Source organism: Eptesicus fuscus, chromosome 25 (genome assembly GCF_027574615.1).
Source record: "Eptesicus fuscus isolate TK198812 chromosome 25, DD_ASM_mEF_20220401, whole genome shotgun sequence".
Classification (NCBI taxonomy): domain Eukaryota; kingdom Metazoa; phylum Chordata; class Mammalia; order Chiroptera; family Vespertilionidae; genus Eptesicus; species Eptesicus fuscus.
The window spans coordinates 10,474,325-10,599,858 of record NC_072497.1 but is presented as its reverse complement, the minus strand read 5'-3'; the positions used below and the strand labels follow the sequence as shown (position 1 = coordinate 10,599,858).

Sequence of the window (125,534 nt, the reverse complement as noted above, 5' to 3'; positions counted from 1 at the left end):
CACCCTGACACGGGCAGCTGCTGGGCCGTCAGTCCCTGGCCACCTCTGTCCCTGCCCGCAAGGGTGACGGCTCCTTGCCACAGCCAGCAGCGAACATGCCACCTGCAATCTTTACCCTTTGACTCGGGAGGAGGCAGCCGTGATGTCGAGTGAGGTCAAGGTCAAGATGTGGCCTTGAGAGTCACCAGCCACGCGTAGATGAGTGGGTTCATGCAGAGCCGTCTGGACAGATGAGTTACACCCAGAAGCCGAGAGTGTGTGTGTGTCCTTGGGGTTGACATTGAAAGGTTCAGTTATCGCAGGAGGAGAGGAATGCCTGCTTAATTCTGAGAGGGCTTAATTACTGTGATAAACGCCCTTGGAGTTTAACTCTTTCGTTTCAGCTGGTGTCAGAATGAGGATTTCAACCTCACCCGGGTGTGAGTGGACCGGTCCCTGCTCTCCCCAGCCCCTCCGGGACCCTTGGGGAGGATCCTTGGGGAGCAAAAGTCCAGGGTTTCAAAGGTACGCATCGTCCTCCCCTGGGACTGTCAGGACACTTTTGGTCACACCTGAGAGACACTCACCCCAATAAGCCTATGACATTACTAGGAGGAAACTGGGCACTGGCTATTGGGTAACCAAAAATCCACCAATCTGGCCCACTCCAAGTCCTGGTCATTCTGCCTACAATATATATCTATACTAATAAAAGGGTAATATGCTAATTAGACCGGGAGACCTTCCAGACATCCTTCCAGACAAAGGCAGAGGTGTTTAGGGGCAATCAGGCCAAGAGGGGAGGGGAGTTGGGGGTGATCAGGCTGGCAGGCAGAGTGGTTAGGGGCAATCAGGCAGGCAGGCAGGTGAGTGGTTAGGAGCCAGCAGTCCCAGATTGTGAGAAGGATGTCCAACTGCCGGTTTAGGCCCGATCCTTGTGGGATCAGGCCTATACCAGCAGTCGGACATCCCCCAAGGAGTCCCAGATTGGAGAAGGTGCAGGCTGGGCTAATGCACGAATTTCGTGCACCGGGCCACTAGTGTGTGTGTACACACACACACACACACACACACACACACACACACACCTGGGCAAGATATATTTTAAATATATTTCTTAAAACCAGTCCTGCCTTTCTGGTCCCTGGCCTCTACCTCATCCCGTGGTGTCTTACCCGCCACAGCAGCGGGCCTCCACATTTCCTCCCCCTCCTCTCCTGCCCCTTCCCCTCCGCCCAGGACTCACTGCCAGGAACACACACTGACCTTGGCACTGTCCCATGCACAGACCTCCGATGGCTCCTGACCACCTGCAGAGCAAGAGCATGTCAACACAACATGGGGCCCTGAGCTTGCTGCCTGACCCCACGCCCCCACTTCCGGTTTCCAATTCAGGTTCCCACCTGCCTCCATGCCATGGTCCATGCTGATTCTTTCACTTGGAAAACCACCTGATCTTGCCCGGCTAGTGTGGCTCAGTGGTGGAGCATCAACCTATGAACCAGGAGGTCACGGTTCGATTCCCGGTCAGGGCACAGGCCCAGGTTGCAGGCTCGATCCCCACTGTGGGGCGTGCCCAAGGCAGCCGATCCATGATTCTTATCATAGATGCTTCTATCTCTCTCTCCCTTTCCCTTCCTCTCTGAGATCAATAAAAAAATTAAAAAGAAAATCACCTGTTCTTGCTCTACCCAGCCCCCTCTTCTGCACCCTTTCCCAGGGTCCCAGTCAAATGTTTTCTTCTCTGAGCAGTCCCACCCCCCCGCACCCCCTCCTCCCCGGCAGCTGTGATTGGCAGGATCTCCTTGCACCCTGGGGATCTGACTGCCTGGATGGCGAGATCCTAGAGGGCAGGGACTTAGCCTACCCGGGGCCCACTGCGGAGCCTGGCACCGTGACTGGGCGTCTCCTGAAACCCTGGCGCGCTGGCCCCTCCTGCCCCTCTGCTGGGTTCCCGGTGGCAGGGAAAATCCCAGCCGACAGAATTTCCTGTCCTCCCGCTCCGCTCAGATCTTCTTTGTCCCAGATCCTTCCTCTCCCGGGAGCTCCTTATCTGAGGACGGTCCAGCGCAGAGCAGCCGGCCCGGAGGGGCCATCCTGCCGGTTTCCTGCCTCGGCCGCTCTGGATTCGAGTCAGAAGATCTGAGTTTGCAGCCAAGCTTTGAATCTCTTCTCAGCTCGGTGACCTTGGCCGTGTCTTTCACCTCGGCTCAGCCTTGGTTTCTTAATCTGTAAAAATAAAGGGTGTTCGTGTTCAGTACAGGTTTGTGGAAAGGGAAACTGTCATTCAACCAATCTCTTCCCATGAAGAATCTTACGTAAACCTGTTTTAAATATGTTTTTATTAATTTCAGAGAGAGGAAGGGAGAGGGAGAGGGAGATAGAAACATCCATGATGAGAGAGGATCATGGATCGGCTGCCTCCTGCACACCCCCTACTGGCGATTGAGCCCACAACCCGGGCATGTGCCCTGACTGGGAATCGAACCGTGACCTCCTGGTTCCTAGGTTGATGTTCAACCACGGAGCCACAGGGGCTGGGGGGATCAGCATCGGATTTATAACAAAGCTCGTTAACATAGACTTCTTTAGACACACATCAGTTACGGCAGGCGAGGTGCCTGTGCAGCGAAATTCCCCGGCTGGCTGTTGGGAGCAGAGCATAAGGAGGGACAGGTCAGGAGGTTCCCAGGGGGAGGAGAGTTGCAAAAATGTTCAGAACTTTCAAAGACGGTTCTCTTGCCAGCAGAAGTTGTTCCCCAGCGTCTCTCCTCCTGACCTCCCACCCCCCACCCCTGCCTGCGTGGGGGCCTCGCTTCCAGAGGCAGCTGCCTCCGTTCAGCTCCTGACACCTTCAGCAGCTCCGCTAATAAATCCGTATCAGAGACGCGTCCTGCCCATGGGGACGATCTCTCCTTCCGCCACCCGTGGCTTCGCGACCTGACATTCAAGGCGGCAGCCAGTGATTGCAGCTGGTGGCAGCTCCCAAGGTTCAGCTGGTGCCGGGGAACCTGGTCTGTGCGCCTCCCCCACTGGGTCACCCCCACCTAGCATTCGGGGACCAAGCAAAATGTGGGGCTTGGCCCAGCTGGTGTGGCTCAGCAGTTGAGTGTTGACCTATGAACCAGGAGGTCACGGTTCGATTCCCAGTCAGGGCACATGCCCGGGTTACGGGCTCGATCTCCAGTAGGGGGCGTGCAGGAGGCGGCCGATCCATGGTTCTCTCTCATCATGGATGTTTCTCTCTCTCCCTCTCCCTTCCTCTCTGAAATCAACACAAATATATTTTAAAAATTAAAGAAATAAAGGATGTCACCATGGTGTGGGCCTGAGCTAAGAAGGGATGGAGCAGCGAAGGTACCAGGAGGAGTAGCCCTTTGGGGGTGGAATCGGGAATGATGGTTTGGGGAGGAGGCAGCTGGATTTATGGGCCCCGAGTCCAGGGCGGAGGGCCAGGCTGGAGATATAAAGTGGGAGGCATCAGCTGGCCGGGACATTCTTTCCCCAGCTACTTCATACCTGGCAGAGGCCCCGCTGCCCCGGGGGAGGCAGATGCTTGCTCCCCTGGGTCTCCTGCCCACCTGCCCTCTCTCCTTCAGAGACAAGCAGTCGGGCCGCTGGGCTGGCGAGCTCTCTCTGGGTTTGGGCCCCCAACAGAACTCTGATAACAGCCCTTCCCCCGCCCCCAGACCACTCAGGGCTGCCCACCCACACGGGCCAAGTGTCGCAGCAGGAATGCGGTGGCAGCTGGGCCCGAGTCACAAGACAGAAACACCCAGGACACGTATGTCAGGCTGGGAAGCGCCTCCTGAGAGGGAGAAGCCCAAACAGGCCACGGGGTGTGGGGGTGGGGCGGGCGGGGGAGGGGTGGGCGCAGAGGAAACCAGTCCCGGTGACTCAGCCTGCACTTGTGTTTGGCGCAGCCCCCACGTGCTGTCACAGAAAACAAAGTCCCCAGCGGGTTTATCTCCTCCCGGAGGAGGCCAGTCAGCAGCGAGAGGTGGCAGAGGAGGGAGGCCATGTGCTCCTGCCGGGGCCAGGGTCAGCTGGGCATGGCGCACAGGGGACCGGAGCACCCGCTCCCGGGATGGAGGCTCTGGTGGGCCGTGCAGGGGAGAGACCCCCACACCGTGAGGCCACGCCGCCCGCCGGCCAGATCAGTCCCAGCCCGCATTGCCCTGGGGCTGGTGGCCACAGGGGAGGTGGAGCTCCTGCAGAAATGGGGGGGGGTGGGTAGACAAGTTACAGCAGACTGAGGCGCAGAATTTCCGGGGCGCTATGTGAACATCTCCATGGTGACGCTGAGCTGAGCGTTCAGCGGGAAGCCTGGGGGGCTTGGCACATGCCCGGGTTGCAGGCTGGACCCCCAGTGTGGGGCTTGGTGGCCCCTGGAGGTGCCTGTGCACAGCCTGCCCGGCCATCCTGGGGCCCTGATCCCAGCCCCCGTTCTCCATCTGAGTGGCGGTAATTACGTCACAAGAGACGGGTTCCCACTCTCGGCACGGGCATTTGGGAGAACCCCGTGTCACACCTAAGAAAATAGGACCAGCCCGGCCAGCGTGGCTCAGCGGTTGAGTATCGACCCCAGGAACCAGGAGGTTAAGGTTCGATTCCAGGAGGCAGCCGACCCATGATTCTCTCTCATCATTGATGTTTTCTCTCTCTCTCTCCCTCTCCCTTCCTCCCTGAAATCAATTTAAAAAAATATTTTTTATAAAGGAAAGTGCTGGGTTGTCAGCTGCCTGCCTAACAGTTGAGCCTGGCAGGGTGAAGACAGAAGTGGGGGGAACACCAGGCCCAGAGTGGGGGGGGGGTGTCACCACAGCTCCCGGACGCCCTGGGGAGGGCCTGTGGGGCTGAGTGTGTGCTGAGTAAGGGGCTGGTCCCCAGGACCTGGAACCCAGGTCTGAGACCAAGAGACCTCCAGGTCAGGGGGCCCCTCCTGACGGGTCCACGGCCGTTGGGACTTGGGATTGGACTCAGCTGCCCCTGACCACAGCCGACCACAGCCACTCATAGAGGTTTCGGTTCCTCACAGAACCCGGCTGCAGCAGACAGGGCTGGGTGGCTGTGGGAGGGGCACGGGGGAGCCAGGCTCCTTGGAGCTCCGGGCTCTGCCATCCTCAGGCACCCCGCGGCCGCCCCTGGCCGGGCCTCACTTCTGCACTGAGGCAGGAGGAGCAGGAAGAGCAGGAGACAGGGTGGTGACCATGTCTGGAGCCGGTCCTTCCCCTGAAGCCGGCACGCTGCCACGTGCCACTCACTGGTGAACTCGGTCACGTGAGGTGCCAGCGGCCGGGGAAGCTGGGGAGTGGGGCGGCCCGCAACCAAGTCCAGGTGGTGAGGCAGAGCGGGGAGGGGGGGCTGGCTCCCAGGCTGGGACCTGCCACCCCACCTCTCCTTGGCCACTCTACAGTGGGGTGACTCACACCACCACGGGGCTTCACAGGTCACCACAGGGCCTCCTGGTCCTCCCTGCCCCAGGCCCTGGCCCAAAAAGCCCAGGACACTTCCCGAGAGGCTGGGCCCTGGGGAGAGAGGCGCTGAGGGACAGACCCCTGTGCCCAGAGCCTCGGTGTCTGTGACATTCCCTGACCACCCACTGATGCTTTTAAGAATCAGATGAGGCCCGGCCGGTGTGGCTCAGTGGTTGAGCTTCGACCTATGAACCAGGAGGTCACGGTTCGATTCCCGGTCAGGGCACAGGCCCAGGTTGCAGGCTGGATCCCCAGTGTGGGGCGTGCAGGAGGCAGCCGATGGATGATTCTCATCATGGATGCTTCTATCTCTCTCTCTCTCCCTCTCCCTTCCTCTCTGAAATCAATAAAAATTAAACAATTCAAAATAAAAAAGAATCACATGAGGACAGGACCGTGGGCAGAATGGAAGGGTAAAAGCCTGGCAGACGTGACAGACGCTCAACCCTGGCTTGCTCTCTCCATGTTCCTCATACTCACTCAATCCAGGCCTCATCCCCCTGCGCCCAGGATCTGCGCCCACGTCCTCCTCGCGTCTGCTGCTCCCAGTGGGTGCTGGTGTCCCCCTCGAGCAGCTCCTGGACCCTCTGGGCTGGGGTCTCTGTCCCCACAGCCTCCGCCCTGCACACCGGCCCAGCCTCCATGCCTGGCGGTGACGGGGCCCCCGCCGTGTCCTGGGCTGCGTGGCGTCTGACCTTGGCCGCCCGTGGGCCTCCCTCGGTCAGCACTTTTTTACCTGTCAAGAGGAGATAATAACGTTACCTCCACTCAGGCAGGGCCGGGAGGGAAGGCAAACAAAAGTCCCAGCGCTTGGCCAACCTAAACAGCCCTGGAAATGCTTCGTAATCAAAACGCCTTTTCCCCCTTTTGAAAGCAGAAATGGAGGGAGGATGTAGAGAACCAAGAGAGGGCAACGCGGTCACAGCTGAGGGGGCGGGTGGGAGGAGGGGGGTGGAGAGAGGATGAGGGAGAGCAGGGCCTTTCCTACAGGCACTTAGCAGGGGGCTGGGGGCGGCCCCCTGGGAGGCCGGGAGGTGCATCTGAGGTGACTGCTGGCTGAGGGTGTGTGGGCATCCACCTGGTCCTGAGGGATTTGCAGCCCTCCCCAGACCTGTCAATCAGACACTCGGGGGCACGCCCAGCCCGCTGTGGTGAATGAGACCCTCCCGGGGACCCTGCTGCACCCTCAGACACAGAGAAGGAAGGAGACCGTGGCAGGTAAACTTCTCCCTCTCAGGGCTCCGCCCCTGAGAGAATCTTTCTTTTTTAAAAAAATATTTTTTATTGATTTCAGAAACAGGAAGAGAGGGATAAATAGAAACATCAATGATGAGAGAGAATCATGGATCGGCTACCTCCTGCACGCCCCACACTGGGGATGGAGTCTGCAACCCAGGCATGTGCCCTTGACCGGAATCAAACCCTGACCTCCTGGTTCAGAGGTCGATGCTCAACCCCTGAGCCACACCGGCCGGGAAGGGAATCTTTCTTGATTTACATTTTCACAGTTAGGACCACATCCCTCTCCACCCCGCTCAGCACTCCTGGGGACCCCTTCCTCTGTTCTCTGCCAGCTGGTGGCCCTGACACCAGGCCGGGAGGGTTCGAGCCCCTGGAAACGACAGGACGGGCTGGGAAATCCGGAAGGCGGGGTGCCGATTCAGATGGAGGCTTTGCTCAGGGTCCAGGTGGCAGCGTGCCGGAGGAGGCACCGACCAGGACAGCGCTGCTGGCCCAGTCCAGGAGACGGCCCTTCCTGGGGACCGTTGGCGCCTTCCTTTGCTGGTCACTCGGGTCCTGATGAAGGTGCTCCATGCAGGGCAGGGGCCTCAGGGCCCTTCCATAAAAGGGGGGCTCCCCTTGAAGACTCCCAGACCTCCTTCAGTGCCTCCCGATTCCCCACCTGGCACCCCAGCGCTGAGCTGGGTTGGGCGTGGCATAGTGGGATGCTCCTGTGATTTGGCCCCGAGGCCCAGACAGGCCTGGGTGCCGTCCGCCACCCAGCTCTGCCCGCCGTGGAGGCCACGTCTGCTAATGAGCCAGTTGCCAAGGAGCGGCTCCCGGCAGCTGCCCTGGCCCGGCCAGGTGTGCATGGCCCGGGGCGGGCAGACAGCTGGGCAGGCCGAGCGCCACTTGTAAAGGGTAATAACCCGGTGCGGCAGGGTAATCGCCTCTTCCCAGCAGGCAGACGTGATCTCATTAGCCATCATACAGGAAGGCGGTCAGGGGAGGTCTCCCCGCTCCCTCAAAGGGGAGGCGCTCCACGCCAGGGGAGGGCCGCCGTCTGCTCCAGGTACAGATGGGACCGAGCTCTGAGTGTGGAGGGGTCGGCACAGAGACTGGGCATCGTGGCCAAGAAGATGGACTCGCGGGCAGTGCTCCCTGGGCTAGCAGGCCCAGGCCTGGCTCCTCCCAGGCCAGGCGTACTTCCACCTCCCTGCTGGAGCTCAGGCTGTGTCCCCTCCTATGGGGGCCAGATGAGCCCCCCTCTGCTGGGAAGAGCTGTGGCCCAGGCCATCCTGTCACCCTCTCTCTTCTCTCTGAGCTCCCGTTCTTCTGTCACCTGCACGCCCAGGGTTGGAGGAAAGAGCTGCCAACGCCTGATAGCACAGGGAGGCCTCGGAGCTGCAGATTCCATGCTTGACCCTGGGCTCCGCGGTGGCCAGTGTCTGCTGCGAGGCCTAGTTCTAGTCTCCTCGCCTCGGTCATCCTTCCCAGCGGTCAGGAACCTGTTTCCGATGCAATGCTGCTTTGGAGATCCTCGTGGGAGCTGCTCCCCAGAAAGATATCCGTGCCAATAAATGTTTTCAATGGTCATGGGTTCTCTGAAGTCCATCCAGGGGTCGTCCATGGCTTCCCTGGTGCCCATCAGCATCATCCGGGGCTTGGCCAAAAGACAGATGTCCAGCCCGGCTGGTGTGGCTCAGTGGTTGAGCGTCGACCCATGAACCAGGAGGTCACGGTTGGATTCTTGGTCATGGCCCATGCCTGGGTTGTGGGCTCCATCCCCAGTAGGGGGCGTGCAGGAGGCAGCCGACCCATGATTCTCTCTCATCATGGATGTTTCTATCCTTCTCTCTCTCTCCCCCTACTTCTCTCTCTAAAGTCAATAAAAAAGTCTTTTTAAACAAAGTTAAAAAAAACGACTAAGTTTTCTCAAGGAGGAGTCTGGGAAAAACACAACCAAATCAACATAGGGAGATGCTATTTCTTCTTCTACTGCCGATGGGGTCAAGCAATGGCTGCCTTGCGATGTGATGGGATCCCACCTGCTCTCCTCCATGATGCCACCATCGGGGACTCTCTCAGGGGAAGGGTCATCACAGGTAGGGGTCAGCATGAGGCGGCTGTGTGCATTTTCATCACCAGGCCTCTGTGTTAGCTGGTTTGCATTTGGAATGCTAATCTGATTGATAAGGTAACTTTTACTCTCATTACAGTGGTAGGGTTTGTTCTCAATCTGCAACCATTTGATCTTCCGTCTCATTAATTGTTCGAAGGTCTTTATGAATATGCAGGTCGGGAAGGGAACGAGAAGTGATTTGACCTTGGAGCAACACGTATGGAGTAGGCATGCATGCCCCCAGCCTCCCGCTTCTCCTTCTCATGCAGATGCAAACATCGGGATGGCCTCAAATCAGGCTGCCTCGGGCGACCTGCAATCTTCAGCCAGTTCAGTTACAGCCTCTGATGAACCACAGAAGTTTAATAATCGTCATGTGAACGGCTTGATGCCAATTTTCATGTCAATCAAAAAGTGGCTGTCAAACCTGCCAGAAACAGCCCACTGATGAAAAATCCTCAACAAGGTCCATCATAAAAAAAGAAAGGGTTAAATGTCGCCTGCCTTGACTTTTACGAAAAACACTCGTTTTTCGGATAAATGGCCTTCTGAATATAGCTCACTTCTTCCCTTTGAGAAATATTGGTGAGCCCGGCCGGTGTGGCTCGGTGGTTGAGCGTTGACCTGTGAACCAGGAGGCCATGGTTGGATTCCCGGTCAGGGCACATGCCCGGGTTGTGGGCTCCATCCCCAGTAAGATTTCCGAAGGCCATCTGTCTTGAAGAAGGCTCAGCTTCATCATCCTCCAAGGGGGAGCCATGGACACTCTTTGACTTGGGCCAGTAAGTATTTAAGGGAATGTCCTGAAGGGGGCAGTTGGCCACTAAAGCACCCACTGTCCCGCTCAGCAACTTCACACCCAGCACCCAGGCTGTCGGAGCTGGTGGGGAGAGGTCACGGCTGGAGGAGAGACTGTGTTCCTGGCCAGGGCCAGGCGGGAGTTTTGGCTCCTAGCCTCTGACATCGGTTACTCATCTTTTCCATGCCAAGAGCCCAAGAAGAAGGGCATGCGTGATGAAGATGGGGGGAGGGGGTGTCTTCCTCCAGTTGCCTTTTTCAGAAGCAGGAGAGGGGGATACATGGTTATTATTCCTTTTTTGTTGTTGTTGTTAACCCTCACCGGAGGATATTTTTCCATTGATTTTTAGAGAGAGTGGAAAGGAGAGGGAGAGACAGAGAGAAAGAGAGAGAGAGAAACATCAATGTGAGAGCGAGACATCAATTGGTTGCCTTCCGCACCCACCTGACCAGGGCCGGGGATTGAGCCTGCAACTGTGGTATGATCCCTTGACCAGAATTAAACTCAGGGCCCTTCAGTCCTCGGGCCGACGCTCTATCCACTGAGCCAAACTGGCCAGGGCGGCTGTTACTGCTTTTGATCTTTACATGTAGAGCAAATGACAGCAGGATCATTTTAATAGTTAATCAGCAGTTCTCACATTCCTTTTGGTATTCAAGCTCCAGTGAGAGAACTCCTGGCAAAAAAAAAAAAAAAAAGATCAACTCCATAGATGCTTGAGTGAGGGGAAAAAAAAATAGTGACCCAGTTTTTCCATTGCAAGTCACAAAGATATGATCTTGTGTGAGTCCAGGGAGATGCTTAGGAGCCGTGATAGTCAAGGGGGGCAAGACCAAAGTTGGCACGCGTCCACTAATGAGAAATGGGGGGAAATGGGGGGAAATGGCGCCGCGTTCGTCAACAAGGATCAGGTGCAGCCTCAGAGCCACGGCACCGGGGAGGGGGCCTCTCCTCCAAACGCTAAGCTAGGTGTTAAATTGTTCTGGGGAGTTTTAATCAGCGATCTGGACCAGTAGCTCCTGGAGGAGGCGGCATTCCCGGGGACCAGCCGAGTGTTTCTCGAACAACTGGTGCCAGGCCCCCTCCTGCGACAGACACGGGGCCACCTCTCCCGCTGCCCTTGGGTGACCCGTCCGAAGGCGACCTCTGATGGGTGGGTTTGGAACGTTCTCTAAGGCAGGAGGGTGGGCCCCGGCCGGTTGCTCAGTGGTTAGCGCGTCGGCCCTCAGACTGAAGAGTCTCGGGTTCGATTTCCAGTCAAGGGCACGTCTACTTCGGTTGCAGGTTCGATCCCTGGGCCTGGTTGGGGCGTGTGCGGGAGGCAACCAGTCGATGTCTCTCTCTCTCTCTCTCTCTCTCTCTCACATCGATGTTTCTCTTCTCTCTGTCTCTCCCTCTTCTCCCTCCCTTCTACTCTCTAAAGATCAATAGAAAAAATATCCTGGGCTGAGGATTCAAACAAAATAAAATAAAAAGAGGATAGGAGGTGAGGGAGGAAGTAGGGCAGTGTCCACAAAACACACCCAAACACCAGGGGAAGGACAGATCCGCCCAGGGACGCACTTCTGGGTCGGCTGGCCAAAAGTCCCCGTCCCCATGTCGGCCTCTGGGGAATAAACAAAGGGCCTGGAGGTGGGGAAGGAGTGAGTGCCACTCCATCCCACTTTGCCTTAGGAAAAAGGACAGGCATTTCCTACTCCAGAAATGAACTGAGTGGTTATTATACATATTTAAATGAACCCCATTAATGCACACAGCCCAACTCCCAACAAGATACCCTGAGAACTTAGGACATTAAACCTCATCCACCCGCTCGGGTCCCCAGCGTGACTCCCTCTCTCCCCGCCCGCCACCGCACCCACAGGAGTGAGCTCCCTCCCTTCCTGGGCTGGCTGTGCAGAGGGAAGGTGTCTCAAAGGACTCAGCCCTGAACTTTTCCTTTCCTCAAGTCCTCACACCCAACCTTCTCCCTGGTGGTCAGCCAGAGGCAGCCGCACCCTCATTGCTTTCAGAAGAAGGAAAGTTCGAGAGAGAATAAAAAAACAAGAAACAGGCAATGTGCTTAAAAAAAAAAATCCACGATGGCCCGGCCGGTGTTGCTCAGTCAGCATCAACCCATGAACCAGAAGGTCATGGTTCGATTCCTGGTCAAGGGCACATGCCCAGGTTGCGGGCTTGATCCCCAGTAGGGGGCGTGCAGGAGGCAGCTGATCCATGATTCCCTCTCATCATTGATGTTTCTCTCTCACTCTCTCCCCCTTCCTCTCTCTGAAATAAATAAGAACATATTTTTAAAAAGATCCAAGATGGATTTTACAAATAAAAAAAGAAACCCTAGAAGAGTGTAGAGTTTGTATCTTGAGAATAGGGGAGAGGGAAAACAGAGCACCCTCTTCTCCTGGGGTGGGGTGTAGGGGTGCATTTGGGCTGAGGGAGGGGGAGGAGCAGGATGGGTGAAGCTTTGGGGAGGCTGGGGGTGGGGGCTGAGGGCAGAGACTTGAGGAGAGCATGGAGCTGGAAGGAGATAAGATAAAATAGAGGATGCTAGTTAAAACTGAATTTCAGGTAAACAATGAACACTTGTTAAGTGTAAATCTGTCTCAGGTATTCCTATATTGCTGTAGATGTAGACCCCTTCCCCATACATTTTGGGTGAAACTGGACCAAGGTGAAGCCCCTCCCCACCCCCCACTCCATGGCTACAATGATATTCCATCCCCTGGTTCCCAAGAGACTGAGGTGCCCCTGGCATCCGAAACCATCATCCCAATGTCCTAGTTTTATGGGAGACACACCCGAGACCCCGAGGCCTGGATGAATGGCCCGGCGTCTCTGCAGTTGCCCACCTGGGGAGGGGCAGGTCTGGGTTCCCACGGAGATCCAGGGGGCCCCCGGAGGAGGCTGCTGCGGCCCCCGGAGGAGGCTGGGGTGCGGCCGTGTCTCCCTGTGCCTGAGCCCAGCTCGGGGTCCTCGGGCTCTTGCTGCCCAGATGAACACACTCGGGCATCCCTGGATGTCCCTGCCCTGCCCGGTGGACCACGGCGTCAGGTTCCTTTTCACTCTTCCGCCTTCGGAAGTATCACCTATGGAGACATTTGACACTCGGTTGGACCGTTGGATCTGAGGTGGGTGCCAGTCCCTATGACCTCTCCACTAGAAGCGTCTAAGTCACGACCCTACCCACTCAGGAGGTGCAAGTCCCAAGTCGAAATGTAGGGGGCGTGCAGGAGGCAGCTGATCCATGATTCTCTCTCACCATCGATGTTTCTCTCTCTCTCCCTCTCCCTTCCTCTCTGAAATCAATAAAATAATTTATGTTTTAAAAATGTGTCGCTGAGACTCTGCGCAAGGGATGGAAAACCTCACTTCCAACAGGCTTAGGCCAAACAGAATGATGATAATAATTTCCATCAGACATGTCTGTGTGGTGGGAACCACTCCGACCTCTCTTTTATAGACGAGAAGATTGAGGCAGAATGTGGTTGGAACGCTTGCCCAGGCTCACAGGGCCGATGACGGAGCTGGGAGGGGACCCAGACGGCTTGGCGCTCTCACCTGGGGCCAGCGGCAGTGACACCCCCCTCCCCCGGGGAGCATGTTAAAAATGCAGAGCCTCAGGCCCCTCCTGACTCCTGCTCAGGTTCCGCTTCGACTTCTAACAAGGCCCAGGTGACTCAGCGTCGCGCTCTGGGCTGAGACGGGAGCCTCGGAGAACTGCTTATGTTCTATCTGGGTTTCTCAGTCCGTGCGGCGGATGGGCAGGAGCAAGGCTGACTGGAGTCCCTTTGTTTCCTGCTGTATATCTAGCACCTAGAGCAGGGACTTCGTGTAGTGTTTACTGAGTGAATGAATGGATGGATGAATGAATGAATGAATGGACCAATGAATGAATGGATGAATGGATAAATGAATGAATGAATTTGGGTACCTCTGAGTTAGGTTCTAGGCTCAGAGCTGCCTTGCTGGAAGGTGGGGAGGGAGCGAAAGGTGCCTCTCCGTGGGGATTGCCCCTCATTTGGGATTATTCATGTCCCTCCTTAGTAGAAGTAACGAGCAGTGATCACATTGGCCCAGTGTTGGCTCACATCATCAAAACGCCTGAAATAGCCCGGCCGGCATGGCTCAGTGGTTGAGCATCAACCTATGCACCAGGAGGTCACAGTTCAATTCCTGTTCAGGGCATAAGCCTGGGTTGCACTGCGGCTCAATCCCCAGTAGGGGGCGTGCAGGAGGCAGCCGATCCATGATTCTCTCTCATCATTGATGTTTCTCTCTCTCTCTCCCTCCCTCTCCCTTCCTCTCTGAAATCAGTAAAAATATTTTTAAAAAAAACAACAACATATGCCTGAAATCTCCCAGGAAACAGCCTCTCTCCGTGTCCTCCCCTTTGTTAGTCAAACCTTCCTCACCTTGAGCCCCGGGCTGTTCTTCTGCCCCCCACTTGTCAGCCGCAAGGCACACCCCTGGGGGGGACCTCAGCCCATTTTCCCAGCCTCCGTGGAGGTTTTATTTCTGTTCCGTGAAAAACCCTCAAAGGCCCCTCTCTGAGCTTTGAGGGAGGCGCGGAGCATTTGAAACATTTAACGGGAATTGTTATGTGTGTGTGTTAGAGGAGGAATTATTCTCTGCCCAGGCTGGGGCTGGCCTGAAGGAGACGGCCAGACACCCAGGTAGAAAGAGCTCCCCGCTGCTGCTCTGGGGAAAATCAAAGCGAAACCGGCCGCTCGCGCCCCCCCACATGCCTGGCCTGACCCCCGCCTTTCATGTGCAGTGGCCACGGGAGGAGAGGAGGCACAAAACCAGCACAAACCCCCAAAGTAAAGGCTTCAAATGAACCCGTTTCATGAGGACAATACTCTCTCTTCTTTCAACTCTCCCTGAGAACAAATGGCAGTCTTTTTTCGGGGGAAAGACTGGCTTCGGGCTTTCATCCTCAGCAGCCTTTATTTGGGGTGCCTCTCCCCGGTACCTCCTTTCTTCATTTCAGATCTCACAGGCCGGGGGAGGACAGAAGTCGCCCACCCGCCCCAGGTGGGGATCTATGGCCTGGGTGTGGGGACACTTGGTCTTGGGGGTTTGGGGGGTGAGGAAGGGTCTGCTTTCATCCGGGCAGCACGGGATAAGATAAGTCCAGAAAAATCATGGCTATGTCAGATGGAAACATTTAACTCCCCTTTTTTTCAAAAAAGTAGCAAAAGCTCATTTCTGAAGTGACGTCTCATTCAGAGTTCTGATATATAAAACAGACAGGAACCGAGCCGCCTGGTGGCAGTTGGGGTGCATGGATGGGGTTGGGGCGAGGGGCAGCAAGCCCGCCTGATTCCTCCTCTCGCCCCTCCATGGCGCCCCGGGGTTCTAGGAACCCCAGTTTGAGCATCACTCCGAAGGCCTACTCCTCTGTAGACCTCATTCCGAAGTGGGGAATGGAGCTGTCAGCAGGAAGCCCGGCCCTCCAGGTGCCAAGGAGCCTGGTGCAGGCCCTGCAGTTAGTAACCTGGGGCGGCATCCCAGGGTGGGGCAGTGAGGGGTCTGGCCTAGGGCCGACCTGCAGACCCGGGGAGGGTGGGTGCAGACTCGGGGAGGGTGGGTGCAGGCCCGGGGAGGGTGGGTGCAGGCCCGGGGAGGGTGGGTGCAGGCCCGGAGAGGGTGGGTGCAGACCCGGGGAGGGTGGGTGCAGACCCGGGGAGCGTGGGTGCAGACCCGGGGAGGGTGGGTGCAGGCCTGCAGAGGCCCCCCGGCAGCTGGGTTCCCAGTTCTCTGCATCCCTGTCACCCTACTCCTCCCCTGCTGCCCCCCCCCCCCCCCCCACACACACTCTGACAGGCCCTCACACAGAGGTGGCTGCTGTCTCAATGCCCCTCCCCCTCGCACACGAGGCCCCAGGCTGGCATACCCCACAATTAGGGCTGCTGTTTCCCTGGCTCCCCACTCTCCCAGGCTAATTGCTGGGTTCGCCCTTCACTGTTCCCCGTTTCCCCGCAGGAACATGAAGGCCCGGCCCCCTCAGCCCCGCGCTGGCTGTTCCAGGAGCTGCAGAGGCAAGAAAGGAAGAAACCAAGATGGTTTCAGCAAAGCATTTCTCTGAGCCCGGGAGAAGGGATAGTTTGTGGGCCGGCCACCCACACTTCTTTAGGCCCCGGGATTTTGTTAAAATGCAGACTCTGCGCCCTAGCTGGTGTGGCTCAGTAGATAGAGCGTGAGCCCTCGGACGGAAGGGTCCTGGGTTCGATTCCGGTCAAGGGCACGTACCTCGGTTGCAGGCTCAATCCCTGGCCCTGGTCTGGGTACGTGCAGGAGGCAACTAATGGATGTGTCTCTCATCGATGTTTCCCTCTCTGTCTCTCCCACTCTCTCTAAGGATCAATGGAAAGATATCCACGGGTGAGGATTAACAACAACAAGAAATAGCAATAAGAGCACAGACGCTGGTCCACGGGCCCAGGGTGGGGCTGGAGGCTTCGCATGTCTGACCGGCTGCTGGTGACTGTCTGGGGGCCTCGGTGTGAGGATGAGGGGCGTGGGGAGAGCACAGGGGACGTTGGGAAGCCTGGACTTGCTGGTCAACTTGGAGCAGGGCCTTCCTGGCTGTGGTGAGGACCGGAAAGGGGGTGGGCTTGATTCTACACCAGAAAGCTGCCGCCAGGAGGCTCCCAGGAGCCACGGGGACCCTGGGATCCCCGCTTCCCGAGAAAGGGTCCCTCTCTTCTGAGAGAAGGCTCCTCTTGGTTCATTCTAGAAAGATTTACTGAGTGCCTATGGCCAGCCAGGCCCAGTTTGGGTTGTGATGATATAGAGTAACTCCCTCTCACTCGTCACTCCCTCATGGAGCTTCCTTTCTACTGGGGTGGGGTGGGAAGAGATGCAAAGCAAGACAAATCAGTAAAACACAGAGTGCAGTTTTGGCAATGAATGCTGTGGAGAAAGAAAAAGCAGGAGAGGGAGAAACCAAGATGGCGCCATAGGTTAAACACCTAACCCGCAGCCGGGCACAACAATTTCAAAAATACAACTAAAGGTCAGAACGGTCATCGTCCAGAACCACAGGAAAGCTGGCGGACTGAAATGCCCACAGCTGGGGAGAAGGAGAAGGCCACGGGGACAGTCGGGGGAGCCGCAAAAGCCTGAGGTATGGAGAAACGGACGGAGACACGAGCACGCGCGCCTGCGGGGAGGATAGAGCCGGAGAGGAAGGGGCGGCTGACGGCCTGGCCGGCGTTCACTGGCAGGAAGGAGATAAAGGCTCCGGATTGCGCTGAGCGCCGGCTCCGACTGCACTGAACCCCGTTCCGGGCGAAACCCTGGGAAGCCAGGCGCAGGCTGGGGGAATGAATCTGGGCTGTGGGGCGCAGGCACAGAGGAGCGGCGGAAGGCAGAGCTCCAGAGGCGCGCGCAGGAAGGGGCGCAAAGGACGGACTGTTGCCTGCGCCACTGAACTGCCCTAGCGGGAAGGAGACAAGGGCTCCGGACCGTGCTGAACCCCAGTTCTGACTGCACTGAACCCCAGTTCCGGGCGAAACCCTGGGAAGCCAGGCACATGCTGGGGGAATGAATTTGGCCTGTGGGGCAGAGGCACAGAGGAGCGGCGGCTCCAGAGGCGCACACGGGAGGGCGCGCAGAGGAGGGACTGTTGCCTGCGCCACTGAATGGCCCTGCTGGGAAGGAGACAAAGGCGCCAGACTGCGCTGAGACCCAGTTCCAACTACATTGAAACCCAGTTCCAGGCAGCGGGCGAAACTCCAGGGCGCGTTTCTCTCAGAGGTGTTTGCAAGGAATACAGAGAGACACAGACACAGGAGCCTCATGTCTCCTGCACAGCAACTCTTCCTATATAGACAAAGAGGGTCCTCATGGACAGTTGGCCTGGAGGACAATTCCTCCTAGTGACACCAACAACAATCAAGACTTAACTGTAGATACTCACTCAGTTTCGCAACTGCGCCGCCCCCGCAGGCCGCCCGGCCCGGGGCACTGGGGACGCCGCGGCGGCAGCGGCTTCCGGAGCCCGGCGGCCGCCCAGCGCCCATCCCCGCCGCGAGGCCCCCCGCGCGCCTGGTTCCGCGGGCCGCGCGCCCCGCACAACGGACGGAGGCCCGGGCGCCCTCTCCGTGCACCTCCCTGCGCCACTAGACCTCAGTAGAGTTGACTGAATTCAAGGGATTAAGAAGAACAAATTGGGGAATTCGAAAAAGATGACGGCGGAGGTGAAGGCTGATGTGTTGCCTCACATGGCAGTTTCGGAAATACAACTGGAACATGGACTAGTGAGGGTGGCGACTGCTGCTCGCGTCTCCCCAGACCGGGCGGCTGCTCCTCTCAGTCAGCACCGCAGCCGGGGCCATGGGCTTGTGGGCGCCGCAGCAGCTGCTGTGGCGGCGGCCGCGGACTCGGCGCAGCAGCTCTCTGTGAAGGAAGAGACCATCTTTCTGCAGGAGGGGCGCATCCGCGCCACCGACCTGGCCGAACTGCGCAGTGAGATCCTCGAGGCCCCGGAGGCCGCCAACACCGATTTGGAGGATTCTTAGGAGTTCTCATCTTACATTCAAGCCCTTTAAGCCATTTTGACAGAGGAGAATCAAGAAGGCGGCTAAGTTAAACAAAGGAACTGCGAACTCCACCGCGCACAGCAATTTCAGGGGCACGAATGGAGGACAGAGCCTCTGCCATCCAGAACTACAGGAGAGATGGCTGAATGGTAGATTTATAGCTAAGAGGGAAGAGGAAACCAGCGAAATCGGAGGGGATGAGGTGTGGAGGCGCGTGGGTCTGGTTGGTGGCGGGGGAAAGGGGCTTTTGTTCCAAACCTAGGGGAGATTAGCTCTCCATCACACTGAAATCCAGCTTCTGGGGACCCGTGGGAGACCCAGATGCCTGCGGGGAGAGGCGGGACTCTTGCGGAGGTGCCAAGCGCCCATGGGTCTGGGGGAGGCCGCGCTCCCCTGGGTCCGAGTGAGGCCAGGGGTCAATAGATCCAGTTGAGGCCTCGCGCATCTAGGCCCGGGTGAGCCCAAGTGGCCCTGGGTCTGGGAGAGGCCAAACATCCCTGGGTCCAGGTGAGACCATGAGTCCCTGGATCGGGTGAGGCCTCGTGAACCTAGGCCCGGGTGAGCCCAAGTGGCCCTGGGTCTGGGAGAGGCCAAGCGTCCCTGGGTCCGGGTGAGACCATGTGTCCCTGGATCCGGGTGAGGCCTCGTGCACCTAGGCCTGGGTGAGCCCAAGTGGCCCTGGGTCTGGGAGAGGCCAAGCGTCCCTGGGTCCGGGTGAGACCATGTGTCCCTGGATACGGGTGAGGCCTCGTGCACCTAGGCCCGGGTGAGCCCAAGTGGCCCTGGGTCTGGGAGAGGCCAATCGTCCCTGGGTCCGGGTGAGACCATGTGTCCCTGGATCTGGATGAGGCCTCGTGCACCTAGGCCCGGGTGAGCCCAAGTGGCCCTGGGTCTGGGAGAGGCCAAGTGTCCCTGGGTCCGGGTGAGACCATGTGTCCCTGGATCCGGGTGAGGCCTCGAGCACCTAGGCCCGGGTGAGGCCACGTGCCCCTGGGTCTGGAAAAGACCAAGCGCCCCTGGGTCCAGGTGAGACCATGTGTCCCTGGATCCGGGTGAGGCCTCGTGCACCTAGGCCCGGGTGAGCCCAAGTGGCCCTGGGTCTGGGAGAGGCCAAGCGTCCCTGGGTCCGGGTGAGACCATGCGTCCCTGGATCCGGATGAGGCCTCGTGCACCTAGGCCCGGGTGAGCCCAAGTGGCCCTGGGTCTGGGAGAGGCCAAGTGTCCCTGGGTCCGGGTGAGACCATGCGTCCCTGGATCCGGGTGAGGCCTCGTGCACCTAGGCTCGGGTGAGCCCAAGTGGCCCTGGGTCTAGGAGAGGCCAAGCGTCCCTGTGTCCGGGTGAGACCATGTGTCCCTGGATCCGGGTGAGGCCTCGTGCACCTAGGCCCGGGTGAGCCCAAGTGGCCCTGGGTCTGGGAGAGGCCAAGTGTCCCTGGGTCCGGGTGAGACCATGTGTCCCTGGATCCAGATGAGGCCTCGTGCACCTAGGCCCGGGTGAGCCCAAGTGGCCCTGGGTCTGGGAGAGGCCAAGCGTCCCTGGGTCCGGGTGCGACCATGTGTCCCTGGATCCGGATGAGGCCTCGTGCACCTAGGTCCGGGTGAGCCCAAGTGGCCCTGGGTCTGGGAGAGGCCAAGCGTCCCTGGGTCCGGGTGCGACCATGTGTCCCTGGATCCAGATGAGGCCTCGTGCACCTAGGTCCGGGTGAGCCCAAGTGGCCCTGGGTCTGGGAGAGGCCAAGCGTCCCTGTGTCCGGGTGAGACCATGTGTCCCTGGATCCGGGTGAGGCCTCGTGCACCTAGGCCCGGGTGAGCCCAAGTGGCCCTGGGTCTGGGAGAGGCCAAGCGTCCCTGGGTCCGGGTGAGACCATGTGTCCCTGGATCCAGATGAGGCCTCGTGCACCTAGGTCCGGGTGAGCCCAAGTGGCCCTGGGTCTGGGAGAGGCCAAGCGTCCCTGGGTCCGGGTGCGACCATGTGTCCCTGGATCCGGATGAGGCCTCGTGCACCTAGGTCCGGGTGAGCCCAAGTGGCCCTGGGTCTGGGAGAGGCCAAGCGTCCCTGGGTCCGGGTGAGACCATGTGTCCCTGGATCCAGATGAGGCCTCGTGCACCTAGGCCCGGGTGAGCCCAAGTGGCCCTGGGTCTGGGAGAGGACAAGCGTCCCTGGGTCCGGGTGCGACCATGTGTCCCTGGATCCGGATGAGGCCTCGTGCACCTAGGCCCGGGTGAGCCCAAGTGGCCCTGGGTCTGGGAGAGGCCAAGCGTCCCTGTGTCCGGGTGAGACCATGTGTCCCTGGATCCGGGTGAGGCCTCGTGCACCTAGGCCCGGGTGAGCCCAAGTGGCCCTGGGTCTGGGAGAGGCCAAGCGTCCCTGTGTCCGGGTGCGACCATGTGTCCCTGGATCCTGATGAGGCCTCGTGCACCTAGGTCCGGGTGAGCCCAAGTGGCCCTGGGTCTGGGAGAGGCCAAGCGTCCCTGGGTCCGGGTGCGACCATGTGTCCCTGGATCCAGATGAGGCCTCGTGCACCTAGGCCCGGGTGAGCCCAAGTGGCCCTGGGTCTGGGAGAGGCCAAGTGTCCCTGGGTCCGGGTGAAGCCAGAGCCTGGGTCCGGGTGAGGCCGTGTGCCCCTGGATCCATCCGGGTGAGGCTGGGTCCCAGGCCCGGGTGAGACCACGCGCCCCTTGGGTATGGGTGAGGCCACGTGCCCCTTAGTCCGGGTGACGCCGTGCCCCTGGGTTCGGCCGAGACCAAACCAGAGGGAGTCGGACCTCCGTTACCGCCATTTGTCCACCATCCAGAGCTGGGGGGTCAGTGCTGACATGTACACATAAGGAACTACTGGACATTGAAATTGAGTCTCAAAAGAACTGTTGGTCCAGGGGGAAGCTCGCTACAGACTGATTCAATTGCCTGTCAGCATAACTATTATTGCTCGTCTCACATTCAGTGCTTATTAGTATATATCTAGTGACATATGATCTCGCTCATCTGGGGGAAATGATGAACAACATAGATGAGGAACAAGAACAGAACCAGAAGCAAGGAGGCATCGATCGGACTATCGGGCCTCAGAGGGAGGATAGGGGAGGGTAGGGGGAGGGTGGGGGGAGGGGGAGAGTTCAACCAAAGGACCTGTATGCATGCATATAAGCCTATCCAACGGTTAAGTTCAACAGGGGATTGGGGCATGCGTGGGGAGAGGGGTGGGATGGGAATGGGGGGATGAGGACAAATATGTGACACCTTAATAATAAAGAAATTAAAAAAAAAAAAAAAAAAAAAAAAAAAAAAAGAAAAAGCAGGAGAGGTTGGTAGTGAATCCAGACAGGTGAGGAGGGGTGTGATTTTAAAAATATATATATTTTTTTATTAATTTCAGAGAGAAGGGAGAGGGAAAGAGAGAAACATCAATGAGAGAGAATCATGAATGGGCTGCCTCCTGCACGCCCCCTACTGGGAATCGAGTCTGCAACCCGGGCATGTGCTCTGACCCGGAATCGAACCCTGACCTCCTGGTTCCTAGGTCGATGCTCAATACTGACCCACGATAGCCGGGCGATTTTGAACACAGTGGCCCTGAGCCTATCCGAGGGTCCCAGGTGGACTTTGAGAAGATGGCTTATTTATGATCCAAATATAAATAAGCCCTTTATTAAAAAAGGGAAAGAGGTCATTTCCGAATGTGTGACCAGAATATGAGCCCCTCTGGGATGGGTCTTGCTCTTCCCTTGCTCGGCCCCTGGGAGCTGCACGGCGGCCACCATGGGGCACCGTGGGCCGTGGCAGTGGCGGCCAGGAGACAAACTCTGGGCTGCGAGCCCTGAACCAGCTGCGTCCTTCAGAGCGCCCACAGGGCTCTGCCGTGGCCTATCCCCTTGGCGATGGGGTGCCTTCCTGGCCCCCCGCCCTGTTCTAGGGAAGGAAGATGGAGGTTGTCACAGACTGCTGAGCCCTCCAACCAGAAAAAGTGACTGCGCGCGGCTGTGGGCCCCACAGCTCTATGGGGTCCCTGCCATGGGGAAAGTTACCAGAAGCTCCCCCAAGCCTGGCGGGGAGCACTAGCAGGTTCTGCTCGGGCAGGGACAGGTGGAGTGAGCCACGATTGTTCTCATTTTCCAAACTTTCCATTTTAACTGGACTCCCAGGGGTTAAATCTGCCCTTCACCTGGCAAAGGGGCCTGTTGCCCGTGCCACACCGGCCAGGCTGGTCTCCCCCTCCTTGCCAGGGCCTGCCCTGCGGGTGGCCTCTCGGTCTAACCCAGACAGAGGTGGGGGCGGAGGGAGAGAAACCGAGCCAGGAAGCGGCAGAAATAGCTTTCAGGGGGCGGAGGGCGTGGTGCCGCTGGAGGCCGCACACCCACGCGGGGCTGGGCGTGGTGGCTCCGTCCTCCCGGGCCGGGCCGAGGGGATTTCTCAGACGCAGGCGCTTGCCCCAGGAGCCTGGGCTCAGGGAGGTCCCCACCCCATCTCAGCCTGTTTCCTCTCACTGTTCTCCACCTAACCGCTGGGAGGGGACAGCAGCGTCCTGCTGGGGTGCTGCTTGAGAAGGTGGAATTGACCAGGATGTTCTATTTTTAGCCCATGTGGTGGCTTAGGGGACAGAGAGAAGGACCCCAGAGAGCCTGGCAGGGTCCCCCTTGCCACACACGCTGTCCTGAGCCGGGTGATACCCACCTAGCTGGGTCCTGAGGATGAATCCAGGGCCCCCCATGGATGCCCCTCCTCCTCATGGCTAGGAGATCACAGGTCCCTCCCTAAGGGTGACCCCGCCTCAGTGTGTCACCCCTGGAGGGCTGGCAACTGGCTCCCTAGCACTGGCTGGAGGTTGGCACCTAGTAGGTACTCACGACCCTCCCGGGGAGCTGCTGTTTGGGGTCAAATCGGTTCTAGGGGTTCAGTGTGGGGTACAGGGTAGGTTGTTGGAGAAAACTCCAGTCCTGCCTTTTTCTGTTGTTAATCCTCACCCAAGGATATTTTTCCATTGATTTTTTAGAGAGAGTGGAAGAGAGAGGGAAAGACAGAGAGAAACATCGATGTGAGAGAAACACACCAATGGGTTGCCTCCTGCACAAGCCCCTACCAGGGCCTGGGCCGGGGAGGAGACTGCAACCAAGATACGTGCCCTTGACCCGAATCGAACCCGGGACCCTTTGGTCTGTAGGCAGATGCTCTATCCACGAAGTCAAACCGGCTAGGGCCAGTCCTACCTTTTGATGCCACATTAATCTGGTCCCCTGCCTCCCTCGGGTGGGCCAACTGCCTTCTCGCCCACGTCTTGTCACCTGCTGCCACAGCCTCAGTCTCCTTATCAGACAGGTCGGGAAAGGCTGAGTCATACCTGTGTAGGGAGGCCGCTGAGAAAAGTGTCTGGCCCTGCCGGTACATGGCGTCGCCAGATGACACAGGTTCGGAGCCACTGAACCCACAGCGAGGTGACTTGGCCAAGGTCACGTAGCCAGCGGGGAGCTGGTCACACTCCAGGAAGCCTGCAGGAAATAGATGGGACAGGGCAGCATTGGTTTCCAGCCTCCCTCCAGCGCGAGTGGGCTGAAGTCGACCGCACCACCCAGAAATCGATACGCAGGAGGCTGTTAAAAGCCACCTCCCCATCGAGCCTGCCGCTGGCCAGGAGCCGAGGGATGCTCGCTTCGTGGCCTGGGCAGGAAACTTAGGACACTTAGGGCTGGTGCCCACCAAGTGTGTGGGGTTCAGACAGACCAGGAGGAGGCAGGGCTGGGCCTGCAAGGTTACGCACATACCTCTCAGCTCCCTCCTTAGCACTGAGCATTCCCAGGGGGGAGGAGGGCGCCACCTTCCCCTGGGACTTGGCTAAGGCAGAGCAAGGCCCAGGCTAGGGGCCAGACCCGCAGGCCAATTTGGCACTTGGCCTAAGCTACGAAGTCCCAGCTTCCCGGGCAGGGAGGGCGCTGCTAAAGCAGCTGGGCCCACTTGGGGGCAAGGGAGCCACCGCCTCCACCCAGCCCTGCCATCCATCCTCCATCCGAGGCCCCGCGGTGGGTGTCGGCGACTCAGGAAGTTCTGGTTTCTGTGAGATTCTTGAGCCTCGAGCGACCTGCTCCTGAAACAATGACAGCCTTGGAACAAGGCTCCCCCATCGCAGGCCTGGCCAGGACGCAGCCGAACGGAAAATGAGGCTGAGACGGAAAGGTCAAGTGCGTGCTGGGCCTCCTGGGCCCTGGGCAGGTGGCTGCTGGGCCAGAGGGCCAAGTGGCATGGCCTGCGGGCACAGGTGAGTGGCAGTGACCCACAGACCAGCCTGGGCCCTCGCTCTGACCCAGAGCAGACGGCACCCCTGACTGGCGGGGCCCCACCACTGACCGGGCCCTCGGCCAGGAGCCATTCAGTGTGTTCCAGTCAGATTTGCCCCGAGCCCCGGGCTGCCCGCAGATGCCCATGCAGGACGGACGGGGGAGTGGAGCCGAGGTGGCCGGAGGGAAGGCGGACCCCAGAGTCACCGCCTTGGGCGAGATGACGGTCCTCGCGTAAGGAGCCACACTTCTAAAGCCAGCACTGGCAGAGCCCTTCTCACGCCAGGAAGTGCATTTGCTATTACTCCTTGCATGAGCTCTGCCATGTGAGTACCACCAGCCCCATTTTACAGGTCAGGAAACTGAGGCTTCTATGATCGTGTGGAGAGCAGGCTGTGATGCCCGTCCACCTCTCTTGCCACCTGGGGAAGTTGCTCCCTCCCCTGCGGGCACAGCCCAGAAGTGCCAGGGGGAGTCTGTGCCCCCAGGGGCCTCTCAGCCCCCAGGGATGGGTGCCTGGGGATACATCCTCACTGGAAGCCTGGTTCCCTCATCTCTCCAGGGCCCAGCCGCCTGAGCCCATCCCTGGCAGTGGGAATCCCGTATCAGCCCTGTTCATGGACTTCCTCCCTCCCGCATCTTCCTTCTCCACCCCAACCCTGTGCTTCCTGGAGTCACCCCACAAATAGATCAGGGTCTGCTTTGGGGGACACCCACAGGAAGACAGAGAGAGGAACGGCATCCTCGGCAGGATGGTGGTGATGGTGGTGATGCTCAGACACCAGGGCCCAATTCAGAGTCCGACAGGGACGAGGGAAGCTGCAGCCATGCACAGGGACGACCTTTCACCTGCTGAAGGGGGCACAGAGTTTGCGTGGAACTGTTGTGTTCAGGATGCTGTGGGCTCAGTAACCGGAAGTCCCTCTGAGAGTGGTCTAAGCCGGTGCCACTGGAGCCCGGCGAGGGGCTGCAGGTGGGTTTGCCCGCGGCTCCTGCTCCGGTCCCTGTGGCTCCTCCGAGGGGCCCCTCCCCCCGGGAGTGTAGCCGATGGTTATGACAGTTCTGGCCACACATCCGCGCTGGACACGGTCCAGAGAGCATCGCTCCTGGGGGCTCATCCGGGGCCCTGCCAAGAGACCGTGAAGACAGCCCGGGTGCTTGCGAGGGAACTCAGTGTCTCCAGGCGGAGTTTTCCATCAGCCTTCCCTGGCTGCGCGCAGAGGCGAGGCGATGACAAAAGCCATGGACAGGCCGCACGGAAAAGCTCAGAAACAGCCAATCCTCTCAGGACCTTTCTGGGGACGGGGAACCACGGGCTGTGGTTTAACTGTGTGTAAACAGCATCAAGCCGTATTACATGAGTAAACATGCTAATGTGAGGAGCGGATCTGAACGGAAGAGTGTTCCGGGGCCTTCTCCAACGAGCTGGGTGTCCTGCCCACGGGGCCGCGGGCGCCTGGCTTTGGCCTGGCTGCTCGCCTGTGTCCTTGCACGGCTGAGCTGGGGGCCAGGGCAGGAGCAGCCGTTTCAGGCCGGTGTGCAGGGCGCAAGGGCTGCGCTGTCCTGGACACGCTCTTGCCTCCCCCTGAGCGGGGGGGTGGCGGGGGGGATCCTGATGGCACAGGACACATTTCTATCCCTTCCTCCATCCCAGCCAAGACTTTCAGGCCTCAGCTCCCCCTTTAAAGAGTTTCCAGCTCCCTGTCCTCCCAGATTGAAAAATGCTTGGAAATGTGGGAGCAACTCAAGGCTGGAGTCCTAAGTCGCCACTTCCTCAGGGAGGGGGCGGCCGTGGGTGACCTTGCAGCTGTGTGACCTTGAGCGAGGTAGTTCATTCATCCTGTGGGTCACCAGGCTGCCCTGAGAGCCTGGGAGAGGATGGTGAGATGAGATTAGAGTGCGTGCCCTTGACCTGCATGGCTCAGGGTCTAGCTGGAGGCAGAAACGATCCTGGCTTGGCAGAAGGGGTGAGGCGTTCTCTGGGGTCCTAAACCCACTCACGAGGGCACCGATCCCACTCACGAGGGCTCTTAAGCACCTTCCTAAGGCCCGGCCTCCACATAGCATCACACTGGGGACTAGGCTTTAACATATGAGTTTGGGGGGGCAGGAGGGGAGCACAAACATGGGAGTCCATAGCACCCTTCATTCCAGACCTACTTTCTCTGACGTGACAAGCCCCTTACACACCAGTGCTCCTCTAGTGTCAGGCGGCCCAGATTATATAGATTATTCCCTATAGCTGGTAGCTGGACAAACGTCCCACCCCTGGCGGTGACAGCTGAGACGCTGCGTGTGACTGGACTGAACCCTGGCAATCTGCAGAACCCCATGCCCTCCGTCCCCTCCGCTTTGGCGCCCCCTGCAGGCTCAGTTTCCCACGGGCGCTGTCCTGAGACCTCCCTGGGAAGCACCGGGAGGTAATGGCCCTCATTCTGACATCAGATCTATGCTTTCTCACTTCCCCGTCATGAGCACAGGTGCCCTTTGCCCCCTGACCATGCGATGACCACTTACTCCAGCCACAGCCCGCCCAGGGCCCCTCAGCGGGAAATGGCGGTTTGCCAAAGGAGAACAGAGAAGGCTCCTGGGAATCTCCTCCCCCCTCCTGGCCCTGGGCCATCCTTTTCCTCCATGAGGAAGTGACATGTGCACAGTGAGAGGGTGGAGAGCCACAAGCCCAAGGCCCTGCACTGCCATGGCAGGCAGCACTTCACTTACTGCGCCATTCATTCATTCATTCACTCACTCATTCACTCATTCATTCATTCACTCATCCATCAATCCATTCATTCATTCATTCATTCACTCATCCATGCATCCATCCGCTCATTCATTCACTCATTCATTCACTCATTCATTCACTCATCCATCCATCCATCCACTCATTCATTCATTCACTCATCCATGCATCCATCCACTCATTCATTCATTCACTCATCCATCCACCCATCCACTCATTCATTCATTCACTCATCCATCCACCCATCCACTCATTCATTCATTCACTCATCCATCCACCCATCCACTCATTCATTCATTCACTCATCCATGCACCATCCACTCATTCATTCATTCACTCACCCATCCATCCAACCACTCATTCACTCATCCATCCACCCATCCACTCACTCATTCATTCACTCATCCATCCATCCACTCATTCATTCACTCATCCACTCATTCATTCATTCACTCATCCATCCATCCACTCATTCATTCATTCACTCATCCATCCATCCACTCATTCATTCATTCACCCATCCATCCATCCACCCATCCACTCATTCATTCATTCACTCATCCACCCATCCACCCACTTTAGAAGAGACTTGTCTGCTTAGGAGTGTGGTCTCCTCATGGGATTTCCTCTTTCCCAAGGCTCTGTTTCCTGGAAGAACCTTTTTCTCCTCCCCACTATGGTGGGACCGTAAGGGACCCCGGAGAAATGGCCAGAAGCGGCCCCCATTTTAGAAAGTAGGAAGTGGAGACCACAGACTCTCATGGACCCACCCCTTCCTCCCCAAGTGAACTGCTTTCTCCAATCGAGCAGCAGAGGGGAGATCGGAGGGGACCTTCGCACGGGACCTCAGCAGACCCGAAGGGTGGGGTGTTACCTTTGCTAAGCATAGGGGCAGGTCCAGGGAAGGACTGCTGTGGCCAGCACCCAGTCTCCTGGACTCGTCACCATGGCAGCACGCCCCTTCCTAGAACAAGCTGAACAGGGCGATGCTTCTCCTTGTTTGATGATCAGTATGGTCACTTCTCTCTCTCCACTTCCCTTTTCTACTGATACCTTTTTACTCCAATAAATGAACACACTATAAACTTCTCAAAGGCAGGGGCCACGGCCACGGTCTCTATGTATGTACACCCGCAGAGTCTAGAATAATATCTTTTTGTTGTTGTCAATCCTCACCCAAGGATATTATTCCCATTGATTTTTAGAGAGAGTGGAAGGGAGGGGGAGAGACACAGAGAGAGAAACATCGATGTGAAAGAGACACATCGATTGGTTATCTCCTTCACACGCCCCAACTGGGGCCGGGGATCGAACCTGCAACCCAGGAACATGCCCTTGACTGGGAATCGAATCCATAACCTTTTGGTACAAGGACCGACACTCTAACCACTTAGCTACAACAGCCAGGGCTAGAATAATATCTTCAATATCACAGATACTCAGGAATATTTCTAGAACGATAGGGCTGAACTTGGCTCAGAGAGGCACTCATCATGGACCGCATGGGAAGATGGCTCACTTACCCATGAAGAAGGCTGTGATCTCTATCATGGGAGAACTACCAACAGGACTTCCTCAGGGTCCGGGAGGGGAGAGCTTGCTGCGGACCAGCGCTGATGAGCAGGGTCGCCTGCCCTGAGGAGAGGGAAGCCAGGAGGTCAAAGGCAAAGATCCAGAGAGCAAAGAGTAACCAAGGGTGGCCTCCCAGGGCTCAGGTGGGGCGTCACACTGTCACGGTCACGGGTGAGGGACAGACCGTACAGGGTCAGCTGGGGGGGGAGGGGCAGGCCCCCATCCTCCTGCATCCCGTGGAGAGTGGGCGGGGCAGGCCTGGCAGGTGGATGGATGTTCCAGGGGAGGCTCTGGCCTATGTTATTCTCCCTTTTTATAGGCAGCCCCGTCACCGGGGGAATGCCCGGGCCGCGTGGTGCCAGGAAGTCTGGCTGGTGATGCCAGCTGTTTGTAGGAGTTAGTTGGCTGGGAACTCCAGCTGCCTGGCCACTGGAGCCCGGGCCCAGGAAAGTGGCAAAGAGACCACCTGTCCCCCGGGAGGCCGAGCCTGGGGACTGGGCACGGACCCCCTCGTTGGAAGAAGGGGGCCCAGGGCCCAGCTGGCTCAATGTCCAAGTGACCCGGAATGACCCCCGGGTTCGCAGACAGCCCTGCTCCTGCACGCTGAAGCCGTAGGGAGGCAAGCAGGTGCTGACAACTAGATGCCATGAGTAAGTGTGAATGTAAGAAAAGAAGAGGATCAGAAGGCAGAAGACATGCAGAGGAACAAAGAGCCGGCACAGGTTGGGACAAGAATGGCTGAGTATCTGTATAGGTCACAGCAGGCAAGCCCGGTCTGTAGAGGGCGAGTGGTAAGACGTTCTGAAGGCCTGGAGGGCGGGGGACACTGTTGTCGGGAGCCCCTTGGCCCCACCCACTATTGCGTGTGCCTTAGGCCCGTGTGACAACCCTCCCAATGACAGGGGTGGGAATACAACGCTGGAGACCAGCGGTAACTGTAAGGAGTAGGGATCGCGCTCTGTTAACTGTGATCGTGCTGTTCTGATGACAGAAGGCACCTTCTAACCTGGCTGGGAGCTCACCTGGAAATGGGGCCCAGCCTCCCCATCGGGGGGCTGCCTATGAGCGTGGAAAGATTGACAACCTTGTTGCAGAAACCAGAGCCGCCAGCCCTTTGCCTATCACCAGCCCTTTGAAGACCCCAGCCTTTGCATACCCACAGGCCTTTGCAAACCTCCAGCCCCCTGACCTGTAAACTGCCCATTTGGCATAACCCTTTGGCCGACTTCCCCTGTAATCTTTGTCCTTCCTCCCACTACCAGCAGCTGGCCTATGGTGGGGGCAGAGCAGATGTTTGTGGGTGCCCTGCTGCTCTCCCATGCTCCTGGCAGGACTGAAATCAGCGCTCATGTAGGATTCCACCCTGTCTCTGCCGAACGGGCTCGGGGAGTGACAGGCAGCCGGGACCCACTGATTGTGTGGTTACATGTGGACTTGGGAAGGTGGTCAGAGGGAAGAGTCAGGCGTGACCCGGGCTCGAGGCCACTGTGCTGGTGATGAGGGCAGAGGTGGGAGGTCAGGGCTAGGGGCGGGACAGATAGGAGGGCTGCTGCATTTTTCCCCTTTGCTTGTTTTCTGAACTAAAGTGTAACTTATGCCCTAACTGGTTTGGCTCAGTGGATAGAGCGTCGGCCTGTGGACTCAAGGGTCCCAGGTTCGATTCCAGTCAAGGGCATGTACCTTGGTTGCGGGCACATCCCCAGTGGGGGGCGTGCAGGAGGCAGCTGATCGATGTTTCTCTCTCATCGATGTTTCTAACTCTCTATCCCTTTCCCTTCCTCTCTGTAAAAAAATCAATAAAATATATTTTTTTAAAAATTAAAAAATAAAGTGTAACTTATATGCACTAAAACTAATTTCACCCGGGGGTGGGGGTGGGGGGGGGGATTGGCGACATTACAATGGACTCAAAGCCACCCAGGCCCTGCCTCAGGGACTCTGCCCAGAGTCTTGCGTGGCTTCTCCCTGGGTGGATCCCCCCATTTCTGATGTCTGGAAAAGGAGATCCAAGTGTGTCTCCTCACCTGGCTGCTGCCTGCTCCCTCCGTGGGCTCTGGGTGGGTGACACTTCAGTGCTTGCTCTGTTGCTGTTTGGGGGCTGGGAAGCCTGCAGCCTGCGCTGTTAGCACCAGGTGCTGGAAAAGGAAGACATTATCAGTCGCCACCATCAAAGCAAGGTGGGGAAGGGAGGTTTCAACTCGTCCCAAATTTCCCGAGGGAATCTGGCCTCCCGTCAATTCCCCTCTCGTGGGGCTGATGTCGATGCCAGAACCTTCTCACCAGCGGCCCAGCAGCCTGGGGTTGGCTCAATGGAAACCCCATCCCATGGCCTCATCCTAAGCAAGGGAAGGAAACCACCCTTTGCCCTGGCCGGGGTGGCTCAGTGGATAGAGCGTCGGCCTGCGGACTGAAGGGTCCCGGGTTTGATTCCGGTCTAGGGCATGTACCTTGGTTGCGGGCACATCCCCAGTGGGGGGCATGCAGGAGGCAGCCAATCAATGACTCTCTCATCATTGATGTTTCTATCTCTCTCCCTCTTCCTTCCTCTCTGAAATCAATTAAAAAATATATATTATTAAAAAGAAGAAACCACCTTTGCTGATGGATAATATGCTGGCTGTTTCTCGCAATTGGACTGTGGGACTCTAAGAATTAGTGTATTTTTTTTTCTTTTTCTGGAAGAGTTTTAACAACCTAGAAAGCTTAATTAAGCTTTCCTACTGCACTTCTTTTTAATTGAGTTTAGTAGCAGGAGAGTATTTTTAGAATTGAAGTGATGATTCCATGTAATGGATACACGTCTGCAGATTCTTAAACTGCTACACGGGGCAAAATGGAGCGAAAGAGCCCAGCCGGTGTGGCTCAGTGGTTGAGCATCGACCTATGAATCAGGAGGTCACGGTTCGGTTCCCGGTCAAGGGCACATGCCCGGGTTGCAGGCTCAATCCCCGGTGGGGGCGTGCGTTGATCGATGATTCTCTCTCATCATTGATGTTTCTCTCTCTCTCTCCCTCACCCTGCTTCTCTGAAGTAAAAAAAAAAAAAAAAGAAAAGTTTATTTAAAAAAACAGCAACCAAAAAAACAAGGGAGCTAAAGAATGGACTCCCCAAGTCTAAAAGTATGACCCGTTGTTTTTACACACCGTAACTGTCATATTTATGTTCATTTATTCTATTCATTCGTTACTTACACCCTGAGTTCTTTCTGCCTAAGGACAAGATGGGGTGGGGTTGGGAGGACAGTTGTTTTTTGTTTTTTTTTAAGAAGCTTTTTAAAATTTTTTAATTTTTATTGATTTCAGAGAGGAAGGGAGAGGGAGAGATAGAAATATTCATGATGAGAGAGAATCATTGATTGGCTGCCTCCTGCAGGCCCCCTACTGGGGTTGGAGCCTGCAACCTGGGCATGTGCCCTGACCGGGAGTCGAACCCGGGACCCTTCAGTCTGTAGGCAGACGCTCTATCCACTGAGCTACACTGGCCAGGGCTGGGGGGACAGTTTTAATGACACTTGGCACACTTGGCAGGCACCGAATGTTGTTTCCAATCCCCTCTGGTTTTGCTGGTCTGGGTGAGCTCCCCTCCTGGATTGCCGTTGCATTTGGAATTTTTTCTCTTATTGAGAGGAACCAGGATGATCAGTTCGAGGTCAGCGGTTTGTATGTCACTTTAAATAGTAAAAATAACATGAAAAAGCTTTGTTAGGAGGAAGCTGCGGGTTAAAAAAGATAGCAGATGCCCTTGGTCAGCGTGGCTCAGTAGTTAGTGTCAACCTGAGTATGGGATGGTCCTGGGTTTGATTCCGGTCAAGGGCACATCTGGGTTGCAAGTTCGAGACCTACCCTGGGACGCGTGTGGGAGGCAACCATTCGACGTGTCTTTTTCCGATTGATGTTTCTCTCTCTCTCTCTCTCTCTCTCTCTCTCTCCCTCTCTTTCTCCCTCTTCCTTCCTTTCTTTCTTCCTTCCTTCCTTCCTTCCTTCCTTCCTTCCTTTCTTTTTCTTCCTTTCTTTCTTTCTTTCTTCCTTTCTCTCTCCCTCTCCCTCCTACCTTCCACTCTCTCTAAAAATCAATGGGGGGGGGGGATATTATCACTCTTTGGGGTGAGGATTAAAAAGAAAAAGATAGTAACCATTGAACTACAGCTGGGAAGAGGATGGGTGATGTGTCAGCACCTCATGGTGACCAAGTACGAGATGGCATGTTTTCAAATGAAGGCTCTAGCTAGATCGGCTCCTTAAGACTCCAGTGGAAAACATGACCCAAATGAAACTTTCAGATTTTTCTAGACAGTTCTTTATACACATGTCGAACCAAGATGATTGTAATAACGTGGGCATTATACTATTGTTTGAATAGTATAGAAACTACAACTCCTGGGTCAGACCACTAAAATGTTTATATATGAATAATGGACATCATCTAATAAAATAAAAATTAAAAAAAAAAACAGAGTTAACCATCTGAAGCAGAAATGGTCCACGTTTGCACAAATTTACACGTTTGGCAAAGGCGCTGGGAAGGAACCTGTGAGAAACCCGAGGGCGAGGCGGGGCGGGGCGTGATGAATTCTATTTAAGGAATTTTCCCCTCCCCCCGGGATGAGTTCGCCAACTCTGATACCTCAGTGAGATCCACGCGAAGATACGGCCTGGGGAGCACTGTCCCAGAGGAAGGTGGCGTGCGAACGCAGCTCCTCGGGGTGGCCACAGGCACGGGCAAAAATCAAGTCCTTGCTTGCTTGCTTTTTTCATACGTGTGGTATCAGATGATTCTGCCCCTGAATCTCAGCTTTCCATGTTTACCTTTAGAGCGAGCATTTCCTCTGCCAAACACAGCAGGTCCGGGGACCTTGGGCAGAGGCGCATGCACCGTTTCTCCTGAGCCGTCCTCACTGAGGGCCTCTCTTCGTCCTCAGGCACCCAGCGTCGCCTCCTACGGGGTAAACACAGATGTGCTCGCGTTCAGTCTGTTTCCTCAATTCTGCGCTTAACTTCCTCTTCAGAAGACATAGTCGTCAAGACCTCCTCCTCCTCCAGGGCTCCCACCCGCTGGCCTATAAGCAATCTCGGCTGCCTGCCTGGAGGAGAGGGCCTGGTACCCCGCACAAGCAGGGCGCTGGGATTACCTAGGAGGGCTGTGGGTGGCGAGAGGCAGAGCACACTGACACGATCACGGTCACACATTTGTTCCCTCACATCCAGGGTCTCGTGCACCGAGGGGGTGCACATTGTTAAAGCAGGCCCAGGTCCTCATTTTTGTTTCAGTAAGGGGGTACTGTTTCTCGTCCACCCCTCTTCTTTTCTTGTTACTCTGACCTCCTTACGCTCCACGCTTCTTAAGTCTGCAGAGTTGGCTGGCCACTTGGGTGTGAGCCCCGAAAACTCCCCCAAAGGGTGCGGTTTGCTCTCGAGCTGCCGACTCGGGCCTCTCCTTGGCTCCCCACCCCTTGTCCTTGTCATTTTCCCCTTGGCATGAACACTTTCTTGTTTCAAAGCTCGCTCCCATATCTTACTTTTGCAGGGACCCCAGACTCCTACGTTAACTCTAAATATTTTGGCTGTGAATCTGATTATAAATCAATGTTGTCAATTTAATATTACACAGAAACTTAATTGATCAAATCCCAGCTCATGCTTTGTTGGTGATTTAAAAATATATGCCATATTGCCCTGGCTGGGGCTCAGTGGTTAGCACCAAAGGGTCATGGGTTCGATTCCTGGTCAGGGCACATGCCCGGGTTGCGGGCTCAAACCCCAGTAGGGAGCGTGCAGGAGGCAGCCAATCAACGATTCTCTCTCATCAGTGATGTTTCTGTATCTCTCTCCCTTTCCCTTCCACTCCGAAAGCAATAAAAAAAAATAATATTTTAGCTGGATTATTTTGAATAGAAGGTCTTTCTAATAATATTACAACTAGATTTTATATTTTTCTCTTAAACATTTTTTACCAGCCCAAAGATCTGAAAATAAAGTACATGATACCTGAAGAGAGCAAGATATAAATACTATACAATTTTTAAATCCCTGCATTTTATTTAAAATCTAGCTATCGTTTTGGTCTACTGATCAAATTTGACTGCACACCTACAAAGAGGGTGTAATTGTTTGGCCAATATATTATAATAGCTACTTTGATCAGTTTCAGAAAATTATGAAAAGCCTTGAATCGAGGTATGTTTGGAATACCTGATAAAAATAACACAAATATTTAATAATCATGCTGAAGAGATAGGACCTTTAGTAAATAATAGCCTCCCTTTACATTTTTGTTCTGGGGAAAGAATGGTACCAAACAGTGCTACAAACTAGGATCAAAGCCAACACGACCTCTTAGTTCATTACAGAATTTTCCACTTGATTATATTTTCAAGCCCATTCATTTCACGATGTTTTACTTCCAGGGGGCCTTGGTCCTTAAAGGGGCTTCAATTCAATGGATGAAGTGAGATGGAAGCTCACACCTGGGACCTTTAAAATTACTGCATATTGGCCTGATGCTGGTGCTAACCAGTGAGGACCAACTGACACCCGTGAGCTGTTAACACTTGAGTTTCCATCTATCTCCCAGCCACTGAGAGCCGTTTCATTCATACCTTATGCAAGGGTTGTGGATCTACCCCAAAATAATTTATTTTTTAAAAATTTACATTTTTATAGATTTCAGAGAGGAAGGGAGAGGAAGAGAGAGAGAAACATCAATGATGAGAGAGAATCATGAATCGGCTGCCTCCTGCACACCCCCTACTGGGGATCGAGCCTGCAACCCAGGCATGTGCCTCGACTGGGAATCGAACCATGACCTCCTGGTTCCTAGGCTGAAGCTCAACCACTGAGCCACGCAGGCCGGGCCCAAAATAGTTTATGAACAGATACATAAAATAAGGTGCAACACTGTTTAAAACTGAGATATAATTCACATACCATAAAATTCACCTCTTTAAGAGTGCCATTCAGTGGTTAGTATATTCACCAGGATGTACAGCTATCACCACTATCTAACTCTTATCATCTCAACAAGAAACTGTACCCATTAGCAGTCACTACCCATTGTCTCCACCCACCTTCCCCAGCCCTTGTCAACCACTAATCTACTTTCTGTTTCTATAGATTTGCTTATTCTTGATAGTTCATGTAAATGGAGTCATACAGTATGAGGTCTTTTGTGTCTGGCTTCCATCATAATGTTACAAGGTCCATCCATGTTGTAGCATGTGTACTTCTTTCCTTTCGTGGCTGATAACAGTCCATCATGGTTATACCACATTGTATTCTACCACTCATCCATTGGTGGGCATTTGAGTAGTTTCTACTTTTTGGCTATTATGAATTTTTGTAGTTTTTTTTTTGTTTGTTTTTGCATGGACTTATTTTCTTTTTAAAATATATTTTATTGATTTCTTACAGAGAGGAAGGGAGAGGGATAGAGAGCTAGAAACATCGATCAGCTGCCTCCTGCACACCTCCTACTGGGGGATGTGCCCGCAACCAAGGTACATGACCTTGACCGGAATCGAACCTGGGACCTTTCAGTCCGCAGGCCGACGCTCTATCCACTGAGCCAAACCAGTTAGGGCTGCGTGGACATATTTTCAATTCCCTCAGATACCTACAAGTGGAATTGCTGGGTCATATGGTAACTCTAGGTTCAAGCTTTTGAGAAACTGCCAGTCTGTTTTTCACAAGACAGTTGAGACAGCCTTGGTATTTTTAGCTCCTATGTCCCACCAGGAATTGGAATTCTTCGTGTCCTTGTCAACACTTGTGATTGTCCCACGGTTTTGTTTCTAGTGAGTAAAAGTGGAATCTCATTGCCACTTTGATTTGCACTTCCCTGAACACAGTGATCTTGAGCACCTCTTCCTGGGTATGTACACTAGTTTTTCATCAAGTTTTCAAGTCTTTCACCATTTTTTATTGTTGTTAATCCTAACCTGAGGATATTTTTTTCCACTGCTTTTCAAAAACAGTGGGAGGGAGGAGAGAGAAACATTGATGGGAGAGACTCATCGACTGGTTGCCTCCTGCAAACATCCCAACTGGGGGGTGGAAGCAAGCCTGCAACCCTTGAGCAGGAATTGAACCCCTGGCCCTTTGTGTGGGGGCTGACACTCTAACCACTGAGCAACACCAGCCAGAGCTCACCATTATTTTTAAAAATACTCTTTCTGCCTCTTTCTCTTCTGCTTGTATGGGACTCCCATTATGCATATGTTGGTACCCTTGATGGTGTCCCGTAGGTCTAAGGGTCTATTCATTTTTCTTGGTCCTTTTTCCTTTCTGTTCCTTCAATTAAAGAATGTCAATTGACCCAGATTCCAGCTTGCAGATTCTTTCTTCTCCCTGCTCACATCTGAGGCTGAGCACCTCTCAGGAATTTTTATTTCAGTTAATTGTATTTCAACTATGGAATTTCTATATTTTAAAATAATTTCTATCTTTTAACTAATAAATGATAGTGAGGCATCATTTTGATACTTTAGTTCTTTGAACATATTTAAAAATAGCTGATTTAAAGTCATCTATGAAGTCCAGTGTCTGGACTTCCTTTAGGTACAGGTAATTGACAGCTTTTTTCCCCTGTGTATGGGACGTATTCTCTTGTTTCTTTGAATGTCTATAATTTTTTTTAGGAAAACTGGATATTTCAAATAATAAGGGGTGAATCTTAAAATTAGATTGACTTACCCCCTTTGCCAAAGGTTCGATGTAGCTGCTGGTTTTTGTTTGTTGAGTGACTCATCTGAACTCATTCTGTAAAGCCTGTATTCTTTGTGATGTACAGAGACCAATGTCTTGCTCAGATAGCTCTGTGGTGAATTAATAACTGGACAGGGATTTCCTTAATCACCTGAACAACTCTCCTAGTCTTGGTGGAGGGTTTTGTGTGCATGTTGGAACACCCTTCACCACTTGACCAGGAAGTTGGCTGCTCTGCCTTATGCTTCACTTTCTGCTTGTGCAAATCCTCAAGGTCAACGTAAGGCAAGAAATGATGATGCTCACAGGCCTTCCCTCATCAGACATACCACCCTTGGCTTGTGACAAGCCCTACGCATATGCCTGCACATGTCAATTCCCAGGAATGTCAGAGCCGCACCAAGCCCCTACAAATATCTCATTCCTCAGCTTTTCCTTTCAAGGTTTTGGTTAGCCTACTCTTTGCTCTGATGTTTATTCACTGCCTTTGGGCAGCCACGACTGCCTCTGATGTTTTTCCTTCTTCAATCAATGTCCCTGTGAAAAAGGCTTTCACATCTGGAAAACTCTGATCAGGCAAAATAAAGACGGCCTTGCAAATGAGGTCTTCCAGGGCGCCACCAGACAAGCCCAATAACGATGATTCTCTGGGAATAAGAATTTTAAAGGGCTCCAACCCCATTCACTCCTCCAGTGGCTTCTACACTGTGGCTTCTACCTTGATTGTGGGCTGTTGTTTTCAAGGGTACAACAGAGCTGGAAAGGGGTGGGAGGGAATGGAAACGGGGCAAGTTAAAATGCCACCAAGATGTGGCTCAGTGGATAGAACGTCGGCCTGAGGACGAAAGGGTCCCGGGTTCGATTCCTGGTCAGGGCACATGCCTGGGTTGCAGGCTCAATCCCCAGTAGGGGGTGTGCAGGAGGCAGCCGATCCATGCTTCTCTCTCATCATGGATGTTTCTATCTCTCTATCCCTCTTCCTTCCTCTCTAAAATCAATAAAAGTATTTTTAAAAATAAAATGCCACCAAGCTTACTGTCCTGAGATTCTGCGATTTCTCGAGTAAGTAGCCCTTGGATTGCTGCGGGCCTCTGGTTAATTTCCACCGTTCTGAAAAAAGTTGGTTCTGCCAATTTTTGCCAATTTTCTCCTTGCTGTGTGAAGGGCAGAATTTTCAGTGTCTTCACTCTACCATTTTTTTCTGGCTTTAACTATTTAATACCCTCTTATTGTTCTTAACCAAATGCATCTGGGTAAAAGAATAAAGCTACCACCATCGACATTTCTAAGCATTCACATGGTTCAAGCTCAACTGGGCTATAAACAGCAGCAGTTGGATATAGCATGAGCTTTAGAAAACGTCCACACTTCAAATAAATGTTGCCATCATTTTTCAGTATCTAGATTCTGAGTTTTAGAAAATCCTTTCAGTATATAAAAAAGGAAAAAATAAATTAATCTTGAATTATTATAGTCTCAAAATTGCTATAAGAAACAAACCTTGCCTGGCCAGTGTGGCTCAATGGTTGAGCATCAATTCATGAACCAGGAGGTCATGGTTTGATTCCCGGTCAGGGCACATGTCCGGGTTGCAGGCTCGATTCCCTGTAGGATGTTTTTATCTCTCTCCCCCTCTTCCTGAAATCAATATATATATTTATTTATTTTAATGTCCAGGGATGTAAGAACACATTTTAAAATAAGGTTCCTAAAGAGAGTGCGTTTACAAGTCTATGGAATAGATTTACATCTTAACATTTCATTACATCAGGTTGTATTACGGTTGGCCCAGTTAGCAATCCATGTCCATAAATCATCTGAATACAAATATTTTGATTTCTGAAGCAACGTATTGTGTTTAAGCTTTTCATAGTACAGATAAAAATGCCTGATTTTTTAAATCCAGGACACAGAAACCTAATCTTACTATTAATACTTTTGAAAACCAGCTTTGAGAGTCCCCAGTGATTCCAAAATAGGTGTGTATACGTGTGTGTGTGTGTGTGTGTGTGTGTGTGTGTGTGTATTAGGGGACACTACATTCAAAGCCTCAGAAGCCCATTGGCATGGAAGCCTTTATTCTTAGATGGTAGACATTTTAATTCATAATGCAAGATGTGGAAGAAAAGCGAGATGTACATTCAACTAGTCGGACACGCCAGTGTGTGAAAGTTGTATAGTGAGTGTTGAGAATGTCAACCAAAAAATGCTGAAGGTGTACCTCGCTTTACGGAAGAGGGCCAGGTGACTCTTCTCGTTAAGCAGAGCGGATCCCCCACCAGACAGAGCTCTCTTGCATATTGATCACTTAAAAAATGTGTTAAGTGTGCTCAAAAGATATATACATATATATTTTAATATATTTTAATTGATTTCAGAGAGGAAGAGGGAAACATCTATGATGAGAATCATTGATTGGCTGCACACCCCCTACTGGGGCTTGAGCCTGCAACCCAGGCACATGCCCTTGACCAGAATCAAACCTGGGACCCTTCAGTCCGCAACTGATGCTCTATCCACTGAGCCAAACCAGCCAGGGCACAAATTTTTTTTTTTCATGGAAGAGGCAACATTTCATCTACACCATGTTCTGTAATCCGGGAATTAGGTATGATAACAAGTAGGCATTTTGAATGGCACTGACAGGGCAATCCCGTTCAAATGGATTGTCTTTCACACTCTGTCATAAGAAGCCCCCTGCCGAACAGGCGATTCTGAATTATAAAATTTACCATGAACCACATCAGATTATTGATATAAACTTACCTGAAGAGACTATTTTCCAAGTGACTTGCTCTTTTTTTTGCAATGTTATGACTGCATGAAATATTTCTCTACGGAGCATAACTGTTAATCAAGAAGACACGATATAACAACTTTAGAATTTTCTGCAAAGTACTGCACACAACTCAAAAATATAGAGCATGTAGGCAAATTTTCTCCAGTCTCCAATGCTCCCTTAATATCAAGTTTTAAGAATGACATCAGTGAATCTGGTATAATTTTTTTTATATAATAAACAGCACCAGGGAAGCCAAACTATAAATTGCATTTTCCATCAATCAAGCTGGGTGCTGCACCAGGGTCAAGGCTGAGTCTGCCCAAAGGTTGCCCACTGCTGGTGCTCAATGAACATCTATAATAATAAAAGCGTAATATGCTAATTAGACCGGACAGCCAGACGACCTTCTGGACGTCCTTCCGGATGAATCTGGGGCTGCGATGGCCGAGCCCCTTGCATGAATTTCGTGCATCGGGCCTCTAGTGGTTTATAATAGGTACAGAGCGGATACTTGGATTCTGTGTTTGTAAACTTTCAAACCAGCTAGAAGTATTGCCCGGCCTGAGTGGCTCAGTGATTGTCCACTTATGAACCAGGAGGTCACAGTTAGATTCCTGGTCAGGGCACATACCCAGGTTGTGGGCTCCATCCCCAGTATGGGGTGTGCAGGAGGCAACTGATCAGTGATTCTTTCTCATCATTGATGTTTCTCTTTCTCTCTCCCTTCCTCTCTGAAATCAGTAAAATTACATTTAAAAATAAATAAAAGTACCACATATCCTCATCCCAGAGAGAATCCTGAGTATCAGGTTAGCACATGTCATTTTACGACATGACTGTAGGAGGGTGAGAGAGAAAGATGCTGCGAGACGGTTACTGTCATGTAAGTGATAGGCAGCAGCCACGTGGGCCGGAATCACATCTGTGAGGGTTCACGCCACATTTTTCACCTGCCAACTTACAGGCACGGAGAGCTTCCGCTAAAACGTCCATTATTCTCCAGGATGAAAGAAGTGTTATGTTTTGATGTCGATCTTCAGTATCTATTATACTCGACGCCTTTGAAGGCGGAACAGGCCAAGTCATGAAAGGGACAAGGGGAGGTGAGAACAGTGGAAATGCAGCTGGGACATACGTAACGCTCTGCCTTCAGCGTTCTGCGTGGAGAGTCTGCTTTCCGGGCAGCGGGGGGTGTGACTGTGAAAAGATCACACAGTTGTCAGTAACTAGGTAGGATTTTTAGCACCGTTAGAGCCGAGCGTGACAGATTTAGGGCAGCGAACAAAGTTCCATAAACGGAATTTTAGACAAGTCTGACATTTTTTTGAAAATACTTTTCCTGCCAAGTCAACCTTCTTGGTCCCCCCCCCTTTCCATCCCAACTTAGAGAAAACACTATATAATGAAAATATTTAAAAATATATGCCTGACTGGTGTGGCTCAATGGCTGAGCGTTAACCTGTGAACCAGGTCACGGTTTGATTCCCAGTCAGGACACACGCCCGGAATGAGGGCTCGATCCCCAGTAGGAGACACGCAGGAGGTGGCCAATCGATGCCTCTCTCTCATCATTGATGTTTCTCTCTCTCTCCCCTCTCCCTTCCACTCTGAAATCAATAAAAAATATATTTAAAAAAAATCTTATCAGGAAAGCCACCATTTCAATGATTATTTTCCTGTAAATAGTCTTTCAAAATAAGTGTATTTTTATTTATAGTCTACATTTTTATTTTTAAGATCCCTCATAAAAGTCCCTTAACATGTTGCAGAACTTACAAACTAGGTTATAACTTTCCAAAGGGTGTATACGGGCACCCTGCGGAATCACCACTGGGTCTAACTTCTCTGCCAACTCGGGGTCCCCCCATACCCCTTACTATTCATGCTACTGAGGCGGTGGAGTTTGCTGAAATTTGTTATAAACATGGAGAATAATCTCTGGGGGGAAATTATTGTCGGGGGGGGGGGGAGAGGAGAAAGAGAACATTAAAAGTATCATCGAGTTAGACTGTGTTCAAAAGGTCACTTGACAATATTACCAAACCATAGCTCTTCGGGGAGCTGAAGCTTGCTTTAAATTAGATTTGGGGAGGCACGACTAACCAAACCGTTTCCGTCCGAGACACTTTCATACAAAGAAACACACACGAGACAAAGGGTCCTTAATTTGGGGGCAGGATGTATTCCAACCGGGGGGAAGGGCGAAGGCCTTTCAGCTCCGAAGCTCGGTCACCACACTTCCAGAGAGTTCTGCGGGCCCCCCGCACCGGACGGGACAGGAGGTGAGGGCCTGTGTGGCCTGGCTGGGCGCCCCGGTCCCTCCGCCCGCAGACAGCGTGTGACACGCAGGCAGCTGCGGTGTCGGGCTGGCAGCCCTCCTGAGTGTTTATCAGCTGAGTAGGTCAAAAGCCTGCAGACACTGGGTGGAGCAGCAGTAAGCCACAAAACTGACAGTTGTCCTCCTGCAAGCGGAAAAGAGGGAGAGAGGGACGCGGTGAGTTCAAGGTGAAAGCCGCGGGACTCGTTCCGTTACAGACGGTCTCTTCCTTTGTCAGAATAAAGGATGAGGTATGGTCAACACCGCACGCAGCAGAAATGTCCGTCTCCTTTCAGCACCGAGCCCTGGCGTCAGGTGGGGTGTGTCTGTGCTCCTGCTATTAGCGGTGATCAGATGACAGCATATCCCCCCGCTAACAGCAAGTGAAAAACAAGGGTTCTGCATGCTACGGTCTGAAGTCTGCTTACTAGAACCAACACTGGGAGGACAGAATTCCAAATGTGTTGTAAAAATCATGAAGCCCAGCCCGGCTGGCGTGGCTCAGTGGTCGAGCATCGACCTGTGAACCAGGGGTGAATTCCCGGTCTGGGCACATGCCCGGGTTGTGGGCTCGATCCCCAGGCAGGGGCGAGTAGGAGGCAGCTGATCAATGATTCTCTCTCCTCACGGATGTTTCTCTCTCTCCCTTGCCCTCCCTTTCTGAAATAAATTTTTTTTAAATCATGTAACAGAAAACCTTACCAATTTAGCTAGCGCGCGCGCGCACACACACACACACACACACACACACACACACACCAGAGAGCCTAAAAAAGATAATTTTAAAGAATTTACCCTATAAATGTAGTCACAGAGATTGCTTGTAGAGGGAATTTAAGAATCTGAAGAGTAGAGTTTGAGGGTCCTTTTCCCAGCAAAGGCTGTACTAAAGGGAAATTTATAACACTGAACACACTTATTAGGGGGGAAAAAAAAAGCTCTAAAACCAGTAACCTGAGTTTTCACCAGGAAGTTGGAGAATAAAGAGCCATTTAAGTCTAAAGCAAGTAACAAATCCTAGCACGTGTTCTCTCTGTTACGGAATCCAACTAGAAAGCAGTAACAGAAAGACCAGCGGAGAGGCTCCAAATGTGACAATCCACCACCACAGTTCTTTGCCCTCTTCTAACCCGTCGGTCAAATGAACACTTTCCCGTGGGTTAAAGAGGAAGTCTCAAAGGATGAAACCTCACATGAACTGAATGGAAACGAAACCTTCAGCAAATCGAAAAAATCTGACATCAAGTGGGAATTATTCTGGGGCTGGAAGGCGGGTTCAATATTTAAAAAGCCAATGCTATCCACCATATCAACAGGTGAACACAGTAAAATGTGTAGGGTATCAATGGACTCAGAGGAAAGCATTTGAAAAAATACAACACCTACTCACGCTAAAAACGCAGCAAACTAGAAATGGAGGGGATCTTTTCCAATTTCATAAAACGTCATCTACAAAAAGGACTTGCTAATGTCCTACTTTGTAGTGATGTCTCTTTCACCACCTTAGCACAGTACTGGAAGTCCTAACCACTGTAATAAAGCAAGAAAAATAAAAGCTAAGCCGATGAAAGAGGAAGAAATAAAACTAGTCCTCATTTCAGATGGCATGACATGACTGTCTACACAGAAAATGCCAAGGAATCTACAAAAACACTCCTAGCCTCTCAAGCAAATTCAGCATGGTTTCTAGCACGTAAGATCAAAATTAAAAAAAAAAAAATCAACCGTATTTTCATATACTAACAATGAACGCATAGAAGTTGACATTAAAAACTCTAAGATAATTTACCATCACACAAAGAAAGTGAAATACTTGGGTACTGACTTGACATTTAAGGACTTGCCCAAAATAAAAGTCCTAAGCAAAAGAATCCAAACTTACAGAGATAATGGGGTTTTTACTCACTGAGGCATAATGCCCTCTGGATCATTTTTAAAAAATAATATATTTTATTGATTTTTTACAGAGAGGAAGGGAGAGGGATAGAGAGGCGGAAACATCGATTAGCTGCCTCCTGCACACCTCCTACTGGGGATGTGCCCGCAACCAAGGTACATGCCCTTGACCGGAATCGAACCTGGGACCTTTCAGTCGGCAGGCCGACGCTCTATCCACTGAACCAGATCGGTTAGGGCCATTATTAACTCCTTCCGATGCACACTCAAGCGGGGAGCGTGGGCAACTGGGAGGAGGCATGTTTGTGCGACAAAGAAACCTGTGTGCTATTTACTACTGGGAGACTCATCAATAACACACTTATGCGCCTGCTGTGTTAATGATCTAGGTGGTCACCAGTGTACCAACAAGTCTACTGCCTTAAGGAGGGATCTGTGCTGGGTAGGTCCTTCAAAATGCCAGAAGCCTGGCACTGGAGATGCGACCGTTTTAGGGGAGATACTTTGAGCTAAGCGATCAACTGTACAATGAGGAAGGAGATGCTGATAAACCTTACAAAGAACATCAGACGTGACATTTTTTGCTACAGAATCCGAGCATATTTATAGGAAGGCAGAAGAAAGAGCATTTCAGCTCACTTCTGAAATACAGAAATGCCACCGTTCTAAAAACAAACAAACAAAAAACAAATCACAATGCTATTGGCACATACTGGAGGCCACAAAAATCGTAAGAAATGTGGTATTTTCCTTGCAAATGTGTTTCCTGATTAGAAACAAAAAGCGTATCTTTGACTCATACAGGAATTCAAGCCAAAAGAAAATTAATATTTATTAGACAGAGTTGATCAGATAAAACCGCCAGCCTGTGGACTGCTAACTTAGGGGAGAACCTTCTATTAACGTATTGCATCTGCTTGTTACATTTATGTTACCTGGCTCTCACGGGAAGATTCCATGAGCAGATCCTTCCCTCACAGCCCCCAGAAGAAACCCATCCTGCCAACACCTTGATTTCTGACCTCCAGCCTTCAGAGCTGAGGTAACAGATTTCTGTTGTGTCAGTCAGCATTTTGTGGTATTTTGGTGCGATATCTCTAGCAAACTAGTACACTACCCTTGAAAAACTTTCGGTAGCCTGATTTCAGATTGGGAAATACAGAACTTGTGAGAATCATACCTGCCTGGGAAAAGCCAGATACATGTTATGTTGATCAAGAATCCTCTAAGTTGATGTCTTTCATTTTAATAAATGAACAGTAAGTTTCGGGAATGAAAATTTGCTATCCCTATAAGGATCAAAAGTTATCAATATACCACTCATTCTTCTCTGCGATAGATATTTAAAGGTTTGGGTACTTATCATTTATGTGAAATTACAGTAATTTCTTTTTACTTCACACTGCACTAATTTAGGTTAGAACTAACACTTGTACGGGACGTGGTATTTTAGAAGAATATTCAATATGTTCTTTCACAATAATGCCAGATGTCCATATTAATGTAGACTTTGGCTGAAACAATACTTGGTTTTAGGACAAGCAATGCAAACAGACCTCAATATATTAGAAAACTTAAAAAATAAGATTACCAAGACCTTTTAGAATTTATGACATTCAAAATATTGATTTTACTTTGAGCAATAAGGTCCTGAGATTCAAGTATTTGGTTTTCTGTTACCAAAAAAGTACTTTAAAGGCTATGGTGGAAACCGAAGTCAATGCTTTTAATACAATCTCCATAGCAACATGGGAAGGAGCAAAGGCTGGTGGACCGAATGAAAACCACAAGCTCTCGATTTCAGACCTAGCATTAACCGGCCACAGAAAGCCATGTTTATAGCTCGGCATATTATCTCTGCCATAAACACAGGCATTATGGCTTCGCTCAACCAGAGGGCATTGTCTAAGTCCTATGTACTTGATACACACATTTTATTAAACGACCACTATTAAATTTATGTTCTGAAACAATGTAAGATTATCCATACTGAATTTCTAGAATAAGCAGAAGTAAATGGAATTTGAAAATACTGAGTAAGTTTCCCAATTTCATGTAAAGATAACACAAAAATGACTTCATTTGAAGGGCCTTCTTTACTTTCACCAATTAATTAGCATGACAAAAGAAAGTCTATCTTTTTTTAAATAGGTATTTAGAATTTTATCAGCTACTAATAGTGCATCCTGACCATAATGAACTGTTTTCATTTTCATATTTTTGGTAAGAAAATACCTTCTATAGGAAATTGTGCAATAACAATGCATTAGAATTTTGCTACAGCTGAGTGAATTAGATGAATTTTCTAGTACGATCTTACTCATATAAAGATACTGATATTAATATTTGCTTATATACACAATTTTTTTTAAGTCTCAGACTAGATTTTGAGTGAAAACACAATGCAATATACAGATAGTATATGATAGAATAGTACACTCAAAACTTACATAATCTTATTAACCAATGACACCCCAATAAATTTAATTTTGAAGAAGTCTGAGGTACAGAAATAGTTAACATTTACTTAGTCTTGATTACATATCAGGCACCATCCTGGGCTCCTGACATGAATCATTTCACTTAAACCTCACAAAGACCTTATTAAACAGGAATTATTATGATGCTCATTTTACTGATGAAAAGATGAAGCTCGGAGAAGTTAAGTAATTTGCCTAAGGTCTCCCAGTGGAGAGGTCAGGGTTGCAGGCTGGATCCCCAATATGGGGCGTGCAGGAGGCAGCTGATCAATGATTCTCTCATCAATGATGTTTCTCTCTCCCTCTCTCTCTCCCTCCCTCTCTGAAATCAGTAACAAATAAAATAAAAAAGAAATGATTACAAAGGAAACACCTCTTGACATGGAATAGAGGTAACAAGTGATCTGGAAAAGTTATTAACCCAAAACACTACACTGGATAAATAAGTACGGTATTATAGCACCTTTTTTTTTTTTTTAACTTTGAAAAATGCAAACTTAGAAAATCTTAAATTTAGAAAAATCTATATGCTATGGTTGTGCTAATAGGGGAATTTTTTATTTGATGTTCTATTTTTAATTGTCTGGTATTCTTTTTTAAACTACCAGTACGGCGTTTTTTACTTAGTGAACATTTTTAGCAAATTCAAGGCATTGTGCCAAGAAACAGAGAGTGGCAAGAGAATGCCATTTGGAAGGGTTAGAAATTCACACACACACACACACACACACACACACACACACACACACTGGTCAGCCACACACTTTCTGTTAGCAACACCCATTACATAGAAGGGCTGGGCTGGTCCCATTATATAATAACTATCTGGTTCTTGCAATTCCTTATTGCCTGAAGACTATTTTGAACAGGGCAATAGCAGAAAAACATGCCTGCAAAGCATGAGCTACTCTAAATAATATATGCAATAAAACTGTTCTGTGTATGAGCAAAAATGTTTTCTCGTGATGCTAAAATTGCACGTTTCATTTAGCACTATCTATGCCCCTATATAGCTGCTGACTTCACAGTACTTTCATGCGAGGCATCCACCCCTCCCTGAACACCCACCCGCGCCCAGGGATACACCCTGGTGCCCACGTGGGCATGATTACCCCTGGTGCAGCCCCGCCATCGGCGTCTCTCTCAAGGGAAAGAGCTTGGGGTAGACGATTGTAAACATGGGCTCGCTACACCGGTGGCAGTGCCCCAAGGGGCAGTGCAGCAGCTCCAGGAGACTTCTGGGTAACGAGACGGGAGACAGGAAGTTCAGATCTGGAACATAAGAGAAAATCATGCATGAATAAAAAAAATCAGAGTGCTTTATAGTACAGGCTTTTAAATATAGTTCTCTTTGTTACCAAGTCAGTTCAGTTAGTTAAAAGTACTGCATGTTGGAAATTCTTTTATCTGTCAGGCACGGAATAAAAATGGAACATTATTTAGAAATGAAGATGCTTTTACATTTTTTATACTAAGAGGAAACCCACATCGACTCTTTTAAGAGCAACCAGAAGCTGTCCTGAGGAAGAGGCAAGGAAAGAATAAGAGCAAGTATTCTTTAAGAACGAAGATCAGAAAGGCTTGATTTTACCAGAGAGGGTTTGTAAACTTCTATAAGAGACAGAGAATAAAAAAGGGACTGGATTGGAGATGAAAAAGTTCTTCCTAAATCTATCAGGCATTTAGAATCAATCAAGTTAAATCATATTTACTGAAAAGAATAAAAAAAGGGAAAATAAAAATTTAAAGGGAATGAAAAGCAATGAAACCAAGCTTGTATTTTAAAAAAATTGCCCCTTGCTGTTTGGCTCAATGGATAGAGCGTTGGCCTGCTGACTGAAGGGTCCCGGGTTCGATTCTGGTCAAGGGCACATGCCTGGGTTGCAGGCTCAATCCCCAGTAGGGGGTGTGCAGGAGGCAGCAGATCCATGATTCTCTCTCATCACTGATGTTTCTCTCTCTCCCTCTCCCCTTCCTCTCTGAAATCAACAAAAAAATATTTTAAGAAAATTATAAAAAAATAAATAAAAATGAAAAAACTGGATTAAATAGTAAATTTTACTTCTGTGTATTTTTCCACAATAAAAAAAAGAACACCGAAACAGGCAGCATGACACAATTACGCTGCTCCCTGGATGGGGCGGACCAGGAAGGGAGGGCCGGTACCTTTGAGAAAACTGTGGTAGATGTGATGCAGGCGCCGCATGGCCAGCTCCTGCAGCGGCAGGATGTGGTCCTTCTCCGTCCCTATGGCCTTCACCTCGGCGGGGAGGAAGACGGTGAGGGGCCCGGATGAGAAGGACAGCAGCTTCCCCTCGGAAACTTGGACGGGAGCCCCACAGCTGCGGAAAGACATGCATTCACAGCCGGGTGAGCAACGAGGAAAAGAAGACACGTGCCAATAAAAATGTGTTCGTCAAAATATACATTGAACATCTGAAGACGCCGCTGAATTGCCAGGATGCTTTGCAAAGCGAACAGATGCTCTCCTGGGTTCCTTAATAAAACCTGGCACAGCCCGGCCGGTGTGGCTCACTGGTTGAGCGTCAGTCAACTCATGAACCAGGAGGTCACAGTTCAATTCCCGGTCAGGGCACATGCCCGGGTTGTAGGCCCGATCCCCAGTGGGGGGCGTGCAGGAGGCAGCTGATCCATGATTCTCTCTCATCGTGGATGTTTTTCTCTCTCTCCCTCTTCCTTCCTCTCTGAAATCAATAAAAATGTATTTTAGAAAATAACAAAAATTAGAAAAATAAATAAATAAATGAAGCCTGGCGCGCAATCTACATTCGCCAGCTAAGCCACTGCTGAGGGCCAGGCACTTCCAGCGGGGACAGACTGTGAGGGAACTTTCCTTCCTCGGATCCACACGGTATGGTTTGTGAGCTCGATTTGTCCTCATTTTAGGAGCCTCTTCGCGTTTATGTTTATTGACATTTTCAAAATTAAAAGGAAAAAAGGGACACGCTGTTAAGTTATAGTACCGTGGTTTAATAGAACTTTTTGGCGTGGAAAAATACCCTGCAGAGCAAATAGATTTTTAATAGTAGAAGATACCTTTATTGGAGCCTTTCATAAACTTGTGGTGAAAATATTCTTGGCCAAACCTACTGACTAAGCCAAGCCACACCCTGTTCCCTGTAGCCACTCCTAACCAGGAGGCACAGAAGGCCTTGTTCCTTCAGGGTTCCCCACACTCGGGAGTCTGACCTCATTCCACCCCCTGCCTGCGACCACTGGGTTACCTAAAAGTCTTCCCACGTTCCGTCCCTAATGACGAGCAGGCGCCAACAGACCTGGCTCTGCAGACATAACCTGGGCAACCTCCCCAGCCTCCATGGGGAACGGGCCATGAAGGGGAGCGCACGGGGAGGAACAGAAGCCATTGGGTCGTTGGTTCATTAGGAAGGTCCTTCGTTTGCTCATTCCTTCCACTAGGAAATGTTCCCAGAGAACCTACTCTTCGCCAGTCAATCAAGATACTTAAAGAACCAAACAGCCCGGCTGGTGTGGCTCAGTGGTTGAGCATCGACCTATGAACCAGGAAGTCATGGTTCGATTCCTGGTCAGGGCACATGCCCAGGTTGCGGGCTTGATCCCCAGTAGGGGGCATGCAGGAGGCAGCCAATTGATGTCTCTCTCTCATCATTGATGTTTCTCTCTCTCTCTCTCTTCCTCTCCTTTCCTCTCTGAAATCAATAAAAATATTATTTTTTAAAAAGAGAGAGAACAAACTAACAAGATGACCCCTTTCCTTGGAAAATGAAATGATTACACTTATTCTAATGTTAGTCAGAGAAGACGGAGTGACTGACCCTGTCCAGGGAATTAAGGAAGATTTTAAGATTTTTCAGAGGAGAGAACATGGGACCTAGAACTCAACTGATTTCACCCATCCGAGTTCTCCACTCAGCTCAAGGAAGAGAAGCTCCCACTCCTTCTAACAGGCAAAACCCATATCCCAAAGTGAACAGCTACTCTACATGCTAACATTACAGTTTAGCTTTCATAAAGGAATGTCTCCTGTGAGTTCAATAAAATTCACTGCAGAATAGATTTTTTTCTAAACAGCAAAGCAACTGGAATAGTCAGACACTTTTCAAAAAAACCGGAGGACAAATACCACCCAATTTTAAGACTTACTGTAAAACCCTGATAATCAAGACAATGTGTTACTGGTGTCAAAACGGACAAAGAGATGAATGGGGCAGACAAAGTAGCCAGAAATAGGCCCACACCTATATGGACAACTAATTTTCAACAAAGGTACAAAGGCAATACAGTGGAGAAAGGACAGGATTTTAAACCAAGGGTGTCGGAACAACTGTATATCCACGTGCAAAAAGAAAAAAAGAAACTTCAACTATAACTTGTATCATACAAAAACGAACTGAAAATAAATCAGAGACCTACATGCAAACCTAAGCCCTTACAAATCTTAGAAGATATGATGTTAGTATTACTGTTGGTTATCAAGCTATTACCCTTATGAACAACTTGTGAAGATGAGGAAATGATTCTAAGTTTTACTTTATAATTCTTGTTTCTTTCCTAATATGGAGGAAATGAAGGTGAGAGGATCATATCCAAAATGTTATCAGACCATGTGGCCATTATGTCTGGAAACAGGCAAAAACACAGTAAGTGATTCTTTTGATGATATACTACAATACCTGGCGTGGTGATTAGATTTTTTTATCAGCTTGGCTAGGCACACGGTACCCTGATATTTGGTCAAACACCAGTCCACATGTTGCTGTGAAGGTATTTCTTGAAATGAGATTAATATATAAATCAGCAGACTTTGTCTGTTTTTTTAAAAATATATATATATTTTTTCTTGATTTCAGAGAGGAAGGGAAAAGGAGATAGAACCATCAATGATGAGAGAGAATCATCGATCCGCTGCCTCCTGCACACCCTACTGGGGATCAAGACTGCAACTCGGGCATGTGTCCTGACCAGGAATTGAACCATGACCTCCTGGTTCATAGGTCGACACCCAACCACTGCACCACGCTAGCGGGGCATAAGTCAGTAGACTTAAACTAAAGCCGATTCATCTCTGTGATGTGAGGGAGCCTCATGCAATCAGCTGAGGGCCTTAGAGAAAAGGAACGAGGTCCCTTGAGGAAGAGGGAGTTCTGCCTCCAGGGTCTTCAGCCTCAAGCTGCCTCATCAACTCTTCCCTGGACAGATTTCAGACTTACAAGCCTTCACAATCAGATAAGCCAATTTCTTTTTTCTTTATCTTTTCTTAACGTATTTTTATTGATTTCAGAGAACCATGGAGAGGGAGAGAGAGCGATAGAAATATCAATGATGAGAGAGAATCATTGGTCGGCTGCCTCCTGCATGCCCCCTACTGGGTGGGGATCAAGCCCAAAACCCGGACAAGTGCCCTTTACTGGAATTGAACCCAGGACCCTTTAGTCCGCAGGCTGACGCTCTATCCACTGAACCAAACCAGCTAGGGCAGTGGTCGGCAAACTCATTAGTCAACAGAGCCAAATATCAACAGTACAACGATTGAAATTTCTTGTGAGAGCCAAATTTTTTAAACTTAAACGTCTTCTAACACCACTTCTTCAAAATAGACTCGCCCAGGTATTTTGTGGAAGAGCCACAATCAAGGGGCCAAAGAGCCGCATGTGGCTCGAGAGCCGAAGTTTGCCGACCACGGAGCTAGGGTGAGCCAATTTCTTAAAATAAAATAATCTCCCCCTCCCCGCCCACCCCTTCACCTCATTCTCTTGGTTCTGTTGCTATGGCGAACACATGGTAAAAGAGTATTTGTTTCCAAACTTTACAGCCACACTGTAGTATGAGAACCCTGAGCAAAACCATAAAGCAATGAAACAAGCCAATCATTCGTGAGTATTGACTTCATACTGTTATGGCCTTGGCAGCTGCTGTTCTTAACCAGACGGGCTCTACGTGGAACCGCCTGAAGAATTTAATAATACAGAGGAACAAACAAAGGCTTAGAAAACTCAAAACCAGACTTTGCCTAATGCTCTCCTGGTCTCCAATAATGAGAAAGACAGGGGTCTGACGGACACTACCACAAAGGCTCACTAGCAAGTAAGTGGATCCTCGTTTTGCATGAAGTCTAACTTCCCTCTGACAATTCTCTGAGCAGACATTCCTACTCTTCGTGACTGGATGGAAAGAGCTAATTAAATCCAGTTTAGGATCCATCTATTAATGCCTTCCTGCCTAAGATGAGAGAAGAGCAGCAGGTATAGAGAATGCAGGCTGCAAGGGAGGAAATCACAGGGGTTAGGGACCTTTCTGCTGGCCATGGCCAACCTCCCTTGACCTCACCAACCTCCCTTTTCTTTTTCGTATATTTTATTGATTTCAGAGAGGAAGGGAGATGGAGAGAGAGAAACAGAAACATCAATAATGAGAATCATTGATTGCTGCCTCCTGAACGCCCCCTACTAGGGATCGACCCCACAACTCGGGCATGTGCCCTGACCAGGAATCGAACCGTGACCTCCTGGTTCATAGGTCAACGCTCAACCACTGAGCCACGCCAGCCGGACCTTTTAATGAGCAATTCTGGAATAAAAGGACCAGAATTGCACCTGTGACAAATGCATGCGGAGCTACTAGTAAGCCAACAGACTAAAAATGCCTTTGGGCCTTTGTAGGTGGGACTGCCTACACCCCCAAACTACCGATGTGAGAAAGCTGACTGTGTGGTGCTCTCCTTCTAATAATAATTTTATTTTCTCATGGCTAGTATCAAGGGAAAATGTTACTACACTATTAATAATAATAAAACGTAGGCTACTAGCTAAAAATCTGCATATTTTGCACTACTACTTATTTTCTGCAAAGATTTGGAGCTCTCAGAAAATTCACTTTCTCTGCTACCAGATACCAAGTCAAAGACTGAAACCTCTCTCCCGGCTCAGAACCAACAGAACTTTCTGGCAGTCAACACCACATCTAAACACGGGAGCACAAGGCCAGCTCTCTCGATCGTGGCGCAGCCTAAATACACCTCGGTGCCGTCTCTGAAGGCTGGCTTGGTGCGGGGGACACTGCCTCACACTGGGGGCTGGCCTGCGTCATTCCCTGTATCTGGGTGATGGGGGGCACCTTCCTCCCCCGGAAGAAGTGGGCCAGCGTGCGGATCCTGGAAGACCTCGTCGGGATCAGTGACAGGAGAATCACAGCTGTCACACCAGCTGCAGGAATCGCTGAGCTACACAACTCCACCGCACATGCCATCGCCTGCGCTTCGCAGGGGGCTCTGCAGTGAGCGCCCGGCTTGTGTTTCATCAGCCTGCATAGGCGCTGACCTCATCCATCCAGGGCTCTCCCGAGATCAAACCGTGTCATTTCTCCTCGGGGAGGCCGCTCTCCAAAGCTGGCGCTCTCCGGAGCGATCGCTGCTGGGCGCCCGTCCCCCAGAGCCATGCCGGCAGGGGGACGGCTGTGCTCTGTGCACCAGCTGATCGCCAAACCCTCTCTGGCCAGAACTGCGATGGTGAGAGGCGGGTTAGGCAGGGTGCTGGGGATTGTGAGAGCAGAGTCAAACGTGTTAAGTGGCCTCAGAGGTGTCCCAAGCGTCCTTTGGCTGCTTAAGTGAGGGAAGCGAGGCCAGCCAAGAGCAGGTTCTGGAAGCTGGGTGGCCTGTACGAACCCCAAACCCTCTGGGAAGCACTTTAAGGTGAGTCCATCCCACTGTTGTGGGAGGAGCTAAAGCTGTCTTTTAAAAAAAATTTTTTTTTAAATATGTATATTGATTTTTTAGAGAGAGGAAAGGAGAGGGGGAGAGAAAGAGAGAGAGACATCAATGAGAGACACGTTGATTGGCTGCCTCCTGCACACCTCCTACTGGGGATGGAGCCTGCAACCCGGGCACGTGGCCTGACCAGGAATGCAACCAGCGACCTCTTGGTCCACGGGACACTGCTCAACCCACTGAGCCACGCCAAGAGGGCTGCAGCCATCTTTCTAAAAGCCCGACTGAGAAGCAAAGGTTGCTGCTGTTCTGAAAACAAGGCCTATCATTCCCCATTAAAGGAAACATCTGCCCTGGCTGCCGGAATCATGATCTGCATGAGGGGCTATTTCAGACGCTGAGTTCTAAATAGTCCAAGTGGTACAGTTCTAGATCCGAGGGCGGCCCTGCAGTGGAGGGCTGAGGAGGACAGCTTTTACGTTACTGCTGACACCGCCCGTTCTGTGACCGATACTGAGCTTAGAATGATATGCAGAGATTCATTTTTCACTTGTGTCCTGTCTGAACTCCCAGCTTACTGGCTGAACTTGAATGACAACGCTCTAAACTGCTTGCCCCATATGCTTAGCTTCTAAAGGTATGTGGTTTAGCATATTAAGGCCAAAGATAAAACTGAGCAGGATTATCAAAACAGTGCTTCTCTCCCTGAGTTAGATCAGCGCCAAATGATGAAACAGAAACAAAGGCAGCAGAGGAGCTGGGCTGCAGGCTGAAACGTGACGTCCGCTCACCCGTTGCACCCGACGACCTTATTGTACAGGTAGGACGGCAGGCCTTTCAGGGGGGTGTTGTTATCCACGTACACGTACTGCAGCTCTCGAGACCGACCTAAATCTGGATCAGAAAGCAAAGCACCATAACTCCCATAACCATGCACCAATGCAATATGAAATGTAAAACTTAATGCAACGACACGGACACCATCCAAATATGCTCTCAGCCCAGATGTGCCTTTTAGATTCCCTAGGGCCGTGGTCGGCAAACCGCGGCTCACGAGCCACATGCGGCTCTTTGGCCCCTTGAGTGTGGCTCTTCCACAAAACACCACGGCCTGGGCGAGTCTCTTTTGAAGAAGTGGTGTTAGAAGAAGTTTAAGTTTAAAAGATGTGGCTCTCCAAAGAAATTTCAATCGTTGTACTGTTGATATTTGGCTCTGTGGACTCATGAGTTTGCCGACCACTGTTCTAGGGGGCTCAAGGAAAGAGTCTCCGCTCGAGCTGACACAGTGGTAAGGCGTGTAGGATACTCATTATGGGAACCCCATCTTGGAGTCAGACCCCCAGGGTCTGAATTCTCATTCTGTTTACAAAATGTGTGTCCTCGGTGTCACCATCTGGACAAAGGGGGGAATAATGCTGCCTCCTCTTAAATTCAGTGGGAATTACTAACAAAGTTTCTAAATTACCAAGCAGAATTCTTGGCACAGAGCCTTCTCCAATATGTGGCCGTTATTATTATTCCCGTTATTAGTAAGTGATATTTGGAGGTGTGCCCTCCAGGAGAGGGTCAATTAGGAGAGAATTCTCCCCCTAGCTGGTTTGGCTCAGTGGATAGAGCGTGGGCCTTCAGATTCAAGAGTCCCGGGTTCCATTCCAGTCAAGGGCACGTACCTTGGTTGCAGGCTCAATCCCCGGCCCTGGTCAGGGCGCGTGCAAGAGGCAACCAATCGATGTGTCTCTCTCATCATTGATGCTTCTATCTCTCTCCCTTCCTCTCTGAAATCAATAAAAATATATTTTAGAGAGAGAGAGAGAGAGAGAGAGAGAGAGAGAGAGAGAGAGAGAATTGCATGCAGCAAAAGGTACTGGCGCTCTTCTGGACTTGAACTGCACAGAAGAGGGTTGGAGGCAACGGCCTTGGGAGATGGTGCTTCATCCACTTGAGCCAAGGACACAGAATGGGACATGGCAGAGGCGGCGCCTCTCTCCTCTAAGCTACACGAAAGGGAGTGCGTGTGCAAATCAGAGGAGGCTGCCTGCAAAGACCCTAGCACTGAGCTACATGAAAGCTGACACTGGCTACTTCCGATAGCCTTAGTCTTCATTCCTATCTGGGTGTAGAGGAAAAATGAGGAGTCGATGATTTAAAACGCGAGCTGGTTTAGCTCTCCTCATAGGCCTCCAGTTCCAGAGAGTTCTCACTGCACCTCTTCGGCTGGGGATGTTATTTTATACAGTAGGCTCGTGATGGAATGAACTACTTTCTTTTTTTTAAATGTTTTTTTTTTTTCTGTTGTTGTTAATCCTCACTCAAGGATATTTTTTCCATCAATTTTTAGAGAGAAGGGAGGAAGGGAAGAAGGAAGGGAGGGGGAGAGAGAGATATTGATTTGAGAGACACGAATGATTGCCTCCCCCACGCGCCCCAATCGAGGGCGGGGAGCAAACCTGCAACCCAGGTATGTGACCTGGATCAGGAATCGAACCCAAGACCCTTCAGTGCATAGCCTGACACTCTAACCACTGAACACCACTGGCCAGAGCTGAACTACTTTCTACTGAAGCTGAAAGAAAACGGGAATCGACTGCTAAAACCTATTACATGTTAGTCAGTATACTACATGGCTGTAAGATTTTAATACAGATATTTAAACTTTCCAAGTAACACAATCTCACATAGAGTACGAAAAAGCAGTATTAAAATGACACGATGAAGTGGGCTTTGGCGTCAGAACCAGTTCTGAACCCTGGCTTTCCACCTTCTGCCTGCTGAGGGAAATGCAAGGCTCCATGCCTGTCACCTCCTCTGTGAAATGGAGATAATAGTACCCCGGCCACAGGCTTGTTCTGAAGATTCAACATACACAATGCCAACTCGATCCCTTGCATGCTAATGAGCGCTCAATGCATCTTCTGTTTCTTTTACCCCTGTCTTCTGGATATAAAGAGGAAAGTCACAAAAGAGTGCGGAATTACAGAGAACCAGGCCGCTCCTGCCTCAGCTGACACAGCACACGGCACGGCCTGCTGGCGAGGCTGCGACACCTAACACCCAGCAAGGTCACAGGCTGTACGACCAGAACCTCAAGCACACGGAACGGCCTTTCTAATCATATCGAGGCTGACGGGTAAGTGCTTTCTGCATGGAAAAGCTTTGACATACTTCTTCCATTCTGAAAACAGGAAATTTTCACTCAGTAACTAACTTTGTGAATCTTTTTTAAAAAAATGACTTCAGAGAGGAAGAGGGAGAGAGAGAGAGAGAGAGAGAGAGAGGAACCTCGATGATGAGAGAGAATCACTGGGGATCGAGCCCAGGAGCCGGGCATGTGTCCTGACTGGGAAACGAACTGTGACCTCCTGGTTCATAGGTCAATCACTGAGCCACACTGGCCGGGCAATAATTACCTTTGGAAGATACCAGTGCCCCGCTAGCTAATGAGATGGTGTGTTTCCTTCCTTCTATTAATTTTAATGGACCAATATCTTGCAATAAAATATGTCATGCAATAATACCCTTCCTGGTTCCTGTGCGAGAATGCTCCGTACGTGAACTTCATAAAGCGAGGAAGTGAACATCTGCACAGATGTGACGGCCACAAAGAACCTCTTCATGTGGCTTTCTAAAGTGTCCAAAATGGTTTCCTCTTTTCCTTCCAGACGCCCAGATCAAAGTACTGTGACTTGCAAATTAGCAAAAGCTAGCGGTCTTGCACAGACTCCAACTCTTTTTCAGTGAACTTCAAGGCTCTGGCATGTGCGGTGCACATGGCTGCCGAGGGAACACAAAGGTCTGTGTGTGTGGGTGCTCGCTGTTTAACTGCCTGTAAAAGCAAGCACGCCACCACAGCCCGGGCCAGGACCAGCAGGGTCTGTTTACTGAGACCTGACCAGATTGAGACTCATTTCTTTTATCAAAGGTGAATGATGGATTCTCTTCAAGAAAACGGCAGACCGAAACAGGTTGTTTAGAATGCTCTATCAATACTATACCAATAACCAGTTTGGTAAGTTGGATCTATAATTAGTCATAATTACATTTTTAATGCCTATAAAATGTGGGTATCTTCGTAATAAATTGAGAGTAATTTGTAGTCTATTCAGAAAATACTTTAAAGCTAATATAAAGTACCTACATGAGCCCAGTCAGTGTGGCTCAGTGGTTGAGCGTCGACCCATTAACCAGGAGGTCCAGCGCACAGGCCCAGGTTGTGGGCACCATCCCCAGTAGGGGGCGTGCAGGAGGCAGCTGATCAATGATTCTCTCTCATCACTGATGTTTCTCTCTCTCCTTCTCCCCTTCTCCCTCTGAAATCAATAAAAACATATTAAAAACTAAAAACTAAATAAATAACCTACATGATGCCTTTTACAAAGAGAACTTCAACCACTTTTTCAGAATAATGAATTTTTTCAGTGCTAGCTTCTTCAAACACTCACACTCCACTAAAACTTTTACACGGTCATATTCTTTCTGACGTATTCAGCTTTCACAAAGATTTCACAGTGAATTATAATTCAATCAGATGCTTTATACAGAGTAAATCAACAACTGGTAAGTTATAGTAAGTGGGTTTTGATGAATTTGAATGACGGAAGTGCCCCTTTGCTGTCGGTTTAAAGATGCAGGTGTCAGTGTCTCTAAGTCGAATTCTGTCCCCCAGTTCAGGTAACAAAGGCTTATTACAAGCAGTGGGTTCCATACGGTGCTCGCTGCTTGGGGCACAAAAGTGAAGACAGAGCTCCTACCCTGGCTTCCAGCCTGGGGCAACAGGAAAGAGAGTTCACACTGACTGTGCTTATGCAGTAGTGATAGCGATACAGGTGCTTTAAAGGGATCTTACTCAATTCTCACAAGAGCAGAGGCAGCAGGTATTGATATTGCCCTGTTACTGAGACTTACACGAACGAAAAAGCCTTTCTAAGCCCGAGCTCACACAGCTATTCGTGGCAGTGGGTGCCCTGAGGGCTGGCGCTGTGCCCAGCATCCAGGTGTGACGTCAGGAAGCACTGCCAGAGAGACCAGTGATGAACCACGTGTCTAGCTTCCTTTAAAAGCCCAGATCACTGTGAGATGGTTCCGTCTTCCAGATTTAGGGCAGGGATTTCAGTAAGTCCCAGGAATTCCTTCAGAGAAGATCCTGGGGGAGGAGACTCATGCTGACAGACTGGTGGTGGGGGGGGGGTTTATGTTGAAATTTTTTTAAGTGGCACTTTTGTTTCTTACCAGTTAAAATAATTCAATTCTCAGTGAAAATAAATTTATTGTTTTATTAAAGGCCAATGTTTGTTTACACATATTATGTCAGAACGGGTCAACTACAGAGGTCTGCAGTGGATGATGTTCCTTATTAGCCAGAGTGACATCTCGTGTGTGTGTGTGTGTGTGTGTGTGTGTGTGTGTGTGTGTGTGTGTGTGTTTTCACCTGAGGACATGTTTCCATTGATTTTGAGAGAGAGTGGAAGGGAGAGGGGAGACAGAGAAAGAGAAGCATTGATGTGAGAGAGACACATCTACTTGTCTCCCGCAGGCTCCCTGGCCTGGGATCAAGCCTACAACTGAGGTACATGCCCTTGACCGGTATCAAACCCGGGACCCTTCAGCCCATGGGCCGATGCTCTATCCACTGAGCCAAACCGGCTAGGTCCAGAGTGACATTTCTAGCTCAGTCTTTAAAAATGTCTAGTCTGGTTACCTGGCAATGCTAACCTTTAGAACACCTGATACACATGTTTCTACATGGAAGCCCACATCTAAGCAGATATAGCTGTACTAGTGGCCACCCTTTCATGTTGCTCCCCTGTCAATTGTAATGTTATCTACATGAAAAATATAATACATACGTGTACATACACATACGGAGTGTCCCAAAAATGTCTACACACTTTAACCGCTGATGGCTCAATTTTGAAAATGAAATGTATTTTGATAAACACTGCCTTTATAATTATTCAAAACGTGTGTAGACAGTTTTTGGGACACCCTATATATGTCAATCCTTTCTCAGAGTAAATCATCTCATATTTCACACATTTTGTCCCTAATCACATTTTCCGCACAGATTTTTTTTTTTTTTCTTTTAATCTCAAATCCCGAAATGCACTTTGTTACCTGGGCAGGAAGCCTTCACGGCACAGGTGGATTTAGAGAGGCAGCTTCAAGGTCAACAGAATGGAGAAAACGAACTCCTCCCTCCTAGGCAAGGGCCCGGAGGTGTTCTATCTTACTCTCTGCCTCGTGGCTTTCCCACGGCCACACGCTCACTTACCAAGCGGCAAAAATGCGAGCCGGTTTCCAGCCATGGAGAGCTCATTGAGGCTGGGCAGCTGGCAGAGGTGGCGCGGCACACACCACAGCCGGTTCCGGTCCACGGTGAGGTACTGCAGAGAAAGGCACAGGTGAAGCCTCTCGGGTAAAGCTAGCAAACGATTGGTAGAAATGTCTAGTGTCTGCAGCTCCTTCAAATCGCCAACCTCTACAACCAAAACCAAAATGAAGATAAATCGCATCCTCATCACAGCAGTCAGGCTGATTAAATAAAATGAATCAACACTGCAACAGTTCACCCACATAAACCCAGTGGCTGCAGCTATTTCCATAGATAGGAATGCGGAGGCACGGGGTTGAGGTCTAGTATGCAAATGATCCAACCTGGGCAGGTGTCTTTAAAGGAGCCTGCCAGAATTGGTTTGTTTTGTTTTTTAAATATTTTTATTGATTTCAGAGAGGAAGGGAGAGGGAGAGAGAGAGATAGAAACATCAGTGATGAGAGAGAATCATGGATCGGCTGCCTCCTGCACGCCCCCTACTGGGGATGGAGCCCACAACCCCGGGCAAGCGCCCTGACCAGGAATCGAACCGTGACCTCCTGGTTCATAGGCCGATGCTCAACTACTGAGCCAAAATTGTCTATAATTAATTTTACCCTTTAACATTAATGACACCTTCAAAAATACCCATTGATAAGTCACCTTGAAATTAGTGTGGTATTACTGATAAAGAGTTCCAATGCATCCTTTTTTGGATATTAGTGGAATGTTACTCTTTCCAGCTGGTCTCCCCGTCAGCACCCACTCCCCAAGGAGTGAACACCAGTTTGCAGACTCTGTTTCCTTAGTGTGCCTAGAATAATCCTGACTTCACGGCTGTCGGCATGGTTTCCTTTTAGGCTACACCTACAATACCTCACAACTTTGCAGCTACTTATAGAACATCCTGAGAATGACTTCCCTGTTGCCACGCACTAATTACTTACACGAAGCATAAAAATAACGTGAGAGTGCAGTTTCTAAAGAGAAAGCAGTGGGCTCCCTCCGGACCACCCTTCTCTGCTGATGCACACTGACCTCATCTGAAATCCAAACGGGAATGGGAAGGAAGCCACCCACTCCGTGCCAGGGCAGTGACCACAGAGTCCATAGCAAGGCTCGGTATTTTTCAAGCACTGGCTTTTCCCGGTGCCACTAAGACCGGTCTAATGGAAGCTGCCAAGCACCCCAGGTAAGGGAGAGCTCACAGAGATATAAAGGACAAGATCTCAGCGCCGGGTTCCGTTCTGCGTAACAGTGTGTCCCTCTTTATGCTCATTCTCTCTCTCTACCGGTAGACCAGCGTTGGAAGGTCCATACTCTGGTATGTAGAAAGCATTCAAGCCGTAACCCTACTACTCATCAGCCGTGCAACTCTGGGTTATTCACTCAGATATTTAGATCTGGTGGTGTGATGTTTCAAAAATCATCTACAGCCTGGCTGGCATGGCTCAGTGCTTGAGTATCGACCTATGAACCAGGAAGTCATGGTTCAATTCACAGTCAGGGCACATGCCCAGGTTGCAGACTCTATCCCCAGTAGGGGGTGTGCAGAAGGCAGCCAATCCATGATTCCCTCTCATCACTGATGTTTATCTCTCTCTCCCTCTTTGTTCCTCTCTGAAATCAATAAAAATGTATTTTTAAAAATAAGTAAGAAATCATCTACAAAAACACCAGAGTAACATGTACCTAAAATGTACCTAAAGTGATTAAATGAACTATCCGTAGATTCAACAAGTCATGGCAGAAAACAATTATTTATTTTTAATTTTCAGCTCATTAAACCACATAATATTCTAAATGTAAATTCTAAATATAAGTGCCTTTTTAATTGATGCAGATTCATCACAGAATCAATTATGAACACAGTATGTTCATGTCTGTTATGTCTAACATAGAGAAAGAGGCTCTCAGAAAGTAGATGATCTTTCAGAAAATGGGTAGGACTACCTTGGTCAACTAATAAAATGAAAACCAATCATACGGAGCTTGCTGTATATTCATAAGAATGTGTGGCAGGTTATGTTTAATAACAAACAATCACAAGAAAGAATAAAATTAACAATACCAGAAAGCTCATTGGAAAAAAATCTATTAATTATGCATTTGTCTAACAGAAGTAACATCAAACAAGCAATTAAGAAGTCCTCTTAATTAGGAAAGACAATTACATATTATTTGGGAGCTTTAAAACAAAATGCTCTAAACCACCTGACATTGGAGAAACACAACAGACACTGATAGGGCTTAAATATTTATGTCTGGGTGTCAAACTTGGCAACTAGTTCCCAGTAGAAATTTTAAAATGTGAAAGACATACTTCAAAAAAAAAAAAAAATCACATTGTTTTGACATTTTAGCTGGGGCTTTGTGTGCAATTAAATTATGCACTAAAGTTTCTTTCAATGTCATTCAAAATAAGTTACTTACCAGGCGTTTACTGCTTATCTAACCAAATGGTTGACCTGACCCTAGCAAAATGCCCCTGAGACTACTGTAGAAGATAAGAAATCGTTTCTTGAAAGCGCTCTTCCTGAGTGCCAAGTATAATCTAACCCACTGCTAGACAGAAGTGGCCTCTATCTCCTCTTTAGATACAGCCAGTCTTTGAAATTGAAAAGCATTTATTCTAAAACTTAGCATCTGTATCATTGCTTTGTGTCAATACACGAATTGCTACTTAGAAAAATCCTTTATTGTCTTCATTCTGCAAGATTAATGGAGACCACATACGCAGATTTTCATTTCTGTGTTATATTTTTGTGATTGTCTGCTTCCCAGATTTCTTCCCTCTTCACTGAGGTAGCACAATGGAGTTTTTGACCTGAATGAGATCACCAGGTGTCCATTGTTGGCATAAAACTATTATAACCACTGCCTCAAGAAATATCACAGCATCATAGTCTAGCATAAAAATTTATTTTTTATTTTACTACTTTGAAGAGAATAACTACAAACAATCCATATTACACTATCTGAATAAAATATCATTATAATGACTGCTTTCATTTCACTTTCTAAACTCAAATTAGTATAGGGAGCCCGGCCGGTGTTGCTCAGTGGTTGAGCATCGACCTATGAACCAAGAGGTCAACGGTTCGATTCCCAGTCAGGGCACATGCCTGGGTTGCGCGCTCAAACACCAGTAGGGGGCGTGAGGAGGCAGCCGATCAATGTTTCTCTCTCATCACTGATGTTTCTCTCTCTCCCCCCTTCTCCCTTCCTCTCTGAAATCAATAAACATGTATTCTATAAATAGCTTAAGAATATTTCAAGAGCGGGGCCAAAGGTGGTGTGAAGAGCTGGGTGAAGTCTCCCCACCAAAAACAAGCAGAACACTGGACAAACCTGTAAAGAACCAACTATTTCAGGGCTCTGGAAACCACCCAAAGGCAGACAAATTCGTAAGTGTCTATTCTTGGAAACCTGTTAAAGCTTCATTCAAGAACAGTGGGAGTCTGCAGCCTTTTATTGCTTGGGGCAGCTCCTCTCCCATCCAGGCCCCGAGCTCAATCTCAAGAATGTGAGCTTACCAAGGCAGGGCTGCCGAGGAATGGCTAGGACAACCAGCAGTCTGGCAGTCAGAGAGAGCATCCTTGACTTGGGGGTGGGGAAATCTCACAGCTTTTTTTTCCCTTTTTTTTTTTTTTTAGCTAAAAGTGCCAACGGTATAGGAAAAGAATGAGGAAAACATGTGCCTTGCTAGGCTGGGATTCAGACCCCGTTGGAGTGAGCGGTTGAACAGCCATAAATTTAATTGGGCGATTCTGGAAATGAGAGAGCAGATGAAGTGCTAGCTATGCTCTCCACAAATCCTTCCACAGCCCAGGAGCCATGTGTCCGCGAGGGGAAGGCCCGAGAGTCTGCACCAAGTCAACAGCAGAGCAGATGTGACAGCTGACTCGCTCTGACAGCACTTGACAGTCCAAACACAGTTCAGTTCGCGTAAGACGGGAGCTTCACGGGCTGGAAGTGTTTGAGCAAACTTCTTCCAAAGCCATGGCTGCTCCCCGGCTATACAGACATCGCGGCTGCCCCCACGGAGCCAGGTTAAAGAACACAAGACTAAACTCCGAGCAGCTACGTACCACAGAGGGGAAAAGAGTCTGAAATTTAAACCGCAGGAAGGAACAAGAATTTAAAAAATAAAACAACTTTCAGAAAAAGAAGTCAAAATCCAAAGTTGTCCCAATATGCTAACTAAATTTTCCAGTTTTCCACAACAACAAAAATACAAGATAGCGAAGTATGACCCATAACCAAGGGTGCGTGTGTGGGGGGTGCGGGGGGGAATGGGGAGAAGCAGTCAACAGAAACTAACTCTGAATGGGTCCAGATGTTGAACTTGGCAGAGATTTCAAAGCAGCTGTTACAAATGTGTTTAAAGAAGCAAAGGAAACTATGTCAAAAACTAAAGAAAACTATGATGACAATGACTCAATCAATAGAGAATCTAAATAGAAAAAGAAAAGCCATAAAAAGAGCCAAGGAGCCATTCTAAAGTGGAAAATACAGTGACTGAGATAAAATAGTCACTAGATGGCCTCAGGATCAGATTTGACATGGTGGAGGAAAGAACAGTAAACTCAAAGACATGGCAATAGGCATTATTAAATTTGGAGAATAGGAAAAAAAATCAACAGAAAATGATCAACGCCTCAGAGACCTGTGGGATACCATCATATCTATAATGGGAGCTCCAGAAGGAGAGGAAAACGAGAAAGTGGGAGAAAAAAAAAAATGTTAAAAGACAATGGCTGAAAATGTTCTTTATTTGATGACAAGCATTAATCTACAGATCCAAGAAGTTCAATGAATTCCAAGTAGGAAAAACACAAAGAAATCCATATCTAGACACATCATAGTCAAATTGCTGAAAGATAAACAAAAATAGAAAAGCTTCCATGAGAGCCCTAGCTGGTGTGGCTCAGTGGATGGAGCATCGGCCTGCGGACTGAAGGGTCCAGGTTTGATTCCAGTCAAGGGCATATGCCCGGGTTGTGGGCTCCATCCCCAATGGAGGGTGTGCAGGAGGCAGCCGATCAATGATTCTCTCTCATCAGTGATGTTTCTCTCTCTCTCTCCCCTTTTCCCTTCCTCTCTGAAATCAATTAAAAAAATATTTTTTAAAAGTAACTGTTAAGATATTATTTTAAAATTATTACTAGCAAAAACTGCAACATGAATAGAGTGCATTTAAGAAATTAAATTTACTGACTGCAAAAATATCTGTATAGTTCTTCCCAAATGTTTTGTGTTGCCTAGTAACCAGTGGATACCATTTTGAGTCTCTGACAACAGAGACCTCCCCTCTGCCCATCTCTTTGGCAGCCAAAACCTTGTTAGGACAGTGCCCTCTCCCCCAGGAAAGCAAAGGGAAGGCCAGCAGCAGAGGAACTCTGAGTCAGTCTCCGTGGGATGTGGATTTTAAGAGCACTGGAATACACTGGGAGGCAGAGGACTAAGATAGAGAAGGGAGTACAGAGGGAGGAAACCTGGACATCTGCCCTATTTACAAAGTGAGGAGCAGACCATCCTAAGGACGACTATTTTTAAGGATTATAACCTGACCACTTTTGGTCAAGAAATCCATGATGGTCAGTCTTCTTTCTTACTAAAACTTTTGGGTGGCATTTATACAACACAAAAATCGTAATCCTAAAGTCGATATGATTTGATCTTAAGTTTACATGACATCCACTTTGTTGCATATTGTGACTCATGCTGCTCTAGTGTGGTTCAGAGCATCCGAGCGGTAGAATGAATTGGTCAAAGATGATCAGGATGGACAGCTGGCTCTCATCTGACACTGAAAGGCAGAGTCTAGAAGCAATACGTCAAGGCTGGCAGGAGCCAAGAAGGGACCTCAAGACCCTTCTCCAAATTCAGAGGCAATGAGCCTGAAGACCAAGGCTATGCCAGGCAAGAAGCACCGACAGGAAGGACAAGTGTGAGCAGGCAGGAAAGCAGCCGGAGCGCCAACATCCAAGGAAGCGACCAGTGCCACCCACTCACCCAGAGTACAGGGAGGACGCCGAGCACCAAGGATGCCCACAGAGCAGGGGACACAACGGCCACCAGCCGTGCATGCCAGGGGCAGGGGCAGGGGCAGCCTTATAAAACCAGGTGTGTTTCGCTTTTGTGAAGTTGATCTCTGTCAGAGCTTTCTTTCATTTCCTCACACAAAAGCACATTACATTTGTATATTATCAGCTCTGTTATATTAGGCTATTTTGAATGGTATCACGCACGCACACAATAACTGAACAGAGTGAAGTAAATCTGATGCATTTATTCATTCACTGAGAGAGAAAGTGTTTTTTACACGTTTACACAATGCCCTGGCCGGTGTGGCTCAGGTTCCATCCCTGGGCCTGGTCGGGGTGGATGGGGCACATGCGGGAGGCAACCAATCGATGTAAGCCACTCACACAGATGTTTCTCTCTCTCTCCCTCTCCCTCTCCTTCTGCCCCCCTTCCTTCCACTCTCTCTAAAAATCAATGGGCAAAAAATTCTGACACAAATACAACATTAAAACTACAAAAAGGAAGGGTGATTTTGGAAAAGGAAACAACACATCATTTAGGGTGAATGCGTGTTTCAACAAAACTGACTTTTATTTCGATGGCGTGGGTTAGCTGAGTTCCTTTAAATAGTTAGGGATTTGTAAAGTGCAAAGCTCATGTAACGTAATGTAATGTAATCTGTGTTTTCCACAAATCCCCATCGGTCCATTTACTTAAGAAACCCATGCTTGCTGGCTGGGGGCCAGCATACCAAACCTGCCCGGCAGTGCATACTTGTATTTCTGTTACTAAATTAGGAAGCCAAGCAGGCAATGTCGGGGCCAGGAGCGAAGAGAAAAGGTTCGGCATTATTAGCCTGTACGGCTTCTCAAAAGCAAGATCAGGATAAGATATTTAATTTTTAATTAGAAATGCCCAAGTAATTTAGCCTAATAAGAAGCAATACGAAGAGATAATTAAGTGAAGACAAAGGGAGAAATAAAAACATTTCACAAAAGTAGCCTTCTAAATAGCCTTAATCATCGTGTTGAAAAGAAATTAACTACCGGCTTAACGTCTCAATGACTGATACTGAAACACTGCCAGCTTTTTCCTGAGGAAGAAATGGGCAGTTATCCATTCCCATTTTTACTAAGCTTTACTAACATACTTGATGTAGACCACTGTTCAGAGCAGCGGTCGCCAACTGGTGGTCCGCGAGGTCCTAAAGGTAGGCGACCGCTGGTGTAGAGCAGGGTGGGGAATGTCCGGTCCACGGAATCATTTGGTCTGTCCCTGCCAAGGCATTAGGGGTGAGTTAATTAAATATCTGACCAAATACAGCAGGCTAATTTTTAAGTGGATAAGTTTGTATGGCCAGAGAATCTACAATAATAAAAGTGTACTATGCTAATCAGACCGGACAGCCAAACGACCTTCTGGACGTCCTTCTGGACAACCTTCCAGATGAAGCCGCAGCTGCAAGGGCTGAGGCAAGCCACTGAGGCTGCGAGGGCCAAGCCCCTTGCATGGATTTCATGCATCGGGCCTCTAGTGATGTTATAAATATTCAAATGGTCCTTGGCAGAAAAAAGGTTCCCTCCTCCTGGGTTAGAGAAACGGGGTAGAACATTCAAAGAGACTCGAGTGGAGAAACACAAAAAGGATTTCAAGAGAACAAAATCACTGTGTTGAAGTTCAAAGTCATTTTTAAGATGACATAAACATTTAGAAGGATAAATGTGAATTTTCCACTTTCCAAATTTCACTTGCCCCTAGTTAGCATGTCCAAGAGGTTTAAAAAGACAGTGGTTGTTAATTAACATTCCTGAAAGTATTTGTGAACATATCCCAATCCTTTATCAAAAACTAAAAGCTAAAGAATCTTAAAGATATTGGGAGAATTTTAGTTCTAGCAATAGCTGAATGATATTCTTCTTATAAACATTTTGTTAAATATTGATAAATTTCAAAGTAGTATTTATTTTAGCTTTATGAAAGAATTAAAAAATTAAATGGATATTTGCTACAAAAGCTATATTTTTATGTAAATGAAATGTATTTAATGCCAGGATATGTAAATTACAGAAAATTAAATAACAAAGTCTGAGCACTATAACAGGCAATGAAAGACTTACCAAACATGACTTTTTAAAAAAAGATGTTCATACTACTTTAGCAATACAGAAATTAATTCTTGTTTATAAAAAAGCCACAGACACAACAAGAAACAAACTACAATGTATCCACGTAACAACAACTAAATAAATAATAAAAGCACAGCGTGAAGACCCCTTGCCAGTACGCAGCCTAATTGTTTGGTGTCCTTTCACCTAATATATATATTTACATGATCTCTATAGGACATTGAAATGCATTTAGGACATCGATCTGTGAGTCAAAACCCAGAGCCTTTAGCTTCTTCTTGCTCAATTCCCACGGCCAGGAGCTGGCCACCAGTGACCAGCAGAAGCAGGTACACAGCGGGTGGGACAAAGAGACACAGCTTCCCCCTTCTCAAGTCCGTCTGTCCTTCAACCACCCCCCCTCCAGGAGCACAACGCAGAGCGTGTCAGCTGGCTCCTGGTCCGGCCCTTCACTGTCCTGCATTAATGATAAGAGGCACAATGTTATGTATGGAAGGCACAACAGAATTAGAGACCCACACTTAAAGCTCTAAGTTACAAAAATAAATAAATACAAGGAAGAGATTGAGTCCGGCCGGTGTGGCTCAGTGGTTGAGCACGGTTTGACTCCCGATCAGAGCACATGCCCAGGCAAGGGGCGTGCAGGAGGCAGCCGATCCTTGACTCTCTCTCATCACTGATATTTCTATCCCCCTCTCCCTTCCTCTCTCTGAAATGAATAAAAACGTATTTAAAAAGAAGAACTAGGTTGAGTGATTAGAAATTATACTGGATCACTTTAATACAAAGTCTCCCATTCCATTTTTACCTTCTTATTGCTATCATATATGCATAAACATATATACACAGATGAATGCCCCAAAAGGAAGAAAAATAAACTTACTTTGGTGGTAAAAAAAAAAAAAATATCAATGAAATTTGATTTTTTTTCTAAAGAAATTTGGAAAAGAACAAAGTTGAAAGAATTACACAAGCTCACTTCAAAACTTCCTGTAAAGCTACAGTAATCGAGCCAATATGGTACTGCCATAAGGACAGACATAAAGACTAATGGAAACAGAACATTTGAAATAAACCCATGTGTTCATGGTCAGTCAACTGATTTTCAACAAAGAAAAAATAGTCTTTCAACAGATTGTACTGGAAAAACTGAATATCCCATATCTAAAAATATCCAAACCCTTTCTTCACATCCCATACAATAATTAACTTGAAAACTTTTTGTGACCCTAGATTTGGCGAATAGTTCTTAAATGTGATGTCAATAGCATACTCCAGAAATAAAAAATAAAAAAAACAGATAAATTGGGCTTCCCCAATTTTTAAAACTTCTGCTCTTCAAATGATAGATATTTCAGTTTCCCACACTGAGAATTCCATGGAGCTTTAAGAATTGTGAACGTTCAATAAAGCAAAAGCCTATAAAATTAATGCCACTTGGTCCCTAGGCCTCCATTTGCTTATCCAATGTGGTAGCTAAATTTTAACTTGGTGGGCTGTGATATTCCTTCTACCACTAACATCCAACATCAGAGATTATGGTAACTCGGATGGGCTTGATTTTATGAAGGGCTTAATGACAGCCTTGGATATCTGCTTTCTGTTTCTAAAAGGCATGACATAACAGCATCTGAGGGCTTACATATTGTGTATATTACATAAAGATAATTTTCAAAAAGGGATAATAAAAAGTGTTAAACAAAGAACTGTAATGTCAATTATGTGTGGAGCGTGGAGGAGAACTTGGTAACAACCCATATCAAACTAAATTTTGTTTAATTACTTCTATTACATCAACCCTTGGCAAATCATAAAGCTTTTCATTCACTAAAACAATCATTAACTTCCAAATTACTTGCAGAATAGACAATCTGATTTAAATTAAAACCTTTAACAGATTAAGCCATAATTTATAGAAGAAGTAAGCACCAAGCCTGTTCCCATAACATATAAAAAAATAAATTTTTTACATATTGAAGACACTTTTTAACAAATACTTATTTCAGCACATACCCTATATCCTACCTGTTCATTTTTCTTCACAATTATATAGACTGACACGAAACTAGAATTTTTCTGATCAAGTCATAAAACAATACCTCTAAAATACTGCAAGTTGATTTAGATCCAAAAATAAAATTAAATCTCTGAATTGTCAATAATAGGTTGTGTCTTAAAAACATGCAACCCAGGCATGTGCCCTGACCGAGAATCGAACCATGACCTCCTGGTTCATAGATCGATGCTCAACCACTGAGCCACACTGGCCGGGCAGTACTCTCTTTATGGTTCCCATACGGCACCACGCCTGTAACAGACCATGGCGAAGGAAATGAACTGTATGCAGAAAGGAAAGAGAAACAGCACTGAGCATGAGGTGAACTCGGATGATCATCCCTGAAGATTTCAAATTGGATCTCTGCTATTATATTAGCTGCTTTTAAATCTATTCAACAGAGGAACAGTCCAGGCCTTAGTCAGTGTATGAGTGACAGGAGAGGATTTCCAAGTCTGAAGGACTAACTTTTCTCCTTTTGCTTTTTTTTTTTTTTAAAGCATCATCATGCCCAGTGGGTGTGGCTCAGTGGTTGAGCAGCAACCTATGAACCAGGAGGTGTTGTTTGGAATCCCAGCCAGGGCACATGCCCGGGTTGCGGGCTCCATCCCCAGAAGAGTGGAGCCTACCCCTCTGCTCCTTTAAGTAATCAAATGAAGTAAGGCATTCCTAACAGAGCACAGGGTCTGTGGACCAGGGCTCCGCTCTTTGGGACTGGGTTTGGCCCTGCCCTTGGGGTCTGGAAAGCCCCATGCAAAAGGCGCACTCCCTGTACCAGGAGACGTTCTAATTGCCAGAGACGGGGACTCAAGGCCAAGGGAAATCGGTACAAACAAACCTTGTTACGCTGACCTTGATCTTCCCTGTCATTTTCCCACAATGCTCTGTCCTAGCCCAAGCCCCTCTGCCCTCCCAAGTTTTCACAATGTGCTACTCTCTGTCTAATCCAACATGAGAGTATTTGGCTCCAACTGCTCTTTTGGGTCTTCCCTTTTCTTTCTTTCTTTTTTTTTTTTAATATATTTTATTGATTTTTTACAGAGAGGAAGAGAGAGGGATAGAGAGTTAGAAACATCGATGAGAGAGAAACATCGATCAGCTGCCTCTTGCACACCCCCTACTGGGGATGTGCCCGCAACCAAGGAACATGCCCTTGACCGGAATCGAACCTGGGACCCTTGAGTCCGCAGGCCAACGCTCTATCCACTGAGCCAAACCGGTTTCGGCGGGTCTTGAGGCTCTGAGCACATGTTAAAATTACAAATTACCAGTTGTATACTCTTCTGCAAAATGCATACCAGTGAGGGCGCTCGTGAAACCCGTGTAATGCATTCTTAGATCCTAATCTTAAAACTCTCTATAGCCACTAGGTATTTCAAATGTTTCCAACTTTTCAAATATGCTCTACAATTATAAATACTGATTACGATCTTATATTCAAAGTGTATTCAACCACAACAAATACACATAGTAAAACGTTAAGTCTTTCGAGGGGATATAACGCATAAGAAGTCTACATGGCCTGGCCGGCGTGGCTTAGTGGTTGAGTGTCGCCCTATGAACCAGGAGGTCACGGTTCAATTCCCAGTCAGGGCACATGCCTGCATTACAGGCTTGATCCCCAGTGCGGGGCGTGCAGGAGGCAGCCAATCAATGATTCTCTCTCATCATTGATGTTTCTATCTCTCTCTCCCTCTTCCTTCCTCTCTGAGATCAATAAAAATATATTCTTTTAAAAACAGAAGTCTACATGTAGTAGTATAGACTAGGTAGAAGGGAGATCAATCACACAGTCACATGTCTATGGCCATCAAATGGAGACAACACGGCATCCCTCACATTTTTAAAAACTATAATTAAAATACATTTCCATAGTATGTGCCCAAACATAATCAAACATTTGCAGAGGTGTACCTAGCCCCTCACCCATTCAAATTATAACATTGAAATTACCTCATAAAGAGAGCTATAAAGTGAATCAAGACCTAGTCCATTGCTATTCATGAAAGCCTAGAAAGAAAAAAAAAGTCTATACATGGCTCAAAATACATTGCTATTACTGCATATAGTTTTACTCAAAACAAGCAAAAACAAACACAGACAACAGAAATAAGCTAAGGAGATAAAATCAGGGATAAATGCCTCCAACCTATTAAGCTGCAGGTGTGACATAAATAAAAAATTACACGAAAGGAGTCAGGAAACCTATGTCCTTCGCTGGTGAGTAGGAAGCAGTCAATGCTATCGGCCGCACATCCTTAACCTCCGAGAGTATATAATGGAAGGAAATGGCCACATTCTACCACAAAGTGTCTTACGTTACAGGAAAAGAGAATAATAGAATACAAAGAACAATGGCTTAGCAGGGAATTCTATTCTCATATGTTACTTACACATACATAAAAAGGGCGTACAAGCGGTGTTATATCCATCCATGCATTTTGATTCTACAATGTATATCTTTATAAGTCCCATCCAGGAAAATTTAAAGTATCATTTTAATGATACATTTTCGAGGTGATCTCCAAAAGAGAATCTAATTTCCTGAATATCTGGATATGTGAACCTGACAAAGGTAGAATGATGGAACACCACTGAGCCTAATTACCGACAATAAAATCTAAAGGGAAGACCATATTCCTATACTATATTGAAAATCCTTATATTAACTATAGCTTTGCATGTTTGGAGTAAAATTATATGCAGTAATAGCAATGCATTTTGAATAGAAACTTTTGAAAAGATATTATATGAGGTTAAGAAATTATTTTTTATACAGACTGACTGCTATACCAGGACCATTTTTGTAAGCAATATTGAACCTCTATGTGAAGGCCAGCACATCAAGTCTCAAAACTAATCATGTATTGTGTATTCATCAAGAAATTTCTGTACTTGCAAAACTTAGGATAAAGTACTTCTTAAGTCATAAAGAAATATTCTGACCAATTATAGCAGGCTAATTTTTAGGTTGATGACTGTGTATGGCCTGCGAAGGGTGTTATAAATACCCACAAGGCCCTTGGCAGAAAAAAGGTTCCCCACCCCTGGTCTATAGGTACATCACAATCTAATAGAATGTTCAATAGGCAAAACTGACCATTAATCCTATGTCAAACTTAAATTGTGCTGCTAAATTCTTGTATAAGGTTTCTTATTAAATCACAGTTAATGTACATCTGTTATCTCACTAGAGAATGAGAAAACACTGTACATATAAGCAAAAATGATTGCACCGTGCAAATTTCACCTAAATTCTCTGATGGGAAATTCAGAGCTGAAGTAGCTTTTTATAAAAGTATTTCACCAGAGCAGTGATCTGAAGACCAATGCTCAATTGTGGTAAATGTAGCTCAAAAACATAAGTGCCCCCTTCTTATGTTTGCATCTGGGAAAAGACTGTCACATTCCCGCCCCCCTCCACCCACATTTCTTAGCTTCATAGTCAAACAAATGAACAATCAAATACTTACAAATCTTTCTAAAGCCCACCGCCTCGACACACAGTGAGACACAGGAATGAAAACAGACTTGTAAGAGAAAAGAGACCGTGTGCCCCCGACTACGATTACCTGGAGGTAGGAATTGCAGTTGGTTGTTAGCTAATCGAAGATGACGCAAAGCTCTCAGGCGGCCAATTTCTGGGCAAACGATTTCTAAGGCATTGTCACTAAGATCCAAACACTGGAGTTTTATAAGGGATCCAATGGCTTCAAAGAGAAAAGGAGGGGAAAGGCTAAATCCATTTGACCCAAGCGTTATGCCAGATCTTTAATGCAAGAACTCCACGGTACAATATTTTCATACTTAGTATCACCATCTCACAATGTACTACTAGAGTTGCTCCCAAAATAATAAAAACATACATAAAACTAAATTTTATGGAGGGGATAAGACTTCCACCTCTATATAAAATATGACTTTAAAAAAAGCGCACATCAACATTTTTAAAACAATGTAAAATATTGCTTGAATAAAAAAATAACTCATGAAACAGTATATAAGGATGTTTTCAATCTAACCAACATTCTTAACTGGATTTACTGAATTTAGAACTTGTCATTTTGTTATTTACCCAACAACAATATATCTAAAAATAATTTATCTAATCATGATAACCATTTTGGACTCTATTAATTGTCATTTAGTCGTAATTCCTAACTGGATTTATTAATTGGGGGGAGAATCTTTGAAACGAATAAATTAAAGATGCTTTATAATTAAAATTCACTAATATACCAACCACAATAGGTTTAAAGACACTATCTGTTCTACTGTTCTAAAAGAAAGTTTAAGCTATAGTGTCTCCTATCTAAAAGTTAGAAGTGTGCTCACTTACCTTCTGGAACCACAACTATGTTATTTGAATGAAGGTACCTGGGGAAATACCAAAAAAAAGCTGTTTTCATTCAGAACTTCTGCTACAGAATGGGTTTGTAAAATGCTCACTTTGAAATATATCAAATATAAAGGGACCAAACTTTCTTTAACACCCTATTCTAAGTACATAACACAAAATATATGGTCATCACAGACAACTAATAATACTTTGAAATATTTTATGCTGGGATTGCAAATATTAAAACTATGTATTGATTTAATTGCTATTTTATTTTATTTTATTTTTTATTTTTTTTAAATATATTTTATTGATTTTTTTACAGAGAGGAAGGAAGAGGGACAGAGAGTTAGAAACATCGATGAGAGAGAAACATCGATCAGCTGCCTCCCGCACACCCCCTATTGGGGATGTGCCCACAACCAAGGTACATGCCCTCGACCGGAATCGAACCTGGGACCTTTCAGTCCGCAGACCGACGCTCTATCCACTGAGCCAAACCGGTTTTGGCTATTTTATTTTTTTAATATGTATTTTTATTTTCTTTTTAGGGCTTTGTTTGTATTTTTGACATTTTCTGTAATAAGCAGGGATTTTTATCTTTTTTTTTTTTCTTTTTAATCCTCACCCAAGGATATTTTTCCATTGATTTTTAGAGAGAGTGGAAGAGAGAGGGAAAGACAGAAATATCGGTGTGAGAGAAACATATCGATTGGTTGACTCCTGCATGAGTCCTTGACCGGAATCGAACCCAGGACCCTTTGGTCCACAAGGCTGACGCTCTACCCACTGAACCAAACCAGCTAGGGCTTTAAGTTCTATTTTAAAATAAAAGATACACAAAAGAAAAACTAGAGGTATTTTTTCAACCTCATAAAACAAACTTGTTTTAAACTACTCAGGTTTTCAGAGATACAGTTATCGTGTAAAGAAAAGTCAGCACTTACTGTGTACAGGAAAATGCAACTTTTCGTTTCTAAAGGATAACTTCACAAAATAATCAAACCAGAGATAGTTCCAGTCAGCAAGCATGCTTACTGATAACCAAGAATGCTGGAGAAGTTAAATAATCATCATTTATAGTATCTGTAGAAATACTCAACTGTCAAGGTACAGAATTTATTTTACAGCAAAATGAATTTCATAAACAAGGACCAAATTCCTTTCTTAAAAAAGAAAAAAAGTTCACCAAGGCTGACAACTCCAGGCGAGTGTCTGCAGCACCCTCTGGTGGAGATTTTATGAAATCAGAAGCAGCCCACTAACAGAGTAAAATAAGGACCACGGGAGATCATACAGTAATAATTTTTATAATAAATTTATATCATTGATTTTGAGACAAGAAATCAATGTTTTAGACTTTTAAAAACTTTATTTTCAACCTATCTTTTTATTTATTGTACCCACTAACCAATCTTCATAAAATCTTTAAAAATAGAATTTTAAAATATTCTTCTCCATTTTAAAGTGTAATATCAAGTGTGACATAGAATAAGAAAGATAGAAAATTAATAAATTTAAGAAAATTATTCTATGCTGGACTAAATTAATTTTGAAATAGGTATTAATCTGCTGGGTCTAACACAATTTAAATAATTATACCATTCCATGATACATTTTATTCCTTGTTTTGTATACATAAAATGATCCTACATTTTATTTTTTCTTAAAAGTATATTTGTACTGATTTCAGAGAGGAAGGAGGAGGAAGAGAGAGCTAGAAACATCAATGATGAGAGGGAAACATTGATCAGCTGCCTCCTGCACACCCCCTACTGAGGATCCAGCCCGCATCATTGATGTTTCTCTCTCCCTCTCCCTCTCCCTTCCTCGGAAATCAATAAAAACATATTCAAAAAAGAAAGAAAAAAGAAAGAATCACTGCTGTTACAGTGGATCAGAGAGCAGGCTCTGTGCCTTTAGAGCCATGTGATCAGAATGCTTTCTCAGGCTATAGAAGCAGATGGTAATAGCACCAATTAGGACATAGAGATATTGTAAGAAATAAATGAATCAACATATGCAAAGCTCTCCGAATGGAGTTCAATGAATGCTATTGTTATCGTCGTCATAATTATTATTATATCATGAGTCATTTGTAATTATAAGCTTAGCAGTTTGAAGTCCAGAGAAGTTGAAATGGTGTTTTCGATGTGACTAAGTGTTCATCACGCTCATAACACAGGAACTCTCATTCATTGCTGGTGGGAACGCAAGCGAGCACAGCCACTTTGGAAAATGGAGTGGCAGGGTGTGTGGTTTTTTTAAAATAAAAATTAAGTATAGACTTTACTTAATAGTAACATGCCAATGTCAGTTTTTTTTTTGTTCTGACACATGTATCATGGAATTGGGAGATGTTAACAATGGGAGAAACTGGTTGAAAGGTATACGGGGCCCGGCCGGCGTGGCTCAGTGGTTGAGCATCAATCTATGAACCAAGAAGGCACCAGTTCGATTCTTGGTCAGGGCACATGCCTGGTTTGTGGGCTCCATCCCCGGTCGGGGGCGTACGGGAGGCAGCCCCTTGATGACTTTTCTCTCTCATTTCTATTGCTCTATCCATCTCCCTTTCTCTCTCAAAATCAATAAAAACATGTGTTTTTTTTTTAAAAATAAAACAAAGCATGGAGGATGCAGGTAAGGAGGCTTTTACCATACATTTTAAATCTTCTATAGTGTTTCACTGTTTATATCAAGTATCACATGGAGTAGTAGTAACAATAATAACTGTTGCCAATTACATGGACTATGGAGAATGATTCTGTGACAAAGATGCTGCCCCCAGAGAAATTGTACTCTTCAGAATCTTCACCACCTTGAAGTGAGATATTGAAAACACAAATTTAAATGTTTAAAAAACTTTAAAAGACTTTTGGGCTTAGCAGAACCACAGATTTACCATGCTCATGATACTAAAAAATTAATACACGAAAAATTATATTTCCTACTATTTCAAATAACTTAAAATTATTTTCACCCCCATTTTTAAAAAATTGAATGAACACACTCACAGTTCCACCAGGTTTGGAAGCTTCTGAGCAAGGTTTTCTGGCTGAAAATTAAAAACTCAGAATTAAATTTTGTTTTTTGAAAAATGTATAAATATCTCTAAATAGCTTAGGCACAAACCATTATCTTCTTGAGGGCTCTGATCAGGGCGCATGCGTAAGTCAATGTATCTCTCTCACATGGATGTTTCTCTCCCTCTCTCTCCCCCGCCCTCCATCCCTTCCACTAAAATCAATCAGTGGAAAAAATTTTCTCGGGTGAGGATTACCAACCACTACAACAAAAACAAAAAAAATGACACTGTTAATGTCATACTGGGATTCTGATCTATTCAAACACTTAACAACAGTATCCCAAGCGGCTTCCATCATCCGTCCTCGCCCTTTTATGATAACCAAATAGCGCAGCATGTGAGCATTTTTCCCAAGTCAGTGAAGCATTTATTGAGAACCCGCTTTTGATAAAACCACCTTTAGTTTTCAAATGCCAAGAGCTGTGATGCTGTCCCTCGTGTTCTGATGTCAATGTCTGCCATGAGGTCCTCCGTGACAAGTCTTTTCTCAGATGTCACTCCTGGATCTGTCCCAATCCCCAAAATGCTTCTATTAGCACCATTATCTTCCCTAATAAGAGGAATATACGCTTCCACGTATTGGCACCCAAACCAAGTATCCTAGAAAAACTAGAGAACCTGTCCCTCTAACAAGGGAAGACTTGTCCAGAAAGCAGGCACTGTTGACTCTAACCTAGTTCTGTCTGCTCCAAGAGCAACATCTCATCTGGCTAACTTACAGGACCGGTGGTCATTCTTTTCTTCCAGATGCCCCCTGGCTCCTGCACATCCATTCTGATCTTTCCATGACAAGCCAGTCGGGTTGTTGTTGTTTTATTTTGTTTTGAGTTCACAAAGCTACACACACAGTTGATTACTGAATAAAGTTTCTGCTGCAAACTGTGCATCGCTATGTCTTTATTAACAAGTAAGCATGTTGGTTTTTATCTTTAAATAAGCACAGTGACCTCGGAAAATTGCAATTTATTACAACACTGGGATTTGGGGGGGAAAAAAAACTCCACTTATTAGACTCTGCCCCAAAAGCCTGGTAAGTAAGCAGTCTGTTGCCTAGGCTGTGGCTGACACCTACTGGTGTTCAATAATACCGATCTCTGATTTCTACCGGCACATGTTAGTGATGCAGCCAAGGAAAGAGGGGAAAGTTATACATTTTAATTCTTACATTTCCATTGGGTTTACATAAAGTCAGAGACTTGATAACTATAAATTGATACCTACAAATGCCAAAAGGTGGTGGGCGGATTCGATTCCCAGTCAGGACACATGCAGGAGGCAATGCATCCATGTTTCTCTTCTCTCTTCTCTCCTCTCTCTTCTCTCTTCTCTCTCCTCTCCTCTCTCCTCTCTCCTCTCGCCTCTCTCTCTCTCTCCCCTCTCTCTCTCTCCTCTCTCCTCTCTCTCTCTCTCTCTCTCTCTCTCTCTCTCCCTGAAAATCAATTTAAAAACTATAGTTATGCTTTGTGTTACTAAACTTAGATGCTGGATTATGGATGCCACACAAACTAGTTTATCTTGATCCATAGGGTTTATACTAAAAAAATCTATTTTAAAAATCTATGCACTCAAAATAAGATACATAGCAATATGCTAACTGCTATAAAGGAAAGATACATATCGATTTACTTCTAGAAACAGCAAACACAAGCAAATTTTATAATGCTTTCTGCTCCTTATAGGTATTTTACATAGATCAAGAAAACTTTTACAGGAAAACAGTCCATATATATGAAGCCAATATGATATACGTTCAGATATTTAGCAAAGTTCAATACAGAGAAGGGAATGAAGAATGGATCAATTCACACACAAAAGAGACATCATAAATGATCTAAAATGGAAAAGAATTAGAATTCAGGTATAGGATTCAAATGAGGTTAAGTGATAACCAGAAACAGCCACATAAAGCAAATCCATTTAAAACACAGACCAAATTTCTTAATGAGAATGAAAAATCTGATTTGAACATTCTCTTGAAAATAATTAAATAGTTTTCTAAAATCTCATATGTCATAAAACTTAGGTTATAATGATAACTATGTGCTTATTCCTATAACATAAAAAGAGTGAATCAGATGTTGCTTTTGGGGCAAAACTTTTTCCAACAAATGGGATGATAGCCCGATTCAAAATCATTTGACTTTCACAGTGCAATCATAAAAAAGGTTTTTTCAAAACACTCAAAGGGCTACATCAGGCTTCCCCAATGCCCATCTTAATATTTTAATTTTCAAATCATCCTTTTTTAAAAGTCATTCTTGTTGGTCTTTCTCTTCTTTACTTTTTTAAAATATATATTTTTATTGATTTGAGAGAGAGGAAAGGAGAGGGAGAGAGAGAAACATCAATGATGAGAGAGAATCATGGATCGGCTGCCTCCTGCACACCTCCTACTGGGGATCGAGCCCACAACCCGGGCGTGTGTCCTGATGGGGAAATCAAACCGTGACCTCCTGGTTCCTAGGTGGAGGCTCCACCATTGAACCACACCAGCTGGACTCTTCTTTACTTTTCACTTGGTCTATTCGGTATTGCAACATCCAAAAATCATCTAGGAAGCTGAACGCACACAAAAAGGCACAGGCCAAGGCACAGGTACAGGCTAAGTGAAGAGGGGCTTTGAAAGGGGGCAGCTTGGTAAGTGGCACGTTTGCGAGTATTCTGCTTTCCTCCACAGCTCTTCCTGTCCCCACGTAACTGCAGGGTCTGGAGTCATGCATTCTCCGCTCACGAGGACCCTCTGTATGTGGATTTATAGTGCCTGTTTACATAGTAAGAGAGGACACCCATGTTCGTCTGACTGTCTTAAGATATGGAACGTGTACCTTGGTCAGGACCACGTGCTAAATGATTTTTATTTTATTTATTTATTTTTTTTTAGAGAATGCGACAGAATACTGTACCAAGGTTGTAAGCGAGTTCCTTTTCATATAGAGTCTCTCCAAGAACTGGAGCCCTTCGCCTTTCAGTAACTCCAGCGGGAAGTGGTCGAGATTCCTGTAGTTTAAGAACAAGTTCTTGTGCTTCTCCAGCCTTGCCACAGAGATCGTCTTGCAGAGCTCGGACGCCATGGCTGAGCAGATCCCATCCGGCACGCGGCGGCACTACATCCTGTCAGAACCGGTCCATCTCTAAGGAGGAAAAAGACAAGTGCGTAGTTTTAACAACCGCTGACAACATTGCCGGGTAAACCAGTGAGCAGAGGGAGCTACTGCGGATACGAAAGACAGAGTTATACATTGAATCCCCATATTTTGCTTTCATAACAACTAAATTTGTCATATACATTTAGAGGGAAATTAGATGAATAAACATTTAATAAAAATACATTCCCTGTTTGGGAAATATTTTATCACTCAGTAGAAATAGTCCTAATTGGAAAAAACAGTCTTGAAATTGAAATTGGAATCCCTGAGATGAGAGAGACCGGTTTCACAATGGGCAACCAAAGAAACAAGTTAAAAATCAAACATGGCAAATCCTCGTTTTTTTTGTACCCAGCTTACGGTATTTCAAGAATATTTAAATATGTATATAAAATATAGCTACCTCATCCCAGCTTGTAGAGGCTCAGTGGTTGAGCTCCGACCTATGAACCAGGAGGTCATGGTTCAATTCACAGTCAGGACACATGCCCAGGTTGCAGGCTCCATCCATCCCAGTGTAGGGGGTGCAGGAGGCGGCCTATTAATGATTCTCTCTCATCATGGATCTCTCTCTCTCTCTCTCTCTCTCTCTCTCTCTCTCTCTCTTTCTCATCATGGATGTCTCTCTCTCTCCCCACCTTCCTCTCTGACATCAATAAAATATATATAAAAATATAAGCTTAAATTAAAATTTAAAAAATAATGCAAATAGTTTTTCAATGTGCATTCATCGGCCACAGACCCCCTTTATCTGGGTATTTTTTTCTTACACAAATTCCCTTCACTACCTCTTACCTACAGCTAAAAGTAAACGACAAGGGACATAGGTAATACTTTCAACAATAAAGATTTTTTTAAAATAGAAAGAGAGATACTGATATAGCAAATAAAAAGAAAAAAAAGGAAGCGACAGCTTCAGTATTAACTGCATACAACTGCACCTCCACACGAAGTTTTCTTGACAGGTAAACACCACCCCCACGTTAGTATGTGTGGTGTTTTTTCTTTTTCTTAAAGAAACAAAACCTTCCACTTTAAGAATATTTCGCCCATTTGAGGCAGGGGTGCCTTCAAGGAAAGGAAGGAGCCCCTCAGACTGACTTCGCTACTTGCTTCAGAAATGCCACTCCGACTTCCTAAGCCTGCACACTGGAGCACAGAAAACGGTACAGTAAAAGCATTTGTAAAAGGTTATTTCCCCCGAAGCCCCAACAGGTGCTTCGCAGACCCAGCACCCGGACCCCCAGGGACTCGGAGGGCCCGGCGACTGTGGGGACCCGAGGCCCCGGCCGGGCCCGCTCGCCCCGCGGTCCACCCCCCGCGGCCCGGACGCTGTCGCCGGACCCAGCCTGCGAGGCGGAGGCCGGGACAGAAGGCCTCGCCACTCCAGTCCCCTGAGACTCGGGGGCGCCACACTCACCTGGGCGCCGGCGGAGCTAGCGCTCCCGAGCGCAGGCTGAGCTGGGACAGCAACCGTGGGGCGCCGGGCGGGGCGGGGCGCCGGGCAGGGGGCGGGGCTAGGCGGTGAGGGGCGGGGCGGAGCCCTCCCTACCGGGAGCTGGGAAAGCGGGAATGGCGCCGGAGGCCGGAATCTCGCGATAACTGCCCCCTGGTCTCGCGGTTCCGCGAAAGGTCGGACGAGACGCTCGTTTTTCCAAGTCGTGTGGCCATTGGTCGAGAGCATCGCTTCCGGCATACTGGCCCCGCCCACCTCCGACCCTCGCTTCCGGCTCCGGCTCCGGCTCCGGGCTCGCTGTCAGGAAGGTGTAGCTTTTTGCTTTTGGAGGGGGAAGGTGTGGTTTATCCGGGCTCCAACCTCAGAGGCCGCCGGGACCTCCTCTGCGCTCTCATTCGTGCATCCATTCAGGCATTCGTGCACGCACTGAATGTGTGCGTGGAGGGATTACAACAGTAATTGATGCCGGGCGCTTGTCGGGTTCCAGGCGGCGTGCTAAGAGCTGTGCATGGCTTACCTCTTGTAACCCTCACAGCAACCCCATGGCACAGGTACTACTGTTATACGCCTTTGACGGACGAAAAACGGAGGCTGGGTGGGTTTCGGCAACACGGCCAAGGTTAGGGAGCGAGCAGTGAGCCTGAGCGCCGGGTTTGCAGGGCCCGGCGGTGCGCGCTGATAGGTCCCTGCCAAAGGGGAGGCGGTAACCTGGTCTCTGAAATACCTGTTGTGAGGAAGGATCGCTAGAAAAAGACAGTGACATCTTCGTCATTTAAATATTGAGGCGGTTCCTAGCATGACCGAATAGGCCGTGAGTAAATATTCCTATATCAGGCAATAAAGACATCAAAGGAAGAGAGCTTTATGTTGGTTTAAAAAAAAAGAAAGAAAAATCCAAGAATTCTTAGGGAAGTTTTTATTTTATTTTTTTAATTAATGTCTTTATTGATTAAGGTATCACATATTTGTCCTCATCCCCCCATGCCCATCCCACACCCCTCCCACGCATGCCCCCACCCCCTTGTTGTCCTTAACCACTGGTTAGGCTCATATGCATGCACACAAGTCCTTTGTTTGATCTCTCCCCTTTACCCCCACCCTCCCTCTGATGCCCGACAGTCTGATCGATGCCTCCTTGTTTCTGGGTCTGTTCTTGTTCATCAGTCTATGTTGTTCATCATTTCCCCTAGATGAGTGAGATCATGTGCTACTAGAAATACACTTATAAGAACCGAAAATGAGACAAGCAATAATGGTTATGCTGACAGGCAAATGAATCAGTCTGTAGTGAGTTTCTTTCTGGGCCACAGTTCTTTTGAGACCCAATTTCAATGTCAAACAGTTCCTTATGTGTACATGTCAGCAATGACATTTCAGTTCTGGATGGTGGACAGATGGTGATAATGCAGGTCCGACTCTCTCTGGTGGGAAGTTTTTTTAAAAAAAACATACTAATATTTTAAATACCTTGTTTGGTAACATGGCCACTTTCTTTTTTATTTTTTAAAATATATTTTTATTGCTTTCAGAGAGGAAGGGAGAGGGAAAGAGAGAGAGAGAGAAACATCAGTGATGAGAGAGAATCGTTGATCGGCTGCCTCTTGTACGCCCCCAACCTGGGAATGGAGTCCACCACCCTGGCATGTACCCTGATCGGGAATCCAGCCGTGACCGCTTGGTTCATAGGTCATCGCTCAACCACTGAGCCACGCAGGGTGGGCGAGAATGCTTCTATTTTCAAAGAAGTCGTGAATATAGTGTTGAAATCTTCCTGGAGCCTCAGTTTCTAGGGAAAACGTCGACATGAAAAAGATCACTTAACACATCTCTTTTTTTATTTAAAAACCAGAGGAAAATGTCTATAAGAACATGGAAGAATCACAGGAAACCCACATATCCAAGTACTTAGATGAAATTGTGGCTGCCGTCAGCATCACGCCGAGAAGGAAGTTCGCCAACAAGTTGCCTCAGACGGTCCTCTTCCAGCCTCCCCGGGAGAAACTCCAGCTCTGTGAAGAGAAAGCAAAGTCCTACGCCAGCCGACACGAGGTAAGGAGCCTTCCTGCTCCAACCCTGTACACGGGTCATTGAGAAGGGCAATAGCTTAGGTTATGTTCCCAAGAAAATGTGTAGGTATATACACAATGGAATATTATTCAGCCATAAAAAGAAGGAAATTCTGCCCTGGCCAGTGTGGCTCAGTGGTTAATGTCGACCTATGAACAAGGAGGTTACTGTTTGATTCTCTGTCAGGGCACATGCCCGGGTTGTGGGCTCCATCCCCAGCAGGGGCGTGCAGGAGGCAGCCGACTGATGATTATCTCTTACTAGAGGCCCGATGCACAAAATTCCTCAGCCCTCGCAGCCCCGGCTTTGTCCGGAAGGACATCCAGAAGGTCGTTCTGCTGTCTGGTCTAATTAGCATATTACAGTTTTATTATTATAGATTGATGTTTCTCTCTCCCTCTTCATTCCTCTCTGAAATCAATAAAAATATACTTAAAAATAATTTTTTTTAACGGTAAGCCTGTTTTTTTTTTCCTTACAGTATAAGCAGGCGATCCAGGAGCTCGTACGCTGCGTAGCATTGACCAGGATCTGCTATGGCAGCTGCCACTGGAAACTAGCAGAGGCGTATGTTAATCTGGCCCAAGGCTACCTCCAGCTGAAAGGTGAGCTCAGCTCAGACCCAGGAGGCTCAGTTGGTTGGATTCTGCTTTTTTCCCCCCAAAATTGGACTAACATGTAACTGCAGGGATTAAATTATCTTGATCATTCTCCTCTGCACACATTGGGAAGCCGTCTCCCGTCACAAAGAGTCAGTAAGATTTTTTTTTATATGTCATGTATAAAAAAAGAGAAGGAAGATTTGGGCCCTTCGAGTTTTGTTTTTTAGGGTCTTAATAGTAGGGTTCTTGGGCCCAGCTGGCGTGGCTCAGTGGTTGAGCATCGACCTATGAACCAGGAGGTCACAGTTCGATTCCCGGACCAGGGCACATGCCCGGGTTGCAGGCTCAATTCCCAGTAGGGGGCGTGCAGGAGGCAGCCGATCCATGATTCTCTCTCATCATTAATGTTTCTCTCTCTCTCCCTCACTCTTTCTCTCTGAAATTAATAAAAATATATTTTAGGCCCTGACAGGTTTGGCTCAGTGGATAGAACGTCAGCCTGCGGACTCAAGGGTCCCAGGTTCAATTCAGGTCAAGGGCATGTACCTTGGTTGCGGGCACAACCCCAGTAGGGGGTGTGCAGGAGGCAGCTGATTGATGTTTCTCTTTCATCGATGTTTCTAACTCTCTCTCCCTCTCCCTACCTCTCTGTAAAAAATCAATAAAATATATTTAAATGTATATATGTATATGTGTATATATATATATAAATATATATATATAATAATTTAATATATATTTATTGTGGTTAATGTCGACCTATATATTTTATTAGCCAATAAAATATATTTAAATGTATATATGTATATATGTATATATGTATATATATATATATAGATTTTTTTTTTTTTAGAAAAATAGATAAATAAGAAGACCATTTTCAGGTAGAAATGATCTTATCTTGACTACAGGGTGGGGGGTGGAAATTTCATCTTCAGTACTAGGTATGAAACACTTTGGTTGCTACAGTCATGACAGTATTTCCTGCTGCCCCGTACCTCTCCCCTTGACAGTGAGTAGGTCGAGGAGGCCTCATTGGATTCCTGACCGTAAGTGACTAACTACATTCTTGCCCACTGAGATGATAGAGAAATTGAGACTTCCTCTTCCTTGTCCCCAGGACTGTCCCTGCAGGCCAAGCACCACGCAGAGAAAGCCAAAGAAATCCTCACCCACTCCATCGTGCCTCCCTATGACGACAACACGGATGTTTTCCGGTGTTCCATTGAGCTATTTCATACCCTGGGGAGAGCCCTACTCTCCCTTCAGAAGTATCCTTTTGGCCCTTGTCGCTGTGGCTCCGTGGGTAGAGCGTTGGCCTGCAGACTGAAGCGTCTCGGGTCGGATTCTGGTCAAGGCCATGTACCTCGGTTGCAGGCTAGATCCCCAGCCACGGTTGGAGCTTGTGCGGGAGGCAACCAATCAATGTGTCTATCTCACATCAATGTTTCTCTCTGTCTCTCCCCCTCCCTTTCACTCTCTCTAAAAAAAAAAAAAAAAATCTATGGAAAATATCCTGGGGTGAGGATTAACAACAATAAAAAAGTATCCTTTGGCCTCTGCTTACAAAGAGACATACTGTTCATGTTCCTTATATTTAACTAGAGGCCCAGTGCACGAAATTGGTGCATGGGTAGGGTCCCTAGCGGCTGCCGGCCGGGACCTTCCTCCCCCCCGCTCCGGCTGCCTGCCACCACCACCGCCAGCCGGGGTCTCCCTTCCTGCGGTTGGCCAGCCTGCCCCACCCCCTGGTCGAACTCCTGCTGGAGGGGACAATTTGCATATTAGGCTCTTATTATATATGATTCTCAAAGCTGACAGATGACCCAGGAAGGGTGATGGGAAGTGTATAGAGAGCCCAGGATGTCCAGGAACTCGGGTCCCGGAATCTAGAACCAAGGGTCATGTTTCCTGAACGCGGCTCAGATTTAAGGAGGCCGCAGAGAACCTGGCGAAAGCAGAGAGGCTTTCAAAGGAGCTGCTGCGATGTGGGAGGATCGTGAAGGAAGAGTGGATAGAAATCCAGGCTCGGATCAAACTGTCATTCGCGCGGTAAGTTTCCAGTGCGGGACTTTTCGTGAGCATTGACGGCTGGCGGTTCTTTGCGGGAAGACTCTGTCTCCAGGCAGGAAGTTTCTTGTTTTTTAAATCTGCCTTTATTGATTTCAGAGAGGAAGGGAGAGTGAGTGAGAGAGAGAGAGAAACATCAATGATGAGAGAGATTCATGGATCTGCTGCCTCCTGCACGCCCCCTCCAGTTTTTAGTATCTATAATTTAGTGTATAAATTACCCTTTAAGCCAATGATTATTCCCGTGATCTGTGTTTTAGTTGGAAGATATATGAGATTTTTTTTTTTTAGGGTGTTTGGGTGCCATTCCTGTCTGATTTTATGGTATTATAGACAGAAACATATTTGTACGGTACGGACCCTGCAATTTTTTACTGACGCTTCCTTTGGGATCTAGTCCAGGGCCAAGTTTCTGGAAGGTTCCCAGGGAGCTATTTGTCGTGTCTAAGGTTGCAATAAGTCTGCCTTAGGGTGACTCAGATTTATATTTTTGTTTATCTTTTGCGACTTTGATATAGTAGTTTTGAAGATAAGCGCACTTGAATTTTGACGCACAATGATTGGGCTGTTTAGCGCTGTCCATGGTTCTGCCAGTCATTGTTTTACGTAGTCTGATATATTCTGTTGGGTGGGATGTTAAAACAGCAGCATATCTTCTTTATTATTTTTATTTTTATTTATTAACTTGAGAGAGAGAGATTGATGAATTTCAGAGGGAAGGTGGGTGGATGGGGAGAGACTATCGGGGAGCTTATATGCATACATATATGCATAACCCATGGACACAGACAATAGTGTGGTAAAGGCCTGGGAGGGGCGGGGCCAGGATGGATGGGGAGGTCAGTGGAGGAAAAAAGGGGGGACATCTGTAATACTTTCAACAATAAAGGTAAATTTGAAACACTATAATAAAAAAAATAGAAAATAATAAAAAAATAAGTTGATGGTTACCTCTGGCAAGAAGGTCGAATAGATAAAACTGTGATATGTTCATCCAAAGAAAATGATCAGAGTGTTCCTATGGTTGACGTCTGGAGTCACTCTCACGAGCAGTGTTTGTGAAAGAAGCCAGACCCCCAAAGAACTCATCATACCATCTGATCGCATGGATGTAACAGGAGATGGTAGTGGTTGCTAAAGGCTACTAGTCCAGAATTGCTCCCTGCCCGGAAGTAGGCGTTCTATCGTGCACTGTAAGACAGGACACATGCAGATCAGAGGCCCCGGATCTGATGTTTGTTGCCATCTGTTGAGATGTGACTAATGTCATTTGTGCTTAATATTGAACAACGTTGCTGCAAAGTCAAGTACATGCCTTCCTTCCTCCACCCAGAATCCGGCACCTCCTCCCGGAGTGCTTTCCAGACGAGCAGTACCAAATCTCGCCAGCAGATGGCGGGCCTCGCACGCATCTGTCCTGAATTCCTAACAAATGAGTCCCCTTTCTCAGCTGTCCTCCAGTTACCTTGCATTTAGGGGAGTTGTTTTAAACTTCGCTACTTCTTTCTCCATCCTGAATCTTCACCTTGACCCAGTTCCTGGAACTCGCATGTTTCAACTGGTGGTTTCCATTCAATCCCTCGGCTTTGTTTCCTGGCTGAAGTGTGAATGTTCTGCCCAAACTGATCTGCTCTAGAAAGCAATGAGGCTTTGCCCTGCTGGCTCGCATTGCTCAGTGGTTAGAGTGTTGGCCCGTGCACCGAAGGGTCATGGGTTCCATTCCCATCGAGGGCACGTACCTTGATGGTTGCAGGTTTGATCCCCGTGAAGGAGGCAGCCAGCCAATCAATGTGTCTCTCTCCCATCGGTGTTTCTCTCTGTGTCTCTCTGCTCTCCCCCCCCCCCCGCTCTTCCACTCTCTAAAAATCAACAGAAAAAATATCCCCGGGTGCAGATAAAACAAACAAAAAAGAAAGCAAGGAGGTTTTGGATTTGTGCATTTCTGTAGTCACAGTCACAGCCACCAGGTCCAGGCCTTGGAGGTGGAAGGCCGGGATAATCCCTCGGGCAGCTCTCACGGGATTTGCGTTTCTCTTAAAAGGGTATCTTTTAGGTGCATCCACCTCCTCCATCTGCCTCGCCTTTTATGGTGCCCATCGGGCCAGGCCAGCTCTCGCCTCCTCGGGCAGGCAGATGCGTGCTGCAGAGTGACTCATGCTCCAGCCTCCCAGCCCTAACTGGGGCCTGCAGCTCCGTCCCGCGTACCTGTCCGCGTCCGTCCCAGCACCATTCCATCCAGTCATGCTTACTCACTTTGGAGAGAGAATCCAGCCATGTGTTCCGATTCCTGCCGGTTTTTTGTTGTTGTTGTTGTGTGTGTTTTGTTAATCCTCACCCAGGATATTTTTCCATTGATTTTCAGAGAGAGCGGAAGGGAGGGGGAGAGACAAAGTGGATTGAATGGTCCCTTCTCAGGAACATGAGAGTAAAACTTGTAAATCGCCTCCTGACTTTGCCTCTTAGACACGCCGTTCCCCTGACCCCTCTTCCGCGTGTCTTTTTGGGCACACGCACAACGTTATCTCTGAGGTGTGTGCCCAGAGTGGGACGGCGGTATGAGAGCCCGGCTGGCGTGGCTCCGTGGTTTGAGCGTCGACCTATGAACCAGGAGGTCATGGTTCGATTCCCAGTCAGGGCTCAATCCACAGTGTGGGGCGTGCAGCAGGCAGCCAATCAGTGATTCTCTCTCATCATTGATTCTCTCTCCCTCTCCATTCCTCTCTGAAATCAATAAAAAATAAAAAAAAAAAAAACACAAAAATACAGTATGAGAGATGTTTTCTGAGCAGAGGGGTTCCCAGTTCTGGGGAAGCACAGTGAAGTGTTCGCAGAGGCACCCCACTCAGTCTAGGACGTTAGACCAGAGCCAGGACTAAGATGAGCAATGGAAAAATATCCTGGGGTGAGGATTAACAAAACACACACAACAACAACAACAAAAAAAAAAACCTGCGGGAATTGGAACACATGGCTGGATTCTCTCTCCAAAGTGAGTGCCCAGGACACGCACGCCATTTAAGGAGCCTTGGAAACGAGAGGCCGATTCTCGCCTCCCTTGGCAAATGCTTCATCCTTTATGAGCATGAGAGGAAGAAGGTGATTTTTTTTCCCCCTTTACTCAAATATCTGTGGTATTGTCTGAGTTCTCGAGGTTCAATCCGGTGGAAAGAATCTGCAGTCATTTTGAAACTATGCGACTTGCTCTAGATTCTAGCCCAGAGGTTGGCAAACCTTTTCTGTAAAGTAGGGGTGGGGACTTTTTTTTCTGCCATGGGCCATTTGGATAGTTATAACATCTGCGGGCCGTACAAAATGATCATCTTAAAAATCAGCCTGCTCTATTTGGTCAAGCATTTAATTCACTCACCCCTAATGCCTTGGCAGGGCCTGACCAAATGATTTCAGGGGCCTTATATGGACGGCCCCCACCCCTGCTGTAAAGGCCCAGGCAGTAAGTATTTTATGCTTCGTCGGCCATAGGCCAAAGCAGCCGTGGACAATATGTAAACAAGTGGGCGTGGCTATGTGCCAATAAAACTTTATGTGTAAAAACAGTACATTTGACCCAAAGGCCATAGTTTGCTGCCTTCTGTGTTCAGTTATGTAATCTTTATGTAACCTTATTTTTCGACTAAGTGATATGTTACCAACCCTATGTTTCAAAGCCTCTTCAAAATCCAATTATTATATTCTAAGCTTTTTTAAAAAATATATATTTTGATTGATTTCAGAGAAGAAGGAAGAGGGAGAGAGAAACATCAGTGATGAGCGAGAATCATGGATCAGCTGCCTCCTGCACGCCCCCCCACTGGGGATCGAGCCCACAATCCAGGCATGTGCCCTGACCGGGAATTGAAATGGCAGCGCCCAGCCAACTGAGCCACACCCGCCAGGGCTAAATATCTCTTTATGTGTTTGTGTACATATAGATTAGATAGAAAGTTTTTGTGTAGCATGCAAAGTTATTTTTGTAATTTGCTTTTTCGCTTAGAATAGGCAGTGGATGTGCTTCCATATGGGTAAATATGGATCGGCATTACCTTTAATGGCTAAGTGGCATTCCGCGGTGTATGGATGTACTTACTGTAACCTGCTTGGACAATTGCCTGTTGGTGCAATTTAAGTGCTTTGTTCTTTTCCGCTATTACAGAGAATGCTTAGGTAAGCATTCTTACATGGAGATCTTCTTGTCTTGCCAGAGTACCTCTTCAAGATAAATTACTATTGGGCCCCCCCAGGCCAGCGTGGCTCAGTGGTTGAGCGTCAACCTGTGAACCAGGAGGTCACAGTCCGATTCCCAGTCAAGCCATATGCCTGGGTTGAGGGCTCGATCCCCAGCGGGGGGGCATGCAGGAGGCAGCTGATCCATGATTCTCATCATTGATATTTCTCTCTCTCTCTCTCCCTCTCCCTTCCTCTCTGAAACCCATTAAAAAATATATATATTTTTTAAAAAGTCATAGCTGGCTAGGAAACGAACCTGGACAACAGGGGTCGGAGAGCCAAATCCTCACCACCCAGACCACCTGTATTCCCAGCAATTTCCATTGTAATTATTGTAAAGACCGTCACTCTGATGTTTTAGGATGTATCAAGGCCGGAGGAAATTCGAAGAAGCTCTGCCCCACTACCAAGAGGCTCTGGAGCACACGGAGAGCAGCAGAGGGGAGAAGAGTCTTGAATGCGTGCCGGTGCTGAGGGAGCTGGCAGGCGCCGAGCGGGCCCTGAGGCTCCACGACGCGTCCATCAACCACTTCCTGCAGGTGAGCCGCAGCACGCCAGCTACCAGAGCTGTTCCAGACCCAGCGCTTTTCTCTTTCCTTTTTCATATTTTTTTATTGATTTCAGAGAGGAAGGGAGAGGGAGGGAGAGAGAGAAACATCCATGATGAGAGCGAATCATGGATCGGCTGCCTCCTGCACGGCCCCCACTGGGGATCGAGCCCACAACCCCGGGCACGTGCCCTGACCGGGAATCCAACCCAGGACCCTTCAGTCTGTGGGCCGACGCTCTAACCTCTGAGCAAACCGGCCAGGGCATACTTGTCAGGTTTGACCGGTGACTTTTCTTGTTGTTTATTCTTGAGGTTCAGAAAGATTAGAGAGTTGCAATAAAGACTTGCCGATTCCTGATCAAGGGGTCCCTTGGTGAAGTCAGAATAGCATGGGATTTGGAATGGGAAGATCTGACTTGGAGTTCGGATGCTCCTGTTTGATGAAAGAAGTCACTTAACCCCTCAAGCAGAGAAAAGGAAAGGGAGAAAGACCCTCACCCACTTCACAGAACCGCTCACGGGTTCAAGTCGGACAGGGCTTTGTGAGCCAGTGGGCGTGTTCCCAGCACAAGCTCCTCTTATGTGTCAGCGGCCGTCATTAGACATTGATCATGCCCCCCTTTTCTCTGGGGACATCCCCTGAGACAGAAAGGTCCAGGGTGGCCGCAGCTCTCCGAGGAAGCTCCTGCCTCCGAGCCATTTACCAGACGCACACAGAGAAAAGGGGGTTAATTACTTCCCGTCTTGTTTTTCACTCCGCATTCCTTCGCGGTGACCAGCACCCAGAGAGAAAAGACCTTTCATTTTCTGCAGAATGTAGAACAGTCCCCAAGCCTTTTAGGAACGGACCCAAGCAAGTGGAGAAAAATAGAGCCAGCCCCACTGAGCCACCGCGGGTGGACTCGAACCCTGACCTCCTGGTTCATAGGTCAGCGCTCAGCCACTGAGCCACGCGGGTGGGCGCCTGTCGGTATTTCCGAGAGGATACACGGGAAACAGTGGACAGCAGGGAGCTATCCGGAATCAGACTGGGAGTGGGGAGAAGAGAGAGTGCGGCTTACGGACAGCAGGGAGGGGGCATTGAAGTTGTTGTTTATTCTTTCCTACCACTTAGGGTTTTTTTTGTTTGTTTGTTTTAATATATTTTATTGATTTTTTTACAGAGAGGAAGGAGAGGGATAGAGAGTTAGAATCATCGATGAGAGAGAAACATCGATCAGCTGCCTCCTGCACACTCCCTACTGGGGATGTGCCCACAACCAAGGTACATGCCCTTGACCGGAATCGAACCTGGGACCCCTCAGTCCGCAGGCCTACGCTCTATCCACTGAGCGAAACTGGTCAGGGCACCACTTAGGGTTTTTAAAGTGACAGGCAGGTATTAGTGTTCCTATCTAAAAGCCTAGTTAAGTGTTAAGAGAACGCCTACTTGCAACCAAACCTGGACAGAAAACGCAAGCCCCCGACACATCTATTTTGGTGCTAACCCTTAGCGGAGTGGGGGGCAGGGCCTTCTCTCGCCAGCCCTTTGGAAGAGCTAAAATTGACCCCTGGAGAGCTGCCACGGAGGACTCTCTCTGACTATTAAAAGAAACTGGCTCAGGCCAGGGCCCTGAGAACTCGGTTTTCTACGGCCACGGGCACCCAGCGACTTCCCTTCCAGCTACTGCCCCGGGGACTCCCAGCTGCGTCTTGCTCTTAGCCGAGGTTCCCCCTCCCCCCACCCCTCCCCCCACTCCCCACTGCCCCGCTGTCCCTGTGGTGTGTGCGGCCCTGAAAAGCTTCCCTACAGTGAGCCCAGGGCAGAATCATCAACATGACTCCGTTGGCATGTGGAGTGGGGTAGGCTCGCCTCTCGCTCTCCTCCTCTCCCCACACACTGACCACGAGACCCCTTGCCTCCATCCCTGCGGCTCCTGCTGTCTTCACTTACAGGGAGCTGCTTTCCGGGGCGCCTGCTATTTGAAAAGCATCTCCAGTTGGCACTTCAGGCCAGGTGGGGGCGGGGTGGAGTGGGGGGGCGATGACTAATCGGGGCGTTGCCAAGACCACTTTCTCCCATTTGTCTCTATCCTTTAATAACAAAAGTAGTTCCAAAACAAGGGATGTCATTAGCATTTAAGAATATGAAATTCTGATGGTTCTAACACAGCAATGAGAGTCATGACCAGCAACCTTGACGTGGAGTAGCCCCGATCATAAAAAGTCTAGAGCTACCTACCGCCCACTGCCCAGCCGGTGTGGCTCAGCGGTTGAGTATTGACCCGTGAGCCAGAGCCAGGAGGTCACGGTTCAATTCCCGGTCAGGGCACATGCCCGGGTGGCGGGCTCGGTCCCCAGTGTGGGGCGTCCAGGAGGCAGCCGATCCATGATTCTCGGTCATCGTTGATGTCTCTCTCTCTCTCTCTCTCTCTCCTTCTCTCTCTCTTCTTCTCTGAAATCAATAAAAACATGTTTTTAAAAAAGTATATATATAAAGTGTGCAGCTCAAATATCAGTTGTTCTTCATCTGTTTGGCCTACTGTTTCTCTCCTTGAAACGCGTGGGATTTTGGTCTTTGTGTTCTGGCGATTTATTGGGCGCTATCTGCCCTCTCACGGCAGTGCATTGTGTGACTTGGTGTTTTCTGTCTGTTTCTTCCTGTACCGCCCTGCTTTCTGGCCCGCGCGTGTCCTGTAGCAGGCGACCTGTAAGTACCTGTGTATCGGATGAATGGACACGTTACTCATAGGCACTTGTAACCCCCCCTGCTGATAGGCAGGCGAGAAGTGACTTGACCGTTTCGTCCACACATATATTTTACATGTTTTTCCGTGAAGCGATGCACTTTGTGTTTTGCTCGCGAGGGTTCGTTATTGCTTTACGTCCCCCCAGATCGAAGGGTTGTGTTTTTTTCCCCGAAGGAATTTAAAAACCGGCTTTATTTTTAAGGACTGAGCTGTGCTCTGTGCCTGGGCCGCTCTCCCCGCCCAGTTTGCAGAGAATGCTGGCAAATGGACTCACTGGGACGAGGCATGGGGAGGGATCCAGGTTTCTGTGGGGGAGGCTGCTGACACGGGGGGGACCCCCGTGCTGAGCTGACCAGTGGGTGGAGGGTCTGGGCCTGCCCACTTCCTCTGCACAGCACCACCCTCCACCCCCACTTTTCTTTCTTTTTAAATCCTCACCTGAGGATATTTTTTCCATTGATTTCTAGAGAGTGGAAGAGAAGGAGCAGAGAGAGATGGAAGGGAGGGAGGAGGGGGAGAGAGAGAGAGAGAGAAATATCTACATGAGAGAGACACTGTGATGGGTTGCCTCCTGCACTTGCCCCTACTAGGGCTGGGCAACCTGCAACCCAGATATGTGCCCGTGACCAGGAATCGAACCCACTACCCTTTCGTCCCAGGGTTGCTGCTCTAACCACTGAGCCAAACCCTCCAGGGCAGCACTGACCCTTTTATTTATTTATTTTTAAATGTATATTTTACTGATTTTTTTACAGAGAGGAAGGGAGAAGGATAGAGAGTTAGAAACATCGATGAGAGAGAAACATCCATCAGCTGCCTCCTGCACACCTCCTACGGGGGATGTGCCCGCAACCAAGGTACATGCCCTTGACCGGAATTGAACCTGGGACCTTTCAGGCCGCAGGCTGACGCTCTATCCACTGAGCCACACCGGTTAGGGCTGCACTGACCCTTTTAAGTCCATCTCCTTCCTCCTGGAGACCCTCCCACCTCCTCTGCTGACACCCTTCTCCTCGGAACAGAGCCTTTGAAATAATTTGCTTACCGATGGGCCCTGGCCTCTGGCCGCAGCCGTGAGCCCTCGGGACTCAGTGCCCCATGCTTTCCCTCTCCCGCCACACACCGCTTTTAGAATCCATCGCCCCCAGAGTAGGTCGCTGCTTCCACCTCCATCACACTGTCCAGCTGGCTAGAACGTTCCTCGGCTCCCTGCTTATCGCCACGGGGACAGTGAGTTCCCTGCCGCTGCTGCCAAGCGTGGAAACCAGCCTGTTTCTTCTTCCCACGGCGACAGGCGCATCTCATCGTCCTGAGCGGAGAGCCGTCCGCAGAGGAGGCCGGGGAGTCCGCCCACTGTGTCGCCCGCGCCGCCGTGGCTTCCGGGAGGCCCGAGCACCACGGTGAGAGCCAGCCTTCCGTGGGTGGGTGGGTGGGTGGGTTGCGGGCAGGTGCTGCCTGCTGCCCGCCTGGCCTGCACACGTCCAGGCTTTGGGGATGGGCAGGGGACGTAGCTGTGACGCAGGCCCTGCGGGGAGCGGCCGAGGCGCTATCCAGGCATCTGAGCATCCCCAGGTCCTTAGATGTCTCTCTGTGCGCCTTCCTCCAGTCTTTGGTTCTCAAATCCAGCGAATCTGCACCCGAACGTGGGTAGCATAGAGCCTGAGGGAACCCGGGCTGGGCGCCCAGGGACGCTGCTCTGCTTTCAGAGGTGATCAGTTTTTATTTTTGTTTATTTTTTAAATATATTTTTATTGATTTCAGAGAGGAAGGGGAGAGAGAGAGAGATAGTAACATCCATGATGAGACAGTGATGGTAACATCATTGTCTCTCTCACATTGATGTTTCTCTCTCCCTCCCTCCCTCCCTCCCTCCCTCTAAAATTCAGTGGAAAAAATATCCTCGGGCAAGTCTTAACAACAACAAGAAAGTTAAGGCCAATAAATAGAAGGCAAAGATAAAAAAGAGTAATTAATGAGGGGAAATATCTCCTCTGGGGAATCTTCCCTAGCCTGCTTGCTGATTGCCCATGCAAGGCATTGCCCTCTGATGAAAAAAATGCCCCTGGCCCAGCAGCCGGCGCGCATCACGCTAATCCCCTTGCCCCGAGCCTTCCCCGCATTCCTTACACAGACAACGCTGCCCTAGAAGTCAGGCGGGACCCGGATTGCATAAGGCCTCCCTCGGCAGGCCCCCGGAATGCCATGAACCGGAGCCAGGCCGCCTTATCGACAAACTTGGTCTCAACAGCTCTCCCAGCCCCGCCTGCCAGGGGTCAGGGCTCTTAACTCTCCTTTCGAAGGATGTGAAGACGGAGTGGGCGGAAGCCAAGTACGTGTCAGTGTAAACTTACTTCGAGAGGCCCAGCAGGGAGGCCTTGTTTGGAAGTGGCCCATCTGCCGCCGGGCGCCAGGGGGCCGGGCAGCGCCGGGCACATCCAAGCTGAACGGGCTGTGCCCCCTCAGAGCCTCGGGGGCGGGGGTGGGTCCCTGGCTCTGGGGACCGACTCATGAGCGTGGGGTGCATCCTTTTTTTTTTCTTTTCTTTTTTTTAAATCCTCACCCGAGGATATTTTTCCATTGATTTTTAGAGAGAGGGAAAGACAGAAACGTCGATGCGAGAGAAACACATCGATTGGTTGCCTCCTGCACGTGCCCCGACCAGAGCGCGGGTAAGGAAGGGGCAGGGAGGGGCCTGCAACCGAGTACGTGCCCTTGACCAGAATCGAACCTGGGACCCTTCAGTCCACAGGCCGACGCTCTATCCACTGAGCCAAACTGGCCAAGGCTGGGGTGCATTCTTGAGGTACAGCTCCCTATGCACCAGTATGTTCCCGCCCCCCCACCCCCACCCCATGTCCTAGCCCAGTGGTCAGTAAACTCATTAGTCAACAGAGCCAAATATCAACCGTACAATGATTGAAATTGCTTTTGAGAGCCAAATTTTTTAAACTTAAACTATATAGGTAGGTACATTGTTATTAACTTAATTAGGGTACTCCTAAGCTGGCCTTTGCTAAAAACTCGAGGGGCCAAAGAGCCGCATGTGGCTCGCCAGCCGCAGTTTGCCCACCACAGGCCTAGCCTCTCCCACACTCCGCACAGTAGACGGGAAATAAGTGAGTATCAGGACCCAGGCCCTGGATCTTGATGACGTCTCCTCTTTTTCACCCTACACACGCCGCCCTCTTCCCCACTCTGCCTCCTGGGCTGCCTTCTCCGCCTGCCCCAGGCTGGGCCCGCTCCCTGCTGTTGGGTTACTGATGCTCCTTGGTCCCGTGTGCCCTAGAGAAACCGGAAGTCGGGAAGCCCCTGGCGTCCTCGTGCACTCAGCTCCCATGGGCTTCTGACAGGTGACAGGGCCACGTGGGCGCAGCCTCCGTCAGGTGTCCTTCCCCTCTTCCCGTGGCCCTCCTGAGCTGCCCCTGCTGCTGGGCACCCGTGGAAGCCAGTACTGGCCACACCCCCCACCTCTCTCCCCTCCTCCTCCTTCCTCCCCTCTCCTTCCTTCCTCCCCAGCCTCCCCACCCTCTTGACCCCCCTGTGCTCCTCCTCAGGCCCATCTCTCAGTACAGAATGCCCAGCCAGCCCGGGCCGGGCCTACTCTGAGCTCCCCAAGCAGATGTCAGCATCCATATATATTTTTAAAATATGTTTTTATGGATTTCAGAGAGGAAGGGAGAGAGAGAGAAACGTCCATGATGAGCGAGAATCCTGGATCAGCTGCCTCCTGCACGCCCCCCACTGGGTGGGGATGGAGCCACGCCCCAGCCCAGCCCTGCGACGCCCTCCCGGCATGCCCCGCAGGATCTTAGTGGGTTCAGTCCGCCTGCTGGGTGACTGTGCTCCTCGGGGTTCATGCCAAGCTGGGCTCTAAGACTTTCCATTTTCAAATCCCCTGGGGTCCTTAATGCTTCAGAACAGAGTGCAGTCTTTCCCAAGACCTTCACAAAGGATCATTGTTGCCCGGTACACACAGGCCTCCCTTTAAGTGCACGCTGCCCAGAGAGTTACAGGAATTGTTGTTGTTTTAATCTGTTTTTAAAATATATTTTAATTGATGTCAGAGAGGAAGGGAGAGGGGGGGAGAGATAGAAACATTAATGATGAGAGAGAATCATTGATCCGCTGCCTCCTGCCCGCCCCCTACTTGGGGATCGAGCCCACAACCCAGGCATGTGCCCTGACAGGGAATTGAACCCTGACCTCCTGGTTCCCAGGTTGATGCTCAACCCCTGAGCCACGCCGGCTGGGCTGCAGGAATTGGTTTTAATTAAAGACTCCAGCCCTGCCGGGTGCCCAGTTGTGATCCTGCATTCCTCATGCTCTCTGAGTGAAGTCACACAGACGGAACGGGGTCTGACGGGCCGAGAGGGGACCTTACACCGCCCTGCCCACGGGGCCGTGCTTCCTCCGTAGCCCTGACCCGCAGGCAGCCTGACCGTCCCATGGGAGTGAAACCAGGAGGAGATTGATGGCCTTGACCTGTGCCCCGAGGGCTCAGGTTTACAGCTAAGCCATGCTCCTCTGCTTTAGAAAGTGACTCATGCGCTGCCCAGGCCAGCGCATCGGGTTGCTGAAGATTCTAGAAGGGGTGTTCTGTTGGTGGTGGTGGTGTTTTTCTAGTGAGGGTTGTGTTTGTTTAAAATATTTTTAAAATATGTCTTTATTCATTTCAGAGAGGAAGGGAGAGGGAGAGAGAGATACAAACATCAATGATAAGAGAAAATCATCCATCAGCTGCCCCCTGCATGCCCCCTACTGGGCATTGAGCCCGCAACCAGGAATCGAACCGGCGACCTCTTGGTTCCTGGGTCGATGGTGAACCACTGAGCCACACCAGCCGGGAAAGATCCTTACTCTTCAAGAGGGCTTGGTTCCGTTCTTCGGCTCATTTCCGATTAGAGAACAGAACTCTCAGGCATACTCCACTCGTTGATTTTGAGACGTGGAATGTTGATGTCGGTAATGCCTTCAGAGCCAACAGAAAAAATGCCACATCATGCCCCGTTCGCTGTCATCCGATCATCAACGCAGGCAAAGTGAATGCAGAGTTTGAGCATTAAATTGCGATGAGTCAGCTGCAAGTAAAAGGGAAGGAATACTTTCCAGGCAGTAGAATTTTCTCCTACCAAGAGAAAAACAAAGTGGAGTAATACTCTAGAAATGCACAGACACCACCCCCCCCCCCCACATTGGCTCAGTGGATAGAGCGTCCGTCCTTGGACTGAAGGGTTCCAGGTTCGATTCCCAACCCGGTCAAGGGCACAGACCTCGGTTGCAGGCTCCATCCCCGGCCTGGGTCGGAGTGCGTGCAGAGGGCAACTAATTGATGTGTTTCTCTCACATCTATGTTTCTCTGTGTCTGTCTCCTTCCCTTCCACTCTCTCTAAAATTCAGTGGATTCAAGTCCAAGAGCCGTTTTCACAGTTGTTGTCATGATGCTTTACTTCAGATGTGGCTGAGCGGTACTTCCGAGAGAGCCTGGCTCACCTGAAGGATGCGGAAGGGATGGGAAAAGCCAAGTTCCTCTCAGTTCAAGATGAATATTGCCATTTTCTGCAAGGCGCTGGGCAAGAAGAGGTGAGTGAGTTTGGGCCACAGCTGGCCGGTTATCTGCATGGGCGACCCAGTTGATACCCAGAGGGCTACGCAACTCCCTCACTCTTCGAGCATCCAGTAGGCGTCTACTTTATGCAAGGCATGGATGAGGAAGGCCATGTGGCCACTGTCAGGCAGTGAGTTACATCATTTTCTTTCTTTTTTAATATATATTTTTTAATATATATATATATATTATTTCAGAGAAGAAGGAAGAGGGAGAGAGTGAAAGAGAGAGAGAGAAACATCAATGATGAGAGAGAATCATTGATCGGCTGCCTCCCGCACGCCCCCTACTGGGGATCGAGCATGTGCCCTGACCGGCAATCGAACCCTGCCCTCCTGGTTCCTAGGTCCACGCTTGACCACTGAGCCACGCCGGCCGGGCTACCTCGTTTTCTTAATGGGCACTGATCTTCATCAGCTTTTGAACATGTTTCACCAGACAGCTTTGTGTCCCTTTCACAGAGAGCGACCTCGATCCTGAGGGAGTCCCTGGAGGCCAAAGTGGGGGTGTTTGGTGACCTCAGTCCCGAGGTGGCAGAGACCTACCGGCTCCTGAGTGGCGCCGACCTGGCGCAGGGGAACCACAGCGGGGCCCACAAGAAACTGAACAAGGTAAACCTGGAGCCGACACTAATGCAGAGAGAAGCCCTCCTCCCTTCCTCCCTCCCTCCCTATGGGTCATCTCTCCCTCCCCATGCTCTCTCTATTTTTATATTTTTTAAAATATACTTTGATTATGGGAGAGGGAGAGAGAGATAGAAACATCAATGATGAGAGAGAATCATGGATTGGCTGCCTCCTGCACGACCCCACTGGGGATCGAGCCCACAACCGGGGCAGGTGCCCTGACCGGGAATTGACCTATGATCTCCTGGTTCATAGGTCGATGCTCAACCACTGAGCCACACCAGCCAGGCCACCATGCTCTTTTTAAATGGACCTTTCTAAGTGGTTTATTTAGGAAAGGTGACTTCACTTTCACAGTTGATCTAAACTAACACTTTTTCGGTAAAAGCTACAGTAATTCTCTTATACAAACATGTATATATCTTTTACTGAATTATCAATTATTTTGCCATGTAAAAACATTTTTAATTTTTATGGAGTGCAATTTATCTTTTATTTTATTGTACTCTCTCTGTGCACACAGTTTATAGAGGAATTTTTTTGTGTTCTTCTAGTACTTGTATATTTAGTTCTTTTTTATTTGAATGTATTGGGGTGACATTGGTTAAAAAAATTATATAGGTTTCAGAGGTACAGTTCTGTAACACATCATCTGTCTATTGTATTGGGTGGTCACCCCAAGTCAAGTCCCTTTTCATCACCAGTTTCTTCTTGAGTTTGGAGTTCATTTGCGTGGATGGTGTGAGGTACGGATCTAATGTTATTTTTTTTTTTTCTAAATGGCTACCCAGTTGTCCAGCACCTTTTGTTAAAGAGCCCAGTGGTCTGAGATAACACCTTCACCATATGCCACATTTCCACATGAACTTGAGTCCCTTTCTGGATTTCTCTTCTGCTCCACTGACGGCTTCGTTTGTGTAAATGCCAGCTCCTCGTTGGTTTTAAATTTAGAGATTTCATAGCATGGTTCAATAGTGGGAGGACTGGACACCACTCGTGGTGTCTCTGACGCTAGAATATCCGGTTTCCCCGGTGTTCTAGCATGTGGTGTTGTTGTTGTTTTCTTCCACATGAATTTTAGTGTTAACTTGTCTCGCTACATACCAAGTTTGGTGGTATTTTCTGGAGGATCGTGTTATTTATAAATGATCTTCAGGAGCACTGACGTCTGAATGGTATGGAGTCATTTCACATGTCATTATACTTGTTGATGTCCACTTTTGCATCATGTAGGCCCGTTTTTAAAGTGACCATTTCTGACCAGGTTGATTTCTAAGCATTTTGCCTTCTTTAATACTGTTGTCTATGGAGTTGTGTCCGCTGTTATGTGTATGTGACTGGTCATTTTTGTGTATGTGAGGACGACTGGTTTCTCGATGTGGATTTTATATGCTGCGCCTGCTTGCTTAAGGCTTTTCCTGCCTGAGTTAATTTGAGCCTTCTCTCAGGTTTCCAGGGCATATCCTGTTATATCATCTGCAAATCGTTTTACTTTCTGTTTTTCAGCTCTGGTGGCGCTGCCTGATTTCTCTTGTCTAATCGCACCGGTTCCTACCTCCAGGACAATAATGAATGGTAGTGGAGGTAGTAGGCGCCCTTGTCTTGTCCTGATCTTAGTGGACATGCCTCTAGTGGCTCTTCATTTAGTGGATGCTGGCTTTGGGACTACGGTTTCTATATTTTTATTATGTTAAGGAAGTAGACATCATGTGGTTTATTTTGTTTTTTTAACTAGAAATAAGTGTTGGATTTTATCAAATTTTTTTTAGCATCGGTGGAGATAATCAGATGACTCTTCTTAGATCACTTAATATGCTATATTTTATTCTAGTATTAAACCAACCTTGCATTCCTGGAATAAATGTGCGTGGTTATATTGAATTATATTCTTAATATGAGGTAGATTCTGTCTGCTAATATTTATTTTACGATTTTTGCACCAATATTTATAAGTGATATTTAAGTATCAATGTTATATTTGCTTCATAAAAATAGTATGGAAGCTTACCTTTATTTCCTTTTTTTTTTAACTTTTTTATTGAATGTATTGGGGTGACGTTGGTTAATAAAATTACGTAGGTTTCAGGGGTACGGTTCTATAATGCATCATCTATGTATTGTATTGTGTGTTCACCACCCCAAATCAGGTCTCCTTCCTTACCTTTATTTCCTGTGCACTGAAGGAATTTATGCAGCGTTAAAACTATCGGGTGTTTGAAGTTTTGTACTTCTGTGAAACTCTTCAGGCCTGGTGCTTCTTTTAGGGGGAAATTCCTTGACAGTTTTCTCTGTTATACAAAAACTTGATTTGTTGAAGCTTTTGATCTTTAATGGGGTCATTTTGGTGTATTTTTCTAGGTAATTACCTATTTCATTTACATTTTCAGATTGATTTGCATAGAGACTTGCAACATAGTCTCGTGAATTTTTTAAATTTCTATTTTTTAAATAGTTACCTTCCCATTGTAACATCTCAGTTTTACATTTGGATTTCTCTCTCTCTTGTTTTTTTTCTGGACTGGGTTGGGGGAGCGGGGGGAGTAGGGAGAGGTTTAGGGAAGGGTGTTTAATAAGTAGTCCTGAAAAAGAGGGTAGCCTGGGGGAGGCCAGCATCCCCAGGTTGGAAATGGGGTGGAAGAGGAGGCGGGGGGCTGGAGAGTACAACCCACTGAAGAAGCAGAGAGTGCCTGGGGAGGACTGTCTGTCAGGGAGCACCAGGAAGGCGTGGGCAGGGCTCGGGGCGCAGTTCCTAGGTTAAGGGGCTGAGACTCGATCCTTTAGGTGACTGTGCCAACGATGGGCTCTGAGGCCGAATCCAGCCCCCTCCCGGCTTTCCTATGGCCCACGAGTTTACTCTTTTATTAATTTCTTTTTTATATATATATTTTTATTGATGTCCGAGAGGAAGAGAGAGGGAGAGCGAGAGAGAAACATCCATGATGAGAGAGAATCATGGATCGGCTGCCCCCTGCACGCCCCCTACGAGGAGTCGGGCCCACAACCCGGGCCTGTGCCCTGACCGGGAATCAAACCGTGACCTCTTGGATCTTAGGTCAGCACTCAACCACTGAGCCACACCAGCCGGGCTGGCCCCCAAGTTTAAAATGGTTCCTACCGCGCCCGGCGGGCTGTGGAGGGGGATCCTGCCGTGCACCCATGATGCATCTGTCCTCTGAACATTTGTGTTGCAGTTGTCCTGGAGAAGGATGATGGTAGCTTGCTCCAAGACAGTGGCCAGGGGATGGAGCAGAGTCGTGGGGGAGTCGAGGGGTGTCGATAAGGATAGAGAGCTCACGGCACTTGGCAACACAGAGGTGAGGAGTGAGGGCGCGGCCAGGCTCCCCAGGCCCCAGGCCCAGGGAGAGCAGCGGAGTGAGTGGCAGCACCTGGGTGCCCCCGCCCCCCTTTCTCGCTCATCTCCATGTCCCTCCTTGTTCCCGCCTTACCTGTTTTCCGCTCATGGGAACCTTCCTGCCCTCCTGTGCACAGCGCACAATGAGTGCTCCTCCAGGTAAGGGAGCTGCAGGGGTGTGTGTGCATGTGAGAGCGGAAGAGAGAGAGAGAGATGTACCACCATCACCTCCCCACCTGGTGCTGCTCACCTGGCTGACCCCCCCCCCCCCCCGCCCCGCATCCTGCGCGTCTCCACTCGAATGTGAGGCTTCACTGACCCAGGTACCCTCTGCCACCACCGGCCTCCCCCTCAGTTTATTCTTTCACAGCCCATGTTCTTTTCTTTTTAATTTATTTATTTAAGATTTTATATTTGCTTCATAAAAATAATTTGGAAGCTTACCTTTATTCTTTTTTTTTTTTAACGTTTTTTTTTTTTTAATGTATTCTGGATACTCAGGATTTCAGGGTTTTGTCCACTTAAAGAAAAGTGAGAAACTCCCCCTCGAGGCTGGTTTCCAACAGGGGCTTCCCTGGAGGAATCGAGAAGCCCAGAAAACCTTCGCCGTGGCCGGGAGGGGGGGGGGGGGGGCGGTGTGCTACCGCAGGGGCTGGGGCCCTTGGACTTCGCGCAGCGCCTGGCGCCCGGTGGGTCCCGTTAGCCTTTACCGGCTTTGTCTCCGTCGAGTCAGTGTCAGTGTCGAGGTCTTGATCAACAGAATCGAAGTGCATCCTTCGCCCAGTGCTTAAGCACATTTCCCCAAGAGCAGCGGAACATTGAAAAAGCCGACCTCTGGTTCTTAGAGTCACGTGGCTGCTCAGCTTCGGGCTCAGTTGCCCAGCTTCGCAAAAACACTTTCCGGGAAAAGCCAGGAAGGGGTTAGGTCCTTTAGAAGAAAATCCATTTCCGTTCCCGGACGGACGGACGTTTCCTGTCTGGGCATCTGGAACGGCTGTCGTCACACGGGGATGGCACGGACCGGGGTGTTTCTCTCTCTCCCGGCTGACATCCGGAGCATCTCTCACGTCAGCTGGAACTCTGAGCAGATCTGCTTAGTGAGGATAAATAGCCCTTTAAAAAAACCAATCCATTCATTCTAGGAAGACAGGAGTCCGGATCGGGGTGGAGGAGATGGGAGGGAGCTGGGGCTCGCCTCTCTCTGGACTGATTCTGGGAAAGGGTCCTTTTATCCGCCCACAATCCCCGCGCCCTCCTAGCGCGGTGCCCGCCGGGAAAACGGTGAGCGCCCACGGTCAGGGGTAGAGGAGGCGAGAACTGGCAGAAGAAGACCAGCTGCCTTCTCCTTCCTGGGGACGGCGCCTGCGCTCACTGTTTGTCAGACGTAAAACGTGACCCCCAGGAAGTGCCCGCTCCTGCCCGTGCCCGCCCCCTACCGGGTGACTGCTACCCTGCACTTGACATCATTCCCACACTGTATTTTACTATGGTTTTTACGTGTTTTTTTTAAGCTTCATATACATTATATATAAAATGTGCATATTTTATCTATATAATTTGCATTCATCTGCAATTTGCTCTTTTCTGCCTATAATCATGAGATTCATCTACATGGACACACACACACCAAACGTGTATGATATCACGCATGTACAATCCATGTGCATGTTACAGGTTAGTCGTCTATTAGCCGAGTTACCAAATGGCTCTATGACTCTCAGTCTGTATAAAGGCGTGCTTGCTCATTCATTTCTCTGACAGGCCTTGGTTTTGCCATTGTCAGGCGATTCGTTTTGCAATCCGACAGGTGAAGGGCGACCTCAGAGAGCTTTTAGGTTCTAGTTTCTGGTTGCCTGTGAGATTGAACATGCTTATCCGCTGTTCTGTTTTTCAAGGTCTTTGGATAATCCTGAAATATCTTGCGATCACTTTTCCGTAGGGAGGTTGTGTTCGTTTCTCTCATTACCTTGTGGGAGTTCTTGATCTGTTGGGCATGCTCATCTTTTCTCCGCCTTGTGCAGTGTTCCCTCCCCGAGTCCGTATACTTTGCTTAAGGTGAATTCTGGTGCATAAATGTTTTGAGTTGTGAATGTTCAATGTAGTTAACTTTTATAAATCAAATCTTTGGGTTCATCCAGATCTTGTCCAAGAACTGCTTCTCCATAAAGGTCGGCTCCAGTATTTTCACCTAAAAGTTCCAATTTTTGCCATTTCTTACTTAGCTCTTCCATCAGCCCGGGGTTCCTTGCTGGGCTTCGCATGGGGCAGGGGTCCATTTCCTTCCAGTTCCATCCATTCACGAGCTCAGCTCTCCCTCGCCGACCCCTCAAGGTCACTTCTCTTCTGTCATCTGTCATGTTGGACTCTCTGCCATGTCCCATTGGTCTGCTTGTCTCGCCCTGGATGAGAACGCACTGCCTTCATTACTAGAGTTTCATGAAGGTGGTGATGGGGAATCAGTTTCCTCCACCTCGCTCTTCTTCAAAGTTACTTTGCCCGTTTGGGGGCACAAATTGAATCTTTATCTTCCCCTTGAGTTTTCCCTGGCCAGGTGCAAGCAGTCAAATGGTAGGATAATAAGCAGAATAAAGCTGAATATTTAACTCCTCAATAAGTGACTCCCTAGGAAATTGCTGTGTAGTAATGATTACAGAAAGCCCATAGAAAATAGAACAATAGTTTGTTGATTTTGAGAGAGAGAGAGGAAGGGAGAAGAGAGAGTCATCGCCGTGAGAGAGTGTAACATGGATCGGCTGCCTCCTGCACTCCCCCCACTGGGGATCGAGCCCACAACCCGGGCATGTGCCCTGATCTGGGAATCGAACCGGCAACTTCTGGGTGCACAGGGCGACACCCAACGAACTGAGCCACACTGGGCAGGGCACAACACTTCTTTTTTTTTTTTTAAACTTGTCTGGGCTGTAGCAAGGGTCATTCAAAAATACAAACTGGACACCATCCTCTCATGAATACCAATTCTCTTGCCTTTATTTTTAAAAATAGTACTTTTGAAACATGTTTTTGCATGCAGGTTGTCACAGAGGGTTCTATAACAGTGCTAGAGCTGTACACTTGTTTCCAGGATCTCTCGGAACATCCAAGTTGAAGGTCAGACGGTCCCTAGCATTCACAGTGAAGGTCAGACGGTCCCTGGCATTCACACTGAAGGTCAGACGGTCCCTGGCATTCGCACTGAAGGTCAGACGGTCCCTGGCATTCGCACTGAAGGTCAGACGGTCCCTGGCATTCGCACTGAAGGTCAGACGGTCCCTGGCATTCGCACTGAAGGTCAGACGGTCCCTGGCATTCACACTGAAGGTCAGACAGGCCCTGGCATTCACACTGAAGGTCAGACAGGCCCTGGCATTCACACTGAAGGTCAGACAGGCCCTGGCATTCATATGGAAGGTCACACGGTCCCTGGCATTCACACTGAAGGTCAGACGGTCCCTGGCATTCACACTGAAGGTCAGACGGTCCCCGGCATTCACACTGAAGGTCAGACTGTCCCTGGCATTCACAGTGAAGGTCAGACGGTCACTAGCATTCATATGGAAGGTCAGACGGTCCCTAGCATTCACACTGAAGGTCAGACGGTCCCTGGCATTCACACTGAAGGTCAGAAGGTCCCTGGCATTCACACTGAAGGTCAGACGGTCCCTGGCATTCACACTGAAGGTCAGACGGTCCCTGGCATTCGCAGTGAAGGTCAGACGGTCCCTGGCATTCACACTGAAGGTCAGACGGTCCCTAGCATTCACACTGAAGGTCAGACGGTCCCTGGCATTCACACTGAAGGTCAGACTGTCCCTGGCATTCGCAGTGAAGGTCAGACAGGGGTCTGTGACTGAAGCAGTCTCTCTCCCATTCTCGGGAGCCTCGTCCTGCTGCTGCACGCTCTCCGGGATGTTTCCTCCCTCACGATGACTGCTTGGTGTTCTGCAGTGTCTCCAGATTCAGACCCTCCTGTACGGACCGCAGGACAGGCGGACGCTGGCCACCCAGCAGGCCCTGGACGTGCTGTCCAAGTGAGTCGGCGTTCCCTCGCTGTTCCCCTGGGCACCTCACTCCTCGCTCGTCCGGAACCTCCCAGGAAGCCGGTCTGTGGGGTTCTGGGGAAGTGTCCGTGCGTGGAAAGCTGTGTCAACTTCCTGTTACTCAGACACCATGCAAGACCAGCTCCTCGGAAGCCCAGCTGTGAAATGCCTTCCTTGCCCCGATCCCGAGGAGGAATTAGCTCTTGAAACAGGAGCTGGGATGCGTCCTCCTGCCGACCAGCCGCCTGCAGGTCACCTGGTCTTGCTGGGGGATGCTGGCTCCCAGCACTGCCTGGGGCTCCCCCCGAGCTCCTGGGGTGCCCATCAGGATGGGAGCCTGAGAGCCCTCTGACTTCACCCACATCTTTCTTTAAGGTTTAAATTCTGATTATATTTTATTTTTTAATGTATTTTTATTGATTTCAGAGAGAAAGGAGAGAGAGAGAAAGAAAGAAACATCAATGATGAGAGAGAATCATTGATCGGCTGCCTCCTGCATGGCCCCACACTGGGGATCGAGCCCGCAACCCGGGCATGTGCCCCTGACCGGGAATCAAACCGTGACCTCCTGGTTCACAGGTCGAAGCTCAACCCTGAGCACAGCCAGCCGGGCCGCCCACCTGTTTCTTAGGAGGCCCCAGTTCTGCTGTGGAGACTCCCCACCTCACACAGCCTGTGTTCCCAGAGGGCCCGTGGACCCGCTGCCAGATCCCCACTCATGGAAGCTCCCGATTCGGACACAGCCAGCGGGGGCGCTGCTCTGCGCTCCAGGCCCCTTAGCACAGGGAAGATGAGCCACTAAGGCAGGGGTGGGGAACGTCCGGCCCGCGGGCCATAAAAGACCCAGGAAATCCTTTGTTCTGGCCCTGCCAGGGTATTAGGAGTGAGTTCATTAAATGCTAGAGCCAATATGGCAGGCTCATGTTTAAGCTGATCATTCCTTATGGCCCGTGAAGGATGCTATAAACATCCAGATGGCCCTTGGCGAGAGAAGTCCCCACCCCTGCACTGAGGCCTCCAGCCCAGCCTTCCTGCTCCTGTTCGGCTCCGTCAAGGTCGGCTCCCGGCTCCGAGGGAGGGGTCACAGGACTGAGAAAGCACCTTGCCTTTGAGGTCCCCATGCCCCGGATCTCCTCCCACCCGCACCCCCTCCTGAGGCTCCTCCATGAAATCTAAACGGGCCGCTGCTGGGCTGTCCCACAGCAGCCAGGGGGAGGGCGGAGGGCACGCGGGGCGGGGGTCCCACGGGCGCCCCACTCACCGCCCTCCGCTTGCTCGCAGGGCCCCCGAGATGGCCACCGTGAAGCTGAGGTCGGCCCCGAGAGCCAGACCGGCCTTCTGCCCCGGCGCGGCCCAGCACGCGGCGCCCGGGAGGGCCAGGCCCCACGCGGCGGACTGAGACGCACCGCACCCCAAGGACAGCTGGGCAGGCCCGGGCGCTGGCCACACGCCTCCCCAACCGGGAGGTGGCATCAGCAGGCACCGTGCCAGTCCTCAAGGCGGGCTGGGCCCCCGCGCCTCCGGGCCGTGCTGGCAGGGCGTGGCCTTTCTTGGCCTCTGGTGCGCCCAGAAGCCGTTCCCTCTTTACCTCCGAAGTGGTTCTTCCTGCCAACAAACACCTTTCCCCATCAGCACGACGGTGGCCCGAGGGCTCCTCTCCAAGAGGTCAAGGCTTCCCACGCGGGGGAAAGAGACTCGGCATCTCACTGCGCACACACAGCCACAGCCCCGGTCAGGGGTCCGATTTGGAGCAGTTCAATGCTGGGAAAAGCCCTTTCTCACGGGAAGGTGATGGGGATGGAGAATAAAACGCTGATAAGAGCTTGAAGGTGCTGGAGTCGGTATGTGTGGGCGGTGCTTCCTCTCCCGCCCCCCATCCTCTTCCCCCGGGCTGCAGGCTGGTGCCCTCGCCCCAACCCACTGTGGTTCCATCTGACAGGCCACCTCAAGAATCCATGGGGAAAACAAAGCAAAAGATCCGAGTGACAGGGTACAGGGAGGCAGGGTCCCTGTCCTCCTCAGGCGCCTGACAGTGACCACACAACCCCTCTCACATCCGCCCACCCCAGACGGCCTGTGGCATGAAGGCCGCGTGGGAAGAAGCGGCAGGAGGCAGTCACCACTCGCCACGCGTCCCATCTCCTGCCACCAGGCTCCCTGGCGGTGACGGTGACGTTCTTGCCGCAAACCGCCCAGTCCGTATTTGAGCACCAGCCACCGGGCCTACGCCCCGTCTGCCACGCTTTCAGCTCTGTGCTGACCGGGTCAAGTCGTGGCTGGATTAAAGAACTGGCACTTTCCACATGATTCTGCCGTGGTTCCGCGCCATCATGAAAAGCACGCATGTGAACAGGTTTTCATTGGCATTTAAATAGGAAACACAAACACCCCCACTAGAGAACATTCATTCTCTCGAGTGGCAATGCCAGGGTTTATTTTTTTTTTTCTTAGGTTTTTATTTTTACACATTCATTTGTGACATTTCCCTTCGTGGGGAACAGGTGGTTAGCAAGGCAAGCCTTTCAGATGAGGCCATCCTCAATACGCATTTTAAACCATCTCAAAACAGCCCGTGGGAAGGTGAGACAACAATGAACAGAAGACCGTGTCCTCACCCCAAAAGCCGTGCTCACTTACTCTCCACTCATCCATGCCGGATACCAACTCCTTAAACGTTCTCTTGAACCCGGGGAGATGCTTGTCTCGGGGGCCTGAGGACCATCCCTGTGACACCCAGAGGGGAGAAGTTCAAATGCCACACGCACCCCCCAAGCTGAGGTCGGCCCCGAGAGCCAGACCGGCCTTCTGCACCGGCGCGGCCCAGCGCCGTCACCTGGCTCATTACTTCTCTGTGCACTCCAGGCAGGTCTATGATACGGTTGGAGGAAGCGTAGTCTAGGCAACGTCGTGGGAAAGAAGCTAGCTTGGATTAAAATAATGCTGGCGTGTCTGAGATACTAGTTTTAACGCGACGTTACACCTTTAAAGATGGAAGCTTTCAGCCCGGCTGGCTTAGCTCAGTGGTTGAGCATCGACCTAGGAACCCGGAGGTCACGGTTCGATTTCCAGGCAGGACTCATGCCTGGATTGGGGGCTCCATCCCCAGTAGGGGGCGTGCAGGAGGCAGCCGATCCATGGTTCTCTCCCATCAATGTTTCTCTCTCTCCCTTCCTCTCTGAAATCAATAAAAATATATTTTTTAAAAATGAAATGCCGCAATAGCCTGAAGCTACCCTCTCCATAAATAAAATGCTCTATTTTCTAAAATTCTGTACAGAGAACGCAATTCCTTCAAGCCTTACAGTGGGTTTAACTCTTAAGACGTGTCACTTTTTCCTAAAGGTGGGATCACATAGATTTCTCTTCAAGTGAGCAATCTGCTTATCTCCTACGATTTCTTTCTGAAAAGACTTCAGAAAGAGAAAAGTGCATTGTTGTTTTTTTTTCCTTACAAGGTTAGTTGACTATTTCTTAGTAGCACATGCAAAGATTAAGTCCTCTGTAATATGTAACTCTTATCCGGTTGCCGGTACGGCAGCTTACCTAAAGGTAGAGATGCATATAGGTGCGAGGTGTGTCTGTGACCAGGTGCAAACTGGTGCAAACCATCCCCAGGAGCGAAAACTCCAGGAAAAAAAAAAAAAAAAAAGGAACTTTTAAGCCCAGCGGGCGTGGCTCAGTGGTTGAGCGTCAACCTATGAACCTGAAGGTAACTGTTCAATGCCCAGGTTGCAGGCTTGATCCCCAGTAGGGGGCGTGCAGGAGGCAGCCAATCAATGATTCTCTCCCATCATTGATGTTTCTCTATCTCTCTACTTCTCCCTCTTTGAAATCAATAACAATATATTTTAAAAAAAACAACAAAAAATACAGCCCTGACTGGTTTGGCTCAGTGGATAGAGCGTCGGCCTGCGACTGAAGGGTCCCAGGTTCGATTCCGGTCAAGGGCATGTACCTTGGTTGCGGGCACATTCCCCAGTGGGGGGTATGCAAGAGGCAGCTGATCGATGTTTCTCTCTCTTCAATGTTTCTGGCTCTCTATCCCTCTACCTTCCTCTCTGTAAAAAAATCAATAAAATATATATTTTTAAAAATACCAACTTTTAAGACTACAGAGAGAAACGGTATTTTTGAAAAGCCCCAACTCAAAGATAAAAAACTCCAGCGCCTTTTAAGACACACATTCATTCATTCATTCATTCATTCATTCAACACCTTTCCAGGCTGCAAAGAAAGCTGACATTACCTGGCGTCCTCTTTGGAGAAATGGAAAAAGAAGGGGGAGGTTTCAGTGAAGCGTGGGAACTCCCACCCCTCCCCCAGCCCACCCCCGCTGACAGTGAGCCAAGGCCTCTGTGTGTTGGTATCTGACGAAACCAAGCGCCATCGGAAACAAAGACGTTCTCAGAACCAGTGTCCGTCATCCTCGTCCCCCTGATGGTCTAGGTAGAGGACGGCCACTTTCTTCTCGTCCGAGACCACCGACCTCTGGTCCACCATCCTCTGCAGCTGCACCGTCCTGTCGAACACAGCCTGCTCCTGGGAGGCGGTCTCGCCCGCGGCCTGGTCCCTCTCGCGGCTGGCCTCTCTCCAGGTACCGCTGTGAGCATCCCCTTCCGTCCCCGTGGCGAAGAGGACCGTGGCCTCTCGGGCCCAGCGGGGGGCCGCCTCCGTGGGACTCACGTCCATCTGAAAGGTAAACGCAGTTCCTTTGGGCCCCAGCGCCCACCTGCCGTGGTGTCCTGCTGTCTGCCGACTCGCCTAGCTCCTCCGGGGAGCCCACAGGACCAGCCAGGGCCAATGTCTTAGAAATGGGCCCACAGGCCCTGACCGGTGTGGCTCCGTGGATAGAGCGTCGGCCTGCAGACTGAAGGGTCCCAGGTTCGATTCCGGTCAAGGGCATGGACCTTGGTTGCGGGCACATCCCCAGTGGGAGGTGTGCAGGAGGCAGCTGATGGATGTTTCTCTCTCATCGATGTTTCTAACTCTATCCCTCTCCCTTCCTCTCTGTAAAAAAATCAATAAAATAGCCCTAACCGGTTTGGCTCAGTGGATAGAGCGTCAGCCTGCGGACTCAAGGGTCCCGGGTTCGATTCCGGTCAAGGGCATGTACCTTGGTTGCGGGTACATCCCGGTAGGGGGTGTGCAAGAGGCAGCTGATCGATGTGTCTCTCCCATCGATGTTTCTGGCTCTCTATCCCTCTCCCTTCCTCTCTGTAAAAAATCAGTAAAATATATTTTTTTAAAAATCAATAAAATATATTTTTAAAAGAAAAAAGAAATGGGCCCACAGAAGGCAGCATGCTCAGAGGTTTGGGTTTCTGCAAGACCTCGGTGCCGAAAGGATCGGCTCGTGCCCCGCTGGCGGTGGCTCAGTGGTTGAGCGTTGACCTGTGAACCAGGGGGTCACGGTTCGATTCCCGGTCAGGGCACATGCCAGGTTGCAGGCTCCATCCTCAGTGGGGGGCGTGCGGGAGGCAGCCGATCCATGATTCTCTCACATCATGGATGTTTCTCTCTCTCCCTCTCTCTTCCTCTCTGAAATTGATAAAAATATATTTTAAAAAAGGAATAATAATAATCACCAACCTCCCCTACCCCGGAAACGGGGCCCTAAAAACTCCTTTCCCTTTGAGCATGAAACTGTTTGGAGCCACACACCTGGTGGCTCCCCGACCTGTGTCGAGTTCTGGGGGGGCCGAGCTCTTCTGCACCCCTGCCTCCTGTCAGGCAGGGTCGGGCGCTTGGGAGACGATTTCTTTGGACACTCGCCTTTGACCGGGACCTACTGTCGAGTGCCTCAAAAAACAGCGGGCTCCCTCGGAACTGGCTGCCCGGCCCCAGCCACCTTCCCCACTCACCTGTCCTGCAGGCGGTCCTGCGGGGGGAACCCGCTCGGTCCTCCAAACTCCAGAGGGGCCTATTTTAACGTGTCTTACAGACGCGCTGACGTCCTCCAGCACATGCGAGCGGGCAAAGCCCCGCGGGCTGGTGACCTCCACGGTGGCCGACACCGGCCCCTGCGTGGTGACGGTCTCGGAGCTGTGAGAGGTCCAGCCGGCATCCTCCTCCTCCGCGGAGGCGCTGTACAGCTCCTGGGTGGCCCAGCGCTTGAAGCCAAAGCCGGTCGCCGGTGCCGACCCTCCCGCGTCCCCGTCTGGGCTCCCGGGCCCCGGGATGCGTCGCCTGGCCAGACTGTCCCGCACCACGGCCTCCACGGCTCGCTCGATCTCACCCGCCTCGTCTCTGCTCAGCTCCTCCAGGTCTAACTGGTCAGTGTCCACCGTCTGGGAGAGGTTGACTTCGGCCACCAGGGTCATGGCCCCGCCGCCCGAGGGCTGGACTTTCTTCACGTCCACCGAGAGGTGGCCCAGCCCGGCCTGGTCCTGGCTGGTGAGGGCGGACAGCTCCTCCCTCACCCGCTCCGGCAGGCTCTCCTCCAGCTGCCCCATCACCTCCACCAGCTGGTGCCGGGGCTCCTTGAAGTCCCGGCTGATGGACGTGTGGAACTGGTGCGGGATTTTAATCTCCTTGTCGATGACCGTGGCCTCGGCGCGGAACTCGCCGCTGGTCGTCTCCTCGATCCAGTGCGGGGAGCCCACCTCCGCCTCCGGAGAAGATCCCGGAGCGTCCGGGGGCTTCACCACCGTCTCCCCCCACGAGGACGCCGCGCCGGGCCCCGTGAGCCTCCTCCCGGACGCCGGCACGATCTCGTCCTGCCAGGAGTACCGGATGGTGGACTCCTCTTCGATGTGGATCTGCCCGTACACCGAGCCCGCGTCCTCGTCGCGCCCGAAGCCGCGCTCCTCGGGGCCCTCCTCCGGGGTGGACACGAAATAGCTCTGCTCTTCCTCCGAGTCGCCGGCCTCTGTCACTTCTTCCACCCGCGTCCCCTGCTCCGGGGGCCGCTTGGATTTCTCACGTCGATCCGCTGAGAACGCGACCTCCCTTTCGCCATACGAGTCCTCCTCCTCCTCCTCCCCGAACCCCGGGGACGCATCGTCCGCCTCCTCCACGCGGAAGGGGGTGGAAAGCTCCTCCGTCTTCGCGCCCGCCACGTAGCTCACCGGCTCCTCCACGATCTCCACGTTGATCACCTTGGCTCTGCCCTCCCTGCCCTTCAGCCCAAGACTGAGGATGTCTCCGATCACCCGCTCCGTGGCCTTGCCCTTCAGCTCCACCGCGGCCTTCCCGCCCGGGCTCAAGAGGGCGTCCAGGCTGGCTCCGTCCCGCACGTCCACCTCCTCGGTCCGTCTCGACTCCACCACGATCTCCGTCTTGGCTCTCTTGTCCCCGGGAAGCTCCGTCCTGCCCACGTACGTGACCTTCGTGTCCGGCGGGGACTCGGTCTCGGGGGACTGGGTGAACCGCTTCAGCACGCTGGACACGATGCTCTCGGCGATGGTTTCGGTCGTGGCCTCGCCCCCCAGCGAGCCCCTGGCGTCCCTGGCGTCCAACCCGAACCTCGTCTCTCTCATCGTCTCTCTCGTCGTGCCCATCCCTCCCCCAGGACCGCCGCCTGCATCCTTTGGTAGGGGGGTCCGGGCCCCTCGGGGGGGCCCCTCCTCCGCCCTGCTGTCCCGGGACACTTCCAGGCGGATCGGTACCTCTCGCACGCGCACGCCCGTCTCCTGGGGGGACTCCTTCCCTTTCGCCTTGTCCCTCCGGAGCTCGCTCTCCCTCTGCCTCGCTTCTTTATCCAACTTGGTCAGCTCCTCCCACCGCAGGTTCCGCTCCTCGGAAGCCTTCTCCTTCGAGTCGAACATCTTCTCTTCTCGCCTCACGTGGACCGTCACCGGTCGGTTTCTCTCCGGCTCCCTCGCGGCCGGAGCTTCCGTTTTCTTCCCCAAAACGACGATCCTCTCCTCGGACCAGGTGCTTTGGGAAGCACCCGCCGCCCCTCGGTCCCCGCGGACGCGGTAGGGCTCCCGGGCGGGGCTGGCCTCTCTGGCTAGACGAGGCTTGGTGCCTTCCGTTCTCGGCCCCCCGGGGAACGTCTGCACAGGAACCTCAGCTTTCCTCGAGAGCCCCCCGTACATTGGAGAGAAAGTCCTGGAACTGGCCTGGCTGCTGGTGGTTTTCTCGTAGGCGGTCTCACGCCGGGTGGTGGTCAGGGCAGGAGATCCCGGGCCCGGGAAGCGTCTCCTGGCGGCGTGCCCCGTGGCTGTGGGCGGCGCGGGCCATGCCCAGCTGCGATGGACCCTCCCGGGAGGTGGCTTGTGCCTCAGAAACAGGTTCCTCTCGTTTTCCCTCATTTCCCTCTGGAACGCCGCGTTGGGGTACTGGTAGGCCGTGGTTCTGAGCTCTGTGGGAATCGAACGGTTCGTTAAAACGAGAATCATCGGAACCTTTTTCTATCATAAAAGCATCCCCCCAGGTCTAGCCATCCCATCCCATCCCATCCCATCCCATCCCATCCCAATAAACTATCACCACAGAACGATCGTCGTAAATAAGATAGTTTCAAATCTCCAAATGATGCTGTTACAGTAAAACACAGCACTATAGCCCTGGCTGGTGTTCTCGGTGGTTAGAGACCAGGGGTCCTCACACTTTTTAAACAGGGGGCCAGTTCACTGTCCCTCAGACCGTTGGAGGGCCGGACTATAGTTTAAAAAAAAACTATGAACAAATTCCTGTGCACACTGCACATATCTTATTTTGAAGTAAAAAAAACAAAACGGCAAAAACACCCGCATGTGGCCCGCGGGCCGTAGTTTGAGGACGCCTGGTATAGAGTGTTAGCCCACACACCTAAGGGTCTTGGGTTCGATTCCCAGTCAAGGGCCCCTACCTCGGTTGCAGGTTCGATCACCAACCCCCCAGTTGGGGCACGTGTAGGAGGCGACCCATCGATGTGTCTCTCACATAGATGTTCCTCTCTCTCTCTCACTCTCTCTGTCTCTGTCTCTCTCTCTCACCATCCACCCTGCGAGCATCCCCCTCCCACCCCAATGCTACCCACACCCCATCCTGCCTTCTCTCCCATCGGTTTCCATGGCAGCAAAGGCCAGGGGCCCCTTCGGGACAGATGCCAGGATACAGGAGAGAGATCAAGACAGGACCCTTTCTACAAAGATTCCTCTTTTGGGGTCAACAGGCTGATTCGCCACGGAGACGTCCCAGGCGGTGAATCCCTGGAAACGATGCGGGAACTGCCTGGTTGTTGAATGAGGGTTCACCGGGACATGCGCAGGAGCACAGGCCAGCTGTAGGCCCATCGTCTTGCGGGCAGGTGCCCCGCCTTATCCGACGCGCTATTACCACAGGAACAGGCGTGACAGACTCGCTGCCTGGGAACGCATCCGAACGCTCATCCGGGGAACAGCGCCATGGGCACCCATCCCGCTGGGTTACAGACCTCTCTGGAAGCTCAGAGCCTAACGAAGGAGTTCCGGAACAACCCTCTTTAGTCCAATCCTTCCTTCCTTTGGCCGCGATACCTAATGGCTACGATACATTTTAGTTTACAGACACTGCCTCTGGATCCCTGAAGGAGCTTGGAGAACCAGGAACGCATGAAACAAGGTGGCAGACGCCCGAATGCCTTCTTCCTGAGCTCTTCCCAGGATCCAAAGTCAGAGCCAGGAAAAGATTAGGGAGCCCCGGACCTAACCTGGGGTCCTCCTTGGAGTGTCTGGTCCTGCCTGGCCACTGTTTGCTCCCCCCGCGCCTCCCCCACCCCGCCTTCTTTCTAAGTCACGGGTGGGGAACCTTTTTTCTGTCCAGGGCCATTTGGATACTTAACCACATCATTCGAGGGCCCTACAAAATGATCCACTTATAGCCCTGACCGGTTTGGCTCAGTGGATAGAGCGTCGGCCTGCGGACTGGGGGGTCCCAGGTTCAATTCCGGTCAAGGGCATGTACCTTGGTTGTGGGCACATCCCCAGTAGGGGAGTGTGCAGGAGGCAGCTGATCGATATTTCTCTCTCATCAATGTTTCTGACTCTCTATCCCTCTCCCTTCCTCTCTGTAAAAAAATCAATAAAATATATATATATTTTTAAAAAAAGATCCACTTATAAATTGTCCGGCCCGAGGGCTGGAGAAGGCCCTGGAAATCCCTTGGCCTGGCCCTGCCAAGGCCTTAGGGGTGAGTCATGAGCTGTTTGACCACACAGAGCAGGGTCCTTCTGGATGGCCCCTGGCAGGAGAAAAGGTCCCCCACCCCTGAAAGCGATGGCCCGTTGGGTCACATCTATCAGGTACGTAAGAGGGGGTGAGCCACGGTGTTGCGACAAAATCGCATCTAAACCCCAGTGCCTCCGGATCAACGATGCTGTGCTGTTCACCCTTGGGCGGAAGCTGCTCAGATGGGAAGCTTCTTCAAGTTCAAGAATGAGCTTTTCTGGCCCTAACCGGTTTGGCTCAATGGATAGAGCGTCGGCCTGCAGACTGAAGGGTCCCAGGTTCGATTCCGGTCAAGGGCATGTACCTTGGTTGTGGGCACATCCCCAGTAGGGGAGTGTGCAGGAGGCAGCTGAATCGATGTTTCTCTCTCATCGATGTTTCTAACTCTCTATCCCTCTCCCTTCCTCTCTGTAAAACATCAATAAAATATATATTTTTTAAAAAGAATGAGCTTTTCTGGTCTTTACCTCGGGGCAGGTGTTCCAGGCGCTCCGCCAGGATCCGTATCTCTGGATTACTTTCTCCTTCCAATAAGGCTCTGCAGAAATAACAATAATAAATAATAATAATAATAGTAACTCGTTAGGAAATAGAGCACAAGCTGGGCTCTGTGAGCCGCACTGTGGCGTCCTCGGTCGATGACCACATTGTCACAGGCTCTGTGTCTGAGGACGCGCGTCCGAACGCAGACCTGGGGGCTAGAGCATCCATCCAACTGGAGGACAGACAAAATGAGGGTCTAGCCCTAGCTGGTTTTCAACAGTGGTTAGAGCATCGGCCCGGGGACGGAAGGGTCCTGGGTTCGATTCCGGTCAGGGGCATGTACCTCGGTGGCAGGCTCGATCCCTGGTCCCGGTCGGGACACGTGCGGGAGGCAATCCATCGATGTCTCTCTCTCTCACATTGATGTTTCTCTCTCTCTCTGTTGCTCCCCCTCCCTCCCACTCTCTCTAAAACAAACAAACACACAGAACAACGATAACAAAAGGAGGGTTTAGGGCTTTAGCACCACTGGCGAGCCCAGCCCTTCTAGAAAGCTCTTCCGAGCCCAGGGCCAGAAGGAGGAGACAGAGAGATGTGGGCCCAGGAGGGGACCTCAGGGGTCTGGCTTCTCTGGGAAGTGAGGAGGGGCCCATGCATGGCACGTCACCCTGGGCTCCGAACCCCTAAACAGTGATAATCCCCATGGAGTCTCTCTGGGGTCACGGGGTCAGGGGTTGCCCAGGGGCAGAGCAAGGCCTGACATGTGCTTATACATAGGCAGCCACTGTGCTTTTCAAACTGGGTTCCATGGAACATCTTAGAGATAGAGAGAGAGAGAGAGAGAGAGAGAGAGAGGAACCCGGCTGGGGTGGCTCAGTGGTTGAGCATCCATCTATGACCCAGGAGGTCACGCTTCGATTCCGGGTCAGGGCACATGCCCGGGTTGTGGGCTCCATCCCCAGTAGGGGGCGTGCAGGAGGCAGCCGATCCATGATCCTCATCATTGATGTTTCTCTCCCTTTCCCTTCCTCTCTGAAATCAATAAAAATATATATATATTAAAAAGAGATAGGAGAAGAGAGGAAAAGGAAGAATTGTGGGCCCCTCGCCCCCTTCTAGGCCCACCCAGAGCCATCATTTCATTCAGAAAAGCACCCTGTGAGCTCCTGGAGTAAAACTCGAAAAGCATTCGATCAGGTGACTTCTCTGGCCACGTCTAGCTCCAGAAGGCTAACGAACGGCAGCATCTTCATCGCGGTGTGATTCCCGTCGACAACGGAGGGCCCTGAGGACCGGGGTCGCCTCGCCAGCTGTGGGCCGGCGGACCGGGCGTGCTGGGGCTGGGTCGGCCCGGCATGTCCCTTGCTCGAGGAGACCCTAGGAAGCTGGCGGCTGCGGGCACAACAACTGTCGCGTTGCCAGAGCGATGCGGGACGTCACCGACGTCCCTTCCAAGAAATAACACCCTGTGGATGGCCACGGGCGGGCAGCAGCTGCCAATGACCGCTGAGAGCCGGGCACGGAAACAGAGGTGGGACGCCAGGGCCGGGCAGGGGGCCTGGCGCTTCAGGCGAACGGGAACCAGGTTCCGTGCCCACTGATTCCAAGGCTGGTGATTCCCACAGATACAGGAACCCCGTGGGCGGGGGGGCGGGGGAAAGCAAGCCAAGGGGAACCCCTTCTTTTTTTTTTTTTCTTAATATGTTTTTATTGATTTCAGAGAGGAAGGGAAGGGAGAGGGAGAGGGAGAGAAACATCAATGATGAGAGAGAATCAGGGATCGGCTGCCTCCTGCACACTGGGGATCGAGCCCACAATCGGGGCGTGTGCCCTGACTAGGAATGGAGACCTGACCTCCTGGTTCCTAGGTCGACACTCAACCACGGAGCCACGCCAGCCGGGCTCAAAGGACTGTTTTTAAGGAAGAGACTCTATGGCTTTAAGAAGTGGGTAGAGCTTCTCTGGTTATTCTGAGGCGAGGAAACCGGCCTTCGGGCCTTGGTAACTGTGAGATGCCAACCTCCTGACTCACCGGCTATTTGTGACCGTTTCATGTGGCTCCCCAGGTCGGCAGCCTCCGCAGCAAGAAAATAAGTGAACACGTGTGAGAAAACCAAGTCTCGGCCTCATTAACGAGTCGGGACAAGCCCAGCCGGTGTGGCTCAGAGGTTGAGCGTTGACCTTTGAACCAGGAGGTCACAGTTCGATTCCCAGTCAGGGCACATGCCCGGGTTGCGGGATCGATCCCCAGTGTGGGGCGTGCAGGAGGCAGCCGATCCATGATTCTCTCTCATCATGGATGTTTCTATCTCTCTCCCGCTCCCTTCCTCTCTGAAATCAATAAAAATATATGTAAAAATCAAAACCCCAGAGACAAAGCACGAAATCAGAGTCTCCTTAGTGCAGCCCAGAAAAACTATCCCAGAGAGGAAACAGGAAGATCCCTGCAGGGAAGAGACTGGCCCGGCATCCGGTGTTACCTAACACCGGCACAGAGGTGGGCTTTCCGGGCCGGCCCAGCATCCGCTCTACAGTGGTGCCAGGTCTGGGGCAGTTCCCACCCCAGCCTCAGTCCATGTGACTCACGAGGCACTTTGTCCCCTGGCCAGAGAGGGACACATGACCCAGGAGAGTCTGAGAGCTGGGCCCTGGAGTTCCACTGGGATGGCTGGGAAACAACCCCTCCTCTGTTGCTAGGACAACAGCCCCTCCTCCGTTGCCAGGACAACAGCCACTCCTCAGTTGCCAGGACCACAATCTCTCCTCCGTTGCCAGGACAACGGCCATTCCTCAGTTGCCAGGGCAACAGCCCCTCCTCTGTTGCCATGACAACGGCCCCTCCTCAGTTGCCAGGACAACGGCCTGGAGCTGCCTGGAGCCCATCCTTACCGATAGGTTGCCACCTCCAGGCTGAGGCTGGTCTTCACCTGCACCAGCTCCTGATGGTCCCGCAGGCGGTCGGCCATGGCCAAGGTGAGGGCAGCCTTCTCATCCTCCAGGCGGGCAATCGCACTCTAGAAAGATGGGAGGGTGCTTAGATCAAGGCCCGGAGCTTCGCTGGGTCCAACGTGCGGTACCAACAGCCCAGGACACAGAGAGATGAAAGCCCTCCAGGTTAAAGAGCCAGTCATGGCAAGGATGGTTCTAAGTGGTGTTTTGTTTTTTTATTACATATGGAGGATTTGTTTTTATCCTCACCCAAGGATATTTTTCATTTCTTTTTTCTTTCTTTCTTTTTTTTTTTTTTAGAGAGAGAATGGAAGGGAGGAAGGGGACAGAGAGAAACATCGATGTTAAAGAGACACACCAACTGATCGTCTCCAACCCGGCTGGGGATTGAGCCTGCAACTGAGGTATATGCCCCTTTTTTAAAATGAATGAATGAATTTAAAAATTTTTAAATATTTTTTATTGATTTCAGAGAGGAAGGGAAATAGAGATAGAAACATCCATGATGACAGAGAATCATGGATCAGCTGCCTCCTGCACGCCCCCCCCCTGGGGATCGAGCCCACAACCCGGGCATGTGCCCTGACCTGGAATCGAACTGTGACCTCCTGGTTCATAGGTCGACGGTCAACCACTGAGCCATGCCGGCCGGGCTAAATCTTCTTTTTTGACTGTACTTGTAGGACATCATTAATAGGGCACGTGCTCACATGACTCTTACAGCCCTTCTGCTTGTCAATCACATCTATCCATCTCTCTCGCTGTGCTTTTGTGTCGCCGCCTCTAGAAAAATGCCAACCACAAGCCAGCCAGCTGCACAGCAACCCGCTGATGACTACCGACTCAGCTACAAGGTTAGAGTATAGAACATAAACACATTGCTTCCTTCAACCATAAAACACTCAACCTAAATAGTCAAACCTCAGACTTTTAGTTTACTATTTTCAAAGAAGCTCACGTATTGTCAAGCTGCTTAGAAAAAAACAAACAAAAACACCAGATGCACTCAATTCTCCAACCACAGACCTCCTAAGCAGGTTAAGGTCTCCTGGCCAGGCCGAAGGGGTGTGGGTGAAGAATCGCTCCGCCCAGAAGGCACCCCCAAAACACAAAGAGGAAAATCAAGCCGCGTTGGAGTGAAAGGAAGTACTGTCCCACCCACATTTCCATGCGAGTCAGCTCTTCCAGAAACTGCCAGAGGGAAGTTTGACTTTTGAAAGCAGGGACGTAAGACTCATTGGCGCCCTAGGCGGTGTGGCTCAGTGGACAGTGTCAGCCTTCGGACTGAAGGGTCCCAGGTTCGATTCCGGTCAAGGGCACATGCCCGGGTTGCAGACTTGATCCCACTGTGGGGCGTGCAGGAGGCAGCCGATCCATGATGCTCTCTCATCATTGATGATGTGTCTCTCTCTCTCTCCCTCTCCCTTCCTGTCTGAAATCAATAATATATATATATATACATTTTTTAAAAGACTCATTGGCTCCCAACACTCTCCAGAAAAATTTTAACCCATCCCACTGATGGAATAAAGCTTCAGACTTGGGCCTGGCTGGCGTGGCTCAGTGGCTGAGCATGGACCTATGAACCAGTTCGATTCCTGGTCAGGGCACATGCCCAGGTCGATCCCCATTAGGGGGCGTGCAGGAGGCAGCCGATCCATGATGTTTCTCAGCAATGTTTCTATCTCTCTATCTCCCTCTCTCTTCAATCAACTTAAAAAAAAAAAAAAAGATTTAATTAGGGGGAAAGGGGTTCTTTCCACCCCTAAAAAAAATAAGACTGAAACCAGAGCTTCGAGGTCCGAGATGAGCCGAGTGAGCCGTGACGGCAAAGGAATGGCGAGGATTCAGCCCACACAACACGCCTCCGAGCAGCCTCTTCCAAACCCGCCCTTGCACCGCAACATCCCCCGATCACAAATCTTTAAACTCGGGGCTACACACTGTTCCCTTAAAAAAAAAAAAAAAAACACTTCTGAATTTATGGGCGTGTTATTTTAAGCCGTCCTCCTGGGAAGTACTGATAGGAGGATTTGGGAACATTTCCAGTTCTGTCCTAGACTGGGCAGGGTGCACAGACAGTAAATCACACACCGGTGACACCCGGGCGGTGTCCGAGGTTTGAGCCTGCGCTTCTCTGAAATAGCAACTGTTTACCTTACTCTGCACTTGTTATAACAGCCTGCCACCGGCCGCGTCCCCACGGCTTTTACACTCCCCAGAGACCTGGCTTCAGCTCCGACTGTGAAACACACACACACACACACACACACACACACACACACACACACATCTCTGTTCCTAGCTGGTCTGGCTCAGTGGATAGAGCATCTGCCTGCGGACTGAAGGGTCCCAGGTTCGATTCCCAGTCAGGGCACATGCCCGGGTTCTGGGCTCCATCCCCAGTAGGGGGTGTTCAGGAGGCAGCTGATCCATGATTCTCTCTCATCATTGATGTTTCTCTCTCTCTCCCTCTCCCTTCCTCTCTGAAGTCAATTTAAAAAAAATTTTTTTTAAGATGACAGGGACAGAGCTAGCCACCAGAACCTGGCACTTGGCACTGGCCCACGAGTCCATGGAGAGATGTTGGGACCCTGAGGTCCTGAGGCAGAGTAAGGGACCCCCCTTCAGTGTCCTGGCCCCAGGCTGTTTCAGGCACCCTCGGGGCCGACCCCACCCACGGGTGACGCCCGGTGAAGGCGCTGTGGGTTCGGGGAGACCCGCCGCTCCCCCACCCCCTGCAGGGCGCTCCAGGCCGGGGTGGGGGCCGGGATGGGGCCGGGATGGGGCCGGTCCCTGTGAACGGACCTGCCGCTCCTGGGCCTGCAGCTCGTAGGCCTCGCGCATCCGCAGCAGCTCGTCTTCCAGCAGCGCGCGCAGCTGCTCCAGCTCCAGCGCCTGGCGCTGCAGGGCTTCGGCCTCCTGCGCGCACAGCCGGCTCTCCTCCTCGGCCTGGCGCCG

The 125,534-nt window shown here is 49.7% G+C and overlaps 3 protein-coding genes across 8 annotated transcripts in view; 1 reads left to right on the top strand and 2 right to left on the bottom strand.

Annotated features, from left to right (window-relative positions):
- Positions 1-42,365: 42,365 nt before the first annotated feature.
- On the bottom strand, positions 42,366-83,202 carry LRRC28 (leucine rich repeat containing 28). Of its 3 annotated transcripts, XM_008158941.3 has the most exons (10): positions 83,110-83,202; positions 81,447-81,674; positions 78,473-78,513; positions 75,459-75,496; positions 74,692-74,829; positions 60,868-61,074; positions 55,391-55,493; positions 49,064-49,239; positions 48,010-48,169; positions 42,366-42,666 (listed from the first exon to the last, which is right to left on the bottom strand). In XM_008158941.3, the coding sequence occupies exons 2-10, from the start codon at positions 81,612-81,614 to the stop codon at positions 42,594-42,596; spliced, it is 1,104 nt and encodes a 367-aa protein (XP_008157163.2). In that variant the 5' UTR covers positions 81,615-81,674; positions 83,110-83,202; the 3' UTR covers positions 42,366-42,593. The 3 variants fall into 3 exon arrangements, with proteins under 3 accessions (XP_008157163.2, XP_027991562.2, XP_054569342.1); XM_028135761.2 differs by lacking the exon at positions 60,868-61,074 and having other exon boundaries at positions 83,110-83,201; XM_054713367.1 differs by lacking the exon at positions 74,692-74,829 and having other exon boundaries at positions 83,110-83,201.
- Positions 83,203-83,414: 212 nt separating this feature from the next.
- On the top strand, positions 83,415-110,876 carry TTC23 (tetratricopeptide repeat domain 23). Of its 4 annotated transcripts, none has more exons than XM_054713395.1 (12): positions 83,415-83,453; positions 84,995-85,194; positions 85,694-85,817; positions 86,935-87,085; positions 87,741-87,866; positions 92,470-92,647; positions 96,682-96,787; positions 100,840-100,967; positions 101,454-101,603; positions 104,810-104,932; positions 108,916-108,998; positions 110,289-110,876. In XM_054713395.1, the coding sequence occupies exons 2-12, from the start codon at positions 85,015-85,017 to the stop codon at positions 110,404-110,406; spliced, it is 1,467 nt and encodes a 488-aa protein (XP_054569370.1). In that variant the 5' UTR covers positions 83,415-83,453; positions 84,995-85,014; the 3' UTR covers positions 110,407-110,876. The 4 variants fall into 4 exon arrangements, with proteins under 4 accessions (XP_054569370.1, XP_054569369.1, XP_054569372.1 ...); XM_054713394.1 differs by having other exon boundaries at positions 83,415-83,696; XM_054713397.1 differs by lacking the exon at positions 104,810-104,932 and having other exon boundaries at positions 83,415-83,696.
- Positions 110,877-113,056: 2,180 nt separating this feature from the next.
- The window catches only part of SYNM (synemin), a 13,236-nt gene continuing 758 nt past the window's right edge, over positions 113,057-125,534 (bottom strand). The window contains exons 1-5 of the mRNA XM_054713412.1: positions 125,382-125,534; positions 122,514-122,638; positions 119,609-119,679; positions 114,869-117,312; positions 113,057-113,696 (exon numbers count right to left, since the gene is read on the bottom strand). The exon at positions 125,382-125,534 is cut by the window's right edge and continues 758 nt beyond it. Coding sequence (XP_054569387.1) covers positions 113,412-113,696; positions 114,869-117,312; positions 119,609-119,679; positions 122,514-122,638; positions 125,382-125,534 — 3,078 coding nt within the window. The 3' untranslated portion in view covers positions 113,057-113,411. The remainder of the gene's footprint in view (positions 113,697-114,868; positions 117,313-119,608; positions 119,680-122,513; positions 122,639-125,381) is intronic.

Bases quoted from the DNA above. Each gene is read 5' to 3' on its own strand.
- LRRC28 (XM_008158941.3), bottom strand. From the start codon at position 81,614: ATGGCGTCCGAGCTCTGCAAGACGATCTCTGTGGCAAGGCTGGAGAAG. The intron at 78,514-81,446 runs GTACAGTATTCT...TTTAATTTTCAG, and splicing joins GGAACTCGCTTACAACCTTG to CCAGAAAACCTTGCTCAGAA. The intron at 75,497-78,472 runs GTGAGTGTGTTC...GTATTTCCCCAG, and splicing joins CTTCCAAACCTGGTGGAACT to GTACCTTCATTCAAATAACA.
- TTC23 (XM_054713395.1), top strand. From the start codon at position 85,015: ATGGAAGAATCACAGGAAACCCACATATCCAAGTACTTAGATGAAATT. The intron at 85,195-85,693 runs GTAAGGAGCCTT...TTTTCCTTACAG, and splicing joins CCTACGCCAGCCGACACGAG to TATAAGCAGGCGATCCAGGA. The intron at 104,933-108,915 runs GTGAGGAGTGAG...GGTGTTCTGCAG, and splicing joins CGGCACTTGGCAACACAGAG to TGTCTCCAGATTCAGACCCT.